Here is a 111,369-nt window from a genome sequence, read left to right on the forward strand (position 1 = left end):
GACCAGGGCTCTCTCCACCTTTCCCAGTGAGTGAGTAATAGTAAAAACCCAAGGCCAAATGGCCACCTCTGTCTCTCAAGACATTGGTGACCTTAAATGATATGACTGTGCCTTCACCTAGGAGACATAAGGGCATATGGACCTGGCCCAGAGGACACTGTAGGGGCTCGTGATGGAGAACTCTGAACTCCTAGTCTTGTTTGGTAACTGCCATGTGGGCAACCCAAGGCTTCCTCCTTGATCAACCTTTTGCTCATTCCTGGCTGGTAAGCACAGCCTCTCAGGCCTCCCACCTCTACCCACTGCCCTGCTGTGTGCTGTGTTTTGGTCTCCTTCTGCCTGCTCTTCCTGGTTCTGCAACCAGAGACGTCAGACAGGAAACATGCCTTCTGAACACAACCTTCACCCCAGTGCCCGGCACAGTCTGTCCTCGGTCTGAGGTTCTTGTTCCAGAATCCACAAGAGAGAGGCTGACTGGCCCAGCCTGGTTGAGGTGCTCGCCCCCACTGTCCATATAACAGGGCAGTGAGGGATGGGCTGTGCTCCGAAGAGCGACTGAGCCAGGCAGGACCCCGAGTAGTGTCTGTCATCAGTGCCCTCCAGGTCTGGCGTCTCTCTTTTGCAATTGGGTTCCAATGTTATTAGTGTTTCTTTCCAGTACAATCTGCCATGTGTCACTAGTCTACTGCGTCAGCATGCACTGACGATCATTGGGTAGTTGATTATTTCATAAGCTGTTGAAACATTTGCACCCTACTTCGATGGCTATTTCTGCATTTATAAACTAGAAATCCTCTATAAAGAAGAATTTTCAATAATTTTCTGTTCATTTACCTCAAAAAACAGTTTGTACAGAAAAAGTAGGCCAGAGCTTGTTCCCCTCACTCTATTTGGCAGTTTTCAGGATAATTAATAGGAGCACTGACCTCATCCTCAGACAATAAGCAAACGTTTATCTCGGGGATACGATGCTCCCGTTGCACACGTGCTCAGACTGTGATCGTGGCAGCCTCTGTCGTAATAGCAAAACATTTGATTAGTGGCTCTTCTTTTCAGATAAGTCCCATATTTTAATATTAATTTTATCTGTTTTAGTCATACAAACTGCTAGGAGAAAATATCATAGGTTCATTGGCTTATAAACAGTAGACATTTACTTCTCACAGTTCTGGATGCTGGAAGTCCAAACTCAAGGTGCCTGCAGTTTCACTGTCTGGTGAGATCCCACTTCCTGGTTCATAGGAAAGGTCCTTCTTGCTATGTCCTCACATGTCAGAAGGGGAAGGAAACAATCTGGGGGCTCTTTTATAAGGGCGCTAATTCCATTTAAGATGATAGAACCCTCATGACCTAACTGCCTACTAAGTGTCTTATCTCTAATGCCATGACATTAGGCATTAGGTTTTGAACAAATGAATTGAGGCGGACAGAAATGTCGAGACCATAGCAGTATGCACTTCAGGAAATTGATTCAGAAATAATATATGGAAAAAGTAGTTGGGCGTGCTGGGCTTGCAACACAAACACTGAGATGTTTTCAATGTAGGGAAGAGTTTTTTTATGTGGGAAACTACACATATCTACTTTCTTCTGGGTCTCCTGACAGCCATCATCCATTTCCCCGTCATGTTCCTGGCTGACCTATATTCTTTCTTGTCCCTTGACTGCACGTATGGAGGCCTACACAATTATCTCTGAAGATTTGATCTATGTAAAGTTGAAGAGTAATACGATAATACTTGTTGGTTGCCAACTGCTGAAAGCATGCACTTGGTGACTGAGTGGCACCACACTGTGCTCATTCTGATTTTTCTTTGGTTCCTGTTTGCTGAATGCAGTCTACAATGTAATGTCTCCCTTAAAGGGAATATATGTTCAAAAAAGAGAAAGGACAGAAAAAAATATACAGATACTTGGATAATAACATAAGCTTAAAATTATAATTTATGTCAAAGCTCTGTCTTTTTTCATAAAATAAATGTATTCTATATATTGAACACAAAGTTCTTAGGGCTTCAGAAATTTATTTAAAAATTTATAGGAAGCAAAATTTTTCTATTATCCGTCTGTTTCAGGCACATTTAACCTCTTCTTCCCCAACATACCAGTAATGGCCATGTGTGAAGTCCTTTCTCACCTGACCCTGAGCAAACATAATGAAACTTACAAAATTATTGTAAAGCTTCAGTCTGCATATCTCTGAAGAGTAACAAGGAATTTATTGTTCACGCCTATGACTTAAGGTATACTATATCTTAAGGGTATCATGATATCATGTAAGGAGGCTTCAACCAAGCAGGACCAGATCCCGGAGGGAGAGAGAGAGTGAGACCCCGAGACAAGTGCCATTATTGGGCGTCAGGGGAGTATGCAGGCAAATGTCATGAGTGGATTTCACTGGTGCATTGAGATGTCACTAGGTCACAGGGGAGGACACGAAGGGGAACTTGTGTCAGGGGCCAGCCTTATAACACTGGTATACTAGCTCACCTGGGCGGGGTGCTCATAACATAATTGTGAGGATAGCAAAATATGAAGCTTCAAAAGTTTACAGTACAATGTGTCCACTTGCTCGGTTAGGAGCATCTTAAATACAAGATACCGAAAACACAACCGGGAAATCTGGGTGCGTCTCCTTTAGAACATCCGATGCCTCGCCTTCATTAGAGCCTTTGCAGTCTCTTTTCCAGTGTCAGAGGCCACGTCTTTGGGCCCAGAGGTCCTAAAGAGGCAGAGACTCCCTCTCCTGGACAGATACAGAGAAAAACTACATTACCCAGAAGGCTGTGCTGCACAGGAAGGCGGTGCCAGCCGGACCGGTGACGTCACAGGAAAGGGGCGTCGCGGACGGTTCTGTCGGGGGTGGGGCTTCCGGCGCCGTTGGGGTGGGCGTTTGTTGGCGTCGGGGCGGTTGTCTCTGGTCGGTGAGTTCTAGCTCGGCGTTGGGACCGCGCGGGGAGGACCGCAAGGAGGAGCCCCGTGCGCCTGTGTGACCGCGGGGAGGGTCAGCTGAGCCCCCGACCCACCCCTCTCCCTCGCACGGCCCCAGCCTCCCCGCGGCCCGATGGCGGCCTTGGTGACCCCGGCGCAGGTGAGTGGACGGCGCGCCAGGCCACGCCCGCCCGGACCCCCAGCGCGAGGCCCAGGCGCTCTGCTGCGCGGCCGGCGCTGTCCTGGACTCTTCGCCGTGTGCTCTCCAGGACGTTGTTCGTCGCGCCTCCGGAGGGGTCCCTTGTGCTCCAGGTCGGAGTCCAGCCCAGGGCCTCCGGGGGAGGGTCGTTTCTGACAGTCAGTGGCATGCCGTGTGGAATCCCTCCTGCTTGCGTGGAGCAACCCGCGGGGAGGAGCGCAGGCCGGACATTTCCGAGACCTTTCTGTGTGTTGCGGCTACGTTCCTTCCCAAGGCTGTGACCTCGAGCACCTTCCCCTGCTGCCTTGGCTTCTCTTTTCTCCGTTATAAAATAGGAAGATTAAAGTTTCTGCACCTGGGTTAAGGGAACTAGAAAAGGGACGTGGGTGGTGTGTTCCCTGGTGTCCAGCACAGTCCAGGGAGCATCGCTCTGGCTCTTTCTCCGCGGAAGTGCCTCCTGGGCCTACACTGATCTTAGCGGCCCATCTCCGGGGGAATCTGACCCTTGGGCTTCTCTGTCCTGTAATCTCAACGAAGAAAAGAGCTGGGGAGGGGAAGAGCCAGGAGTAGCCTGCAGCAGTTTGGTTATAGCGGTTCTGCTAGGACAGAATGGGTGTCAGGACAGGCTGGGGGCCAGGAAGGCCAGGGAATTTTATCTTTCAGGTTAGAGCAGGTGAACTGGCTTCCCACTGACAGTCGTGAATCTGTTTTCCTGTTGAGATTCAGTTATGTTGATAAGTGAGTCCACTCAGATGGTCATTGAGGACAGTGTGTAGGAGTGTGGTGTCCGTCTGGACACGAAAGCACAGCAGGTCCTGGGTAAGTCCATAGCCGTCACCCTGAGTACCCTCATCCTAGTCCTCATTGACTGTCAGGACCTGTCTGATTTGTTAATCTCCCGTCCACGTGGCTCCCCTCCTCACTTTATTTCAGACTCACTCCAGTGTGCTGTCCTGAAACAGGCCTTTTCCAGTGCCCCATCTACAGCAGACTGTAACCTCTTTAGTTTTCTCAGTCTATTTTCTTGACTTTGGCATCTTAGGTCCCTCTGACATTGTCTTGCTCGTTTACTTAGTTGCTTGTTTAGGATCTCTTTCCAGCCCGGGATTGTGAGTGCCTGGGCTTGTAAAAGGTACTCAACAAATGGTTAAATGAATGACTGGGTCTCCCCAACAGGTGGTCTCATCACACTTATAATAAATACAATCTTCCTCCCAAGCGGGACCCACAGAGCTCTGCTGGCTGTGCCCCTTGCCTGCCTCCAGGCCTTTTTCCTTTCCATTCTTAGCCAGCTCACTGCACCTGGCCAGGAGGTCCTGAACTTGCCAAACTCCTCCCCAGTTTACAGCTTTTGCCCTTGCACTTTCCTTTGTGTGGGGCCCTGTTCTCAGGTCTCTGCAGGGCTGTCTCTCCTCACTCTTCCTGTGCATCAGTATCACCTCTTTGGATAGTTTTTTCCTGGCTGTGTCAGTTCTGGCCGAGGTACCCCTGGCCCCCACCTGCCCATGTGACATCTCTGACAACTGTGTTCTGGATTTTGCTGAATGTTCAATTCCATGTCCACTTCTGTTCCTTAAATTTGAGATTGTGGGTGACTTTCTAGAGCTGCCTGACCCTCAGGCCTCCGACTGTGACACGCAGGTGATTTTGGCATTTAGCTCAGGGGCTGGCAGAGGATTAGAAAAAAATTCACAAGATACATTGAGCTGTGCCAGCATCTGCTGTGTGAACACTTTCTCTTTAGTTCTCAGAATTGGCATAGTGGGAATTGTTTCCTGTATTGGTGCAGAAATGGATGTTGAGAGAAATGGTGGGATGCCCGCCCCAGGGTCACACAGTCAGCAGTGACAGATTCAAGAGCCTGGATTCAGACCCTGGAATTCTGGCTCCAGAGCCAGGGAGCTTTAGTCACTTTACCTGAGCATGTGAAGCCCTCAGCCCAGGACAGGTGCACGGTGAGGACCAGGGCGGCTCAGCTGTTGCCTCTGCCGTGATCATTGTCGGAATTGCCCTCATGAAATTTTTCCCAGAGCACTTACCTTCTGCCCCTCCACCGTCCTCACAGAACACCGTTGTCTGTGTCATTGCTGGTAGATTCCCCTAGGGGAGGCTTTTCTCTGAGCCACAGTTGCCTTATATCCAAAGGCTGCTTCCACCTTCACCCTGAGTCCCGCACAGAGCTTGGCCCACAGGAGGCCTCGGTGATTCAGGCCTGAGTCCCTGCACCCTAACCAGCACCTGAGTAATAAGCTTGATCTCATCCGAGGGCACAGGGCCAATCCCATGACCTTTGTTTGACTCTCCAGGTATTGGTGACCTTCAAGGATGTGGCCGTGACTTTTACCCAGGAGGAGTGGGGGCAACTTGACCTGGACCAGAGGACCCTGTATCGGGAGGTGATGCTGGAGACCTGTGGGCTCCTGGTGTCACTGGGTAAGTGCTCATGTCTTACACCTGAGGGGGACCGCAGCCTCCTCTTGTTTCCTGGCCAATAAAGAGGGTCACAGGAGTCACATTCCCTCCTCCCCACAGGCCCTGCAGTTTTCTGGTCTCCCTCTGTCTGTATCAGGGATCAGTGCGATAGAAACTTCCTTCTGAACACCAACTTTCATCCCAGTGCCTAGCACACCCAGGCCTCAGTCTGAGGTCCCCGTTCCAGGTTCCACAGGAGGGAAGCTGACTGGACCAGCCTGGTGGGTCAGGTCTCACAGCCCTGTTACAGGGGCCGTGGATGATGGGCTGTTCTCAGAAGGGAGGGTGAGTCAGGCAGACCCCTGCTTGTCATTTGTCACTGGTGCCACCCAGGGATCTTCTGAACAGCACAGTCTCGATTAGAAGTGCTAATATTGTTACCACACTTTCTGACACTGGGCCATGACCCTCCACTGGGCAGGAGGTGATTTGGAAGGTGCACAGGAGTGTAGGAAAGGCCATGGGATATCCCCTGCAGAAGCCAGTCCTTTCACCTTCTCTGTCTCACATGCTGATCGTTGTCAGGAGAAAGTCTCAAATCAGTGAGAGTGGGTGAGGATTCCGTGTCCCCTAATGGTTAAGTTTTCTTTTCAAGGAAGGAACAGCCTCAGCTCACAGCCCTGAGCAGTCTACATGAACTCCCTGGGGCCTTAAATGGCATTAAAAAAAAAATAATGTTAGTATTTTCTTTACTCAGCCATTTCTGGGAGAGGTGGGGAATTAGGTTTATTTATTTCTTTATTTTTAATGGAGGTGCTGGGGATTGAACCCAGGACCTGGTGCATGCTAAGCATGCCCTCTACCACTGAGCTGTACCTCCCCCACCCCCGCCATTTAATGGCATTGTTTTGATTTCATTGTTGTATTTTGATGGTAAATTTCCATTTATGGAAAGTGAAATTGACTTTGCTCATTTACCAAAGCGAAGAAGTGTTGTCAACTGTTCAGGAAAAATTTTAAAAAGGGGCCAGTTTAAAGAGAAGCCATCCATCACTGTGTGTGCTTTGCAGACCCATGACACTGAGTTTCATTGTGGAGGCAGACATCGGTTTTTTTTTTTTAGAGGTTTTTTGTAGTTTTTTTTTTTTTTTTTTAATTTAAATGTAGTTAGTTTACAATGCTGTGTCAATTTCTGGTGTACAGCATAATGTTTCAGTCATATGTATACATATATTCTTTTTCATATTCTTTTTCATCATAAGTTAATACAAGATATTGAACATAGTTCCCTGTGCTGTACAGTAGAAACTTGCTGTATCTATAGACATCAAACCTGAGATGAAGTGTGATGAGTTGTAGAAGGAAAAATAAGGAATTCAGGAGTGTATATCCAGGAGGCCATAACCTATCATGGATGATTCGAAAAAGGCATCTCAGGCAGTGATGTTGGATCTGAGACTGGAAGGCTGAGCATTGGGAGGGAGGGTGAGGAGAGGTTCCAGGTGGAGGAACCAGCAGGAGAATAGGCCCTGAGGGGAGAGAGTGCACAGCTCCCGGCCGATTCACCTTTCCTCTGCCCGCTCCCTGAGCGTGGTGTCCGGCACATAGCACACATTGGTGACCTGTACTGTGACCTGTTGGAGTGAATCCTGGGCTGAGAATCAGAACCTGCCAGTTGAGACTTGGGTGGCTCCTGGAACCTCAGTCCCTGGGCTTCGGTACAGAACCCCCCCTCCATCTTTGTTGAGATGCGTTTGGCTGCATGTAACAGAAAAGTGACTTAGAGTGGCTTCCCCGTTGGGTGGGAATTTACCACCTCAACTCAGGACAAGCCCCAGGGCCCCCACAGCAGCAGCTACATCATCAGTGGCACGAAGGTTCTGCTGCTCTTCTTCCTGGGCTGGCGTCCCCCTCTTCCTCGGGCCAGCTTCGCGGTGGGGGTGGAGGATGCTGCAGAGACCCCGTCTTCAGCCCTCTTGTCCCACGTTGGGATAAAGACTCTCTTCAGAAGACAGGCCAGCTGAGGTCACCTGCCTCCTTCAGATGACTGATGACCAGGGATGCCATTGGCCGATTTATTTCCACCAATGGACTTCAGTCCTCTCTGGGCGTTAGAATCTCCTGGGGAGATTTCAGAAATAGCGATGCCGAGGTCTGACCCTAAGAAGTTCTGTTTCTTTTGGTTTGAGGTTGGGATTGGGCATCCATGGGGAGTTTTGAAGCACAAGGTGTTTGAGGACCAGTTGACTTAGGTGAGTTAGGAAGCATGTCCTGGGTGGAGGGCTGACCATCCCAGCATCCCGGGGTTGTGTGTGAGAGCCACGTGCACCTGCATGGGGTCGGCTTCCCCTGATGAAGTTCAAGGGCAGCGGTGTTGTGTAGACAGACAGCACCGCCCTCGACAGCAGATGTGGCCCAGGAGTGGTATTATTGCCCTTGGTTTCCAGGTCACCCATCAACATGGTCTTTCCTTAGGGGGCAGCTACATTCACGGTCTCACTTCTGTCCTGAAGTACCAGACAGAGTGGAGGGGTTTTCATTCTTCTCATCCAAACACTTATGTGCTGTTTCTTCCTCCATCAACAGGGCATCCAGTTCCCAAAGCAGAGCTGATGCACCTGCTGGAGCCTGGGCCAAAGGTATGGACAGTCACGAGGGGCCTCTCATGGAGCACATGTCCAGGTAGGAACCGGGAGCTCGCTGGGACAGTGGATTCAGGGCAGCCTTTGGAACGCACGGGGACCCAAGCCTCTCACCTTCTGGAGGGAACTCTTTGCAGAGTCTGGTTGTTCTCTCACATCAAAGGATCGTGTGCATCAGCAGGTCAGCCCTGGCCCATGCCGTTACTTAGAGACCCAGGCACCTTCCACCATCATTGTCTAGCTTCAAGGTCGGTCCAGCTCCATCCAGCAGGCGGAGGGGAAGCGAGGTCGGGGGTCACACCCAGACGCTCCTGTACTTTGCTCGCAGAAATTCCACTGACAAGAACTGGGCCTTTGGCTGCACCTGGGTGCTCAGGACTGGAGAGTGCGGGGTAGCCGTGTGCCCGGGGGGCCGGTGGGCTTGATTTCTGTGACCTCAGGCTACTGTACGCTCCCCGCTCTCAGAAAGTCAGAGTGAGGATCGTTTCTGGGTGAGCGCTGGTCGAAGTTGTGATGAGACAATGCAGCAAGCCGTTCAGGATAGCGTCCGGCCTCTCGGAGAGGCCGGCAGAGGCCAGCTCTCCATGCACCCGTGTGATGTGTGGACCGTCGGCAGTGGCGGCGGTGTCGTGCCTTTTTTCCTGGGCTTCTGGACTCAGAGGGAAAAGGCCTCTCTTCCCCTTGAGGTTAGGATCTATGCTGTGCTCTGTACTGAGCCCTTGCCCACCTTCTCCGTCCATCTCTCCATCCTCCTGTCTGTCCATCAGACACTCAGAAGCAGCCCCTTGGACAGTCTTCCTGCCCCTCTTGCCCGAAAAGACACCAAGGAGATGTTGGCTTTTTTGGCCCCACATCCGTGCTGCTAACTGTGACTGGAATAATCCGGAGCGAGTCTCTCCAGTGGTCCTTCGGCTTCTCGGCCAGCCTGAGTGTCTTCAGCCAGCTCCACCGCAGGCCCTCTGTTTCAGTCGCCACTCCTCCACCCCCATTTCCTTAATCCCGAGTCTCCATGTTAGTGTCTCAGCGGCACCTCAGGTGCATCAGACCTTAGAAGACACCCGTGATCCTGCCCACGCCTCCCCGTGCCCAGTTCTGAGAACCTCCTGCCATCTGCGCAGATGAGAAGATTGGGAGTTTGGGTCTTTTGAACCTGACCCGCCTGTCCTCCTTGCTTGACCCTTGCAGTAAACCTTTCTCTGCTTAAAACAAACAAACGAACAAACAAAAACACATTGGAAACACCTCAGACAGGGTCTCTGCCTCCATCTGTCCATCCCCAGCCCTGCCCATTGGATGTTGTCCATGTGTCCTGAATCCATCACCAACACCCTCCTCCAGGCTTGCATCATCCTTTGCTCAGATGATGCCAGAGTCTCCACCAGGTCTCTGCACATCTGTTCTATGCTTCTGATCAGCAGTCGTCCCTGCACCTGCCCTGTGGCCACCCAGACACATTCCAGATCTTCTCACATCCTCCATCGCTGGTGTCTTAGCTAAAATCAGCATCAGAAAAATTAAGGCATGGGGATAGTATAGCTCGTGCTTAGCGTGCACAAGGTCCTGGGTTCAATCCTCAGTGCCCCCATTAAATAGATAAATTAAGTAAATAAGCCTAACTGCTCCCCCTGCAAAGACATTAAATAAATAAGTAAAAATAAAGGCTGTGTCCTTCTGTGTCTTGCTCCTGAGCCCTTGAAGACTCACCTTTGTCTCTCCCCTATGGTCCCCCCACACCCCACAGAGGATGTCTTCCTCTGATCGCGTCCACTTCCTCTGCTGGAGCCTGCTTGGTACCTTTGCCTTCTTGGGGAACCTGCGTCTTCACTCTCTTTTTCTTTTTTTTTCTTAAGCCATTCTTATTACACTCAAGGTATTAAGTCCAAAATATCCTTGTGTTTAGGATATTGTATCAGTCGTTAAACAGGGGGAAAACACAACAGTATGAAGAGATTTATGAATAACAAAGATAGAAGCTGACAGAATTAATAGACAACTTGAATGGGGTTGGTTTTCTTTAAGAAATGCTAAGTTTTCTTAACCAAAACAACAAAATAGAGTGCTCTAAATATGTGTGAGTATGAAAACAAGAAAAGCAGTGGTTTGGTTTATTTTTTAAATTTTCTTTGTGAAGAGAGGTAATTAGGTTATTTGTTAATTAATTAACTTATTTATTTTGATGGAGGTACGAGGGATTGGACCCAGGACTTTGTACATGCTGAGCACCCACTCACCACTGAGCTACACCCTCCCTGCTGCCATTTCCTTCTTTTTTTTTTTTAAAGTGAAGTATAGTTAGTTTACAATGTTGTGTCAGTTTCTTTTGTACAGCATCATGTTTCAGTCGTACATATACATACATATATTCGTTTTCATATGCTTTTTCATTCTAGGTTACTACGAGGTATTGAATAGAGTTCCCTGTGCTGCACAGTAGGACCTTGTTGTTTATCTATTTTATATATATTAGTATCTGCAAATCCCAAAGTCCCAATTTATATACACACATACACACACACATACCACAGCTTCTTTATCCAGTCAGTAGACATTTGGCTTGCTTCCATGGCTTGGCTATTGTAAATAGTGCTGCCATGAACATAGGGGTGCATGTGTCTTTTTAAAGTAGAGTTTTCTTGGTTATATACACAGGAGTGGGATTGCTGGATCATACGGTAAGAGTTGTTTGTACAGTTTTTGAGGAACCTCCATACTGCTTTCCACAGTGGCTGTACCAATTTACATTCCCACCATCAGTGTAGGAGGGTTCCCTTGTCTCCTCACCCTCTCCAGCGTTTGTCATTTGTGGGCTTTTAACGATGTCCATTCTGACTGGTGTGAGGTGATGCCTCGTGGCAGCCATTTTCGTTGTTAAGTCTCACACGGTCTCCAAGGGTGAATGTACCCAGGCTTCCTCCTCCTGTTCAGCCAGTGCCCCTTCTTTCTGGAGACTCTGACTTCCCATTAGGACCCAGCTCTTGAGATCCTCCCAGGGAAGATGACCTTTTCCTTCCCAGTCTTGTTAGGTGTCAGTTCCCTAAGCTTTCATAGCAGCAGGACCTCAGTCCTTGGAACAGATGCTCCCCGGACTGTATTATCAAGACTGTCCCCCTCTCCTACTCTGGGCTGTGGGAGGAGTCTCCCCTCCGGTTCTCTGTGTCCTGGCCCAGGCTACTGTCCGGATTTTCCCTCTAGTGGTGTCAGGGTACGAGGATCATAAAAAGTCACTGGAAATCTAGATTACATCAATGTAAAAACACAGGAAGTATCCTCATCTGTCCACTGAAGTGCTGCTTTTTTCTCTCGTGTATTGCTTTACTACCAGTCCCTTTGTGTGTTGGATTCTCTTCAGGTGACAGAGCAGAACCTCAGACCAGAGAGCCAAGCACTTCGCAGCTGGTTTTGTCCGAGGGAGCCTTGCTCCGGGGAAGCCTGACTCTGGGATCTTCAAGGTGCTCCAGGTCGGGGCAGGCCAGGGATCCAGGGGGAATTCTGGAAGTGGAGAGGGATCAGCTGAGGCCACAGACAGCCCCCCACAAGGAGACCCACCTCAGGAAGATGAGCCTTGGAAACGAGGGTCTGGGAACGGGTGCTAGTCTGCGCTCTGGGGCGTTAGAGGGGAGAGTCTCTCTGGGGGCTGTTCTCCACCAGCCTGACCCACCAGGACCGCCAAAAGGCCCCATGGTTCCTCACGTCTACAAATGCAAGCAGTGCGGGAAAGGGTTTCGCAGGAAGTGGTACCTGGCTCGCCACCAGCGGGTTCACACGGGAATGAAGCCCTACGAGTGCAGCGCGTGCGGGAAGGCCTTCAGCCAGAGCTCCACCCTGGTCCGGCACCACCTCACGCACAGCGGGGAGAAGCCCTTCCGGTGCGGGGACTGCGGCAAGGCCTTCAAACGCCGGTCCTACCTCACCCAGCACCGGCCCGTGCACACCGGGGAGAAGCCCTACGAGTGCGGTCAGTGTCGCAAGGCCTTCACGCACCGGTCCACGTTCCTCCGCCACCGTCGGACGCACACGGGGGAGAAGCCCTTCGCGTGCCGGGACTGCGGGAAGGCCTTCAGCCACAGGGCGCACCTGCTGCAGCACTGCCTCACGCACAGCGGGGAGAAGCCGTTCGCGTGCGGGGACTGCGGCAAGGCGTTCCGCTGCGGCTCGGAGCTGGCGCAGCACCGGCGCCTGCACACCGGCGAGCGGCCGTTCCGCTGCGGCCAGTGCGGCAAGGCCTTCCACCGCAGCACCTACCTGCTGCAGCACGCGGTGGTCCACGCCGCCGCCACGCCGTTCGCCTGCGGCCAGTGCGGCAAGGCCTTCAAACGCCGCTCCCACCTCCTGCAGCACCGGCGGGTCCACACGTGAGCGCGGGCCCGCGCCCCGCGGGAGGGCGGGGCCCCGTGCGTGCGGGGGCAGCTGCAGAGGGTTCCGCTGTCGGGCTTCGGCCACACGGGCCGCCGTGGGGCGCAGTGAAGGCACGAAGCCTGCCGCCGCCGCCGGCAGCTGGGGGGTGCGCGCCGCGGAGGAGGCGCGTCGCCTGCAGGCCGCCCCCGCCGACCTCGGGAGACACGCGGCGAGAGATGCTGCATCGAACACGAGAACCATTCTCAGCCCCGAGGACACGCACAGGTAACGGAGAGGAACCGCGTCATCGTCGCCGCCGGGACCGCCCGTGCCGGTCACCACTTGTCCCGCGGGCTCACGCTGGAACCCGGCGGAGCTTGGGCTGCACCTGTGAGGAGGCACACGGGGACAGACGTGGCGTCCCGGGCCCTGACCGCAGCCTTCAGCCACGGCCAAGGTGCTTCGCTTGGTCTGCCCGCCCAGCCTGTGCTGAGATGATCGCCCGTCCGCAGGAGCGCCAGTCCACCTGGTTAGGGCGCCCGGGCAGCCCGCACCGGGCATTGCCTCGTGTGCCTGGCGGGGAGAGTGACACCAGGGAGGCTGAGGCGGGGATGGAGGGACCTCTGTGCCCAGATGTGCAGATTCCAGCCGCTTGGATCTTCAGGCCGTGCTCCGGCCAGGGCGAGGGTGATGTGCCAGGACGGGTGAGGGACAGTGCTCAGCCAGTACAAGCTGGATGCCACTGAGACGGAAGCCCAGCCTGTCTCCCTGGGGAGAGCCCGACAGATCCCGCCCAGAAGAGCTAGGGGACGCGACCTACTAGAGAGCTCCATCATCCAAGCAGGCCCCAGGGCCCAAAACAAAACGGAACAGCTTTCGGGAGGGCATAGCTCAATGGTAGAGCGCGTGCATAGATAGCGTGCATGGGGTCCTGGGTTCACAATTAAGAAGCCATCTCAGCATTACCTTAAAAGGAAGAAGGAAAGCAGGCAGCGGTGGCTGTAAACGGAATAAGCAGGTGCCTCGGCAGCCTCTTCCAGACCGCCCTGCCACGCCCGCTGCGGTCTCTCATCAGGTTCGGGGGGGGGGGGGGCGATGTCTGAGAGCAAAAGGATCCTGGCCCTTGATTTTTTTTCCTTTTCCTTTTTTTAGGGGAGAGGGGTTAATTTGTGCTTTTATTTGCTGGTATAACTTAACCGACAGTGGCAAACTTTTTCTGCATTCTTTTTTTTTATTGAAGTATAGTCAGTTTACAATATTGTGAAATTCTTTTTTTTTTAAATAGTGGGGAGGTAATTAGGGTTTTTTTGTTTGTTTTTCTTAATGAAGGTACTGGGATTGAACTCAGGACCTCGTGCATGTTAAGCACACACTCTACCACTGAGCTATACCCACCCTCACGCCTGCAAACTTTTTTTAACCTAAAAAATACATTTTACATCACAATCCCACAAAAACACATGTATAATACGGAGACATATATATAAAACTGAAAAAGTTTTGCCAAAAATGTCTACCCTAACACTTGTTTTTAATTTTAAGACTTTTTTTTTGAAGCAGTTGTAGGTTTACACCAAAACTGACAGGAAAGTACAGAAATTTTGCATATACACCGTTAACACACACGTGCATAGCCATTGTCAAAGTCGTTTACCAGAGTGGTACTTTTTTTTTTTTTTTTAACTAACAATGACCCTACATTGACACGTCATAATCACCAAAGTCCACAGTTCACCTTAGGTTGGAGAAAATTATAGTGACATATATCCATCATTATAATGTCATGCAAAGCATTTTCACTGCTCTAAAAAATGTCTGTACTCCAGAATGCCAGCCCTTGATTTCTTTCTATGTGGGAGTGGGGAGAGGTAATTAGATTTCTTTCTTTCCTGTTTTCTTAACAGAGGTACTGCGGATGACGAGCACACGCTCTGCCCCTTGAGCTATACCCTCCCTCCTAGGGCCAGGGATGTGTAACTGGTGAGTCCAGACAAGTCCATGCAGGTGGCATCTTTATGGGTTTCCCAGTGGGCACTGTGGACTTACTCCTTTGTGCTGCCTTTGGATGTGGTTATTTGATATTTGTCCCGAGATTTTTTTTTTTTTACTTTGAGATTAGTTTTCAAGCGCTACAAGATAATCAGTGTTAACTCTGGTTAAAAAATCTCTTGTACAAGAGGGGAGGGTATAGTGCAGTGGTAGAGTGCAATCCCCAGTACCTCTGTTAAAAATAAGTAATTCATTAAATAAACAGTTACCTCCCCAATTAAAAATTTTTTGAAAAAAAAATTTCTTGTACAGAAAAGGATAAAATAATTTCCTCACTTGGAACTGTCTTCAGCGCCTTTTTAAAGACCATGTACACACTTCATCTTTTCACAGTGGGCGTGCACCCTTTATGTGCTGCACAGGGCATGACAACACTTTTTTTTAACATAGTTACATATATTTATTAATCATCAAGTTTTTTTTTTTTTTAACCAAACATTCGGTTTATTAAAAAGAATCAATTAGCAGGGCTGGAGGGGAAAAGGCCACTACTGATGCAAAATAGCAAAACTTCTTTAATACCGGACACATGAGCAGCATCCCCCAGATGCAATTGTAAGAAAAATCCTCCTGGAACAGGAAAGAATTTATGCCAAGTGCTTATTAAACAGAACTTTGAAAAAACTCTGCAAATGCAGTGAGTTAGGCAATGGCCCCATAAAGGTAGGTAACTCAAGGCGTTGTTTTCCTAAACCCAAACCCATGCATTTAGTTAATCCTGGTAAAGGGCCCCAATATCCAGAGGGAAACAAGCTTTTCCTGTCCTGCTTAGAGAGCAAAAGGCAAGTGTGGAGGCACAGAGCCCTGCCCACTGCCCCACCCACCTCACAAGAACCGCCCACTAGCATAGACTGACCCGCTAGAGTAGGCCAATTACCGGAAATAGGAATCCACATGCATGGGGCATGCTACTGTAATCACACTGAGTTCGGTATACGCTGGTGTTCAGATTTTTGAAATAAAGATAAATGGACAGACTGAAGTATCTGAGTTAAACACTGCACAGTATATTCGACAACTGGAAAAAAATCTAGAGGGTGGTATAACTATTCACGTTTGTAAGCAAGTATAGGGACAAGCCCTGCAATCTGAAGAAAAACCCGTTCAGGGCAGAGTTGACAATCTCCCCCTGACTTTCAGGAGTGTGTCACTATACGAAAACCTCTGGATTCAGGAAAGTAGCAACAGGATATTAAGGAATTGGCTTCTGTCATCATGGATCATGGGGACCAGTCTGAAGCAGGGCTGGCTGGAGGCTGGGAACGTCGCAGCTCAGATCCAGGATCTGCAGGTTAGAACAGCAGTCTAGAGAATGGTTAGTGCTTTCCTCATAAACTCCTGGATTTCCAAACAGGTTCCTTTTCCATACAATGACCAAGTCTTTTTTAAGATGTTTTCCATAAGGCTTTTTTTTTTTTTTCAATCTGGCTGCTGCAGGATATTCAGCCATCCCTGATCTGATCTTTTATTATCATTTCTTTTTTTAATGGAGGGAGGTAATTCGCTTTATTTTAAAATTTTTATTTTTTATTGACGTGTAGTTGATTTACAGTGTTAGTTTCAGGTGTACGGCAAACCGATTCAGTTATACACATACACATTTTTTTTCTTTTCAGATTCTTTTCCATCATGTTATTGAAAGAAACTGAATTTAGTTCCCTGTGTTATACAGTAGGTCCTTGTTTATCTATTTTATATATAGTAGTGTGTGTATCTGTTAAGCCCCAACCCCTAGTTGTTTCTCATGCTCGAGAGCAGTCAGGGTACTGAGTATGCAGGGAGGGCAGTGAATCGGGAAAGTTACAGTGAGTAGCAGCATCGGCACACATGGATGACAAAGTAAGGTGACGTTTATTCCGTGCTCCAAGAAATAATTAGTTGTACATCATGTGTGTGTCCGACACTTCGGGTAGATGAGATGCACATGCACAGGACGTCGATGATTTTGCCCTGGTGGAGCTTATATTCTGGTTGAGCAAAACATTCCACTTGCAATGTCCCTAAGTGATTAAGTTACACAGTAGGTTAGAAAGTAATGAGTTCCGTGGAAAAGAGGAAAGAGGACACAGAGGAAGGAAAACATGGGGGTAGGGGCAAGGTGAAACATTAATAGAGTGTTCACTTAGGACTGATGGGGTGACGACAATATGGTAGCACATATTTTAAAGAGGTGAGAAAAGATAGCTTCTTTCTTCCTTTCTCATGCATACAGGTGTATATTATTTCTTGCCATACAGAATTAAATAACTCCTGTGGAGTAATGTTGAAGGACAGAGGAGATACCAGTTATGTTTATTTTATCCTTGATCTTTGGGAGATTTTTGGGGGGAGGGGAGATAATTAGGTTTATTTATTAATTTTCTTTTTTTTTTTTTAATGGAAGCACTGGGGATTGAACCCAGGACCTTGTGCATGCTAAGCATGCACTCTAGCCCTGAACTACACCCTCACCTCCTTGGGGGAAATATTTAATAATAGATCATATGTATGGCATATGTTGTAGAATTTTTTGTGGATTAGATGTTTAAGGAAAATCCATTCTATACTTTGTTTAAAAAAACAGCAAGAATGAGTGAATTAGCATCAAATTATCTTTATGCCTCTTCTGAGTTGATTATATGACATGTTTTCTGTAGGTGGTGAAACATATATATTGATTTTTGTGTTTTTAAGTTTTCTGTATAGTTTTAAACTTGCAGAAAACTTGTAAGACTAGTACAAGATACTCTTGTGTCACATTTACCCGAGTTAAACACTTGTTTGCTTTGCATCTTTTTATCATTCTCTCTCTCCACGTATATGTATGTGTGTTTCTGAGCAGTTTGAGTTTAACTTGGAAATATCTTGCCTCTGTACAAATGAATACTTCAATGCATGTTTCCTAAGAGTATATTTTATACTGGAGTATTATCATGATCAGGAAATTCAATATTAGTAAAATACTACTATTTAATCCATGGTCGAAGTTCAGATGTCATCATTCATCCTAATATTGTCCCTTTGTATTTTTCCTGGTCCATGACCACACCCAGAATCGCATGGTGTGTTTAGTTACCATTACTCCCCCTACACTCCTTTAAGGAGACACTCCATCAGCCTTTCATTGAGTTTCTTGGACCTGACTGTTTTTGACAAACATTATGACATTTATTCTGTAAAATCTCCTGCTTCTCTGATGTTTGCTAATGACTGTATTTCGCTGTTGCCTCGCTTTACAGTGAAACCCCAGAAGTGACGTGGTGCTGTCCGCTTTTACCAGTGTTGGCGTTAATCTCTGTCACTTCTTTAAGTTTGTGTTCTTGCCTTTAAAATGACTCTTTCCCGGGGGTGGGGCGTGCAGCTCAGTGGTAGAGCGCATGCTCAGCGTTCACGAGGTCCTGGGTTCAATCCCCAGTGTTTCTGTTAAGGGAGAGAAAAGTTTTTTTAAAAATGAAGAATAAGTAAAATTATTATTTCTCTTTTTAGTAAATAATTAAGAAGATGTTTTGAAACTAGGTGAATATACTGATCCACATCAGTATCTCACCCCACCACTGATGATTTTCAAATTCCATCAGTGTTCTACGTGTATTAGTTGGCATTCTTCTTTGGAAGTCAGTTTTCCCAGTGACTTGTCTGTCCATTTGTTTTTCATTAATTCGTATCAGTGGATTCTTAAATACTGAAGTGGGTGATGCTCCTGCAGTGTCTCTGGTTTTGAAGCTCAGGTTTCCCATGAGCCATCCTTCATGCTGGCTGGTCTGTCCCCATTTCATGTCACCATGACATTTGGTGCACCTACGGTACCAAATATATTAAGGTTTCATCTTTCAACTTCCCTTGTCCTGCCAGGCATCAGTCTTTTCTCCAAGGAGTTCTTCCTTCTGGTAGAGAAAGGTATGGAGAAATCAAGAACAGGGTCCTGGAAGTGCTACACCAGGGAGCTGTTGCTTCCAGGCTTCTTTGACGGCGCCAGATTTAGGTTCGCAAACACTAACCCTGTGATGGCACAGTCCATGCCATTAACTGAAGGTCAGGGAGGGTTTTAAACTATTTAAATATAAAATTTATTTCAGGGAAAGACATCAGTTATCAACTGTACAATCTGATGACTGACAAATGCATTTATCCCTAAAAAAACTTCCCAATCTAGGTACAGAACAATTCTCTGATGCCAAAAAATGCCCACTTGCCTGATGGAGTAAGTCTCTGAGAATCGCTGGCTTTTTTGACTTTTTATTTTTAATGTAGTTGTTTTGACTGTTCTTTCACTGGTATCTAAATTTTGCCTGTTCTGTGTTTTATGGAACAGAGGCTTTTTTTTTGGTAATGTTAATATGTTTGTCAATGTTAATTAAGATTTTGACTTTTCCTGGATTCTTAATTATCCAGGTATAACAAAACTATGCTCCTCGTATTTTTAAAAATTAGTTTTAGTTATACACTTATTCTTAGAGCAGCTGGAGTCTGTCAGTGTACACAGTGTTACATCTGAATCCACTGCTACTTACATAAAATGAGCTGTTTTTGCAGAGGACAGAATTAATTCATTAGATACTTATTTGCTACCTACACTTTTTAAGAGTATTTTGTGCAAGGTTGGCAGCAGTGAAAGATATTTATAAAACTTCCCCTTATGAAGAATAAATCCAGGGTACAAACAATATATGTGTTTGTGTGGTATCTATATCTATATGTATGCTTCTGTTTTGTTTTGTTTTTCTGTCAAGTGTCTTGCCCACAGTCACAAAGATTGCATACCAGTTAGGTCAGGGTTTACAATCTAGGTTTCAAAAACCACCTCTTTTTTTTTCCTTTCCTGTCAGATTTATTGCGGTATAACTGACGTGCTGCACTGTGTAAGGTTAAGGTGCACAGCATCACGACCTGACTTACATGTTATGAAATAGCCACAGTGAGGTTCAGTGAATGCCCATCATCTCACATAAACACAACATTAAACAAATAGAAAATTTTTCTCCATGTTATGAGAACTCTTAGAATTTCCTCTCTTGACAACTTTCGTATATAACATCTAGCAGTGTGAATTGTATTTATCATGTACATTACATCCCTAGTACTTAGTTATCTTATAACTGGAAGTTTGTGCCTTTTGACCACCTTCACCCATTCCCCCTCCCCTAACCCCCCCACCCTCGGCCCTCATGACCACATATCTGATATCTTTTTCAGTGAGTTTGTTTATTTTTGAAGTATGATTGGCCTACAACGCTCTGTTAACTTGTGGTCCACAGCATCGTGATTTGTATACATTTCTATATTTTCTATATTTCTGTACATTTCAGTAGTTGGCAACCAACAAATAGTATCTTATTGCTCTTCAACGATAGGTAGATCAAAGTATCACATACAGTTTTGTAGGCTTCAGTATGTGCAGTCAAGGGACCAGAAAAAATAGAATTCAGCCAGAATGATGACAGGGGAAATGGATGTTGGCTGTCAGGAGGCCCAGAAGGCAGTAGATGACGTGGCATTCTGCCTGTTTCTCAGACACAAACAAAAATTATTCCCCGTATGGATACATCTCTGTATGTATGTTGCAACCCCAGCAAGCCCAATTGTTTTTCCCATGTAATATTTCTAACTTAAATTCGAGACATAGACACAGCTACAGTCTCAATGTTTGTGTCCCCCTCACTTCATAAGTTCGATACCTAATGCCTCGTGTCATAATTAGAAGACAGAACGTTTGGGAGGCGACAAGGTCATGACATTTTTACCCTCGTGAATGGAATTAGTGCCTTTATGAAAAAGGCCCCCAAAAGTTCCCATCCTCTTCCGCCTCATGAGGACATACCTAGAAGGAGCTGGTCTCTGAACCAGGAAGTGGGCTTTCACCAGACACTGAATCTGCCGGCACCCTGAGTCTGGACTTCCAGCTTCCGGGACTGTGAGAAACAAATGTCTGTTGTTCATAAACCATCCAGTCTATGGTATTGTCTTAATAGCAGTTCAAATGGACTAAAACAGATAACATTTTAATATGAGATTTACCTGAAAAGAAGAGCCACTTACCAAATGCTTTTTCCTCCTGGGACAGAGGCTACCAGGATCACAGTCTAAGCACGTGTGCAACGGGAGCATCTTATCAAGATAAACGTTTGATTATTGTCTGAGGATGAGATCGGTGCTCCTATTAATTATCCTGAGAATTACCAAATAGAGTGAGGGGAACAAGCTCTGGCCTCCCTTTTCTGTACAAACTGTATTTTAAGGTAAATTAACAGAAAATTATTGAAAATTCTTCTTTATAGAGGATTTCTAGTTTATAAATGCAGAAATAGCCATCGAAGTAGGGTGCAAATGTTTCAACAGCTTATGAAATAATCAACTACCCAATGATCGTCAGTGCATGCTGACGCAGTAGACTAGTGACACATGGCAGATTGTACTGGAGAGAAACACTAATAACATTGGAACCCAATTGCAAAAGAGAGACGCCAGACCTGGAGGGCACTGATGACAGACACTACTCGGGGTCCTGCCTGGCTCAGTCGCTCTTCGGAGCACAGCCCATCCCTCACTGCCCTGTTATATGGACAGTGGGGGCGAGCACCTCAACCAGGCTGGGCCAGTCAGCCTCTCTCTTGTGGATTCTGGAACAAGAACCTCAGACCGAGGACAGACTGTGCCGGGCACTGGGGTGAAGGTTGTGTTCAGAAGGCATGTTTCCTGTCTGACGTCTCTGGTTGCAGAACCAGGAAGAGCAGGCAGAAGGAGACCAAAACACAGCACACAGCAGGGCAGTGGGTAGAGGTGGGAGGCCTGAGAGGCTGTGCTTACCAGCCAGGAATGAGCAAAAGGTTGATCAAGGAGGAAGCCTTGGGTTGCCCACATGGCAGTTACCAAACAAGACTAGGAGTTCAGAGTTCTCCATCACGAGCCCCTACAGTGTCCTCTGGGCCAGGTCCAGATGCCCTTATGTCTCCTAGGTGAAGGCACAGTCATATCGTTTAAGGTCACCAATGTCTTGAGAGACAGAGGTGGCCGCTTGGCCTTGGGTTTTTACATGAGATTAGAACCTACAACTCACTGGGAAAGGTGGAGAGAGTCCCCGTCCTGAATCACTGAGACCTCTTGAGGGATGAGTTCTGTGCCAGCCTCCAGGGGTTGGGTCATGTGGCCTCGCAACTAATGGAACTGTGCCTGATAGAGAAGCCTCCCATTTGGGAAACCACTTCCATGTCAAGTTTAATTGTAACATTACATAAAGCAATGCAACCAAATGCAGCAGTCAAAAATATCTGGTATCCAAAGATAATTATTAACCAGGCAACAATCAGAAATATAATACACAATTAGCAGAAAAAACCCCAAATCAATAGAAGCATTCAACAATTAGTAGACAACGATGTTAAAATAGCTTTTACAAATACGTAACATTTGTTCCTGGAGGTCTAGAGAAGAAAGATCTTGATTAAGGTGAAGTGTGTACCTCAATCTGAGCAGAGAACATTTTAAGTTGTCAGTTTTCCCCTAATTTTTCTACATGAACACATTATGCGTTAACAGTTCCAGCAATCTCTTTTGATAGAAATTCATAAACTGATTCGAAAATTATTAAGTAATAATGCCTAGAAGCTAGAATAGACAAATCATTATTTGAAGACAACAAATTAAAATCTGTTTTTCCTTATAAAAAAATACTGTAGGGGAGGGGACAGCTCAGTGGACGAGCCCGTGCCTAGCATACCTGAGGTCCTGGGTTTGATCCCAGAACATCCGTTAAAAAAACGAATAACCTAATCACCTCTCAAAAAGGAGAAAAATAAATTAATTAAAAACAATAAAATAGAAAAAAATTACCATATATCTAAACCAGTCATTGCACAATGGAAGAGCATAGAGATCTGAGATATCTACAAACCCTAATGATGTCAATTTATTTCCAATAAAAGTTGCCAAAGGCATTTAAGGGAGAAGGGAGAACACTTTCAACAAATTGTCCTGACAGATCATATGGTGGGGCTTATCTAAAAAATAGATGAAAAAGTGTAAACCTCCCCTCACATCACTTAACAATGAATTTGAAATGGATCCAACACAGTTCTTAATGTCAGAGAAAAAACAGACTACAAAAGACGACATAGGAAAAATGCTCTCTGTCCTTGGTGCAGGGAAGGGTTTATTTACAAAGAAAGACCATCAATGAAAGAAAATAAACTGATTATTTGAAACTTAATCAAAATTAAAATTTGCCATTCAAGAGACAGTTAAGAAAGTGAAAACTCAAGTCACAATCTGGGGAAAGATATTTGCAAGAAATATATCTGACAAATGACAACGATTCTTAATATGAATAGTATTTATAAATAAAATTTTCAAATAACACAATTTAAATTAGTCACAGAATTTCTGAAGGCGTATGTCATAAAAGGCGTATGTATAAACGGTAAATAGGAAAATGAAAATGTGCTTCTTGTCATTACTCGCCATCATAAACACAATTTAAAGCCACAGTGAGGGAGTACCACACACCATTGGAACAACTAAAATTCAAATGCTAAATTGATGAAGATGTGAAACAGCTACACCTCTCGTATATTTCTTGAGGGAATACAAATAGATAAATAACTTCAGGAAATACTGTTCTAAAAAAAAAAAAAGAAAATACTGTGCTACTTTCTTTAATGCTATCCATATACATATCACATGACACAGTAATCTCACTTGTAGGGTCTATCCACAAGAAAAATGAAATCATGTGACTCAGAAATACTTGGGGGAAATTATTCACCGTAATAACGGCTTCTTTCACAAAAGCCAGAAAACAATAGACTGTGATTTTACTTTTTATTCCCCTGGTGTGGATTACAGTGTCTAAACGAGCCTCAAGGGAGTGGCTCATGCGAAGATCCAAGTGTGCCTGCTAAAACCTACCTCTAGTTCTCCTTTTCGTAAGTTTCTGGCTCTTTCAGGAGTGGAAACCCAAGGCCAGCCAATCAGAATATGCCTGGTCAGCATTAGTTTTTCACAACCAAGCTCCAAAACTTTCCTTTATGCCCCCTCTAAGGAAAGTAACCCTGCTATGACCAATCAGCTGTTGCCTACTATAACTTGTTCTTAACTATTGGTGTACATTCTGTACAGATCTTCGGAGCACCTTCCTGTTTTACAAACTGGATGCTTTCCAGTTCGTGAAGCACTAGGTAAAAGCAAACTAAATACAAACATTAAACTCTGAAATTTTCCTTTAACTCCTGTGTGCCAAGTTTTTGTTTTTATTTTCCATTTCTTACAGTATTCTCAGGTCCGATTTTAAAAAATTCTGTTTTACATTCTGTTCTTGCAAATTTACTTCTTTGCTTCTTATTTTCATGTTTTTGGCAGATATAGCAATGCTACTTATACATGCCTGACATATTTTTATTCCAAAATCTTCTGGACTTTACTTTTTTCATCAAATCTTCCAATATTTTCAAAAAATCCAAAAACAAGCACTGTAGCGACTCAGGCTTTTCATACCCGGAATGCTTTTTTTCCAATCCTCTATCAACTTTTATGTTGATAAATGCGAGTTAAATCAGAATCTTATGAAGATTGTACATATAGGCTTTGCTGAGTGTATTTTGATAACGCTTTTAACAGTCCTGCCGGCAGGTACCCGGCCCTTTCGTGCGCACGAGGTGGGGGAGGGCCGCACACGCAACTCAATCCGCTGCGCAACGGGAACTACATTACCCAGAAGGACGTGCGCGGGCGCCCTGCGCTCTCTTCCAATGACGACCCCTAGTTGGGGCATTTCCGTGAACATTAAACAGGATGGGGCGGGATTTCCGGCCTCTTTCTGATGGCGGTTGTGTCGCGGCTCTTACAGCCGGTTGTGGGATACGAAATTCTGGATCCCTGGGTCCCGCCGAGTAACAGAAAATAGGAAGAGCCCGAGGGGGCACCGTCCACACTGCACAGGAGTGAGCGGGTTGCGGACCCTAGTTCCGGGATTTTCACCTGAGGTGTCCGCCATTATCCCGCGTGTCTCCTGGCCCCACGGACCCCAGAGGGTCCTATGGCAACCGGCGCGCTGACGGACCCGGCCCAGGTGACTTGCTCCCCAGATCCTGGGCAAATCGTCAGGCCCCCAGTGAGGGGCTCCTGCTCAGGGCCTTGCGGGTCAGGACTCTGTTTCCAGAACAGGAGGTGTGCACGTGTGGTGGCCCCGCTGCTGACTGGCGATGTGATGAGTGCGGACAGTGTTAACAGCGGTGGACCCAGCGCGTGTAAATCCACGGAAGTGCACCTTAGTCCGGGGCATTCGAGAAACCTGGGGTCGAGTCCCTTCTGCAGGGAGCAGAGAAGTTAATGAATCATAGCTGTGAGGGCAGCCTCAGCGTCTGGGCCAATAGTGTGAGGATTCTGAGAACCATGGAGGGTTCTTAATAAATCAGGAAAACGGTCAGAGTTAGAGTTTGGTTTTTTTGTTTGTTTGATTGATTTTTGAGTTAAAGGTTGGAAAGTATTTCAAAGGCTGCTCAGAGGGGAACAGACTAGGGAAGGCGATGAGGGTGGAAGCAGGGAGACTGGGAGAGCCGACTGCGTTAGACTCGGAAGAATACGGTGGTTTCTGGACGAGAGTGGTGGCTGTGGAAGTTGTTGACCTGAAACAAATAGACTGCCCGCGATTTCTCCTGCAAAGATGTTTCTTTTGTGGGATCATCAGGGAATATTGAAACTGGGATGTGCTGCCAGGGTTAGCGAACACTTTTACAGAAATTTTAAAAAGGAAGTTAGAAGGGCTGTAGTCAGTGAAGCGTCCTTGGCTTTCATTGGCTGAGTCCTTTCCAGGAAAGAGAGCCCTTCTTCCTTCGGGATTCCGCTATTGTCTGAGGTCAGTGAGGGCTCACCCTTCTGGCGTGCCAACTCTAACTGAGGTTTCTGTTCATTAATTTTTTACAAAGGAATATAAGTTATTAGGTTCCCAATTGAAGATAATTGGCAGGATTTCCTGGTGCAGTGACTGTGGCTCTGACATCAAGGTCAGTGAAAGGACAATAAAGGTTTTCTTTTGGCTGAGAGTCTGGAAGACTTGAGGCAAGAAACTGATGTGGGAAATCGGTTTGTACAAGGGATTAAAAGTTGGATTTGGGACATGCTGTTTTTGAAATATATAGCTTGCTGGAATCTGTAGTCTGGAATTTGGGTGGGGTGTCGCTGGCTCAGTGATGTCCATGTGCTGACAGCCTAAGTCCTGGATTGGGGGGCCAAGTCTGGATCTCAAGTTGGGGGGAAGTCCTGTCACTTTTCTGTGAGCTGAAACCCTCTCATCTGTGAGATGAGGGAAGGGAGAGCTGGGGCTGGAGGGCAGGGCCAAGTGGGTGGGACTTGCTGAGGCTGCCTGCAGATGGGAGGGTCCTGTGGTTCCGGGGCTTTCTGGGGAAGCAGGGGTGTAAGGAGTCGGGAGCCATGGCTGGGATGGAGATGGACAAGGAGGCGTGAGCTTGTGTAGATTCACTGCTCTGCACACAGCCGACTGTCCACTCCTTGTGGGGCCAGAAATGGGTCAGCCCCGCTGGTGGGGCAGCCCAGGCCTGGTCACGGGCACAGGTGCCTCCTCCCCCAGGAAACTGTGAGGTAAAGGTGTATAAATGTAACAATCTGTATGCAAGTAGTAATTGGTTAAAATGAGTATATATGTCTGTGTTACATAAATAGATTGATAGATAGATATAGATTGATAGATAGATAGATACTGTCTTGAGCTCTTCACATAGAGCTCTGAACCCCTTGGAATTTCCTGGGCATTAGTACTGTTTATTATATACAACAGCCCCTTTTATGAAACAGAAGTTTATTATAATGAAGTGACTTAGGGTCAGTCCCCTAGATAGGGACAGGCCACCAGAAATAACAAACGATTATAAATTTAAACTTCTAGCACCACTGGGGAACTCCCAAGGATCAGAAGGGAACTGGAAATTAGATGTAAAAGCTGCTGAACAATAAAATTCAAGGAGCCTCCAGATTGGTACACAAATTCAAATGATGGAGGTTCTGGGAGGCACATACTGAAAGGGCCTGGAAACTCTGCTGCCCTCCACCCCCTTCCTAGACCTAGACAGCTCTTCCATTTAGCTGTACCTAACTTGTATCCATTATTATAAACGAGAAGAAATCAGAAAAGTGGTTTCTTGACTTTTGTGGGTCCTTTTAGCAAGTTATCAAAACTCAGGAGACGTTCACTTGAAACCCTGAACTTGTAGCCAAGTGGGACAGAAGTACTGGTTGCCAGGGCACTAGAGATTGGAACTGGCTTCTGAAAAGGGGGCAGTTTTGTGGGACTGAGCCCTTAAACCTGTGGATTCTGTCACTCACCTCAGGTACTATCAGAATAGGATTAAATGTAGGACACCCACTTTGTGTCATTGAATCAGATCATTTGTGGTTGAAAAGACTCCGTGTATTTAATGTCAGAAAGAGAATCACAGAAACTCCAGGTATCAAGTAAATGTCACATTTATACAGTGATGTGGAAGACATTTAAGAGATACTGTTTTCAAAAGCATTTGCAGAAATGTTCATCTTGTCTGATAGCTCAGCCTTAGCAACAGACATGCAGTAATGCATCTGGTGTCCACTGCAGCATCATGAGAGGGACATCCTAAGTGTTGCCATTTTACACATGGAGACACTGAGTCTCAGTGAGGTTGGGTCTATGTCCAGGGCCATAGAGTTGTCCAGTTACAGTTCCAAAGAGTAAGGATCTGAGGTCAGAGGCCAGCCTGAGGTCATTCATCTCCAAAGAAGAGGAAGGGGGAAACAGCTCAGGCTTTACATCCTCACCTCACCATGATCACCTTTATCTCACATCCTCCATCTTTTCACAGGTTCTCATAGTAGCAGCAACATCTGTGGTCCCTGGACAGGTAAGTGGAAGAAGACGTCATCCCTACCCTTGGTCCTGACACACGATCTGGAGACACTGTTGTCCTAGGATGTTGTCCTTGGTTCTGGGCCCTGGGGTCCCCTCAGGCCCAGGATCCTGGAGGTCAGAAGTGGTCCTGAGGTGTTCCTGTATGTCCAGTGAAGAAGGTCAAATGGTGAGATGTCCCTGGGCACAGGGGCTGGCCTTGTCCACATGCCTGGAGACGAGAGTGAGTTGGGAGGGCTCAGGGAGCAGCAGGATTCCGCTGAAAAGACTGAGGGCAGGAGTCGCTCCTGGGACGGCAGCCTGGGGAGCTGGGGCTCTCCTGAGGGTGTGGGGGCCGTGCCGGGTTTGCAGCAGAGGAGGGAGTGGTCTGGCTCTGGGTCTGAAGAGGCTGCTCTGCCTGCCCAGGGGAGGAGATTGTGGGGGTGAGGGTGGAGCCAGGGAGACCCAGTGGAGGGACAGTCCTGGTGAAGGTCCACTGAGACTGGATCCCAGCAGCGGCTCTGTAGCAGGAGAGGAGGTTCGTTTCTGTCTCGTGTGTGAGTAAAGGTGACCTTCTGCTGTACAGGGTGAGGGACAGTGGCCTGACACGACCCCGCGATGTGTGCCTTTAGGGGAGAGTGGAGATGCCGTTTCTGAGATGGGAAGTCCAAAGTAGGAGTAATTAACAGAAGTGCTAGCCAGAGTTACGCATCACCAGGCTGAGTGTGAGGTGTCAGGTGGGCAAGAGGAAACACCTCTGGAGATCAGGGAAGGCGGGTCAGGCTTGAAGGTGCTCCTGAGCAGGTGGAGAGCACGTGGCCCAGGCCAGATTTGAGCTCTCACAGGTCATGGGGGCGATGGCATGAAGGTTGTGGGGGAGGAGGGTCTTCTCCGTGGACTGGCTCACTTGTTGGGCACTGGGACAGGGGTGGGTGTCATCACTGTGACGGATGCGTAGGTACAGTGACCATGAGTGTGTGTGCTGGGGCTGTGAGGGGCCTCAGGTGCATCCTGGTCGCGGCACAGGATCCTAGGGGGTGGAGAAGGTACTACTGAGAGGGACCCAGAGGTGAGGCCTGGGGCACTATCTCCCCTCCGCAGGCTCAGGGTTTGTGATAAGTGTTGCTGGAGCCTGCAGACTGTCAGAGTGGCTGGCCTGTGCTGAGGGGGTGTGGGGAACACAGTGAGACGCCCGAGGCCTGGAGCAGAGGTGGCAGTGTTGGGGTGGGGGTGGGGGTGGGGTCATGGTCTGCGGGTGCGGGAGGTGAGATCCTCCCCGCTGGGCCGTGGGGAGGGAGTGTGAGGATGACTCGGGGCCCTTGTGCTCAGGTTTCCCCCAGGAGGCTGAGTGCCAGTGTCATTGTTGGTGGCACGGTCTGTGTGATCCCAGGAGAGCCGAGCGGAAGGAGAGTAACTGGGCGTGTGTGCGGCCGCCCAGAGCACCTGTGAGCCCGCCCCTCCCTCTCTGGCTTAACTGAATGATCTGAATGATGGCGGTCCCTGTGGCATCAGTCTCCACTCTGAGGGGGGCCCTGGGTGGACGACCATGACCTGGGGGTCCTGGTTCCAGAGGCTGCTGTGAACTCACCTGTCCCCCTCCTGACAGGGCCCTGTGACCTTTGAGGATGTGGCTGTGTACTTCTCCCAGGAGGAGTGGGGGCTCCTTAGTGATGCTCAGAGGCTGCTGTACCACGACGTGATGCTGGACACCTTGTCCCTTCTAGCCTCCCTGGGTAAGGCCCCGCGTTCCCACGCCCTCCCCTGTGCTGGGCTCCGCCCTTCTTTCTGCGTGACGCCCCCCCCCCCCCCCCGCCTTCCCAGCCTGGACCGTGGGCGCTGCTGACTCCCTGATGTCCTGGCATTTGGCTGTTTCCCCATCCTGTGTGTGCGCCGTGTCCCCGGAAGCCGTTCACAGGAGGCGCTGGGCTCCGAGGCTGGAAGCCTGCCCGTCCACCTCCAGTTTGTCTCCCCGCTGCTGCCGCGCTGAGTGTGGAGACGTGAGGGGGGGGTGTCTGCGTCACAGGCTCCGCCTCCTGTTCTGTGCCCTGCCTGCCCCCGGGGTCCCAGGTACTTACCGCTGAGCATTTGTGGTCCACACACACTCATGTTTTTCAGTATTCTCCCCACGGTTCCTACAGCAGTAAATATCTGTCCTCAAGTCTGTCATTGGTTGATTCCCTCTGGGCCAGTGTCTTTCTCATAGTGGCCCTGTTTTCCTGTGAGGACTTGGATCTGGTAGGTTCCACGGCCACCCAGCCTGAGCTGAGGGGTGGAGGCAGCCCTGGGTGCCTGACGAGGCAGACACCTCTCTAGACACAGGAAGAGGGTTGACTGGATCCGGGGCCGTGAAGAGGAGCTGTAGGAAGGCGTGGCAGCATCCGTGAGTCTCATCCTACAAGCAAATGTCCTTTGCTCACTCTTGTTTGAGTCTTAAAGCTCGTCATGGCGATACCTGACTTCTATTTTTCTTTTGCATTTTGACACTTTGCCGCCTTTTCGTTTTCACTGGGAGCTCTTACCAATGGCTGTTTTCTGCCTCAGCGTCCTCCACGTCTGTCTTTCCCCTCACCCCAACCCCCGTGTATTGTTCTCCGATAATACTCTCTTAAAGTATTGTGTGAGGTGCTAGGATGTTCACAGTCCCTGAACACCAGCTGGTCGGGTGCATTACATTTTCCTGGAGCTAGAACATTGTACACAGTAAACTTGTCGCCACCAGAAAGTCCTGCTGAACATCATTGGCCAAGGAATGGGTTGTTCCAGGCCTGTCCTCTTGACATAGCACCATATCCCAGTATCTTGTTTTCTTGCTTGTTGTAAGACCTCCCCCATTCTGTCACCCTCACATCTAGTACTCAGAGTATATCCCCTTCTCACCCTGACTCTGGCTCCCAGTGGACCTAGACTCTGATGCGTCATACAAAAATCTTTTGGTCGGTTCCTGTCCCACCAAAATCTCCATACACTTCAGCATTTTTTTGTTTTCCTTTCAGGTTGCTGGCCTGAGGCAGATGCTGAAGAGGACATTTCCGAACAGTGTTTATCTGTAGAAGAAGTAGCACAAGCCAGGAGTCCAAAGCCAGACCCATCCATCCTGAAGACTCTTACTTCCGATACGTGTGTCCTGGTAGAGAAGGATGTTTCATACCTGGCCGAGCACCAAGGAGTCCCTCCTGGTCTGGAACCATCCTCTCCTGGGGCCTATGGGGAGATGTTCAGTTCTTACCTAGAGCAGCACCAGAAGCAGCCCAGGGGAGAGAAACACCTCACAGGGGAGGAGAGCAGGGCCTTGCTCATGACCGGCTGCACAGCGCGTGTATCCGACAGCATGTTCACATGCAGAGAGGTCAAGAAGGATTTCCTAGGCACCCTGGACTTTGTCCAGCACCAGCCCTGCCGCAGTGGAGAGCACCCACATCGAAGCAGGAAGAGCAGGGAGGTCTCCCACCCTGGGGCAGGGCGCTACAAGTGCAGCGACTGTGGCAGAGCCTTCAATAAAAAGTATAAACTCACGGAGCACCTGAGAATTCACACTGGAGAAAAACCTTATGAGTGCAGTGACTGCGGGAAGTTCTTCAGAATCAAGGGGGGTCTTAATCATCATCGGAGAGTTCACACAGGGGACAAGCCTTTTGAGTGCAGTAATTGTGGGAAAGTCTTCCTCTACAAAGGTAAACTTGTTGTGCACCAAAGAGTCCACACTGGAGAAAGACCCTTTGAGTGTAAGGAATGTGGGAGAGCCTATGCCCGCAAGGATTCACTGGTTGACCACCAAAAAATCCACACTGGCGAATATCCTTATAAGTGCAGTGAATGCGGGAAGCTCTTCCCGTACAAAAATAACCTTCTTGTGCACCAGAGGATCCACACTGGAGAAAAGCCTTATGGGTGTAGCAAATGTGGAAAGTCCTACGTCTTAAAAAAAAGGCTTCTTTGTCACCAGAGAATCCACACTGGAGAAAGGCCTTACATTTGCAGTGAGTGTGGGAAAGCCTTTGTGTACAAAGGGAGTCTTGTTGCCCATAAGAGAATTCACACTGGAGAAAGGGCTTACGGATGTAACAAATGTGAGAAGTTCTTTGTAACTAGCTCTGCTCGCAATAGACACCAGAATATTCACGTTGCTAAAAGGCCTTATGAGTGCAACAAATGTGGGGAAGCTTTTAAGAAGAAAATCAGATTTGTTGAGCATCAGAGAATCCACACTGGAGAAGAGCCTTTTAGATGCAGTGAGTGTGGGAAGACCTTCTGCTACAAAGCAAGCCTTGTTGTGCACCAGAGAACCCACACTGGAGAACGGCCTTACGTGTGCAGTAAATGTGGGGCAGCCTTTCTCTACAGAAGGAGTCTTACTGTCCATGAGGGTAACCATACTTTTGAAAATCCTTGAGTGCAGTTCTCTGTAGACAGCTCCAAGCTCGTGAAAAGCAAGAAAGTTCAGCACACTGGGGAGATGCCTTCTGGACTTGAGCCTTCCTGCACTTGAGTTAATATCTAGCAGCACAGTCCCTGGGTCGTAGTGTAGGTGCCTGTTCCTCTTCTGTGGGGCCCGTCACACATTCCTGAAGTGGCAGTGTCCTTGTACAGTCTCACCAGAACAGCCAGAGCCCGCGTTCCCGTGCTTGACGTTCTCACCAGCACTTGGTGTGGTCAGACTTCCTACTTTCAGTGACATCGTAGGTGTACAGCCATACCTAGTGAGTTTAACTTCCATTTCCTTAATGACATGATGTTCGTTTTTCCTGTCATAATTTTCATTCATATTTCTTTTTTGAAATTTTGCTTTATATGATTTGTCATCTTAATTACTGCATTTTAAATGTTCTCTATGGATTCTTTTTTTTTTCAGGGGGAGGTAATTAGATTTTATTTTTCAGTGGAGGCACTGGGGATTAAACCCAGGATCTTGTGCATGCTGAGCATGTGCTCTACCACTGAGCTGTGCTCTCCCCTTGGATTCTTGATTTAGGCTCTTTTATGGAAATATTTGCCAGTATATTCTTCCAGAATTGGTCTTGTCTTTTCAATTGCTTTTCCAGAAAAAACGGTTTAAAATTTACTGTAATCTATTTTTTTCCTTTATTGTTTTACTGATTTAAAAAAGAAATGTTTCCCAAATATAAAGACAGAATTTTCTTGACATTTCCTTCTGTAATTTATAGTTTAGGTTTTGTAGTGATATTAATAATCCATTTTCAGTTGATTTTGGATTTTTTTTTAATATGGATGCCGAATTGCTGCAGTGATACTGATTTCAAAGACTATATTTTCTTCTTTGAATTGCTTTATTATCTTCACTGACGGTGTATCATTTATGTCTGTGTCTATTCCTGGACTATTCTGTTGCATTTATCTACTTTACGCCAGTACTTTCATGTGTTGAATATTTGTTTATAATATGTCTTGAAATCAGGTTTGTAATCTCTGATTCGCTTTTTCAAAGTTCTAAAGGCTATTCTTGGTTCTTTGCCTTTCCATGTGAAGTTTAGGATCCACTTTTCAATGTGTACATCACAGAAAATCCTGCTAGGAGTTCGATACGGATTGCACTTACTCTTCAGTTTAGAGAGAAGTACTAGGTGTTCCAGTCCATAAGCACGATGTATCTCTTTTTATTTAGAGCTTACTTAATTTTTGTTAGAAATATGCTTTAGTTTTCTGTTTGTTGGTCTTGTGTAATTTAAGCGTCTCTAGGTATTCTCTATATGTGATGATACTGTGAAAGGGAATTTTAAAAAATTTTTAATTTGTGAGTTGTTCAGTGCTAGGACCCTGAGCTATCAAAGTAAGGATAGACGTGATCCTTCTTAATCTTATAAGTGACATCTACAGAGAGCTGTTAGAAGTACTGTACCTTTGAACCATTATTAAAATACTTGCATTAGGATAAAATAAAAGGAGGACAGCTGCCCATTGCTCTCTTACTCACTGCTGTCCTGGAGCTCCAGTTTCATTCAGTGACGCAAAATGACGAATATGCCACAGTGGGAAAGGAAGAAATAAATCACCAAACTTACATCCTCATTTGTTATCTTCACTGAGTCCAAATGTGGACAGTTTAGTGCCTGAATCCATCATAAACTCCTAATTTTTTCATCACCCATATGCTGCCCTTCTTGCTTCCTTAGGACCCTTCCCCTTCTGTTACACTATGCACTCAGCATCATAGATGAGCTGCTCATTGTATTGTTCCAGCAAATACAGAGTAAGTTCCAGGAGGGAAATGTGTGTTTATATGTTGTGCACTGATAGATTCCATAGTCCCGGAAAAATGTCTAAAACACACATGATACATATTGATGTCTTAAAATATGGGGTAAGTGGCAACGCAGATTTAACATTCATTTGCATGACTGGATACGCTTCCTAACTTTTCTCACGCTGTCTTTTCCTTTATTTTCACCACCCTCAATGGTCTTGAGCTACAAGAAGAAATCATATTTTGCAAAATGCCTTTATTTCAACTAAAACTCCCCAGTAGTCATTTTATTGGCTTCCTTCTCTCTCTTATTAGATGTCAGGTTTTTTTTTTTTTCTCACATTATATTGGGATTTTGATTGTTTATTTCAAAAACCAGCTTTCCTTCATCAATGTGTGGCGCTCCTGATGGGTATCTGTCTTATTAAGCACTTTTACTCGCTGTTGGGACTCACATAGTGCCATGTGCTTTCACAGTTTATCTGTACTCCCTGAGCAGACACTGTCAGTGCGCTTACACGTGAAGCGGTAATCACTTCCCTACAAGCAGATGACATAGTGGAGTTCTAATTGTTTATCACAGGCTTATATGTCACCCCTGTTGCTCACTTTCAGAGATGCTGCCATGGCAGCCCTTGTTCTGGGAGCAAATACACATTTGTTCAGTATCTCTTCAGCGATCTGATTGTTTGGAACTTTTATCTCAGGAAACCCAAGATTAACTATTCTTAAAAACTAAATTTGGCTTCCTGAGGTTAGGACAATAGAAATAAAACCTTAAGTAGATTAGCCATATAGACACATAGATAGAGATATAGACAGATGAGAAGAAACCCATAAAAACAAAAGGCATTTGCTGAGGAAGCCAGACACACGTTGCCCATCATCAGTCTGTTTCAGAAGTACCTGACATCTCCCCTCCTCAGTTTGTATTGATTTGAAACTTGTCTCACTGGTCTCTCAGTAAAGTCACTGACCAAAACAGGGTTCACTCTATAGGCTTCACGTTAACGTAAGTTGTGAGTAATCAGATGAAGAAGATGAGTTCCCAGTGTGAGTGGGTACATAGTGTCCGTGTGATATCCGTTGATCAGGGACATGTGTCATGCAGCCTTTAACAATGTGTCACACACTGTGTAGGGAGGTGTCTATGTGTCTATCCTTGGTAGAAGGCTGTTAATTGCATTTCAGTTTCCTGGATGTTCTCTTTATCACACTAATTAGGTGAGAAAGGCACAGCTCAGTGGTAGAGTGCCTAGCATGCACAAGGTCCTGGGTTCAATCCCCAGTGCCTCCACTCTAAATAAATTAGCCTAATTATTCCTCCCCTCAAAAAAACATTTGACACTCCCTACCCTCCCAGGAGTGGCTTGGCTTCCATTGCTTCTCTGTAAAAATAGATCCTTTCTTCTAGAATCTATCTGTATTGTCTACCTATCTATTATCTGTCTGTATCATCTTTGCCTTAGTGTGATTACATCTCAACTACATGTCCCATTTATAATTTTTTTAAACAAAATTTGGACCAGACACCCTACCCTCTTAGAACAATGGATCCACCCACACTCAGTGAGAACAGTGCATTTAATTTAGATCCCTCCTGTGTCTCCATGGGAGCTTTGGGAAGTTACCAGTCATTGTTGGTGAGTCACTGCAGGTTGTCAGGAGTCGAGTGATCCACAGATCACGCCAGTACTTTCATGTGTTGAATATTTGTTTATAATATGTCTTGAAATCAGGTTTGTAATCTCTGATTCGCTTTTTGGTTCTGGTTGTCAGGGTTCTTGGGTTTATGCAAACTTCCAAATTCCAGGACCAGTTAGCTTTCACAGGGGATTTCTACCAAACATATAAAGAGGAGCTAATACAAATCATTCTCAAACTATTCCAAGAAGTTGAATAGGAATGAACACTTCCAAATTCATTCTACAAGGCTACCATTGCCCTGATACCAAAACCAGGCAACGACACTACAAAAAAAAAGAAAACTACAGGCAAGTGGGGGAGGGGGGAGAAACTTCGGTTCTGGGGGTTGTATGAGGTCAAAATCTTTCAGCACATGGTTTGGTTGCAGGACTTGTGGTTACATGCTGTTGTCTCTGAAAAACAACTCAGAATCTTGTTAGAAACAGGATAGGGCCAAGTTTTGGTCTGATTCTGCAGTTACACATTCAAGAGAGTTTTCCGGGCCTTTGCTCATCTTATGGAGAAGAAACCAAATATCCCTGATATATTTCACATGATGAATATTTTACGTTTTGACCAAATGTGTTCTGCCTAAGGTTGGGGTTTGCAGAAGCAGAACCAGACACAGAGTTCAACAACATGCGATTTATTTGGGGGAAATTATCAGGGGAAATTGAACAACAGAACAAAGCAAGGAAAAGAGCTAAGCAAGAGTATGGCTTCATCTGGAATCTACCTCATTTTGATCCCATGTGGAGCTCTGGAGTGTAAATGGTACCACACATTGGTCCCAACCTGAGATAAAGGAGCATCCTTTTGTAACTCAGGTCAGGCAGTCCTTAAATATTCTCCAGATAAGCTGCATGCTGTGCTTACTTTCTTTCTAAATCATTGGACTTACTTGTAACTTCAAGGTCCATATATGAGACATTTTACTTTGTGTTATTTGTGAACATTAATTTCTTCTGTTGAGGAGTCTGGATTGCATAGCTATGGGCATTCTAAATAATCCATCAAAGAATAAAAATTCTGACTTGTTTTACCAAAAGAAAAAAAAAAATCAGAGTCCCACATTGAAATGCCTACAATCTGCCTCATTTGGATGTTTGATACATTCTTAAAAAATATGTTCAAAAGTGAGATTATAATATTTCCTCCCAACTTCCTCCACCCATACCACCACCACCCACCTTCCCATCACAATTAATGACAAACCCCTTATTCCAGCTTGGACAAAAACCTTGACTCACCCTTGATTATTGTAGTATGACACAAAGGGGCTGACTGGGGGGTAGAGAAGCCATGTTCTGATCTGAGGACATCGAGCTGTCTAACCACAATCATGTGCAGATCCTCAGTAACAAAGATACTATATAATGAGAACATGGGGCATCTTCCCAGAATGAAATTTTACTGAATAAAGGTTAATGCATTAAATGAAGTAATTGTGAATAATGTTGTTAGAAGAATGAAACTGGTGGAGAGTCATTTACCTTTCACAGACGGTTTCAGAGACAATTTCAAATCTTTTGGCAGACAGTATCATTGCAATTACTGCAAACAAATTGAGATAAAAAAAACCAGAACATTTGTCTCACAGTTCAGGTGGCCACTTTCTACGCACTTCTACCACTTCAGGAACTGACATAACAGGAAATGAAATTTGGTAAATACCTCTACTTTTCAAATAGACCTCAGGTGTCACACTACTAAAAGAAATTAACATGCCTTGTAATATGGAGTAAGAAATACTATATTGATAGGACAGTTGGGTTGGATACAAATACAATCAATGAGTACAGAGGCGGGAAAAATATGTTTTCTGAGGGAAAAAGAGACAGCGTCTTGGCCACGTGATTCAAGGCTGCCTAATACCTGTGCCTTCTTCACCTCTGAAGTCTCTTCTCTGTCGTCCCTGGCCAGTCCTGAAGCCCAGAGAATGACTCAAGCTTCAGTCTCGCTGCAGTGAAAGAAAAGCAAGGTAGTATTTATTAGTTCGAATCTTTGGGTGGACTCCCTTTCTATCTGCATGATACCAGTGGTCTGGTGTGTCCCTTTGGGATTTTAGCCTTTGGGCACATATGAAATAACACATCTAAACATTTCCCTTAGTTGCATAAGACAGACCCCAGAAACGCCGGGGTGGGGGGGTCGGCCATTTAAGAAGCCACGAGGCCTCGCCGCGCCCGCGGACCCGATGAAGTCGTTTCCCAGGGGCCCTCACGCAGGGCCCCCTGATCCGCGGCGGAGATTGCCGAGGGGTTGCCCTCCGAGGTGCCAGGCGGGGCTGCGGGGGCCACGTTACCCAGCAGGCTCTGCGGCAAGAGGCGGTAGCTCTGGGCCAATGACAGCGCAGGGCTGGGATCCCGTGTCGGGGCGACTTCCGGCGGCGTCCTCGTGGCGCTCGTTGTGGCTGCGGCTGGCTCCTCGGGATCGCTGTTCCGCTGCCCTGAGCGGGCTCGAGGCCCGGGAGCACGGACCCTCGGGAAGAGGCCTCCCGCCCACCCTGCGCAGAGGCACGGCTGAGTGTAGGCGGGGCAGCGGAGGGAGTCGGCTGAGCGCTGGGGATCCTCCCTGGTCGTCCACCTCGCACGGCCCGGGTTCCTGCAGAGCGTTCCATGATGGCGGCGGAGGCGCGAGCGGACCCGGCACTGGTGAGTGGAGGCCCCCTCGGGCCCCCTGGACCCCCAGCCCCGTCGTCCTGGCTCCCGCATGTAGAGGATAGTGTTGTCTTGGGCGTCTTCACTTCCCCTAACGCTGCCTTTCAGTCTGGTGGCCGTGGAGGCTGGCCAGTCAGTCCCAGCCAGGCGTCCTGAATTCAGGCCGGGGTTGGTCTGGAAGGTTCTCAACTCAGTAGAGCGATGAGCTGTGGAGCCGTGTCCCAGGCACATGAACCACTAGGTGTGAATGCCGGGAGGTGAGGCTGAGCCGTGTGGAATTGCGGATCTCCATTTTGTCTGTTGGGAATAGAATGCGCCGAGAAGTCAGGTCTGGAACAGCAGGCTGAGGAACGGGGACTTCTTTTACTTTGCTGGGAACCGTGGAGGATTTGGAGGAGAGGAGGGAAGGGATCTGATTCGTCTTTTAAGAGGCTTCCTCTTGCCGTACAGTTGAGAGCAGACTTAAGGTGAGAGAAGTCAGCATCAGGGAGGGGGCTCCCTGCAACCCCCCAACATACGTGAAACCCTCAGTTCCACATGAGTATCTTCAGCCACCCTCCCAGCCAAAGTGCGTATCTCAGGTGTGCAAAACGAGTTTCGGAGCCCACGGTCTGGGTTCAGCTCCAGGCTTTGCCAATGCCCAGTAGCAGGAAAGTCTGCTAAGTCCAGAGCCCCTCAGTTTCCTCAGCTGTGAAATGGGGTTAATAACAGCATCTTCTCTGCGGGGTGACTGGACGTGAAAACCACTGAATGCAGCACCAGAATGCTCCAGAAATGCTGGTTGTGGCTGTTCGTTAATCTGATTTCTAGGGTTCAAGGAGCCCTTTTCCCTGGTCTTGTCCTTTTAGCAGTACAAACAGGAGAGAAATGGGACATCTCCGAATCCCCTCTGTGTCTGTGCTGTCTGAATGGACTGAGCTTTAGGAAAGAGCTCATGTAACACTATGGAAACTTCAGCGTGCATTGTAACCGTGCCCTTCCCAGGGCTGTTACCCTGAGCAAGTCTCATGGGTGCCCTTGTCTTCTATTTCTTTGGGGTTAATGACAATAGTAACATTTCCTCCCCTTGGCTTGAGGTGATCAGAGAAGGCACATGTGTGGTATGTATTCCCCAGTATCCAGCACTGGCCAGGTAGTGTCACTCTAGATGCTTTTCTGGGAACAGAGGTCCTTGTCCTGTGATGATCTTAGGGGCTCACCCGGGGAACTCCAGCCCTGGGGTTTCCTGGGTCTCGGGCCTGTACCTAGTTGAGGCTATGGGGAAGAGGGAGAGCCTGGGGACAGATGCACTGTGGGTGCAGTATTTTTGGAATGACTGCTCCTTTTCTCGAAGGGCCCGTGGGCAGGCTAGGGGCCAGGAAAGTCACTGGATTCATGTTTGCAGTTGCCATGTATTCACAATATGCAAAATACAAAGATGTCCTGCTCCTCACAGCAGTGAAGCCATTTTTCTCTTTAAGACACTGGGGGGGGGGGTATATAGCTCAGTGGTAGAGCCCATGTTTCATGTGCATGAGGTCCTGATTTCAATTCCCAGTACCTCCTCTAAAAATAAATAAACCTAATCACCCACACCAAAATAAAATAAATAATAAATTAATAAATAAATAATTTTTTCAAAAGACACTTTGATGTGAAAACTGAGTGAATGCATTACAGATTTGGCGATGGCCCCTTGCAGGAACATTCTGTGCGTTTCTATGTCAACACACAACAGACCCTGTTTACTCTTGTTACAGCCTCAGTCACCTTCTGCAGTTGTCTCGTGTGTTCACTTTTTGTTCATGTGGCCCCCTTTGTTCATTCCACTCCTCCTCCAGTGGACCCTCCTCAGAGAGGCCTTCCCAGATTTCCCTTTATAAAGTTGCCCCCAACCTGTCTAATCTCCACACTATTTTCTTTTAAAGTTATTTTTTTGGGGAGGGGGAGGGGAGGTAATTAAGTTTATTTATTTCATTTTTATTTATTTATCTATTTATTTTTTAAATGGCTGTACTGGGGATTGAACCTGGGACCTCATGCATGCTAAGCACACGCTCTGCCACTGAGCTGTACCCTCCGCTTCCCCACTCCATTTTATGACATCAGAACCCATGGGGCCATCTGACATTGTCTTGCTCGTTACTCGGTTGCCTGTTGTGGATCTGTTAGTCCCTGTTGGCACTCTAGCCCTAGGCCTACCACCGGACCAGCCCTGTAATGGGCTCAGTAGTAGGTTGGAGAGCTGGTGGGCTCGCCTCACGCGTGGAATCAGTTCAGACCCCTACGGTGGCCTGCTGCAGCTGTCCCCCTGACTGCCTGTGTGCCTGTGTGTCCTCTCCAGCTCCACCCTTCCCTGGCTCACTGCCCTCCAGCTCCGCCATCCTCCGTTTCCTAGCTCTTACCCACTTCCTAGTCTTTCCCTGCGCAGTTAGTTCCCTCTGCCTGGGGCACCGTCTCCAGAAGCCTGCAGGCCACCTGTGTGCGTTCTTCAGCCCAAATGCTCTGCCCAAATGCCACCTCTTTGCAGAGATCGTTCCTGGACTTTCTGGTTCTAGCTGAAAGACTCCCTGCCCCCACATGTTTGGGGTCTGGCATTTTCTTGCTGAGCTGAGTGTTGGGTTGAGACTTTCCAGGGCGTTTGAGGAGCGAAGAGGAATCATCAAGAAAACAATGATGATCGTGGGCTTTCGTTGGGCCCTTGATCTGCCCTGAAGGACAGTTGTTCTGTTTCAGTCCTTCAGGCCTCACCCCTCGGTTAGGCTCTGTTCTTTTACAGAAGGCTTTGCAGAAGGCAGACTTGAGGCTCAGAGATGTTGTTACCTGCCCAAGGTCACACAGCTCTTGAGGAGTCGAAACTCAAAGCTCGTCCATCGGCCACCAGAGCCTGTGTTCCCAGCACAGTGGGCTGGGAAGGCCCGAGGGTGACACGTATGTGAACCTTTGTGAGGTGGGCAGGGCTCCCTCCTACAGGCGAGCTTGGTAGAAGCCGGCCCAGGCGGAGGGGACCTTGTGGACAGAGGCAGTGAGGACGGAGTTGGTCAGGGAGGCCTGAGCAGGCCCTGTGGTTGCCAAGGGCTCCCCTACGTGCTGAGATGTGGCTTGGGGAGAGGGTGTTCATTTCCTGGCGTTCACCCCCCCCCCACCCAGGACACACGACACGACCACTCAGAGTCTGCTGCCCGCATTCTCAGGGTCACAGCTACATCATCTTTACCCAGTTGGTCCTTGAGGTATCCATGCCTCAGGGACATGAGCTGTCAGGACCCAGAAGGGAAAACTGACTGCTGGTTCACTGCGGAATCTCCTCGGGGAGTCTGCTAGGGCCAGGGGGCCTGAGCAGGTATGAGGACTGGTCCAGGGCCTGCCACTCCCGGGACAGGTGACGCCCCCCTCAGTGCCTCTCCCCTGAGGTGGGTGAGGACAGCCTGATCCTCTGCCTGTGTCCTTGGGTGTATGTTGAGGGGTGGCCGAAGTGCGTTTGACAGCAACTGTTATTAGAGGCGCTTTGTGTCCTGGTCACTGTGGGCCGCTGTGGTCATGGAGGGATGTGGGGGCTACATGCTCCCTGGACCAGGGGCACTGGGTTCAGATCTCACCCCTGCTGTGTAGCCTGGGGTCTCCCCGGGCGACTCGCTAGAGCCCCCTGAGCCTTAGCTTTGATGGTGACATGGGGCTGAGGGTGGCGTTCCCCTCCGTGGCTGCAGGAGGGTGAATGAAAGTAACAAGATACACAGCCTGTGATGAGCAGGGCCTCACGTGTTCACTTTATGGCCCTTTTTTTGTCAGTTCTCACAACAACCCGATGACGTGAGACTCATTATTATACAGATGGGGGATATTGAGGCTCAGAGAAGTGAAGTGGCTTCCCCGAGGTCACACAGCAGGCTAGTGTCCATTCAAGAGTCTGAATTCACACCCAGGAGGCTGCTCCAGAGCTGCGGCCATGTATCCCCTTTAACACAGCCTGTGAAGCCCTCAGCCTGGGGCAGGACCACAGTGAGGACCCAGAGGCCCAGCTGCTGTTCTCACTGTCCAAATCAGCATCACTTTATTCCCCTGTTCCTCTGACAGCCCAGAGCCCTCAGGGTCCTCACAGGAACGCCACTATCTGCGTCAGGCCCCACTGCTTCCCCCCGCCGAAGGCTTTTCTCTCAGCCTCGTCTCTCAGCCCAGCACAGAGCTCGGCCCTCAGGAGGCCCCAGTGACTCGGGCCTGGATCCCTCTGCACCTTCACCAGCAACTGAGTGACAGGCTGTGATGCCATCCACAGCCCCAGAGGATGACACAATGCTGCTGTTTAACATTTCAGGCACCGGTGACCTTCAAGGACGTCATTGTGACCTTCACCCAGGAGGAGTGGGAATTCCTGAACCTGGCTCAGAGGGCCCTGTACCGGAAGGTGACTCTGGATACGTGCAGGCTCCTTGTGTCCCTGGGTAAGGCTTCTCCTGTCGTCCGTGTGGGGACCAGCAGCCTCCTTCTGGGTTCCAGACCCTCTCTCCGGGCCCTGGGGGGGTGGACAGGGTCTCTGAGCCCTGCCCTCCCCCCCGCAGTCCTGCCGTGTTCTGGGCCGACCGCCTCCTGCCCGTGCTCCCTCGGTCTCCATTCGGGTCCCTGAGGAAGAAGCATAGTCCTCGCCGTGGAGGGAAATGGGGGTGCCCCCACACTACCCAGGGGCAGGCTGTGCTGAGGAGCTGCCTTCAGAGCTGGGAGGCGGCGCGTTGGTCCCCGGCTCCGGGTCTCCCCTGGGCCCCTCTCCAGGGGGCTCCTCGTCTAGCCGTCTCTCACTGCAGCTTTGGGCAGGGGTGGGCACCTCGGTCCTGGCTCTCGGACACCCTCAGGTTTCTTCTGCCTGCATCCCGCTGCGTGCCTGTGTCCTGCCTTTTCTGCACAGTCATTTCTGTGACCAGAGGGGGTCACTTGCGCCCACACCTCCTTCAACCTCTCACCCCAGCACTCAGCACAGGCTCAGCCCAGGGCGCTTGGGGAAGATTCCCGTGCAGGGGACCTGACCGCCCCAGCCTGGCTGGGTCTGGTGGCCCCACAGCCCCGTTAGGAGGGTGTGGGTGGTGGGCTGCTTCTCCAAGATGGGGGAGAGTCAGGCAGGCCCTCGGAGGGCTTTGCCATCATCTTTGTAAGTAACACAGTCTCAGTTGAAAGTCTTCCTTGTCCCTTGGGGTGTATACGGCCATCCCTTCTTTCGGGAGGTCTCCCCGCACTCTCTGCTGGGGCGACAGAGGAGTTTAGAGGACACCCGGATGTGTCACCCCATGATCTGATGAACACCCCACGGAAGTCATTTCCCTCCTGATTCTTTTTTTTTTAATTGATGTATAGTTGGTTTACCATGTTGTGTTAGTTTTGGGTGTACAGCAAAGTCATTCAGTTATAAATATATGTGTGTGTGTATATATATACATATATATATACACTATATATATTGTTTTTCAGATTCTTTTCCATTTTAGGTTATTACAGGATACTGAATACAGTCAGTCCTCTGTGCTCCATAGTTGGCCCCTGTTGTTTGTGTGCTGTGTGCGTGGTCGTGTGGAAGCGGTCTCAGTTCCTGCTGAGTCCGTCATGCCTCCCAGGACCGTTGTCTATTTTCCTTTTCAGCAGAGGGAGCGACCTCCACCTCTCACATCCCTGAGGAGGCTGAGGAGGTCGCTGGGACCCCATAGCCTTATTTTGACTTCATTGTGGTGTTTCAATGGTAACCCATCATTTGTGACAAGGGAAGTGTTCTCCCATTTTCTGGAGTGATATGAGACTCCCTTAGTGAAGAAATTGGTTAAAGAAAAAGCAAATAAGTGTTTTGGTTTAAAGAGAAGCCTTTAGTACCAGTTCATCACAGCTAGCGTCCTCCGAGCACTGGGGCCGCATCAGGCCTGTTCCCAGCACTTGCCCTGATCTGCTCACCGAATCCTGGGAGGTGCTGTGTTTTCCCAAAGCTGCCTGACCCCGAAGCCAGTTCTCCCTCCTCTGGGGACCTCCTACCCAAAGGAAGCAATCAGATTTTGGAGCAAAAAATTTTTTTGCGAATATTTAAATACTCATCTTATTCAGTGATACTATTATTTTCCTAATGTTATTGCATTAAAGTGCACATAGGCCTGTTTTACTCGTATTCCTACTGTTGTGACTTCCACTGGATCAGTGCCCTCAGGCTCCTCTGCCCCACTGTATAAGGAGAACACAGCCCTGGCAGTGTGTCTCAGGAAGCTAAAATGCTAACATTTGAGCTCAACTGTTGAAGATGCCAGCCTCTGCCTCCCTTGGTGGTAAAAGCTCTTTCCTTTGTGAATGATGCTGAGAGATGATAGTGGATGTCTGTGTGAATGGCCACATTCACCCGAGTCACCGTGTAGACTTCCTCCCTGTGTCTACCTCTTCTGTGGTTCATCCAATGCACACTTTGGGGAATCACCAAGAAGGCCCCTGGCACTGTCCCCTGGTCCCCGACTGTTAAATCCTCACACTCACATCCCCAGTTTCTCCCAGCTGCTGGCCCCACAAAGGGCCCATGAGCCATCTTCTCCCCCATGGAGTGCTGAGCTGTCTGGGCTTCGGAACCAGGCAGCCTGGTGTTGCATCCCAGCTCAGCTGCCTCTGGACTATGTCGACGGGTTGAAGTCAACCCTGTTCTCTGTTTCCTGCTCCCTCTCCCAGTGCAGGGGTCGGCCTGCAGCTCATCTGGGTGCCTCACAGCCACGAGACGCTGCAGCGGTGACTGGGGCAGCAGAGCCCCTGTTCACCTCATCGCCCTCCCTTCTGCGTGAGTGACCGTCTGAAGTCAGCAGTCCGCCTGAGACCGCTGCTGGTGGGGGCGCCATTTGCAAGCGGCGGACACCGGGTCTTTCCTTGCTGCCCGGTGCCAGTTACCAGGGCGCCTTGGCAGCTGCTAACGCCCAGGCCTAACCCTAGAGGTCTGGTTCGAACTGGCCCATGGTGTGAATCAGGCAGCACCTGGTGAGAGACACCCTGACTTAGATCCATGAGGGAACAGCTTGGAAGGAGAGGGTGACTTTGCCGGGGCCCCGAGGCTGCACGTGAGCAGGGTGTACAGCTGCGCAGCATTGGATTCTGTAGGATGAAGGGAATTGTGTAGACACTGCCCAAGGTGGGTGTCTGTGCCTTGGTTTCCAAGACCAAAGTCAGGATTTATTTCTGCTCACACGGGACCACCATTATTCTGAAATGCTTCCTGTCCTGAATGCCATGCTTTATAGAGAGGGTGGTCTTGGTCTTTACAAAACACCTTTGTCCTGTACCTCTGCAAACAGGGTGTCCTGTTCCTAAACCAGAACTGCCCTACCTGCTGGATCCTGGGAAGAAGCTGTGGACAGTGAAGAGACGCCTTTCCCAAAGCACTACCTCAGGTGGGTTGCCAAGGGCCAGGCAGTGGGGTTCCCTGCAGCTTGCAGACCGGAGGGACTTCTGCTTCTGAAACTCCGTGGAAGCTTCGTGTTGGGATATCCCTGGCGACACCAGTTTTTTTCTTACTGGAGGTAGTGGGGATTGAACCCAGGACCCCATGCGTGCTAAGCACACGCTCCACCACTGAACTATTAACCCCCTGCCCCCAAGGGACACCAGTTTCCATGAATGGTCCTGCCATCCAAGAGGTTGAGGTCAGAAACAACCTGGAACCATCCATCAGACCCCCTCCCCCAGCCACCCCAAGTCCTGTCCGTTTCCTACCCCACATCCATCTCCTGAGTCCGTCCCCTTCCTGAACGTCTCCATTCCGCCCTGGTCCAGCTCTCGTCATCTCTCATCTGCATGCTGCCACACAGCCTGTTGTCTCCACACATCTGCTCTGCCCAGCTCTGTGTCCTGCCCCCGCGATCTCAGCCACTGGCCGTATTTCAGACCTCCCACCACTCCCCAGCTGTGGGGGCCTCAGCCTCTGAGCAGATGCAGGTTACGGATTACTGCCCTTTCTGTCAGTCCTTTCAGACCCATCTGCATCTGCTGGCTGCCTGCAGCTTCTGTTCTCCCCTCCCTCTGAAGCTGCAACCAGTCCCTGCACCAGGAACATCTGCTGTCTGGGGAGCGCCTTTCTTCTCTCAGGTCCTTCCTGAGCTCTAGAGTGGCCTCTAGCTGGTGTGGCTATGTGTACAGCCCACTTCTTAGAGGAGATCTTTTATTCTTGGGAGAAAGGTCTGCACTGGACTTCCACTCACTTCCTCGACCCTTTTCTTTTTTCCTAATTTTTTAAACTGAAGTGTAATTTACACATACCGTTGTTCATGGCTCTTAGTGGCTTAGCTTGATGAATTTTCACAGATGAGTAAATCCAAGTAACCACCATATTCAGGTCACGATAGAAACTTTAGGAGACTCCTCATGAGCCCTCCTAGTCAGTATTGCCTCCTACAAACATGACTCTCAATACTTGGACACCATCAGTGAGTTTTCACTGTTCTTTTGTTTGTTTGTTTTGTTTTGGAGGGAGGTAATTAGGTTTATTTATTTATTATTTTCAAAATGGAGGCACTGGGGATTGAACCCAGGACTTTGTACATGCTAAGTACACACTCTACCACTGAGCTGTACCCTCCCCCACCACGATTTCACTGTTCTTGAGTGGATATACATGGAACTGGAAATCAGCACCCTGTCTGTCTCTGTTCACACCTCCACCATCCTCTCATGCCTGCAGTTCCCTGGACACCCAGGATTCTCTCTGCACCTCTGTACTCTCTGTCTCCTTTGGCTGTGAGGCCCTCTTACTTTCTATATCTGGTAACTACTCCTAGTTCTTTAGGACTCAGACCTCCAGACACTCCTCTTGGGAAGCCTGCCCTGACATCTTTCTCTCTCCCATCTAGGCTGGGTTAGATGCTCCCTTCCCGGTGTTCTTGTAGCACCTTGTGACATCCTTTCTTAGAACAAATGCAGCACACATGGTGTCCTCATTGCTTTCTCCTTGGGCAGTGAGGAAGGGACTCCACTCTGCCATCCTCTGGCCCCTGCCCCAAATTCTCCTCAAGGTGGTCCCTTCAAAGGTGTTATGAATCCAAAGACCAGCAAAAAGCAAAACCAAACCAAAACCCCGAGTTTCAGAGATGTGAAAACCCAGCAGGTATCAGTGACAGTGTTTCCGTCCTCTTTTTCCTGTTGGCTTGGTGATTTTGTTTCTTTCAAGTTGGCACTGCTAATAGGCCTCTTCTGTGTATTGAATTCCCTTCAGGTGACAGAGGAAGAACCAAGACCACAGATCCTGCTGCTTCTCAGTCAGGCTCCTCTGAGGGATGCTTACCCCGCAGGTCGCTGTTTCAGGAAGGCTCCGGTGTTTCCATTTTGGGGAAAGCCAGGAAACCAGGAGGACCATCAGAAAAGCTGAGAGGGCACCTGAGGACAGGGGCAGTTCCCCAGAAGAAAACCCTCCTTGGAAAGATGAACCCTGAATGTGGTGATTTGGGAATGGGTGACAGTCTCTGCTCAAAAGATTTACAGGATCGAGTCTCTACAGGAGATGTTCCCCATGAGGGTGAATCATGTGGATCAAGGGAAGACCCATTGTTTCATAGAGGGAAGAATTCCTACACATGCAAGGAATGTGGGAAAGGGTTTGTGAAGAATCGCTTCTTTCTTCGACATCAGCAGACTCACACTGGAGTGAAACACTATACATGCAAAAAGTGTGGGAAGACCTTTCTCAAGAAAGTAGACCTCGTCGAACACCGCAGCATTCACATTCGGGAGAAACTCTATGAGTGCATCAAGTGTGGAAAAGCCTTCAGGCGCAAATCACACCTCACGGAGCACCAGCGGATTCACAGTGGAGAGAAGCCCTTTGGGTGCACTGAGTGTGGGAAAGCCTTCATCCGCAAATCGCATCTCACGGAGCACAAACGGAGTCACAGTGGAGAGAAGCCTTATGTGTGCAGTGAATGTGGAAAGGCCTTCGCCCACCAGTCTGATTTTATTCGGCATCAGAGAACCCACACTGGAGAAAAACCCTTTGAGTGCAAAGAATGTGGGAAAGCCTTTGGTGACAGCTCTTCTGTAACTCGACATATGAGGTGTCACTCCAGGGAGAAGCCCTATGAGTGCAGTGAGTGTGGAAAGACCTACAGCTACAGCTCAACCCTCAGCACCCATCAGAAGGTTCACAGTGGGGTGAAGGCCTACAAGTGTAAGAGATGCGGTAAGGCCTTTTACAAGAAGGAAGGCCTCAGGCAACATCAGAGGACTCATACTGGGGACACACCTTTTTAAAGGAACTACTGTGAGGGGGCGAGGGTGTAGCTCAGTGGTAGAGTGCATGCTTAGCATGCACAAGGTCATGGGTTCAAGCCCTGGTACCTCCAGTAAAATAAATAAACCTAATTACCCTCCCCCATGAAAAAAAGAAAGAAAGAAAGAAAAAGTAAAGTAACTACTATGGCAGATCATTTGGCCAGAGGAAAAATCTTCCTTGGCATCTGAGAGTTCTTGCCCAAGAGAAACTCTGGTGTCCCTCACACGCACAGTTCTTGCTGTTGCTGTAGTGTAAACTTTACCTGTAGCTGAGCCCGGGCACTGCAGAAATTGAGGGCCAGTCTGTCTCAAAACATGTCTCATCAGAATTTTCCATGGCCTTCTTTCTCTGACCCAGGAGCAGCCATGGTCCTGCCCAGATTGGATGAGTTTAGGTGGGAAGGTACGTAGAGCAGTGAGGAGACTTGCACCAATTCGCGCACTTTTCTCAGCGGTGCTCCTTACCATTGGCCATAACTCAGGGCAGCTCGGGCCTTTTGGGTTCTTGGTTTCCTCCCCTGTAAACTGGGAGATCAAATAACCATTGGAACCCTCGTTTCCATTATTTGTAAAGCAATTCTGTTGACCAACCCACCTCACCAGGTGGTTGTACAGGTTATAGGATAGTATTGTAAAGTGCCTGTCATGGTGTTGGGTACGTGGACATGGTTAAGAGTTAGCTCCTGTTACTCATATGTTACCCCCTTGTACCATCCTGTTCTTTCCTCACCAGCAGATGTGCTGATGGGATTTTTCTGGTGTCAATATACTGGAGGTCCTGAAGGCATCTCAGTAGATTTTAGTTCTTAAGAAGCTTGCTCGTGGGCTCTGATGACATTCAGCATAAGGTCTTGGTTCCTCATCAGCCAAAGCCGGACATTCTTCTCTGCTCCTTGGTTTGTTTTTTTTCCCCCCACTAGTGGAGATAGAGTGGCTGAAGATGTCATGGTATATTGTGCTTTGAATGGAAATTCAAAACCTCTTGAAAATCCTTTGTGAAGGGAATTTTGAGCCATTAGAAAGTACTGACTGCTAATTTAATTTATGTCATATTTGTTTAATGTAATAGTTGATGTGCGTATTTGGGTTTAAATATGTCATTTCTGGATTTCTTTGCCTCACCTGTTCTACCCCACCTTTTCAAAAACTTTCTATTAATTACTTACAGATGTTCTAGTTTGGAAAGCATATACTTTAATTCTGTTTGTTATTGTTTAAGATTTACAAGCACTTGTTTAAAGCAGTAGAGCACAGAGTTACACTTTTTCTTTTTCCCAAGCTATAAAAGGGACTTAGAAAATTAACCAGTATATCCTATCTCAGTATATGTGGTGAGACTTCACGTGTCAATGCCATCATTCTAACTCCACAAGGAAATGGTATTCATGTTTAATACAAATCACGAGCAGTTGTATCCATCCAGTGTATTCCCCACTTGTACCCTCATTGTTTCTATCATTGCAGATCTTTCATCAGGGATCAGTTTTCAAATCCTTAAACAGAAACTTTAGGAGTTCATATTATGTGTGTTAATATCCCATTAAATTTCCCATTTTTGGCTCAAAAATAGTCTTATTTCATACTCTTTCTTGAAAGACAGTTTTGCTGTGATAGAAATCTAGATTGTCAGATCCTTTTCTTCAGCAGATCCTTGAGTAGTTCCTTCCACTATATTTCAGAACCATAATTACATTGGGAGTGAGTGGCAACTTAGTTTGTTTATCGCCTTCTGGTCTTAATTTAGATTAGAAACAGAAATAGTAACATTAAGATGTAGGCATTGGGGGGAAAAATGATGGAGACATACGGTTTGAGGCCATCACCCAAAAAGTAATAAACAGTGATGAATGTGTAGAGGGAGTAATAAAATGGAGTTATCTGGTGGCTAAACTGATTGGATTGCACTGGAAACTGGGTAGATGCTCTCCTATCCAATTTTTTCTTTATGGACACCCAGCTTCCCTTACATGTAAATGAGGTTGGGGCAATGGAATATGGGCAGAAGTGGTGGTGAAATTGTCTTCATTATGTCTTCTCATTTTTGCTTCTCCACTGGGATATCCCCATGGGTATTAGTGATTTCAGTTTTCACACTTCCTCAGGATTTAGTCTTTTAGGAGCTGCAGGTTCAGGCTATGGACTGATAATGGGTTAGGGCCCTTGTATACGCAATTTTAGCAAGTTCCTGGTGATGCTGATCCTGCTGGTTTGGGAACCACTGAATCAGCACCATTTAATGTTAGTTCACAAAGACAATGCAAACAGGTTACAATCTTTTTATTATCTATTTTTAGTCGTTTTATTATGTTTTTTAAATTATATATTTTTCCTGAGGGTCTAAGAGGCCTAGGAGGTTTGCCTAAGGCCACACAGGCAGGGGTCTCCAGTAAGAGATCTCTCAGGTTGCGGCTTCGCCCAACGTGGCCGCAGAAATCTGGCGTGGTCCGTCTTTGGAGCCGCAGAGCATTATTTCCCAGTGTCCCTCGCGGTGCCGTCTGGCCTTTGATATGCAGAGTGTAACGGCCCGTCCTTACCTGGCAGCATGCAGGGGAGAAACTACATTACCCAGAAGGCCGTGCTTGTGCGTTGGCGGCGGACGTTCATCCAATGACCACCCAGGAGAGGATTTTCCTGGGGCCCGAGGAGTGGGGGCGGGACTTCCGGGGCGTCACAGAGGCGGCGGCGGGTCCGGTCGCTATGGGGGCGGAGACTTGAGTCCTGCGACGGGGCTGCTTCCCAGGAGGCTTTTAGGGGCCGAGGAAGGAAGGGGAGGAGAACAGGACTTCTCTCTGCGCCTTTGTCCGAGTTGTGACGCCGCCTGGCTGTGCGCCCTGCCGGCTCCGCACCAGCCCTCCCTCATCCAGGTGCCCAGAGGCGGCGCCTTGGGCCTTGTGTGCGGGTCAGCCCAGGACACGGCCGAACGGAGAGGGAGTCCGCGAAGCTTGAAGGCCCCACCCGCGTCCTCACCCAGTTCACGGGGTCCGATGGCGACAGATTCGCTGGGCCGGATGCAGGTGAGTGGGTGGTCGCCGGCCACAGGGACCCTCGTCCTGTTAAAGCCTCAGGGCCAGGGTATAGAGGATGCAGTCGTCCTAGGACGTTTCGCGTTCTCCTCGCTCTGCCCTAGAGTTTGGGGTACCCAGAGGTGAGTCATTCTTGGCCTATGGTCCTTAATCGAGACTAGGAATTGTGTGGAGCGCTTCCAATTTACGGAACCCAGTAGGATGTGGTAAGGAAGGTCTTCTGGGAACAAGAACTAGCATGTGCATATGCTCTGATGTGGCACTGAAAGGGGAATGCTCTGGAGGACGCAGGTCTTAGGCTGTGTCTGTTGCGATTGGAGAGCAGGTGGGCAGGAATCATCCATGAAACGGCATATGAGGAGCTGGGCCTTCTGAGGGTAGTGGTAGCCATAGAAAGTTTAGAGCTGAGGAGGGAGATGCCCTGACTCCGGTCTTAATAGGCTCGCTCTGGCTGCAGAGAGAACAGACCTGGGGGGGGTGGGGGGTGCAGGGTGAGGGCTGATTGTTTCACTAGTGTTCAGTCACCCATATTTCCCTCTGACAAAATCCAATGATGCATATTTTAATATTTTTACTTTTATCTGGGTTTAATTCGCTATATATTTTGTTAAGGATTTTTTTTAACCTATATTAATTAGTACTATAGTTCTGTAATTAGTATTTTTTGTACTCATTAAATTTTATATCAGTTATGATGGCCCTGATCCTCGTCTTATTTTCTGAAAGAACATGTTATTGTAGAATTACTTATTCCTTAAATGTTTTCAGAATTCACCAGTGAAAATATTTCGGTCTTTAGTATCTCTCAGTGGTATGTGATAATTTCTTATAGTTTTTGAGCATTTTTATTCCATTTATGTCTAAATACTTCATATTTTGATGCTATTATAAAGGATTTTTTTTCATTTTCCAAACATTCCTTGCTAGTATGTAGAAACAAATAATTTTTGTATATTAACCTTGTAATCCTGGGCCTTGCTAAACTCAAATCGTTCCCAATTATTAGATCTAGTAGCTTTTTACTGAGTAACTTGGAATTTTCAACATAATCATGTCTTAAATGAATAGACAGTTTTGGTTCTACCTTTACAATCTTTAAACCTTTCTATCCCCCTTATGTTACTAACACAGACCTCTAGTACAATGTTCAGTAGAAGTGATGAACATAGACATATTTGCTTTTTTTCCACAATTATCAGGGCAAAAGCATTAGGTTTCACCGTCAAATATGTTAGTTATTGGTTTTTTCATAGATGCCCTATGTCAGGTTGAAGAAATCCCCATCTAATCCTTCTTTGCTGAGAATTTTTATCGTTCTCTGGTTTTGAATTCTGTGAAATGCTTCCACTGTATCGTTGAGATGATTGCTTATTTTAGTCTATTAATATAAATTACATTATAGATTCAATTGTTAAGTCATCCTTGCATTCCTGATAAACAGCACTAGATTTATGATTCATGTGTTTATACATGTATGGCTGGATTCAGTTTGCTAAAACTTTGTTAAGATTTTGTTGTATCTATGTTCATGTGGGTATTGGTCTGTAATATTTTAATACCATCATCCACTTTGGTATTGTGTTAGTGCTGGGTTCACTTAACTAGCTGGGAAGTGTCTGAATCTTGTTTTAGAAGAATTTGTATATAAGTTGTACTATTTCATCTTTAAGTAGTTTGTAAAATTCTTACATGTTCCAAGTATGACTTGGTAGCTGACAGCCACCAAGAAAATAGGACTACCAGTCCTACAACAAGGAACTAAAATTGCCCAACAACTCAAATGAGCAGGAAACAGGATTTCCTTTAAACACTCCAGAAAAAAAAATCACAATCTTGCGAACACCTCGAGGTTAGCCCGGTGAGCCGAGGTCTCAAGACATGTGACCTACAGAACGATAATGTAATAAATGTGTGTTGTTTAAGCCATAGGTTTGTGGCAATGTTAGGACAGCAACAGAAAGCTAATACATCAACATTATTCTTTGAGTATTTCTTTACTTTCTAATGCAAGAATATTTCTTAGGCTCATGTTATAGTCTGCCAGCCCCAACCTGAAAATAGCCTTCTACCTAAGGAGTTCTGATTCTTGTTTTATGAAATGTATTCATAAGCCAACAAATGGACAGTAAATATTCTTAGGCTGCTTTTTAGGCTATCTCAGAAGAGATAGGGGTTATGTTCATGTCTAAACATGTCTACATAGATTGGGTTTTATCTGTATGTAAATCTGTAAGATTTCACAAGATTGGATGACTCTTAAGACTCCAATAGCATACTGAGATAAGGCTTTTCTTCCAGGCAAAGATAAAGTAGTATAAGAAAAAAAAAAAGACTACAATGCCAAAAGTACAATCAATAAAATAACAAATGGATAAATCGGATTTTATGAAAATTGAGAATTTCTACTCCAGGAAAGATACTGTGAAGGAGTGAAAACCAAAGCCACAGACTGTGGGGAAATATTGGTAAAGCACATCAGATGAGTAACTTGCATCCGGAATATCTTAAGAAATTGCAAGACAGTTCTTTTAATAATAGGCAAAAAACTTTGAGCAGTTAATTCACTAAAGAAGATATATGGATGGCAAATACACAGGGAGAAGTCATTCAGGAAATGCAAATTAAAACCACAATGAAATACTACTTCACAGCTACTAGAATGGCTGAAATGAATGGCCAGTGTCTTACATACAAAGGTCAACAAGGATGTGAGGAACCTGGAAATCTAGTACACTCCAGGAAGAATGTGACTTGGCATAACTATTTAGAACACAAGTTGGCAAGTTCTTTAAAATTTAAATACTTGGATCAACTTCCAGCATGACAGTGTGAGTTTTGCAGGTCCGCTTCCCAGTGAAACTGGTGAAAACTATTTTTTTTAAAAAAACACCATTTAAAGCCCCTGGAAATGACCCTAAGGATATACAGCAAGTGAAGAAACATTAAATAAATGTTAAGAAAATCTAGTAGTATGGAAGTACAGCAAGAGCCAGTCACATCTGAACCAAGACCACTCCTTCTGCCCCCACTCCAAACTCAGAGATGAAAACCCCAGCCCAGACTGGTACAGCCAAGGACACAGGAAGCTCCCAGGCAGAGGGCTAGTCTCTCAGGAAGGGAGTATGTCACCAGTTCTCATCCCGCCCCAGTGTCCATGTTTGGATGAATGATACTCAGTTGTTGGCACAATCATAAAGGCTACTCTGAGAGCGTCTGTGTTTAAATTAGGTTGACAAGGAGATAGCACATACCGTGCACGCTTAAGGCCTTTCTCCAGTCCAAACTTTCTGGTGCCAAATGGGCTTAAGCCATTGGCTGAAACCTTTCTTCACGTCCCCTGTATTTGTAAGGCCTGTTTGGGTTGTGAGGTTTCTGTTGCTGAATCAGAGCAGACCTTTGGTTAAAGGCTTCTCCACCTTGGCTGCATTCAGGACTTCTGCACTGTGAACTTTCTGGTGTTGAATGAGGTTGAAACGCTGGCTAAATGATTTCCCACAGTTACTGCACTCATAAGGCATTTCTCCAGTGTGAATCCTCCGATGTTTCACAAGGCTGGAGCTGTGACGAAAAAACTTGCCACATTCCCTGCACTCGTAAGGTCTTGCTCCAGTGTGAACCCTCTGGTGTTTAACGAGGCTAGAATTCTCACTGAAGAACCTTCCACATTCATTGCACTTAAAAGGCTTTTCTCCAGTGTGAACTTTTCGATGTTGCATGAGGCTAGAGCTCTGGCTAAAAAATTTCCCACATTCACCGCACTCATAAGGCCTTTCTCCGGTGTGAACACGCCAGTGATTAATAAGGCTTGACTTGTGGCTGTAGAATTTCCCACATTCACTGCACTTATAAGGTCTTTCTCCAGTGTGAACTCTCTGATGTTTCATGAGGCTGGAGTTAAAGCTAAAGAATTTCCCACATTCGTTGCACTCGTAAGGCCTTACTCCAGTGTGGATTCTGTGATGCTGAACGAGAGTGGAGTTGTGCCTGAAGGCTTTTCCACACTCACTGCATGTAAAAGGCTTCTCTCCAGTGTGAACTCTCCGGTGTTGAATGAGGTCCGCGTTGCGGCTGAAGGATTTTCCACATTCACTGCACCCGTAAGGCCTCTCGCCGGTGTGAACTATTTGGTGGATAAAAAGGTTGGATTTATGGCTAAATAACTTCCCACATTCGCTGCACTCGTAAGGCTTTTCTCCAGTGTGTAGTCTCTGGTGCTGAACAAGTAAGTATTTCTGACCGAAGGCTTTCCCACATTCGCTGCACCTGTAATGCCTTTTTCCAGGGGGAGGGCCCTCCGCACTTTTGGTGCTTGTGTGCGGCGCCCCTCCACCATGAGCCACCTGATGCTTGTGAAGACCAGCGCCAGCTGGGGAGTCCTTCCCACCCTCCTCATCCTCTTCTCTTCTTAAGGGTTTCTCTCCAGAATTCAGCTTCTGCTGTTGGGGAAGCTTTGCTCTGAGCACTCCTTCTCCATCAGCACTCTGCTCAGAAGGTGGCTCCTCCATGTTAGCTCCACGCCCACAACCTGAAAGCAGAGAAATGCTGGTGAAGTGTGTGCAGAGGATGCAGACTTCGGCGGGCAGGGGCGGTGCTCACAGATGTGTCTGACACACCCAGTAATGGCTATTGGCGGGGAGGGAGAGCTTGCTGTGCAGTATGGAGCTGGTGAGCTCACAGACTTGGGGGACTCACGAGTAGCAGGGACAGCCTGTAGACAGGCTGTGAACTCCGCGACCAGGTGCACTGGGTGCGAGAAGGCGGGCCCCTGCCACACATTCTCCTTCCTGCCCTCCTGACTGGGACCCAGCGCCATTCAAGTGCTCCACTGAAGTCCCTTTGCACCTTTTCTTGTGTGCCCCACCCTGACTCCCATTCAAGGCACTTGCCCAGGGGTTCCTCCGTTTCTCCCCTGTGTGCTTGAGTCCGCTCCCTTGGCACTCCCTCCTGTGACCCCCATGGCCCTCGGCCTGCAGTGACTGACACCTGTGAGTATAATAAACTTCTATTCCCACTCTTCTCCTGTCTCCTCTTGTGGTCGCATCTGACTGGCCATCTCATAGAAGAACACAAAACGTTTGGCCTCACAAACAGGATGGTCTAGTCACAGGTGAGGGGGGACTTAGGAGATGCCCCTTACTGTGTGGCTTACTAACTGGCTGTCCCAGTCGGGCTCCACCATCTGGGAAGGCGTGGTGGCATGTTGGCATCCCCACGTGCTGCTCTGTGGTGCGTCTCTCAGGCACTGCCAAGGCCTTCAGACCCTAAACTGGGGGCCCTGTCCTCCTAGAACACCCTGAGACTCCACTTCTGGCAGCCCTGACTCAACGAGAGGCAGGGATAGGTTCTCCCACCCGGCACTCCCTGATGAGGGACAGATCGTCATAACTGGTTACAAACAGCATGAAGGCTTCACCGGGCATGAGGGTGAGAGGAGAAAGTGGGCAAGGCGCGCTGGGTGTCGCAGGGGGTTGCCTGTGAGCTGGTGTGCTGACCCGTGAGGGCTGGGTGACCTTCAGGGATTACTCGTCACACCGGCACCGGGGGCCTCCTCGTATTCCCCCTCAGTCCTAGCCAGAGATGCTGCAGCCCCGTGAGGAGGTCCGGCAGGCACCCGTGAGGGTCGGTGGCTCTGACAGCCTCCTCTTCGCTGCTGCTGCTCTCTGTCTGCTGATCCCATGGGCACTGGGGGCCCCATCCCTGCAGGTCAGTGGCTCAAGATCTTGCAGGCCAGGATCTTAGCAGGAACATTTAATTCCAGTGCCTCCCAAGAACCAGAGGAGGCTAGCCAATTATTTAAGGAAGGCAAGGGGTCAGGGTACAGCTCCATGCTCAGCATGTGTGAGGTCCTGGGCTCAATCCCCAGTACCTCCGTGAAAAACAAGAGAAAACATGTTTGTGACATTGCTGGGCTCTAGCATCGCTGCCTGTCAGCATGCCAGCTCCCCAGCTCCCAAGGTCTGGGAGACATCCCCAAAGGAGACCAGCCACCACAGCCTCTGAGTGCACCCCGCCCAGCTGAGTGAGCAAGGCTGCTGCCCGCCAGATGGGCCACAGCGAGGAAGGACCCAAGGTCTTTCCAGACCCAGCGGCTCAAGAACACGGGAGATCACAAGGAATTCTAAAGAGAAACTCATAATTTTATGAAACTAGAAATCCGGAAATTCTTAAGAGATTTCATTCGAAGAGATGGGGAAACGTGCTGAGTGGTCACTGAGAGCGTTTATGGTCGTTGGTTCAAGACCTGCGAGAAGAAGGGGAGCTTGTGCCCGCTGTTCCCCTTCCAAGACTGGCACTTAGCTCCTGGCTAGCATAGCTTCAGAGCTCAAGCCCCCCACCAAGGCTCCAGTGCCTGACACAACCAAGATGACTGAAGACACCCAGCGGCGCCAGTGGCTGCCCTGCTGTGGGGGTCTGGCCAGGATAGGCTTTGTTTGGTTTCATTTTGGGGGTTTTTTTGGGGGTGGTAACTAGGTTGGTTGGTTGGTTTTTAATGGACATATTGGGGATTGAACCAGGCCCTCGTGCATGCTAAGCATGTGCTTCACCATCGAGCTATTCCCTCCCTGTCCCAGGCAGTACGTTTTATTCAGTGCCTGTTACCCATTAGTCACAGCCCCTGGTTGCCTTTACCTCTGAAGGAACCCAACGTGCAATTACCAAGGTGTCCATGAGGCATTTAAACAGCCCAGCCACTGCCCACAACTACTGCCAGGACCCATACAGGGTCCCCCCAGTTCTTTACCCACCAGGTACCTCCCTTTGATGCTGGGCAGAACAGGCAATATGTATTCCCATCTTAAGAGGACCCGTCACAGCCACAGGAGACACCAGCTTGGGCACCTGTACAGCAAGTTCTGTCAAACGAGATCAAATCGTGACTGCCAACCAGCGCCTGGCAGCAGCCTCTCAGATCAGGGACACACTGCCTGTTCTCCACAGACCTACAAGTCTCTAAGCCCAGATGGGCTCGGATAGCACACTGGCTCGTGAGCCCACTGGAGCGACTCCGGGTATGACTGGAACCCATCCCAGAGTTTACACTTCCCGCTTCCTCCCTCCAGGTACCTCTTGGCACGGCTGCAGCCCTGACTCCAGGGGGAGGCAGAAAGGGCTCTTCCCACCGCTCCAACTCAGTAATTTCACAGGTCCTAGAAGATGTGAATCCTAAGGGAGGGACAAGACAGGCAGGTCAGAGCCGCCAACTCCACAGCACACCACAGGAATGAAAACTAGATATTACAAAAAAGAACCTTGGAAAGGATCTTGTAAGGAAAAACTCAGCCCAGCAGTGGCCATGTTGGTGCCTCAATTCCTAGCCCAGGTAGATCCCATGCCAGCCATAGCGAGAGGGCAGAACTGGGGACCAGAATCCCCATGGGTTCTCACAGGGTCACCAGGCCAGGGAGGGGCCAATAGGGTGTGATGGCATCAGTCTAACTGCAACACCTCTGATCCCCAAACCCTTTCCTGCACAATTCTGGGGCAGCTTGGGGACAGAAGGGGTAGAGCACCCAGCCCATCCTGCAACTCATAATGCCTCCTACCAGACGTGGGGAAGGTGCAGGACCCGTAGTCCCGCTCTGTGGTGGACAGGCCTGCTCTTGGAGAAGGGAAGGGGGAAACCTGTGGGGTGCGAGGACCTTACCCAGAGAGGCCATCAGTGCGAAGTTCTCCAGCATCACACTGCGGTACAGGAGTCTCTGGGTCTCATCCAGGAGCCCCCACTCGTCCCAGGAGAAGTAGACGGCCACGTCCTCAAACGTCACTCGGCCCTGCCAAGATGGGGATGGTCAAGGTTATATGCAGCCTCCTTTCCTAGGACTCCAAGCGTATCCCCCGACGCCCACCCTCCTCCCAAGCTCCCCACCTCAGAAGGATACCCAGCCCTGGTGTCGTTGATGCCCACCCTCGGCTGTCCCACCCATCGCTGTGTACTGCCCTCAGCAACAACAGGCAGTGGGTGGGCAGGTGCCATCTCAGCTCTGGGCCTGGCCTGCAGAGCCTCACCCTTCTCCTGCCAGACAATTCACCCGGGATCCTCCAGACTATCCTTCCCAAACACAACGAGAATTGATCACCATTCTCCCTACAGCCCCCAGTACAACGGCCTGAGGCCATAGGTTTACACGCTCCCCCAGCATGTACATCATTCTTTACACCACACCTCCGACCCCTCATTGTCACCACCACGCCTCACAGCAGGTATTGGCCTCGCCACCGGCCAGTGTGCACAGGGCATCCTGAGAGTGCTCAGCAAATGAATCAGAACCCCACCCTGTCTGAGTGCCGCAAAGGCCCTGACCGCCAAAGGCAGCTCCCAGGCCTGCTCTGAAGGTCTCCCTACTTGGCCCTTATCCCTGCTTCACCCTCAGCCACCTGGAACCACGCACAGATCTCAGACACCTCAGCTTCGTCCACTTCTGTGTCCTCTCCCCAGTCTCCGCTCCCTCTGATGCTTATTCGAAGTCCAGGTCCACTTGTCTCTCACATCAGGGCTACAGCTGTCCTGGAGTACCCCATCTGATCTCGTGCTAGTCCCTGGCAACCATGTTGGGCCCCAAAGGCTCACCCAAGGCCCCTCACACCGTCATCCGTCCTCAGTGATGCCTCTTACTAGCTGTGTGACCTTGGGTAGATACTCCACTTCCCTGGGCCTCAGTATTGCAATCTGTCAAATGGGGATTATAATGCTGTCCACTCAATGGGGCTACTGTTTGCATCAAACTCACCTCCATGCTTCAGGTACTAGTGTTGACTTTTATTGTCCTCATAAGTGATGCTTTTCTCGACACTGCCATGCAAACGAACGGATAGGTATTAAAAATGTAGTTTTTTTAACATGCTCTTTAACTAAGAAAACACGAGATTGAAACTGTTTGATCTAATCAAATGGATGAGCAGCATATTAAGACTTCAACCATTAAGTGCTTATACCTCTTAATTTGTTAAATCCATGTTATTTGAACTGCTTATGTATGTATATGTATATATGTAAATATATACAAATGTATGTATACACACATTATATGTATTTTTACCAGTTAGGATTAAATGAGTACTTATTTCATAAACTTAAAATTTAATAAATTGGGGGCTTGGATCTGAGAAAACTGAATAGACATTAGTCCTGTTGGCAACCTGGCTGCTACACTCTGGAATGGGGCCTTTCCATTGGAGCAGTTACTCTTCCCTCCTGCCCCAAAAGCTGGGAGAATTTAGGCACTGAAGGGGATGCTCGACTAGCTTGGCTGACTATTCTTTTTCCTCACAAGGAGTGGAAACAAGAGTCTGCTGAACCTGGAGTGCCAAATCTGCATCACTGACCATCTCAGTCTCCATCCCAGTCCCGGGTCCTTATAACCCATAACACTCCACTCCTGTACACACCAGCCAGAACAACTTCAGAGCACAGGAATTCATCCGTCTGGAGGCAGTCCTACCCTCCAGGCTCATGTGAAATAAAAACTTTAAGATTCTCCCTCCTAAATATGAACCCCAGGCCTTGCCCTGGTCCAGGCCACCACCCACCATCCCTTAGATATCTCCAGTCCAGCTCCCTCCCCAGAACCCCATAGATGAGTGAGCAAGCCACCCATGTGACATCTCCACTCTGGGACAGCTCAGGGTTACCATGTCCAAAAACCCAACTCCTAATCTTTTCCCTGAAACCTGCTCCCTGCACTGAATTCCCCATCTCCATTCTTTCAGATATTCAAGAAACAACAGTGCCAACCAAAAAACAGGATTGTCCTTCCACTTTTTCACAGCCTCATCTGGTGCACCAGAAGTCCTGTCTGTTCAGTTTTTAAAACCAATCAGAGATCTGATCATCCCTTCCCTCTTGCTCCCCAGCAATGGTCCAGTACCCACCAGAACTCTCTATTGTATTGACTTCCTCACAGGTCTCCGTGTCTCCACCCCCATCACCGTCTGTTTTTCCCTGAGAAGCCTTTGGAAAACTCGACACATAGACTGAGTCTCTCATATCCACAACCGAGTGGGGCCACCAGCGGACTCAGAATGAAGGGCCAGCTGCTCGGCCTGCATTTTCGCGTGAGTCGTCCTCTCGACTGTTCGTGCAGACTCGAGACAAACCTGAAGGTCAAGGCCCAGAGTTCAGTGACTGTTCCAAGGCTGTGACTGTGCCGGAACCTCTGCCTGTAACCCTCTCTCACACCCCATCATACTGGCTGGCAGAAATGGGGACCCCACCCAGAGCTCCCTACAGAGCTGGACCCAGGGGCCTGAGCAGGGGACGATCAGTGGGGTCTCTAGTGTCCGGCGGGAGAGGGCGGTGCGGGCCCGGAGGACGCGCGTTTACCTGAGGCGGGTCCCTCAGCGCGGCCGCCGCCATCGGAGCCCGTGGGAGGAGCGGCACCGGGAGAGGAGGTCCCGGTCGGGCCCCAGCAATCCCAGTCCCCGACCCAGAATCGCGAGACCCCCCGGCGCCGCTGAGGAACGTCAGACCCGCCTCAGAGCAAGGAAGACAACGTCCGTCTCCTCTAGCGCCTTCCCACTCTGGTCACCTCAGCTCGACAGCAACCTTTCCGGAGCCTCTGATCAGGCTGACCGACAGCAGAATCCCCGAAATGACCGCCGCTAAGCCGACGCCGGAAGTCCCGCCCAGCGGGTTCTGCACGTCCGAAACGTCTGTTTTATTGGCCGAGAGCCTCCGCGGCGTAGGGCAGCGCCTTCTGGGTAATGTAGTTCCCAAACCGCCAAACGTTGAGAAGTGGATACCGCTGCAGAGATGGCGGTGGAAGGGAAATCCGGGTCAAGAACTTTGCCAGTCTGACATCTGGAGACTGTCCTTATTATAGATGGGCCTGTATTTCACTGTTCCTGAGCAGCCGGTGCTGCAGTTTTTCTATCTCTTGAAGGAATCAAAGAGGATCTTGAGGGTCACAATAAAACCTTGGAATGAGCCAGTTACACATTACCAAAGTTCCTTTCCAGTGGAGCGCCCAATATCAAAAACGGTGGTGAAGCAAAGACTCTGAGCTCTGGATACAGGTGATGAGATAGCCAAGGATCCCAAGTGTTCACCTCCCTCCATTACCCCAAACTCATCTGTGCCCTTCTCTACTTAAGGGCCCAGCATTGATGTTCAAACAGGACAAAAAGCCTCAAACCCAACACTTCTCTCCCCCTAGCGTTCTCCTCTTCATCCCTTCTTCGTATTCCACTACTCTTCCATTTCCATGTTACAAACCCAACTCCCTGCAGGTGGGAAGGATGCTGGACTGTTGTTGACACCAGGCAGCTGTTGATAAAAGAGATGACAACACTTTATTATGTGTTCTTCCACTGTCTCCTTTACCACTGACTCCTTTATTCGTGTCCATCTTCATTTCCCAGATTTTTCTCTTCTAAGTCTCATATGTAGGCTAAGCAGTGACGAACTTCATCACCACTTTGGAATGACTCATAAGGACAAAAGATAATGAAGTTTTCGCTCCTTCCTGGAACTTTCTGGAACTAGGTGTTCAGTACTATCTGATTCTGGAAAGGAGGAGGGGAGATGTCAAGCTGGACCAGCCAAGGGTGGTCCATCTCCCTGATACCTAGTGACAGTTTACCCTCTCAAGTAGAGAGGAGATTCTTATCGTGATCAAATGACAGATCAGGCCAAACAAATACAGTTAATGAATGAACTGGTTTATTGAAACTTACATATAAGTGAGAAAAAGTGGGCAGAGACATAGAGAGCCAAATGTAAGTTAATATACAGAATGAAAGTAAGCCACTGGAGTACAAAGGGCTAGTGACGGACTAAGTCCCTGTGAGCACAAATGGAAAAGCCCAGTTGGACCAGGAGACGATTACCAACCCAAAGTTGAGTGTGCTTGCCTGCAATGCAGCAAAGCCAATCTGCTGACACCAAATTGTGGTGAAGGGAGTACAGTGTTTGTTGCAAGATGCCAAGCAAGGAGAAAGGCAGCTAATGTTCAAAAGACCTGAACTCCTGGGTGGCTTTTAGGGATGGGTTTTCAAAGACAAAATGAGGGAGAAAATTGTGGGGAACATGATCAGCTTGTGCTTTTCAAACTGGTAGACGATGAAGTAACCAGGTGAGGTCACAAGGGTCAATATTGTCAAATCTTTACACTTCAGCCCTTCCAGGGGTAACATGCACAGGGTCTTCATTCTCTGTCTGGTTGGGGTCTGGTTTCTGTAAAACAATTGAGGAATGTGCATTAGACTTTACCTTTGAGATACAACTGGGAGTCCTTGGAGCTGATCTGTTGTTTAGGTTATGGTTATTTCTCTGCCTGACTGCCTTTTTTTTTTTTTTTTCTGCATTCCTTAGTTCTTCTAGTCATGAACTGCTGGGGCTTGTTTCTTTCTCGACTCATGGAGGGCCTAAGAGGCCACAGTATATTCCTACAGCCTTTTTCTTTTAACAATAAAACATAATTTTATTTCATGAACATAATGTATTTAGCTATGAAACAGCACCTTTTTAGATTGAAGTATAGTTGCTATACAATATAATATGTTACATGTTTACATTATGATTCACAATGTTTAACGGTTATACTACATTTATACTTATCATAAAACATTGGCTATTATTTCCCAACTTGTACAATATATCCTTGTAGCTTGTTTTATACCCAATAGTTTATACCTCTTAATATCCTACCCCTATATTGCCCCTCCTCCCTTCCCTCTCCCCACTGGTAACCACTAATCTGTTCTCTTTATCTGTGGGTCTGTTTTTCTGTTTGTTTCTTTCTTTGTTACATTCAGTAGTTTATTGTATTTCTTAGACTCCACATATAAGTGATACCATGCAGTATTTGTCTTCTCTGACTTATTTCACCGGAAATATCGGTGCGGCTCTGTTAAGAGGAAGCGGCGCTCTATCTAAGCCGATTCCAGGCGAGGGCAGCTCGGAGGCGCAGGTACCCCTACTCCATCGTTGGTGCTGTGGGAACTACATTACCCAGGAGCCTTGGCGGCGCTGGGCCAATGAAGGCCCAGAAAAGGGGCGTTTCCGTTCCTACGGAAGACGCTAAGGCGGGACTTCCTATTCCCTCCCTGGGCGGACATTTTGTTTGCTTTTGGATTAGTCCACCAAATCCGTTTCCACGGCGCAGCGTTACAGCCGAGGTGACAGAACAGAGAAAACGCGAGAGGCGTTGTCGGCGCCAAACAGGCGGACCTGAGGAGCGGCAGCGGCACCGCCCGGTGACCGGGCCGCCGGGACTCCGCACTTGTCGCTCTGCAGCTTCTCCGGCCCCTCACGCCTGGCCTCAGTCCACAGGTCCGATGGCGGCGGCCGCGCTCGCTGACCCGGCGCAGGTGGGTAATGCGCCCCTGGCCCTCCCCCGGCCTCGGGCGAGGGGCGCCTCGGGTCCCCGCAGCTCAGGCCCATGCGTCCGGGCAATGGGGGGCGCTCTCGGTCGGGTCCCGTGTCTGACGGCCAGCGCGGTGGGATGTAGAAGGATGTGACAGGGGAGGGGCCGCGTGTGCGGAGGCTTAGAGGCGCGACACAGCCCCTGAAGAGATCAGAGAATCTGAGCAGCTGTGCCTTCATTCTCAAGGTGATGGGAGCCACGGAAGGCTCTGAACAGAGGAGACACACGAGCTGATGGTTGAAAAAGTATTCCGTAGACCGCCCAGGTGTGAACAGACTTGGGGTGCAGGGTGGGGCCGGGGGAGACGACGAGGACAGTGGGGCCCAGAAAGTTGAGATGTAGTCTGAGGCAATGCAGCGGTCACCTGGCCCTGAGGCCTGGGCCACAGAGGGTAGTCAGCCAGCCCCAGGTCCTTGTGGCGGGGCAGGAGTAGGGGACAGGCTTCAGCCCGTGGGGCTCTTTTCGCGGTTGCTTGTCTCTCACAGTTTTCTTCTTTCCACAGGTTCCCGTGATCTCAGATGCAATTATGGGCCCTGTTCAGGTGAGGGGAGGTTGTCCTTGTTCTCATCAGTTCGTCCCCACCCCCACCCACGAGGTCTCCAGGACTGGTGTCACAGAACACTTTACTTGTACTCTCTCCTGGCTCTGGAGTCTGAGGCCCCTGGAGAAACCCCAAGCCCAGGGTTCTGAGCTCAGACCAGGGGCTAAATGGAAAGGTTCCCATTTCTGGGAACCCTTGGAATAAGGTTTGTTCCAGGCACAAGAATCAGAATGTGCAAAGATTTGAAGGTGAGATTGAGTTGGGAGTTTTCAGGAAACTCCAGGTCTCCGGGAGGAGAGTATACCTCAAATGGTAGAGCGCATGCTAAGCATGCACGAGGTCCTGGGTTCAAGCCCCAGTACCTTCAATAAAAAAAATTATAATAATATTAATAATAATAAATAGGCCTAATAACTACCTCCAAAAAAATAAAAAAAGAAACTCCAGGCCTCCACCATGTCTGGTAGTAATCAGGAGCAGGTGGTCAGGAGGTCAGGTCTGAGATGGCCGGCTTACAAGGCGGGCCTCTCTTCTGAGGGCAGTGTAGCTGTGATGGGTGTGGGGCAAAGGAGTGAGGTAATCTGATCCAGGTTTTAGCAGCCTCCCTCTGGGTGCCCAGTGGAGAACAGACTGTATGTGATGAGGGCTGACGGAATTGGAGTAGAGACAAGGGGACTGGGGAGAAGGCTGCTTCAGCATTCCAGGTGAATGGTAAGGGATGGGCCAGAGGGGTGGCTCTGTAGATGGGAGAAGTGATGGGGTCAGATTTTCTGATGTGAGAGTGAGAGATGGCCTCAAGGTTTTAGGCCTTATCAGCCGGAAGGATAGAAACTCCATCATCAAGTTTGGAAGTAATTCTGTGTGGATACCTAGAGTTTATTTGTGGCCATGTGAAGAGTCCAATGTTCCAGAAAACACTGAATGGAGGGATCAAGTGAACTGCTGGACACAGGGCTGAAGTTCTGTGGAAGGTTCAGGATGGAGACATCCAAAAACTAGAAGATTGGGTGTACATCGGTTTATGAGGGAGAATCTGCACATCACAGTGGCAGTGCCGTTAATGAACCAGGAAGGTGGTGGTGGACACCAGCGACTGGGTAGGAGGCCAGAACTGGGAGACAGAGAGGGATCCAGAAACATGGTGTACCTGTGGAAAGGAGAATGGATTGATGGTCCTTGGGTCCTGGTGTTGGGGGCTTAAGGAAGAAAGATGAGCCCAGCTTTGGTTGTCTGGTCAGCAAGAGCCTAGCAACTCCAGGAGAACTGGCTGGAAGGAGAGGGTGAGGGTATGGCCCTGCATGCCAGCCCCAGAGCTTAGATGGTGCCTTTCTGCCCTGGCCTGTTGCTGTGGGTGGACACAGTGATGAGAGGGGCCTTGCAGAGAGAGCAGACCCCTGTGGCACCCAGCCCTGATAGTTGCTCTGAGTTGAGTTAGGTAGGAAGGAATGCTGGAGGGATCTCTGGGGGAGCATGATGGGGTCCTTGGGAGAGGGGCTGTTCACAGACTCGGCTCTCCCCACTGTGGCAGGGGAAAGTCAACTTTGAGGACGTGTTCGTGTACTTCTCCCAGGAGGAGTGGGGACTCCTTGATGAGGCTCAGAGGCTCCTGTACCGCGAGGTGATGCTGGAGAACTTTGCACTTATGGTATCACTGGGTAAGGCCCTCACATCCCCAGTGGCGTCCTGGACTGGGCTGTCCCCCTTCCCTGTTTCCCAGAGGCAGCTTGGCCCTTCTTGTGTCAGAGCCACAGGCATCCCCTCCGTCCGCAGCTCCCTGAGGTGGGCACTCTGGATGCCAGGTGTGAGCGGCGTGCACTGCCACCTCCAGCTTCCGAGCAGCCCCAACACCTGCTGCCCTGAAGGCTTGCATGGATGGATGCAGGAGTGAGGCGTCCCGTAGTCGCCCGGTGGATCATATCCAGCTGGTCCTCTCCCTGACTGGGTGCCTCTGTCCTGATCCATGGCACTCCTGTCCCCCAGGTTCTGCCCCTTTCCTCCAGCTGATAGTTTTGGCCACCAGTCTGTGTCAGGAATTGCATGGACTGGGATGGGCACTACCTGCAGGGACCACTAGGCTGTCCCTGCTAGACACTACTGCAGAGCTATTTTGATAATACTTAGTTTTCTTTGCTGAGGGGTGGCTCACCGAGAGCAGTGCTGGCCATTTACCTGTCCTGTCTTTTCTTTAGGATATGTGTCCTCCATGCCCCATGGGGTTGCTCCACGGGAGCTGGGCAGTGAGCCCTGGGGATCTGACTGGGCGGACATGACTCCGGCCGTGACCAGAGAGGCTCAGGGAGGGTGTGGCCCTGGTGAGTGGGAGCTGGGGAAAGATGTGATGTCGGGCTGGGTTCTAGTCATTCCTCCAGCTGCTCTTCGCCCACGGTCATTGATGTGGCAAGGCCACCGGGTACACTTCATTCCTGTCTGCTTTTCCATTTACACACTTGTCAGTTGACTGTTACACTCAGACCTTTGACCTTTGGCCGTTGCCCACCTCTGCCGCCACATCTCAGCTGTTCCTCTCCACTGCTGCTTCTGCACTGCTTTCCAACATTGGCTTATGCTTAACGTGTTGTGAGATACTTTAGGTAATACTTCAACACCAACTGTTCTGTTTGGTTGTAGCTGTTCAGGGGACACAGCCTTCTGCACAGTGCTCACCTGTCCCCAGCAGACTGGGCCTTGCTGAAATCCATTTGCAGATGACTTCATTGGAGACCCCAGCTCTTCCTGGGCTGTTCCCCATGTCTGTGTCCTCTCCCCCTCAAAGCCATTTCCGTTCTGTGACCTTTAGATGCCAACTACTGCATAGCAGCCCTTTACTCAGCTTGAACTTGGGCCTCTTGTCCTGTGGGCAGTCCCGTGACCTTGGTCTTAGTTCTGTTAGACACACATTTCGAATGAGACTGCCTCTTCCCACCAGTGTCAGTGTGCACTTCACCAGCACTTGTCTGCTTTCAGGCTGTCGGTGTGGGGAGGAGGAGGAGGAAATACCTTTTGAGCAGAGCGTTTCTGTAAAAGGAGTGTCACAGATCACGGTTCCTAGGACAGTTCTGTCTTCCGAGAAGGCTCACCCCTGTGAGACATGTGGCCCGATCCTGAGAGCTGTTCTGCACTTGGCTGAGCACCAGGAAACACACTGTGAGCAAAAACTACACGTGTGTGTGGCATGTGGGAAACAGCTGTGGTTCAGCACAAACCTTCACCACCAGAAGCCGCACAGTGGAGAGAAGCCCTGCAGACGGGACGAGGGCAGGGCCTGCCTTGTGAACAGCTGCCCCGTCCAGTCACTGAAGGTACCCTTTCCCACGGGGGAGGGTTGTAAGGACTTCCCAGCCAGCTCAGGCATTTTCCAGCACCGCACCCGTCTGGGTAAGTGGAAGCCACAAAGTAACACCACGTGTGTAGAGGCCTTTCACAGTGGACAGAGGCATTACGAGTGCAGCGAGTGTGGGAAAGCCTTCAGCCGTAAAGACTCACTTGTCCAGCACCGGAGGGTCCACACGGGAGAAAGGCCGTACGAGTGCAGCGAGTGTGGGAAGGCCTTCAGCCGCAGAGCCATACTTGCTCAGCACCAGAGAGTCCACACGGGAGAGATGCCTTATGCGTGTGGGATATGTGGGAAGGTTTTTAATCACAGCTCTAACCTCATCGTGCACCAGAGAGTCCATACTGGAGCCAGGCCGTACAAATGCAGTGAGTGTGGGAAAGCCTACAGCCACAAATCCACGCTTGTCCAGCATGAGAGCATCCACACGGGAGAAAGGCCTTACGAGTGCAGCGAATGTGGGAAGTACTTCGGTCACAAATACAGACTCATTAAACACTGGGGTGTTCATACCGGGGCAAGGCCCTACGAGTGCATTGCGTGTGGGAAGTTCTTCAGCCAAAGCTCCGACCTTATTGCACACCAGAGAGTTCACAATGGTGAAAAGCCGTATGTGTGCAGCGAGTGTGGAAAAGCCTTTAGCCACAAACACGTGCTTGTTCAGCACCATAGAATCCACACTGGAGAAAGGCCGTATCAGTGCAGTGAGTGTGGGAAGGCCTTCAGGCAAAGGGCTTCCCTCATCAGACACTGGAAAGTTCACGCTGGAGAAAGGCCTTAGGATGGCGGAGAATACGCTGTCCTGTTCAGCACAGTGGGGGACACCAGGGAGAAGCTCTGAGAGCGGCCTTTGTGAGTCGCCGTCGGCCGGGAGCTGAGCCTTGTGTGTGTGAACTCCCACCCTGAGGAGGTTCTTCTGTGCGCCAGCTACATGGGGCGCTTTCTGGGGCAGTGCTGAACTTTGTAACATGCCTTTGTCCACTTGAACAGCTTCTGCACACTTGCCAGAAGTATATTGCTGCCAGTGTCTCTGGAAGAAGCCATCCATCTATGCAACAGCAGGGTCCCAGCTTGCACAGAAGTCACCCCCGCGTGCTTCAAGGGGCAGGCTCTCTGCTGCTGCTCCCTTCCCTGGAGGGAATCACCGGTAGCCTGAGCCCATTGAAGTCCTCACTCCTTTCTGCTTCCCCGCGCCCCCAGGTGTTTTAAGCTTGGAGGTGATCCAGTTTCGGCCAGAAGAATACAATCTTTGTTCTGCAGGCTGCTTACAGAGATGTCCATTTTTCAGGCTTTGTCAGTCTCCTGTAGCCCTCCTGATGGATTTGTCCAGCCTCCAAGTCATGTAACTTGGGGATTGCCTGCCTCTTGCTGTTCTGGTTTTGCAACAAATGCCTTAGTTTTTAAGCCACCTTTAATCCTGGGGGTTGTGTTCACTTTGTGGGTTGAGTGGAGAACAGAGTTGGGCTGGCAGAGCCCAGTGAGGGGAGTGAGCAGCTTGTGTGAGAGCTCCAGCTGTCGTGTTGCCGTGGCGGTAGAATGGCAGAGAAAGAACAGCTCTCATTCTGGTTTCAGCCTAGTTTGCTCTGCTGCTCAAGGCCTCCTAGGAGAGAATACCAGTCCTCGGGGGCCTCATCACGTGGCCTGTGTGGTGAGAGGATTTGTAGGACCAAGGGCACCCTGAGCAGTGGGCGTGTGCTGTGACAGCCTCTGGTGTGTCTGGGAGCAGCGTGACTTGGGCCCCTTGTTCCCACGGGTGTGTCATATTCCTCAGCCCTCTTGAGGGGAGCTTGGTTCCCTGGGACCTGCCAGCATCCCTGATCTGTCGTTTGGTGGGCAGATGTCACTGTCCCCTAAGAGGGCCAGGTAGGAGTCATAACTGATACAGAGACTGATTAACAGGAAATTGGAGACTACAGCCAGCCGTAGGGACTGTCAGTCTTCTAAAGGTGTCTCTGCAAATGTTTCCATCACTTTGGCTTTGGTGTGAGGGTTTACGGAAATTCTCAGGACTCCCATAGTTGTGTCTCCTAGTCTTATGGCTGCTGACCGTCTGAGCAGTCTAAACACTTTCTGCAATTAATTGCACATATTTATAGTGTATAATTTGGTAAGTTTCAGTACATGTTTGCACCTTTGAAACCAAGGTTCCTGATTCCTTTTACAATATCTCTCCCTGTCACCCATTCCCAATCAACCACTCATCTTGCTTTCTGTCACCATAGGCTTGTTTGCAGTTCCTAGAGTTTTATGTGTGTGTGTGGCGGGGGGTTAATTTAAAATGTGCTAGTACGTACGTGGCTTTGACAACCCTGCATAATTATTATGTGGTTTATCAACGTTCTGTGTGTCAGTAGTTCATTCTTCTCCGTCTATACATTTGTTTAGAGTACTCCACTTTAGAGAAATAGTTCCAAAGGAAGTGACCCCAGAGAGAACTCCCGAGAATGAAGCCGCAGGGTCTGTTACAGCCTCAACCTGGAAGTGATGCACCGTCGTTCCTGACTCACTCTGTGGGTGACAGACTAATCTTGGTTCCAGGTGGGGATTCGTGGGAGGGTTTCTTGGATACTGGTGACCGTAATCGTAGTTGTTTTTCTTTTTTTTTCTTTTCTTTTTCTTTTTTTTTAACCTTTTTAGTCTTTTAATGAGGAAGTATATCAACTGATTTCAAAAGGTAAACCAGCTTTGCATTTCTGAGGTAAAGCACGTCTAGTCATGATGTATTACTCTTTTCGTGTATCGTTGAATTTAGTATGCTGGGTTTGGGGGTTTGTTTTGTTTTGTTTTGTTTTGTTTTTTAAGATTTTGCATCCATGCTCATGAGGGATGTTAGCCTCATTTTTTTTTTTTTTTTTTTTTTTTTGGATGCTTGGTTTTGGTGGCTAGCAGTGTGATGCTGGCTTTACAGAACATGTTGGTCAAGTATTCCCTGCTCTTCAATTTTCTGGAAGAGTTTGTGAAGAACTGGCATTCTTTCTTAATTGTTTGATAGAATTCACTGTGAAGAATCTGGGCCTGGAGTCTACTTTGTGGAAAGGTTTCTAAGTGTTAATTTAATTTCCTTGGTGGACATAGGTTTGTACAAAGTATCTTTCTGTTTTTTTCCTACAGTGAGCTTTGGTGGTTTGTCTCTTTCTCAAGGAGTTTGTTTTATTTAGTAGTCAAAATTTTCAAGTTATTCTCTTATTATTTATTAGTATGTGTAGAGCCTTCAGTGATGCCACCTGTCTTATTCCTGATACTGGTAATGTCTATATTTCTCTTTTTTTCTTGATCAGAAGTTAATCAGTTTTATTGATCTTCATAAAGCACTTGATTTCACTGATTCTTCCCTTTTTTTTTTTCTTTTTGACTTTTACCATTGCCTTTTGCTTTTATTGTATTTCATTTCTCTTCTGCTACTTGTTAACATAGAAGCTGAGATCCTTCATTTGATACCTTTGGGTCTTTTTCCGCTAATGTAGGTGCTAAATACTAAAAATCACCCTGTAGGAACTGTTAGTTGCCTCCCACAACACTTGGTATGTTGTATTTTCATTTTAATTAGATTTGAAACCTTTTCCAGTTTCCTTTTAAATTTCTCCTTTGACACGTGGTTCTTTTTAGAAGTGTGGTATTTCAAATACTTGGTATTTTCCTTATCTTTTCTGTAATTGATTTCTAATTTAATTCATTGCAGTCAGAGTATATACTTTATGCCTTGAAGTATTTACATTTATTGATGTTCGCATTATGGCCCAGAATATGGTCTGTCCTGTGTTTCATGTTAACTCAAAATAAATGTGTATTGTTTTCTTGTTTGGTGGAGAGTCCTCAGGTGTCAGCTTAGGTGAGATGGCTGATAATGTCTGCGTTTCCTGTGTCCTTACTGATGTGGGGGCAATGTTCTACCAGTTACTTGAAGAGGCTTGTTGACGTCTCTGTATAAGTGGATTTGCCTATTTCTCTGGTTCTGTCAGGTTTTGCTTCATGTATTTTGAAGTCTTTTTATTTGGTGAATAAACATTTCCTTCTGTTATGTCCAGTTAATGAGTCGAGCTCTTTATCATTAAGAAGTGATCCTCTTTATAGTAATACTCTTTACTCTGAAGTTTACATTGTCTGATGCTGTTAACATAGTGTCATTTTGTGTGGACACTCAGTTTTGCCTTTCTGGGTACTGAAAACATTTGCATTTCTATAGATACTGCTGATTTTTTTTCCTGTTACATGTTTAAGTTCCTTGGACACACTATGGTCTTTTGGGATCTTGATTCCAAACATTTCTAGGTGGACTCATTGGAGTATTTATTTGAAGGCTGACTTCCCTCCCCCTCCTGAGACAGTCATTCTGTGTTCTCTAGTTGTGCTTTGTGAGGCTTCCCATGGACACTGGTTGGAACAGATGCTGTTCCACCCTCTGCAGTAGCCTTGGAAATTGCTTCATCTAACCCTCTCGGGTGTTTCTCACCTCTGGTCATTTCCTTCCTGAGGGTGCAGATGGGCGCCCAGCTGGATGCTTGAGGATGACCCTCTTCAAGTCTCCGACATTTTCTCTCAGCTGTGCTGTGCTCTGTTGGACTGCAGCCACCTGAGTAGGCCCAGATTCTAAGTTTCTGTGTCAGCTCAGGGCGACTTTTGGGGTCTGGCTGGACTTGACATTCTTGTGCTGGAGCCTGGAAATTTCTCACAGTAACCTGGGGTGGTCACGTGGCTCACAGCACTTCTTTGCTCTCTCATAGGTCACTATTATTTGCTTGATGTCCCATGTATTAAGAATCAGTTTCATATATTTTCTTAATTATTTTAAAGAAAATCTATGAATCATCCCAAAGCAGATACCTTGAATAAGTTAGTAAAATTGGTAATACCTCCAACAACATCAGGAAAAAAAAAAGAGAGAAATCACATATCACAAATACGAGCAAGGAGAGAATGTATCGCTCGAATACCTTCGAAACATAATGGATAATTATTTTAAACAACTCTTTCACAGTAAGTGGAAATGCAGAGGACAAAAACCCATTGAAAGATACTAACTAGCCAGCCTCCCTCAAGGAGAAATAGATCATCTGAAAAATCCTTTGTCCATTAAAGACATAAAATGAGTATTTCCAGATTACTTGTAGTGGTAAACTATGTATAAACGTAAGAACCCCTCTCACTAAAACTCAAGGCCAAGATGGCTTCACTGATGAATCCTACCAAATATTTAATGAAGAAATAGTTAAGACTATCAAACTTCCCCAAAATAAGTAATAACATAAGGGGTACTTTCCAACCAATTTTTAGAAGCCAATATTAACCCTAAGAGCACAACTAGGTAATGAGATTAAAAAGAAAATTATAGACTAATATGTGAGCATAGGTGCAAAAAACTCCTTCACAAAATTTTAGGGAATTAAGTCTAAGTATGTATATAAAATTAGTGTATTTTCCATTGTTAAGCCAACTCTACATTCCTAAGAGTTGATTGAATCTAGTGAGACTCACTGGGACTGTAAGGTTGGCTTAACAATTGGGAATGTGTTAATTTAATCCGTATTATCCAGAACATGCGGTGCAGTGAATGCGTCTGCTCTTTCTCCTCAGTCCCTGGCACAGAGCTATAAACACGCCAGGACTCCTGAGTGCAAGCAGGCTTTCTTGTGCTAATGAGGTGACTCCCGGGAAGCCCCTAGGATGTTTCAGGATGGGCATAGAGCTATAAACACGCCAGGACTCCTGAGTGCAAGCAGGCTTTCTTGTGCTAATGAGGTGACTCCCGGGAAGCCCCTAGGAAGTTTCAGGATGGGCATAGAGCTATAAACATGCCAGGACTCCTGAGTGCAAGCAGGCTTTCTTGTGCTAATGAGGTGACTCCCGGGAAGCCCCTAGGAAGTTTCAGGATGGGCATAGAGCTATAAACATGCCTAGATTCCTGAGTGGAAGGAGGCTTTCTTGTGCTAATGAGGTGACTCCTGGGAAGCCCCTAGGAAGTTTCAGGATGGGCGTAGAGCTATAAACATACCGAGATTCCTGAGTGGAAGGAGGCTTTCTTGTGCTAATGAGGTGACTCCTGGGAAGCCCCTAGGAAGTTTCAGGATGGGCGTAGAGCTATAAACATACCGAGATTCCTGAGTGGAAGGAGGCTTTCTTATGCTAATGAGGTGACTCCTGGGAAGCCCCTAGGAAGTTTCAGGATGGGCATAGAGCTATAAACATGCCAGGACTCCTGAGTGCAAGCAGGCTTTCTTGTGCTAGTGAGGTGACTCCTGGGAAGCCCCTAGGAAGTTTCAGGATGGGCGTAGAGCTATAAACATACCGAGATTCCTGAGTGGAAGGAGGCTTTCTTGTGCTAATGAGGTGACTCACGGGAAGCCCCTAGGAAGTTTCAGGATGGGAGTTAGTTGCCCGGAAGACCAACCACATGATTAGAAATTTGAAGCTGAGCCCGCCAGACCTGTAGGGGGTGGAGAGGGGCTAGAGATTGAGTTCAGTCCTGTGGCCGTGATCTAATTAGTTGTGTCTGCGCAGTGAGATTCTGATCAAAACTCTGGACACCACGTTTTGGTGGAGCTTCCTGGTTGGCGAACATATGGATGTGCGGGAGAGTGATATGCCTTTGACTCCCCTGGGCGGGGTCATGGGAACTTCACCCCTGGGACCCTCCCACACCTTGCCCTGTGCGCTCTTTCCATTTGGCTGTGCCTGAGTTATATTCTTTGTAACAAAACTGGAATCATAGGTATAGACAGCACTTTTAGTGAATTCTATGAGTCATTCTAGCAAATTATCCAACCTGAGGAGATTGTGGGAACCCCTGCAGTCATAGCCAGCTGGTCAGAAATACAGTTGGCCCCTGTAACTTGAAGCTGATGCCTGAAGTGAGGGCTTTCTTGTGGAGGACTGAACGGCTAAAGATGTGGACACCGATGCGAACTCTGGGAGTTGGTGTTCAGAGAGCTGATGTCAGAACCAGCTTCCCTAACCTGACGTATGGCAGCATTAGAAACCTAAAGCTAACATCGCACTTAGTAGTGAAAGTTTGAGTGCTTTCCCCCTAATATCAGGAATAAGCAGGAACGTCCACTCTCACAGCCTGTGTGTAATACTACACTGAAGGCCTGTGCTAGTGACGTAAGAAAATTAAACAAATGGTGCACAAATTGTAAAGAAAGAACCAGAATGGTCATTATTCACAGGTTATGTGCTTATCTATTTAGAAAATCCTTAATTATCTATTAAAAAACCTAAGAGATCTAATAGATTAGTCAAGGCCCCAGGATAAAAGGTCAGTATAGTTAAAATGCTTGGAAATTGGGAAACTGTACCCCTTACTACAACACCAAAATGTGAAATATTTAGGACTATATTTAACAAAATACATTCAAAAACTATATAGCAAATCTACAAAACATTACTGAGACCACATTTCTGAATCTAAGGACTTAATACTTCAATTTATTCTCCCCTAATTCTGTAGATTCACACAACTAACAAATTCCCACTGATTTTGGTAGAAACTGACAAAATGATTTGAAAATTTATATGAAAATTCAAAAGACCTAAAATACCCAAAATAAATTTTGGGAAGAAAAACAAATTTGAAAGGTTTTACCTGACTTTCAGAATGCTATAGAGCTATACTAACAGAAGTAAACTATTGGTGAAAGGGTTGCCCCAGCAAGAATACAGAGGCCAGAAACAGGCCCACACATATGTTGTCAGTTTATTTTCAGTATAATTGCCAAGGTATTTCAAGACTGAAAGGATAATGCTTCAACAAAATACTCTTAAGATTACAACATCCGTATGAAAAATAAAGTAATAAAAACCTCAATATATCTCAAGTCATTTACTACCTTGAAATGGATTATAATCTTCAATGTCTGAAATGTAAAATATAAAATAACTCATAGGTCATTGGATGAGGGGTACTCATTGAACATGGGTTAGACAGACTTCTTACATATTATTTATTTTGCTTTTCAATTTTAAGGGTAATGAGTTTTATAGGCATCAATATTAAGAGGATTTTTTTTCTTCCAGTTTTATTGAGATACAGTTAGCATACAGCCCTGTATAAGTTTAAGGTGAACAGCATAATGATTTGACTTACATACATCATGAAATGATTATCACAATAAGTTTAATGAACACTCATTACCACATACAGATACATTAAACAAAAAAATTTTTTTCCTTGTGATGAGAACTCAGGATTTGCTCTCTTAACAGCTTTCATATATAACATACAGCAGTGTTAATTACATTTATCATGTTGTATATTACATCCCTAGTACTTATCAAGACAGAAAAATCAAAACCCAAATAAAATAAAATGGTAAAATTGGGCTTTATCAAAATCAAAAACCTTTGCTATTAAAAAAGACACATTTAAGAAAGTTAAAAATGGAAGCCATAGCCCAGTGAAAAATATTTGCAAAATATATCTGATAAATAACTGGTGTCTGGAAATTTTAAATAATCTTTAAAACAATGAGAAAACTCAATTTTTAAAAAAGACAAAAATTCTGCCCTTTTATTTGAAAAATTAAATTTTTTCTTTGAAAATTATACATACTGATAAGATGACTATATCTGGTATTATATATTTGAATATATTATTCAGAAAGAAATTCAGAGATAAAGATACTGAAATTCTAAGACATTGTTCAGAAAAACAGAAATTCAACATTCAGTTCATGGAAGTTCCGTAACTAACAACAGGAAAAGTGGCTGCCTGAAAGATGTCTGAGAATTTTACAGAATAGATGAAGACATGAATCCTCTGATTTAGGATACATTGGAGGGAGAATAAATTTTTTAAAAATTACACCTAGGAAGTCAAGTAGAAATGAAATAGCAGAGTATAAAATAGAGAAAGTCTGAAATGTGGCCAGAAAAGAAATACATTGTTTACAAAAGGACAGCAGTTAGATTGGCAGCATTAAAAAAAGCCAGAATGTGGCAGTATGTTCAAAAGGCTGGGAGAATTAGGGGAAAAAAAAAAAAAAGACAAGTTTTAATACATATTTCACCAAAGAAAATATGTAAATAAGAAGCATGTAAAAATATGCTCAACACCATTCATCACTAGGGAAACAAATTTAAACCACAATGAGACACAAGTCTGTGCTCATTTGAATGGTCAACCCGAAAATGCCAAGTCAGTGATGTGAAACAGAACTCCCATGCCTTACTGGTGGGATGCAAAATGTTAAAACCCACTTTAGAAAACTGGTAATTTCTGTAAGTATGCATGCACTTAGCATGTGATGCAGCCGTCTAATTTGTAGGTTTATCCCCAAGAGGGTTAAAAATGTGTGTCCACAGAAATGCTTGTACTTCTAATGTTCACAGCAACAGCAGCTTTATTGATAACAGCAATAGCTGGGAACAAAGTAACAATTCTGCAAATGCCCGTGCATGAGTGAGTTGGTAGCTTGCTAGGGCTGTCGGGGTGAGATACCACAGACTGGTGCCCGAACAACAGAGCTGTTTTTCTCATCGTTCTGGAGGCCGGCAGTCCAAGGTGAGGACGCTGGAGGGTTGGTTCCCCTGAGGCCTCTCTCCTTGGGTTGCCAGTGGCCGCCCTCTGGCTGTCTCCTCGCGTGGTGTCGCCCGGTGCACACGTGCCCCTAGTGTCTGTGTGTGTCCTAATCCTTTTTTGCAAGGCACCCATCAGATTGGATTAGTGCCTGTCCTAATGGCCTCATTTTAACTTAATTACCTCTTTAAAGACCCCATCTCCGAATACACACGTTCTAAGAAACTGGGGTGGGCTTCAGCATACCCAGATGTGGGGCACGCAGCTCAACCCTGCAATGAGAAAACAGCCTGTTGGAGTTGCTGTCTGGGCATTTTACAGTACGACAGACCGAGAGTCTGGACATTTAGATCAGAACCTGAGTGTAGGATTCCCACCACGAAGTTCCCAGTTTGCTTTTCCTGGAGCACCTTTTAAAATAACCACTCAAGAAAATCAGTGACCGCTGCCCCAACCACCTCAGAAGTAAGAGGTGTGTGCTCCCCGGCTCAGAGGAGTGCACTTCCGTCTACTCACTGTGCCCCTTCCTGGGATGTGTCGTTAATAAACCTTGTGACTGTACTGTCTTTGTGTGTGTATTGAAACCGCACCTTCAATCAAAATGGCCCAGGGACTTCCAAAGTGGGAGCTCGGATGCTGAGGGCGCTACCTGCTGACCCCGCGTGGGTGGCTTGTGCCTCCTGGTTCAGCGGGTTTTAATCTGCGTATTCTTGACACACCAGCTCCGAGATTTCCAACCTAATGTCACCTTTTATTTACTGTCTGCTTCTTTCCTTATGCCTTTCATCCAAAGTCCGTCTTCCCACTCTCACTGAGAACACTAAGTCCTGGGGAGACCTGACACGACCGAGTGACATTTCCATTTGAAGCGCCACTCACAGTTCATGGCATCCCCCACGATTCTCAGCAGAGCTCAGAAGGGTTTGCATTCCTCTCCATCCCCGGAATCAAAGCTCTCACACCATGGCGCGCTACCCCAGCTCACCTGTCCCGTGACTCCAAGATTGCACCCTTCCCTCACTCATGACTCTGGCTGCATTTCTGTCACAGCAGCAGAATCACTTCACTGCTCACATCTGACTTCCCATATGTTTGCCACGCTTGGTGCTGAGCGCCTGCCCTCCCCTAGGGCAGGACCCCTGTCTCTGTCATCCTTGTCCCACCACCCAGAAAACAGTGCTTGCCATGTGGAGCAACCCCCTCTGACTGACCACACAGATGAAGACCAGGCAGAGAAAAGTGGATGAGGACAGAATGGACCCTGTGGGGTCCTTCACTCGGTGGAATGCCCCTCACTCCTTCACACTCCAGGTGTCTTTATGGGCCACTTTGTCCCAAACAGCTCCCAGGTTCGGCACGAATAACCCTCCGCTTTGAGCCGGGAAGTGTTTCCCGGGAGCGGCTTCTCTGGCTTGCGGATCCCAGGGCTCGGATACCTGTACAGCCGCTGCTGCGACCAGATAATCATTCTGACAAGGTAAAAGAGAGTAACATCCTCAAAAGGCAACCGGCTTTCACAAGGAACAGAGGAAGCACACAATCTGTGCTAAAAACATAACTTTGGAGGAAAAAATGATTTTTTCCCCACTGAGAGCTGTGTGCCCAATAACGATATTGGATAAAACACCACGAAAAGAGTTCATGCCAAATGTGGCAACACGAAGTAGGTATCTGATCATGGAAGAGGCTCCAAGGAAGGCTCGGAGTGAGGACGTGATTATTTTTAGATCTTTCCGGACAATACTTTTGTTTTAAACCAAAGTTCATGTGGATTACTTCATGCAGCTTTGAAATTAGCCCCAAAGACAATCCCAGAGGAGGGATCTCAAAACGCCCTGACTGGTAAGAGCGTCGTGGGACCAAGACCAGGGCAGTAACAGCGAGCCCCACACACAGCCACACGCATGCATCGCGGTTTACCTGTTCGTGTTCCAGGCCCTTTAGGACGACACTTCACAGATTTTTTTTTTTTCCCCTGCAAAAAGCTTTATTGTTTCCATTTGGTCGAAGGCTCAGGAGGGGCTCCAGGGTGGTCACAGAGCTGCCCGGGGGCCGCAGAGAGGAGCCCTGACACCGGGGCCCCTCCCAGCCCGCTGGGCTCCGGAGGCTCGCGGAGGTTCTGAGCCTTCGGGGGAGACACTCCGCAGCGCAGCCCGGGGCCGCCCGCCCGCGGAGGCGGGTCGGGCGGGCTCAGCCCTTGATGCGCGGCACCTGCTCACCGAGGACGCGCGTCTCCGGGAAGTCACGGGGGGGCGGGGTCTGCGCGGGCGGAGCGCAGGGCGTGCGGACCGCGAAGGGCCTGGCTCGGGTCTCCCCGCGACCCGGGGCCCCTGTAGCGCCCGGGTGCCCCCACCCCCGCCCCAACCCCCCGCGCGTCCTGGGAGGGGGGCCGCCGCCCGCTGCTCCTCCGTCTTCAGCGCAGCTCGGCGCCCGGGCGCGTCTCCTGCGCCGATTCGAGGGGAAGGCGGCCCCCGCCCCCGCCCCCAGAGCCCCGTCGTCGCGGCGGAAATCGAGGCCCCGAGAGAGAGGCAGGTGCCGGGGCCGGCAGATGCGTGCCGACCTGGCGGTGGACGGCGGCCCCCCCACCCCCACCCCGGGGAGTCGCTCTGACGCTCCTCGGAGCGCACGGTTGGGCCGCGGTAAGGAGCTAGGCCCAGAAGCGGTGTTGCTGGTCCCGGAGGCCGTGATCGCCGAGAGGTTGGGTCCAAAGCTGCGAGCGGAAGAAAGCGGGGAGGGCGTGGGAGGCTGGAGGGGGGCGGCCCTGGCTCTGCTCTGTCCAAACGCCGTGGAAGCGAGAGGCCGCTTTTACAGAGAACTCATAAAATTATGCGGTGAGATTTCTTCTCCGTGTTTGTTTTCCTGAATTTAACAGGAATTTAAGTTAGCCATGTGTTTTACTGTGTTTGTTGTAGTTGCATTAGAATACCAAGAAAAATTCTCGGGTAGACTTCGAAACGCCCGCCTACTCGGGAGTAAAGAACCCAAGAAACACCAGGATAGGACAGAAATAGGACTCCCCCAGGATGGCCACAGAGCTCCGTGATCACCCACCCCGCTGGGTGAAACACGAATCACTCGAACGGTGCCTAACGACCCAGGAACATAGTCCCTTCCCTCTCCAGATCGCTTTGGATCCACTGTCCCTGAAACTGACCCAGTGCAGGCTGACCCCCCAGAAAAGCCCCTAACCTCCAGCGGCTCTGTCCCCTGCCCCCTTCCCTCCTCCGACTGCTTCTCCGGTCTTCTTAGCAGGCATTTCCGGGTAAAATTTTCCGCTACCAAGGCGTGGGCTGATCTGCGTCCATCACGTGTCCCTGTGTGTTTGTGTGAGGCTCCAGGTTGCGGCAACATGTGCACAAGGCTCCTGTTCTGACCACCGTCAGTGCATCGTCAGACCTGCAGGACTGGGGCTAGGATGGCGAAGAGGGGGGGTTTTCTCCAAGCCAGGGTGAGACCACCTGGTCACACCTGCATGTGTGTGGTTGTGTGATCCTGTGTGCATCCACACACCAGGCTTCCGGACCTCCCTGTCCCATACCTGCCTCACAGGGGTCCCTGGAGCATTTGTGCATTTGTGTCCTCATACCTGCTGGGGTGGTTCAGCACCTCCCTCCATTTCACACAAGCCTCTGTTGCACATTGTAAATGCCAGCTGTGTGTCTCAGGACTATCACATCTTGTCTTCGTGGACGCAGTATAATGCACGTGTGTGTGTGTGTGTGTGCAGTCTTGCTGGGCGGGGGTGATGCAGAATGCTGCCCTCATCACAGTGTCCCCAGGATGCCTATGCAGGGGCCTCCGGGTTGTGCTGAGGTGTCATTATTGTTACTGGATTTAATGGGTCCTTCCCTTGGGTGCAGAGCCAGTGAACACAGCAAGTACGTCCAGTTAAAGCAGAAGCATTTATTACTTGTGAGAAGTAAGGAGACAGGAAGATAGCTCTCAAAGCACTGGCCCAGGGAAGTTTTAAGCCTGGGGGGCTTGCATATTCAGGAAAGAGCCGGCAGGGACAGGGTGACTCCAGGTTGCCAAGAGCTGCAAGCAGGCAGAGGCTAGGTTGTTGGTCTTACTGGGTTATCGTGTTCACTAGGATGTGCTGTAACCTTTTCACAATATCTGGTATTTGGAACTTTCTGCAATTTAATAACTAGTTCTGGAAACAAAACAAAAAAACACTTTGATTTAAACCCATCTCTTCCCTACTGTTGTCTAGAGAACATTTTCACACACCTGTCCTACCCAGTGTATCTCCAGGAGTGCCACATGGCACAACTGTCCAGCCAGACTAGACCTGAATTCTTCATCTCTTCAGTATCTAGTTTACAGAAAAAACAGGGGATGGGTGTAAATTTTGCATCCTGATTGTAATGAGTATGCCTTAAAACACACTTTTAAGAGACAAATTCAGTGTGGCAGGCTGATAGATGTCCCCTAAAGATGTCCATGTCCTCATCCCAAGACATTGTACATGTCACTTTATATAGTAAGAGACTGTGCAAGTGTGATAGCGAGTTTGTGGTGAGATTATGCTAAAATTATGTTTGCCTAGTGATGTACTCACAAGTCTCCTTAAAAAGAGAGGCAGAGGGAGATCCTACTATACAGCGGAAAGCAATCTGATGACTAAAGAAAATGCTACACTGCTGGCCTTTGAAGAGGAAGGAAGTGGTCATGAGCCAACAAATGCAAAGAATGTAGCGCCTGACTTTGCAAAAGGCAAGAACAGGGATTCACCCCCAAAGCCTCCAGAGGGCCCACGGGCCCTGCTAACACCTTGACTATTCCTTTGGAAGAGACTTCTGACGTCCAGAACAGTAAAACAGTTACATGGACATTGCCTTAAACCATCAAGATTGTGTTAACTTGTTATAGCAGCTATAGGAAATTAACACAATGTAGGAACAGTCTTGTTAAATTTTTTTATTTGAAATGTAGTCAGTTTACAATGTGGTGTCAATTCCTGGTGTACAGCATAATGTTTCCTTTATACTTATACATGAATATATTCTTTCTCATTATACGTATTAAGTAGTGAATATAGTTCCCTGTGCTATTATATTGCTGGAAATGGCACTATTCCTTTTTATGGCTGAGTAGTGTTCCATTGTATAACTATATCACAGCTTCTTTATCCAGTCATCTGTCCATGGATGATGGATTTAGGTTGTTTCCGTGTCTTGGCTATTGTAAATGGTGCTGCCGTGAACATTGGGGTGCATGCATCTTTTCAAATTAGAGTTCCCTCCAGATATACAATTTAGTAATATAGTCTTTTTTTTTTTTGGATGAGGGGTAATTAGGTTTATTTTTTTTTAATGGAGGTACAGGGGATTGAACCCATGACCTCATGCGTGCTAAGCACTCACTCCAGACACTGAGCTATACCCTCCCCTAGTAACAGAGTCTTAATTACAGGTTTCTCCTAACCCCAGGTAGATCTTTCCTATGAAACTTTTCATAAGCTGAAATGCCATAATGGGGGAGTATCCCCTGCTTTCTGAAAGTTCTAGATAAGCCACTTCAATTATGAAAGAATCTACAGTGTATAGTGTAATGGCTTTTTTCATAAGCGTGACTAAAATTCTTTTCAGATTTCTTTTAATTAGTCTTTCATAAAATCAATGTGGTGTTTAAGGTGAACTTTCAAAAAGCAGGGCATTCCTGTATTTGTGTGATCAAATTATGGAAATTATGAAAAAGTGCTTACATACATCTTTGAAAATGCATTCTGAATGATTCAGGAGTTACATGAGGTGGGGCTAGGCACTCTATGTAAAAATGACCCAGTGATGTGAACCAGGGAATAAAATGAAAGAACATCCAAGAAACAACAATGGTGGAAATTTAGAGATGGGCTTATTGGGCTGCAGACACAGTCCTTTCTGTTTTTGGGTATGTTTGAAAACACCTGTCACAAAAAGGGGGAATAACTTCTAGCATCAATTCTGTAGGTTGAAAGAGGGGATAAAATTACAAATGGCACGAGAAAACTTTTGGCTTCAGACGTGTTAAGCCTGTGCCAGAGCTTTATCAAACCCTGCACTTCAAGTGTATTTTAAGTCAATTATTCTTAGCAAAGCTTTTAAAAACACAATGATGTTCTGGAAAACCCTCAGAATCTATAGGACTCAGGGAAAAGCATCAAAGGAAGACGGCACAATAGGACAGAGCCTGGGGCCAAGTTGCCAGCTTCCAATTAACCTTCTGGTTTGTCTCATGACAGAGATGTGTGACAACTCACACGAACTGCTGCTAACCAGGGAGCCCCACGGACACCCCACACGAGCCTCGGCGTTGTCCAGGTATTTTTTACTATCTGTCACATAGATGAGGAGCACCTCTGCGTTGATCTTAGTTACTCTCTCTAGCTTCTCCGAATGTCAAACTGATATAAAGACCTAGGGTCCCTGCCGTGAGTCATGTCAGTAGCAGAAGCTACCTAGCACGGCCCAAGGCCCCAGATAAGGAAAGACACTCTCATTAGGCTGAATGTTTCCAGGGCTTAGAGGTTCCTGCCTGGGAGCTGGGCAAGTCTGTGCCAAACATTTCTTGGGATTGAACAGAGAATCGGACAACTGAGGGCTGTGGTGTTACAGTCCTTTACAAGTTGCTGACGTAAAAATGCTCAAAACTTGTCCCTTATTTTACTACATTTTACTATCGTCTGTGCTGTTAAGCTTGTTTATGGGTGTCTGTATAATGGAAACAGAACGTAATGGGGTGCTACTGCACACGTCTTCCCAAGTCCACGTTCGGTGACCTTGAAACCATGCCCCTTCAGTCAGCAGAAGCTGGTGACTAGCAGGAACCCCTGAGCTTGCCTTACAGAGCCCCGGGAAAGGGAACAGCTTGCTGAAACCCCTCTGCTTGTGAACTGCCTTCACTGCTTAAGCTCGCTTCTTCCCCCTCTGTAACTGCGTACCCTCCAAGCTTCACATGGCCTAGGGAATAAATCGCAAGACTCCTTGGTGACCCCTGTAGATGACACCCTCATGTGGGGGGTCACTACAGTAATGGGGGCTCAAGTTTGGGGTTTTTTTTTTAGCAACTTGGGAGTCAGCTCTTGTCCAGTTCGAACCGACAAAGACTGGTTGGAACCACCAACCCCTAAAACTAAGCCTGCACGGGTGTCTGAGGAACAACCTTTTAACATCAGCCCACCAAAGACTCCACCCTCAGATCATGCCAAGGGCCACCATTTTTGAATGTTAGTAACGAGGACCACACATTATGGATGACAGCACAAACATTTTATTCCACCCAGCAAAGTCCCTGAAGGCAGTGACGTTCCAACACATTTATTGTCTTCTCAGTTATTAGAAGGGAAATACCAGCCAACATTCATTACCAAGTGGTAAATAAATAAGATGAACAGACATTTCATTAATACATTATAAATCAGCTATACTTCAATAAAACACTCTATCAAAGATACACAGCTGGCAACACATTAAAAATGTCCAAGATCATCAATCATTAGGAAAATGCAATCAGACCACAGTGAGATACCACTACACACTTTAAAAAACCATGCTGGTGAGGAGCAAAGGGGAACTGGAATGCTCTTGTACTCCAGGTGGGGAGGCAAAAGGGTACAGCCATTCACTTCAGAATATGAAACTATATATTCAAATAAAGAATTTTATGTACATGGTTCACAGTAAGCATATCTGTGATAGCCATACTGGAAACAAACCACAAAACCCCATTTATCCGTTAACAGATGAATGGATAAACCCAGTCAAATGACAGTATATACAAACAGTGTATCTTTCAGGAATTTAAAAAAACGCACTATTCACATCTGCCACTGGATGATTCTCAAAATGATTCTGCACCGCGAGAGAACAAGGCAAACATGAATGTGAAAGGCAGTAAATCAATGGTCGCCTGACCATCTGGGGAGAGATGTCAGAAGGTAGCTGTGGAAGCGACGGACGGTCGTCACGACCGCAGTTCTGTGGGCTTACATAGTAACACCAACCACACTGTACATTTTCAGCACGTTCGGTGCTTTGTATACCAGCAGTCTAGCTCAATGAAGTTTTAGCAGAAATTGGCTTTACATAAAGTCTGAACCTCCTTTTTGGAAAAGTGGAAGGAACTCTGGCAACCACAAGTTAACTCCATCACCTCTCCTACCTCATGGGAGGGACTCTGCCGCAGTAGCAAAGAACGCTGGCGAGCCAAGAAAGACGTGTTCACTTGAGCTGTCCACGAACTCTACCTGAGTCATAAAAGTCACATCCCTGGACTAGATGATTTCCACTCTCATTCATGTGCATCAATGGCCTTGAGATAAACAAGCTAGAGCCACTATGGGAATCCTAAAGCCCTTTACATTATGTCACAAGGTTAGTCACACAAAGCCCTGTAGTCTGCACCAGGAGGCCTTGGACAAGAAAGCAAATTAGACCAAGCTGAAGTGGAAACCATTCTCTGCCGTTATACTGTTCCCACCAAGGTATACAAAGTTCCGAAACTGGGTCACGTGGAGCAAGAAAGATCCATCCTGGGCGCTACGAGGGACAGTGCCACTGAAGAAGGCGACCTCTGGAAGCCACTGGCGGACCCAGACCGGGTCCTGTTCAAGGCGTCTCAGTTAGGGCCGTGTCCTGGGCAGTCAGGCGGAAGACAGAACACCAGAGTGCTCAGACTGCTCACGCTTCCCTCCAGGTGATGGGCACGCACGGAGGTCACACAGCTCACAGACGACGGATGCCCAGTGAGGCGATCTGCCACTTGGTAGAGGTAAGATGACTTCTACCACAGAACTCAGCGACGGAAGTCTGGCAAGGGCGCTGGGCAGGTTAGAAAGTACAGTGTGCTCCTTCCAAGCTGCCTACGAGCCTGGTACTCCCAGGCAGTCTCCACACAATGGATGCTCAGGTGTATGGTGTTCGACTTCAGGTCGATGGCTCCCGGACAAAGCCTGTTCAGTGTGACACGGTCAACAAGGACGTAGCTGATCCCCTGCCGTCCCCGTCTCATTCGACGGCTTTTCTCCAGCGTGAACTTTCTGGTGGCGAATGAGGTTAGACCGTCTGCTGAACGCTTTCCCACACTCACGGCACTCAGAAGGCCTGTCTGGGCTGTGAAGTTTCTGGTGCGCAATCAGAGCAGACTGCTGACTGAAGACTTTTCCACATTTGCTGCAATCCAGAGGCCTTTCTCCCCTGTGAGCTTTTCGGTGCTGAGTAAGTTGGGTGCTCTGGCTAAAGCATTCACCACATTCTGTGCACTCATATGGTCTTTCTCCAGTGTGAACTTTCTGATGCTGAGTGAGGCCAAAGCTTTGGCTAAAAAGTTTCCCACAGTCTGTGCACTTATAAGGCCTTGCTCCAGTGTGAACCCTCTGGTGCTTAATTAGAGTAGAGCTCTGGCTAAAAAGTTTCCCACATTCGGTACATTCATATGGCCTTTCCCCAGTGTGGATTCTCTGATGTTTAATGAGGCTGGGACTTTGGTTAAAGAATTTCCCACACTCACTGCACTCATAAGGCCTTGTTCCCGTGTGGACTCTCTGGTGTTTAATTAGGTTGGAGTTGGAAGTAAAGAATTTTCCACATTCACTGCATTTATAGGGCCGTGACCCAGTGTGAATTCTCTGATGTTCACTAAGGCTAGAGCTCTGGCTGAAGAGTTTCCCACACTCGCTGCACTCGTAAGGCCTCTCTCCGGTGTGAATGCGCTGGTGCCGAACAAGTGTGGGTTTGTTGCTGAAGGCCTTCCCACACTCGCTGCACTCATACGGCCTTTCTCCAGTGTGGACCCTCCGGTGCTGAACAAGAATGTGTTTATAGCTGAAGGTTTTCCCACATTCGCTGCACTTATAAGGCCTTTCTCCAGTGTGGACTCTCTGGTGCTGAGCAAGTCTGTATTTGCGGCAGAAGGCTTTCCCACATTCACCGCACTTGTAGTGCCTCTGTCCACTGTGAGAGGCCTCCACACACTCGGTGTCCTTCTGTGGTGTGACCTGGTGCTGGAGGCGGCCAGAGCTACCAGTGGAATCCGTCCCAGCCTCCTGACATGTGGAAGACTTCTTGGACGCATGGACTATGCGGCTCTTCATAAAGGCCTTACGCACGTCTCTTTTAAAGACTTTCTCTCCACTGTGCTGGGGAAATTTCACACCTGCCCCACGTGGTTTCTGGCCAGAGATTGTTCCCAGGTCCTCAGCTAGATAGAAACCACCTTCTAAGTCCAGGCTACGTAACTCCCAGGGGTAGGCCTTCTGGGTGGACAGGTCTGCCTTTGAAGTATTTACTTGTGGCCCTTTTCCAGAAACTTCTTGCACACAAGTCGTCTCCTTGTCCTCTGCTCGGTGCCAACAACCTGAAAGCAGAACGATGCTAGTGAACTTCATGTAGGTTTGGGGAGGAGGCAGCCCCATCACATATGTGTGTCTGGCATACCAAGGAACAAATCTGTGGGACTGTTCAGGACAGGGGAGCTGGGGGCACTTAGGAGAGGGCTGCTGTACAGCACTGGGCCTCTAGATGCCATGGAACAAGGGGAGACTCACCAGACAAAAGACACAAGGATGGGGTGGAGTGCAGGGAGGAGCCAGGGGTCCACAACTCACTCCTCCAGGAACGGTTTGCACCAGGGCCTTGGCAGCCGGTGACACAAGTGTGCTGTGTGGAAGGGTGTGTCCAGGCCCAGGAAACTCCAACTGTCACTGAGGAGCTGGTATTCAAGGACTATTTTAAGGACACGTGCAGACCTTATGACACATTAAGTGTAGGCCAATACCAGAGAGTGACGGAGAGAACCAATGAGCAGTGGGAGTCAGGGAGGTGAGGGATAAGCCTGGGTTGGAAGTCAGAGTAGAAATGACAGAAGGAGCAGAGTGTCCAGAATGTGGAAGAAAGACAGAAAGGAGGGGCACAGGCCACGATCTCACATCCTCCCCCTGATGCCAACCACCAGGGCCAGGCCCACTCTGCGCCCCTCTTGCTGTGCCTGGAGTCATGTCCACTCTGCCATGTACCCAGGGTTCTCCTCCCAGCTCCAGCTGGACAACAACATGGGACCTAGAAGATGCAAGTCCTAAGGGAAAGACAGGACAGTTGCGCAGTCAGTACTGGCCCGGGGGGGAACAAATCATGAAACCGTATATCACATAAGGAATGTTTGAGTAAGTCTCACAGAAACAGCCACGTGGACCCCACAAGTAGTGACCATGTTGGGTCCCAACAAGTTCCTTGTACAGCCACGCCCCAGGAAACATCAGCTGGAAGGGGACAGAACCTTGGAGCAGAGGTGGCCTAGGGGCTACAGAGTCAACTTAGCAGGGAGTGGCTGAGTCTGATGGAACCCACTGGACTAATTCCAAGTCTTTTGACCCAGAAAACCTTTGAGCAGCTGTTATGGGGGCTACTTATGAAAGGAGGCAGTATACACACCCAGCCTTGGTGCCCACAGCACATGAGGCAGGGAAGCAGTAACAGAGATGTGCCCATTGTCTAGCTTGGGAAGAAGGTGGAGACCAGCCCAGGATGCTGGGAGAGGTGTGAAGGTCTTACCCAGTGATGCAACCAGTACAAAGTTCTCCAGCATCACATCCCGGTACAGGAGTCTCTGAGCCTCATCAAGGAGCCTCCATTCATCCTGGGAAAAGTACACAGCCACCTCCTCAAAGGTCACAGTGCCCTGTGATGATGGGGACAGATGTGTCCATGAGCAGCCCGTCTCTCTCCAGGACCTCGTAAGTACCCCCAATTCCAACTCATATTCACTCTGCCCTCATCCTCCTCCCCAGCTCCCCAGCTTCAAGGGTAGTGGTACCCAGCCTCTCCATACCTCCTTAATCACTAGGTCCAACTCTCAGCAACCACAGGCAGGGGGACAGAGAGAGGCCATCTAAGCTCTGGGCCTGCTGTGCAGGCCCCCCTTTCCTGCAAGATAAGCACCTGAGAGTCCCCACGACCACATCTCCCAGACACAAACACACCTGGGTCCATCCTTTTCTCTTAAGCTCCTGGTGCCAGGGCCCCAACACCTCCTCCGTGTGCATATTACTCACCAGACCTCCTCATACTCCTGACCCCATCACCACCACCAGGCCCACAAAATTGGCATTTCTCTGGCCTCCTCACATACCCACCCACACAGAGCATTCAAAAAGCGCTTGGCAAGTGCAACAGGATCCCACTGTGCCCCCCCGCCCCAGTCCTGTTCTGAAGAGGCCTTGTTCCCGACTTCAACCTCAGTCACAGCATGCAGATCTAAACACCCCTAGTCAGGTTCCACTTGCATACTGCACATCCTGTCTCTTCACCAGTTACAATCTCTGTCCACGTAACACCCATTCAAAGTCCACGCCCACCTGACGCACCTTGGGTAAACTAACCTGATGTTCTGACAAGAACCCGGTGGGTGCCGGGCAGGGTGAATAAGCACCGCCTGACTCTGCTCTCACCCCACCTCCTCTACCGCTTTCCCTCTGCGTCAGCTTCACGGCCACGCCCCCATGAAACCCTTGACCAGGTGCTGGCCTTTCCCCTCCCCTCCTGCTGCTTACCATTACTCTTGTCTGTCCTTGTGACATCCACAGCCCCCCTCCTCCCTTGTCCCCTAATAGCAACCTGAAGCCCTCCCCAGCACTCTAGCCCTGCATGTTCACCCGTCCACTTGTCTCCTACACTTGGGAGTCTCTGGACCATCTGAAACTCAGCATGGCCAAACCCAATTCCTAATATTCTCATTGAAAAGTACTCCTGCCACTGACTTCCTCATCCAAGTTGATGGCCCTCCCAGCCATCCAGACGCAAAGGGCAAAAACTTTGGAGTCATCCGTGACCCCTCCACATTAGAAACTCGGGTTAGCCCCTACTTTAAAAACAAGTTCAGGAGCCAACAACTATTTCTCTTACCTCTACATCCACCAATATAATGCACTAATATCATATCATATATTATTATATAATAATATAATACACCACTCTGGTCCTGCCACAACCAGTGCTCCTCTGGATAGATGCAACAGCCTCCTCCACGGTCTCCTTGTCTTCCTCTCCCCCAGTCTGTTCTCTCGGCAGCCAGGGGTAGCCTGTTAGGACCAAAGTCAGGTCACTTTTCTCCTCTGTTCAAAAACTCCAGGGCTGCCATCACTCTCAGAACAGGAACCGCACTTCTCAGGCTACCATTCTAGGCCTGACACTTGCTCCCTTGCTCTCTATTCTCACCAGACACTAGCTGACACCTCCAAGGCCTAGAACAAGCCCATCTCCACCTCATCTCCAAGCCCTGGTGCATACTAACCCCCGTACCTAGGACACCTTTCACATCTCAGCCTGCAGGTTGCCAAACGTGGGGACTCTCTCCATATAACATCTGGCCTGGACTTAGGAACCGGGCTTAGGGTTTCTCTAGGGTGTCCAGACACCTAGGCCAGGAAGAGTGGGAGCAAAAAGAGTTCCAGGACACATGACACTCACCAGCGCAGGGGCCGTAAGTGGTCCTGCTGAATGTGGAACCTGCAGGAAAAGCAGGGTCATGTCACTGTAATTCCCAACCATGACACAGACAAAAAAAGATACACGCGTGAACCACCTAATATTTCACGTGAAGATAAAGGCACAAAGGAAAGTAAAGCACACAGAAGAGGGCAGAAAATGTTATGGAGTTGTGCTGTCAAGTGCTGACAGGGTGTCTCGAGGAAAGGCTTTCCCGCAGTGGGAGGAACAGGTGCCAAGCCTCTCTGTCGGGGTCATGCTGGATGTGTTTGAGTAGCAGTCATGAGGTTAGTGTGGCTGGAGCCTAGTGAGCCAGAAGAATAAGGGATGGTGTTGGGGAGAAAATGGTTGTGGCAGGTCATACAGTACTATTATCATCTTGAGCCACAAATATCAAAATTAAGTCTCATTTTATTGTACATGTCTGTTTCGAACACTTCCTTTTTGTTTCACTATGGTTTATTACAGAATACTGAACATAGTTCCCTGTGCTATATAGTAGGACCTTATTATTTATTTTGTGTGTGTGTATATATATATATAGTTATCTTATCTCTGACACTTCCTTGATTCCCCCCGTAATGTTTCTCCCTCACCAATAATAAATTCTTCTTTTCCCATAGCTCATAGTTCGTCCTAACAGCTGGCCAAGAATTCTTATACTTCCTTTTCAAATTTTACTCTGGTTATAGTAAAAATTACTTTTATATTAAATTGCAGCTTACATAATCTACAGATTAAATTGTTTTGAAATTATTATAACATTATACAAACAATTCAGGATTATGTACTTTTTATGTTTATCTATATTTTTTGATGCTAAAAATTTTCCATAAATGTTTAGACAGGTTATCTGTAATTTCTTACATGCTGTTCTCTCCGAGTGTGGTAGACTTCACATTCTAAATGAACCTCTGATAAAGGGATTATTGCTAGAATCACAGTAAAAGTGCCTCCAGCAGTTCGGGATAACTCGGGATTTCTGACTGCTTAAACTTAAGAGAAACAAGCTATAGCACCTCTATCCCATTCTAATTATATAAGCATAAAAACATCTTCTTGGGTTCTAAATATCCTGTTATGGTTTTGAAGCATTATAATTTTTTTTATCATTTCTGCCCCCTTAAAACAAGTATTTTAACAAAATATCCTAACCATTTCCTCTTGCAATATCACCAGAGGTTATTTAACAGTAATATAAACATTACTGGAAAAGTACAATCTCTTAAAAAACAAAAACCCTCTGTACACTATAAAACAGTCAATTTATGTAATGTGTAAATGTCTATCAAAATATAACTATGGAATAGATTACGAGTAGGTATAATACTTTCAAAGAGCTGAGTTAAAATCAGTAACATGGAGCAAAACAAGATCAAAAAATGGAAATGCTCATTTAAGTACAATATTAATTTTAACATGCTAGACAAATGTATGCTGAATATATGCTAGAACACATGGCAGATACGACTACAGTAGCAATGTTTATAAATACAGAAAACATAGACCAAAAAAACCAAAAACAAACCCATAAACAAAGAAAATTCTTCAACAGGAGAATTTATTAAGACGTTTTACTCATATGCTCATACTACAGAATACCGCACAAAAAGGAGAATGAATGGATAGCCATGTAATACATGGATAAGATCACATAATACTGTGCCAAGAAAAACACATCATGATACTTATATGATTCCATTCATAAAGTTTTAAAACAAGCGAGCAAAACTAAACTACAGTCGTTGAATATTTTCCGCATGGTTCACAAAACTATATATATATAAAGGCAAGAAAATGCTAACTTGTAACACCAGACAATACCCTAACTTCGGGGATGCAGATAACTCTTTTGGGAAGACCGCACAGATGGCTTCTGGGATCCTATTTATATCACGTTTCTTGACTTCAGCGGCGAAATACTAATTTCAGAGCTGGTTATTCAACTGCAATATGGACGTTCTGTGCACTTTTTAAAAGCACGTCATATTTCGAAATTCGAAAAACCAAGCCTTGAAAGGATAAATATAAATAAAGGACATTCATAAGCAAACACTGATAAGAACAAAAAAACTGCAGAATGGGACGTGCTGGGTGACGGAGCGCAGGGCGCAGCACTTACCTGAATCGGACCCATCAGCTCAGCCCCCGCCACCGGCGTCCGCGGGCTAAGGTGGGCCCCGGCCACGGCGGTCCCTTGTCTGGCCCCGCGACAGAGTCAGGACGGCTGACGGCCACGCCCGAGCCTCAGACCCGCCTCAGAGCAGCGGGCGGGGCGCCTCCGCGGCTCCCTTACCTCAGGCGGCCCGGCCTCCTCCCGAAGCTCCCGACCAGCGGACAGCTCCGCTTTTACAAAATGTCGCAGGAGGTGGACGCCGGAAGGCCCGCCCAGACGCCCTCCCTTCGCGCGGAAGTGCCTCTCTTCTGAGTCCTCACTGGACCAGGCCCGACGCCGCGCGGCGCAGAGCCTTCCGGGTAATGTGGTTCACAGCGCTCCTGGCCCCACCCCCTGGAATGGGCCGGCCGCACGGGGAGGGGTTGCTGGGAAGGTTTTCTGGGGTCCTGCTGACGAGCTCGGATTCCCGCTTCTTGAAGGGAACTCACTGAGATTTCCGTGGAATGTAGACCTCACTGATCTCAGAGATGTATGGAGACATACTACTTCAGATGTTCCCCTAACCTGCAAAACCAAATGAGCACATGCTACCACACTGCGGCTCAAAGTGCATCTGTTACCTGCCAGGGTTCTCGGACTTTTTAATCAAGTGAAATTGATAGGTCAGATGAGAAATTCAAGCAAGGTTTTATTGGGGCTCCTGCTGCAGCAGGAGGGAGCAGAAACAAATAACAGCTGCCCTTGTTCACCTCCTTGCTGATCCCTTACATGGGGTGATGGTGGGGACAGATCCTGAGGGGTGGCTCACTTGGTCTGTCCACCCTCTTGGTGGTGCTATGTGCAGAGATCATGGGCAGTCCCCTGCTTTTGTTCATGCCTTTTTATATCTTGTTCATAATTTGACCCAACTGAGCATGTATGCAGTTTGTTTTTGGTCCCTTATAGTTTCTTTGTATTTTGTTGCTCAGGAAGACATTTGTCCATGTATAAGCCCTGCAGCGAAGAGCCCAGGTGCCAGGTCCCAGCTTGTCTCATTCCCCTCTGAGGGCTTCTACACCCCTTATTCTTAAGTGTTAAAGAGCCAAAGATCTCTTTTTCTGAAACTTTTCCCCGCTGGACCAGAAAGGACCCCCAATATATGGTGTATCCAAGGCCACTTCTGTCTATGATTGGGTTACTAGTGTTCAGGATCCTGAATTTAGTTTATTTTTATCAGAGGGGATCCCTTTATGTTTTTCGTGGTCTTGTGTCCTGTCCAGAGTCCTAGAAAGGAATTATCAAAATTAGAAATTCCTCCTGAAATGCCCATCTGAAATTGGTTAAGGGAGTGGCCTCTGCGATAACTGCCCATAGTTTATATTCCACTTCTGATTTGATGAATGGCTCTCTTTTGCTGGGAAGCAGGGCAAGTGTAATTAAACCTTGAATACAACCTGGATTGGGGTGCATAGCCCAGTGTCCACATACAGATTTCTCAGAGGCAGTTTATGCACTGACTCTTGGTGGCCCTTGCTGTGGTGGTGTGGGGGTTGTTGGGGGTGGGGGCAAGGGAAAAGTATCCCTTAGGGGCACGCACTGTCTCTGGGTTTTCTTAAGCCTGATACAGTGCAGAAAATTTAAGTCCTTAGTAATACAGGAGCTTATCTGAAGCCTTACGATGGTCATCCAGCTCTAGTCTGGATGTCTGAACCACAGCTAATTTATTTTGATTTCTAAATGTATTTTCCCTTTATAATTAAGGCACATGTACAATGGATATTAAATAGGCCACAAAATGGCTGTTCTAGTTAAATCAAACTTAAGCCAGAGTGACTTCCCCATACCTTAATATGTGAAAGAAAAAAAATTTTTTTTTTTTTACCATTTTTCCTGTTTGTAAATCCTTTAAAAGGTCAAAATATTTGTCCCTCAATGCCAGGATAATTGCTGCCTGTCCTGGATGTATCATGTCCCTTAGTGATAGGCTAGTTTTGATTTATATATTTTCCTAATTATCCACATTGAAGGAAAACTAATGAGATATTCTGAGCAAGCTCAGAGATATGTTGATGGGGGAAACATCTTAAAGGCTATACATTTTTTCAATGATACTAAACTGTCATACAAACATCCTGCGCTATACTTTAGCAGCAAGCAGTGTCTCTTGCCATGAATAGATACATTTTATGACAATTTTACTAAACAATTTTCTTTTTTCCTAAGTGTTGGAGCAACTGCACAGTTAACACAATAAATCCTAATTTTTAATAGAGACTGGGCACAGGTCATGAGGCATTTGATCTTCATCTACAGAGAGATTGCAACAATAGCCTTCAGAAACAAACTTAGAGTGTCTTCTTAATAATTCAATTAAACTTACATTTATGTAGCATGACAATAAGTGACTATCTCTGAGTCTTAGGCAGTAAATAGAGACCTCAGTTAACAGAATCAGAATTTGACATCCACTGAAACATAATCTTTTTCTCTCTAAAATTACTTGCATTTTAAGCAAATATAGTCAATTTCTTATTTATTTGGTTGCAAATTAGATCTGATTTCAATAAACTTGACTTGAGTACTTACATAAATGTAATTGACCATATAGATACTTTTAAATTGGCTGTGCTGGAACTTTGCATAAGAAGTCTCAGATTGAACTTTTAAAAGGTCTCTCAGGGCCTGGAAAGCCATGCCAAGGGCTTATCACAGAATTTGCCTTACAGATTTGGATGGATTCCTCCCTTTTTGAAATCACCCCAAATTACCTTCAGATTTTTGCACTTCCTCAGTGCCGGGTGGGGATGGTCCCTTAAATTGGATGAGGGCAGGGGCAGCTTCATGGGTGGGGCCAGAGGGGTGGCTTAGGGGGTCTGCCCGCCTCCCTGGTAGTGATCTGTGTAGTGATCCTGCTCAGTACCTTGCTTTTGCTCCCTGACCTCATAAGAGGTAATTGGGTTTTTGGTCTTTTTGTATCTTATTCATAAATTTCCCCAGCCGTGCATGCACATAGTTACTTTTAATCTCATGGTTTCTTTGTATTCTGGTGCTCCAGGAGTACTTTGTCCAGCTGCAAGCACTGCAGCACAGGGTCCCAGGTCCCAGGTCTCAGCCCGTCTCACAAGGAGAGGAGAGACTAGAATCCCACACATTTCTCTTGGGGGCAAGATGCTCCCATTGTACACTTGCTCTGACTATGAAAAGAGGACATGCTGTCCCAGCAGAACAGGGAAAATGATAAATCACTATTTTTTTTTCAGATACGTTTCAGATTCTGAAAAGAAATGAAAAATATCTCAAATATGGAGTAATATACATTGTTTGAAGAAAAATTTTGCTGACTGTGTTCAAATAGAACAACTGACCATACAGCCAGAAAAACTGTTTATCTGGAAACCAGAGACATGCTTCAACTTTTGAACCGGTTCTGTGACTTCTGTCACTTTCTCCAACATCCCCACCATGGATCTGTCTGAAGTGTTTTCTTTCTTCTTTTTGGTCAAATATGTTGAGCTTCATTCTACCTGTAATCGAAAAGCGACACCATAGCTGACAGCTATCAGTGGACATAGAATGTCATGGGGGAGGGGTAATTAGGTTAATCAATCAATCAAATCAATTAATTAATGGAGGTACTGAGGATTGAACCCAGGACCTCGTACAGGCTATACCCTACCCACTAGAGTGTTTTTTTTTTTTTTTTTTTTTTTTTTTTGATGTGATGTGTTCCGTTGGGTGTAGACACCAGGGAACTTGCCTGGATCCACAGTCTGAAATAAGACCCTAAACTTTCTGTGACTATTACTAGACTGCTATCCAGAAACCTGGGTGAGTCCTGTTTAAGAACAAGGGACGTGCCCCCGGCCCCATCTTGGAACTCCATTTTCCGGCGTCCCTGACAGAACCTATTAAGTTTTTACGAGTCAAATAGGGAGCGAGTTCAGCTCTGACATTTGGGAAGTTTGGTGGCAGCGGAAACTACGTTACCCAGAAGTCTCTACGGTGCGCGGCGGCGAATGAGCCAATGAAAGCTTAGGGGAGGAGCGCTCATGTACGTGCGCATGGCGTGGGAGCGGGACTTCCGGCGCTCCTTGTCTGAGTGTCTCTCTTCGTTCACCCGTTCTCGGCCTCAGCGTCGCTTGGGGGGTGCTGAGGTGACGGAGCGGAAAAGCGGGTGGAGAAGCGTTATCGCCGCTGCCCAGAGGCGGCCGTGAGGTCCCCTGAGCCTGGAGTGACGGCCGTGCCCTCGTTCCCGCCCCGCTCGCCGCCTCTCCGGGCCCCTCTCTTCCCACAGGCCGGTGGCCGAGGCCGCGCCGATGAGCCCCGCTCAGGTGGGTGCTGCGTCCCCGGGCCCCCACCCGGCCGACCCCCACCCCGGAGTCCAGGTCAGGACGGAGGGGCGACCGCTCAATTCCTGCCGGTCACCCCCGTGTCCAGAGCAGAGGGCGGCCTTGGAGGGGTCGCCCTTCCAGCGGGTGGGAAGGGGTGTGGGAGGGAGCTCCCCCAGGGCCGCCTGTGGGAGGCTCGCGGGTGCTACGGGGTGGGCAGCGCCGGCGACCCGGGGAGGGGAGGAGGTGTCTGCCCTGAAACGGCCGCCCCAGCAGCGGGACGCCGTGGGAGGCTGTGAAGGGCGTGGGGACGGGAGAACCGTGTGCGGAGTTAGCAGCTTAACGTGGGGAACCCAGGATGCGAATGGAGGCACGGAGACCGCTGAGGAGACCCCCCGCCATAGACCCCAGGAGACTGTGGTAGGGGCCGGCCGGAGTGGTGGCGGGACGGGGGAAGGGTGAAGAGATTCTGGAAGAACCTCAAGATGCAGCAGACCGATTTCTTGCTTCATAAAATGTAATGTAAGCAAAACTCGGGGATGAACCACCATCTCAAGTTTTATTTTTTCTTTAAAATTTTTTTTTTTTAGAATGTAGGTACCGGAGATTGAGCCCAGAACCTCCTGCATGCTAAGCACGCACTCCACCACTTAGCTGTACACCACCCCGCCCCGCCCCCCACAATCCCAAGTTTTCTTTGCCTGAACATCTGAAAAAATACGGAGACGGGGAAGTCAGTGCAAAGAGCAGGTTCCCAGGGGAAGATCATGAGTGTATTTGGACGTGACGTTCTTGAGATGGATGCAGATGGACGTGTCACCAAATGGAGATGGCATGTGTGTGGGTGAACATAGTCTGGTAGTCTGGAAGGAGAGGAAAGGGGCAAGGTTGGAGATATCAAAGGAGTGGAGGGTGTGGACTCCACCAGGGAGCCTGTGGGGAGCAGATTGGGGAGGGAGCCTTTAGATTGTTCCCAGAGATGGCCCTGTGGTGAGGGAGGGGAGGGCTGAGGGTAGGAGGGCAGGACCTGAGGGGCGGGTGTTGGCATCCCTGATGCTCCCTCCAGCAGAGAGCAGGGCTGACCTAGGAGGGATTCTGGCCTGTCTGTAGAAAGGGAGGCCCGGGTGGGCTAAGGAGCTTCCCTTCAGTGGGGCCTGCAGCGTGTGCTGCTGTGGGGTCCACGGTCAGGGCCACTCCTGAGGGAACCAGGGAAAGGGCAGCCGGGCTGGTGCAGCCACTGCGTCCTAGACCAGGACACTGCCGCCTCCCCTCCACCCCTCAGGGTGAGAGGGATGATCCACCCTCAGTCAAGGGCTCCCAGCAAGCTCCCTTCTGAGGACTGTTTAGTGGGTGGGCCTGGTTGCTGAGTGGACTAACAGCTGACCTGCCTGTTCGGCCCCTCTCTCTGACTCGTTAACTTAAGAATGTATAAAAGTTTCATTAACTTAAACACGAATTAACCAATATTCCTCTAAACTTGTACACGCAGGTAGGCAATTAGAAATTAGCCTATTCACTCAGTTAAATTTCTGCAAACACTTCATAATTGGCTTGGCATTGATCAGCCTCTAGGTATTTGCTTACAGTGCCAAATTTCTTCTATGACATCGTCTGATATCTTAAAAAGTAGTAAAGATGAAGACCCCAGATTTCAAAACTACCACTTCATTTGCACTGAAAAGACGTACAGAACTGTTGATCCTGTGGACGGTCCTAGTGGATACATGGTGTGGACCCTTTACATCAGGTACCAGTACAAGCCCTGTGAGGGTGGAAGCATTCTCATCCCCATAAGCATTTTCTTTCCCTGAGGCTCAGGGAGGCTCAGTCCTTCTCCAGGGTCACCCAACTGGTAGGAGGCAGTACTCATTTCTTTCTTTCTTTTTTTTGGAGTGGCATGGAGTTTTTTAATTTGAAAAGTGAAAAGGTTACACTTAATGCAGTTAGTGGAAGGCAGAGGCTGTGCTAATAAATGCTCGTTACAGAGTTGTTCCAACGGAGAAGCTAGGGAACTGCATTCCAAATCAGACTTGGTAGCAAGTATAAATCTGAAGAAAATCCCTGTGGCCATCACACTGCCATCTCAAGAGCTCTTGTCCAGGGAAAATCAAAAAGGGAACATTGCTCTAGTCTCCCACTCAATTAAGTAATGGGAATGATTCAGCCAACGAAGTTCATGACAGCAAGGTGCAGGATGGTGCTGGCAAAGAGAAAATCAGCAAAGGCTCGCTGCAGGGAGATGCCTTGGAAGTCTGCTTTGTGCAGTGGGTTGATCTGTCTTCTCAGACAAACCGCTAGGATGAAGCTCCCCACACAAGAGGTGAAGCCCGAGAGGAAACAGTTGAAGGGGAAGGTCCCCACAATAACTGAATTGCAGTGCATGGGTCAGCAATATATGCAGGCGGTAGGCATCCAACAGCTTCAGACACTGAGGAGTGGAGCTCAAGTACTCTTCTAAGAGCCGCGAGAGGATGGACAATACCGATGCCGACATGGCTATACGCTCCAAGCTCTCATTTCTGAGGAACTGCGCCTAGACTGTCGGGCTGAGAACCAGGCATGGCAGGTGTTGTGGTCCAGCTCAGGGGAGGGATCCTACCATGTTTCCCATTTCTCATGGCTTCCTTCTTCCCCAGGGACCCACAGCAGTTGCAGAAATGCTTATGGACCCTGTGCAGGTGAGTGGAGGGGTCCCACCCATCCCAGCTGTCACCCTGATGGTTTTGTCATCCTGACATATGTGCCACCAGGTAGTGTCCCAGGACATCTATCCCTTCTTCCTGTTCTCCATCCAAAGACCATGTACCTTCATCAGGCCCAGGATCCTGTATTTAATCTCAGGTGACGGAGCAGTTCCATTTCTGACAACTGGTGGTATAGGATGTGACAGGAGTCCTGACTACAGGATGCAGAGTGTTCAGACAGGGACGGGTGAGACTGAGCCAGGACATTCAGGGAACTGCAGGCCTCTGTTATATGTGGTGGGAATGGGGAGCTGGGATAGGTGTTCACAGGCATCAGGCCTGAATGATTTCCTGAGGTCCTGAGCCTCTAATGAGGTGGGTGTGTGGAAGGGAAAGTCTGAAGCAGAGGCAGAAGGTGCTGGGACCCAGATTTTGACAGACTCCCTCAGGCTGCAGAGTGGAAGACAGACGAGGGTTGTGAGTGAAGGCAGGAGGCCCTGAGGGGCACTTCTGCAGTCATCTCGGTGGATGTTGGTGGTGGCTACACCTAGGTGGTGGCTGTGGAATTACAGAGGGGTTGTTTTCTGTTTGAACTAGAGCTGCTGTTTTATGATGTGGTCTGTGAGGGACTGGAGGGGGTGGGCTGATAGAAGAATCAGGGACGACCCCAGGTTTCAGGCCTTGTTACGAAGGATGGATTCATCAACTAAAATGAGAAGTTGGTGATAGAAGGAGTTTTCAGATGCAAGAGGAAGAGTCCGTTTCTGTCCATGTCACAAAGGTCCCAGAGGCTCCCAAGGAGAGATGCTGGGTGGGGAGGTTGGTGTACCTTGGCTTCAGGGGAGGACAGAGGAAGGTTCTGCCAGCTCATGGGACAGCTGGTGTGATGCCGACGAGGGGGAGGGCAGAGGGGATGTGAGGTCTCACACAGGAAGGGTGACTGAGGATGAAGGAGACACAGGGCCAGGTGGGGAGACCCTCAAAGCAGGGTCTGGGTCCCACCCTGGTCTCAGGGACTTGGGGGTTCAGGGCAGGACTGGGCTGGATTGATTGCTGGATGCATTTGCCATTCCCTGCCTGGGTTCCCTGTGCACAGGGCCCTGTGAGGAGTGAAGGAAGTACCTGTGGTGTGGGCTGGGGTGTCTGCGGAGTTGTCACTGTGGAGGGGTCAGAGTCGTGAGGAGGGTGCAGGCCTAGAAGTGACATGTGGGTGAGGAGGAGTGTGAATGGTTGTCCTGGGCCTGGGCACTGGGCACCTAAGGACCAGGACAAGTCTGAGTTTGGTTGTCTGAGGGTCCACATATGGGGGACCCCGGGGAAACGGCTAAGAGAGGAGCCGGGCACTGCAGGCAGGTCCACAGCCTGGACAGTGGTTTTCCGCTCCCTCCCCCACGTGTTCTATTCCACATGCTGGACACGGTGACCAGTGGTGATGAGGAGAGCTGGCACTGGTGCCCGGGACCTGGTGTAGCTGACGGTGGGACGTCTGGGCGGAGCAGGAGCCGGGTAGGTGTGTAGGGCGAGGATAGAAGGTCCCAGAAACGGAGGTGCATGAGTGATTGTACCAGAGGATTGTAACTTGTGGAGGTGAGTGAGTGGAGACACGGAGAGGCCCGTGCCATTGAAGGGCAGTTTTATTACTTCGGTTTCCTGAGAGGAGAGGCACAGGGCCACGTGGGGAAGCACTCGATTCATTGGGAGCTTAAACACGAGCAAAGGGAAACCAGTGGTCAGAGCCTTTACTGGGCTTTCCAGGGAGAAGCAGGGAGGGTTGGACGAAAAGTTTAGGGATGGCTCGTTTGCACAGTTGTCCTGTCCTGGGGTGTGGGGCCGTCCCTCGCTGTCTGGTACCTGGCCTGGCTGATTTAGGGCCGGGAAATACTGACGTGCTGTGTGAGAGTTCCTTAAGGAGCTGGTTCAGGGTATGGGCTCTGGGTTACAAGGGAGATATAAACAAATTGTGGCCCGTACTAAAGCCCTGTAATTAACGGATGGCAAACAGATAAACACAGAATCCACAAAAACAGAGTTAAAGCAAGAAGCTGCTCACGAGCCAAACTCTTGCAATTTTGGCAGGGCCGTGTGGTCTTTGAGGACGTGGCCATATTTTTCTCCCAGGAGGAGTGGGGCCTCCTTGATGAAGCTCAGAGACACCTGTACCATGCTGTGATGACGGAGAACTTGGCGCTTCTGTCCTCCCTGGGTAAGGTCCCCACACTCACCCCGCGTGCTGGGCTGGCTCTGTTCTTCCCCTTTTCCCGGGGGCGCTTCCGACCTCCCGTGATGAGACCACAGGTCCTGCTTCCTGTCCTGGTTTCCTGGCATGTGTGTTGTTGGTGCCAGGGCCCGGGCCAGGCTGTGTGTACAGGTCATTGGTCTCTCCAGGCAGCCATGTCCCCAGTGCTCTGAGACCTTGTCAGACAGGGCTCAGGGTCAGAAATCTAGATTGGGCCTGAGAACCCCCTTACCTGGCATCTTCCTGGTTGAGTCATTCAGTGTAGATGCTTGGAATGTTGGTGCCCTCGGCCTTCCCCCTTCCTCTTGCTGACATTTCTGAGGGCTGTCTGTGCCAGGAATTTCAGGCTACATCCTAGTTACTCATTTGGGGGACCTCTGAGTTGTTTCTACAGTCTCCCTTGTGAAGTATTTTCATTTTATTTTATTTTGTTTTCTTTTCTTTTTACTTTACTTTACTTTATTTTATTTTATTTTATAAATTTTTTAAGGGAAATACTGCAGATTGAACCTGGGGCCTTGTACATGCTAATAACCATGTGCTCTACCACTGAGCTATACCCACTACCCCTTATAATTTTAGAATGTCAGACATCCTGTCTTGGATCTCTCTGCACATGTGCTGGCTTACACGTAGGACTGGCCTCTTTCCGGTGCCACAGCAGTGCTCACCTTGAGCAGTGGGGAGGACCTCAGGTGCCTGAGTGGGTGGACATTACAAGATCAGTGGCAGCAGATGCTCAGAAGTACCCAGCCTTGTTATCAAGTTGTTGGAAATTGCTGTGATGTCAGAGCTGAGAACTTGTGCTGTGTTCACCTGTTGTCCACACTTCATTTCTTCCTTTTCTCCCCCATTTTTGTTTCTTCTGCCACACTCCCACCACCCCGTGTGGCCTACTCTTGTCACACGTCCCCTTTCATCGCTCCCTTTGCAGGGTTCTCCAGTATTTGACCTGTACATAAGGTGTCACGAGGTCTGTACATATTCTTACATCGTCCTTGAACTGCAGCGTCTCTTTTGTAGTCAGGTATTTGTATGTCTACACAGTGCTCACCGGTCACCGGCAGCTGTGGCCGTGTCAAAAGCCATCTGCAGAGGACTGACTTGGAGGCCTCCTCTCCTCCCTGCTGTGGTCTGAATGTGCATCCCCCTAAAATTCATAGGTTGAAAACCTTGTGCCCACTCAAGGTGACAGTATTAGGAGATGGGGCCTTTAAGAGTGATCAGGTCATGGATGCAGAATCCTCAGGAATGAGGTTGGTGCCCTTATAAAAGGGACCCCACAGAGCTTCCTAGCTGCTTACACCGTGTGAGGGCCCAGTGAGAAGTCTGCGACTGGAAGAGTGTGGACTGATGTCTGGGTGCCAGCCCGCAGGACTGTGAGAAGTACGCTCCTGCTGTTTATAAGCACTTGTGGTGTTTTGTTACTGCATCTCAAATGGACTAAGGCAGTGCCTCTCCCTGCTGTCCTGACCTGTCCGTCAGGACTCTCATCGTGGGAGCTACCCAGGCCATCTCTGCACAGCAGGCCTCCCTCACTGGCTCTGGTCCTGGGTGTGTCCTTCTGATGGGGCTGCCCTAACATCATGATCATCACATCTTTCACCAGAACTTCTTTGCTTACAGGTTTTTGGCCTGGAGCCCAGGATGAGGAGGCACTTTCTGAACAAGGTGTTTCTGTCAGAGTGTCAGAGGTCAGGACACTAAAGCCGGGTCTGTCCACCAGGAAGGCCCTGCCCTGTGAGATGTGTGACCCAGTCTCCAAAGACCTTTTGCACCTGCCTGAGCACAGCACTGATCAAGGGCTGTATGTTTGTGGAGTGAACCTTTCCCAGCACCAAAAGGGGCAGATGAGAGACAAACTTTCCAGAAGAGATGAGAGGAGGGCTTCACTCCTGAGCAACAGCAGCGAGCACACGGCAGAGAGGACCTGGGCATGCAGCGGAGACAGGAAGGAGTTCCATGGCAGCACAGGCCCCCTCCAGCAGCTGGCCCTGCACAGTGTGGGGAAGCCACACAGAAACCCTGAGGGCAGGGAGGTCATCAGCAGTGGACAAAGCAATTACAAGTGCGCTCAATGTGGGAAGGCCTTCAGTCGAAAACAGACACTTGCTGAGCACCAGAAAATCCACATGGGTGTGAGGCCTTATGAGTGCAGCAAATGTGGGATGGCTTTCATTAGAAAGTTTCACCTTGTCCAGCACCAGAGAATCCACACTGGGGAACGGCCTTTTCAGTGCAGTGACTGTGGGAAACGCTTTAGGTACAACTCCACACTCATTAGTCATCAGAGAGTTCATACTGGATTAAGCCCTTATGAGTGCAGCAAATGCGGGGAATTCTTCAAGTACAATGCCAACTTCATAAAACATCAGAGACTTCACGATGGAGAAAGCCCTTATGAGTGCAGAGAATGTGGAAAATTCTTTAGGTACAACTATCGACTGATAAGACATGGGAGAGTTCATACTGGAGAGAGACCTTACGAGTGCAGCGAATGTGGGAAATTTTTCAGGTACAGCTCCACATTCATTAGACATCAGAGAGTTCATACTGCAGAAAGGCCTTACAAGTGTAATGAATGTGGGAAATTCTTTAGGTATAACTCCACACTTATTAAGCACCAGAGAGTTCACACCGGAGAAAGGCCTTATGAGTGCAGTGAATGTGGGAAATTCTTCAGGTACACCTCGACCCTCCTTAGGCATCAAAGAATTCATACTGCAGAAAGGCCTTATGAGTGCAGCTTGTGTGGGGAATTCTTCAGGTACAGGTCCAAGCTTATTAAACACTGGCAAAATCACACTGGAGAAAGGCCTTACGAGTGCAGTGAATGTGGGAAATCTTTTAGGTACCACTGCAGACTCATTAGACATAAGAGAGTCCACAGCGGAGAAAGGCCTTACGAGTGCAGCGAGTGTGGGAAATTCTTTCGGTACAACTCCAACCTCATGAAACACTGGAGGAATCACACTGGAGAAAGGCCTTATGACTGCAGTGAGTGTGGGAAAGCCTTTAGCCACAAGCATATTCTTGTTGAGCATCAGAAAATCCATACTGGAGAAAGACCGTATGAGTGCAGCAAATGTCAGAAGGCCTTCATTAGGAAGTCCCACCTCGTTCATCACCAGAAAGTCCATACTGAAGCCAGTATGAGTGCCCTTAATGTGGCGAATTCTTTAGATACAACTCCAACCTCTTTGAGCAGAGAATTCACGGCGGTAAAGACCTTATGAAACGATCTACCATATATCTCATAATAACCTATAATGGAAAATAATCTTTAAAAGAATATATATATTCTTATATATTCTCCGTGTATATAAAACTGAACCACTTTGCTGTACACAGGGTTTCAGGTGAAACATTGTAAGTCAACTATACTTCAATTTAAAACAAAATAAAAGACCTCATGAGTTCAGCGGTTATGGTAAGTTAGGTACTGCTCCTTATGCTGGAGAAGCACCGTATGAGTTGATGTTGGAGTGGGCCTTACAAAGATAGAAAATGTGGTGTTTGGTACAGCTCCCCACGTCAAGAGTTTACAGTGGAGGAAGGCCTTCTGAGTGCAGTGAATGCAAGTCTAGGTGAAACAGCAACCCCACGACACAGCAGAGGTTTCACAGTGGGGAGGGACCTAAGTCCTGCCATTTTGGGCATGTGTTCAGCCAAAACTTCCACTTCATTCAGCACCAAAAATTTCATGCCAGAGGGAGTGTTGCAGATGGGGAAAGACTTCAGCAAAGTGCTCTAGTCAACCTCTAAGAGCCACTCTAATACAGAGGTTTTTTTTTTTTTTTAACATTTTTGATTGTGCAAAAATATTACAAAGTTTACCATCTCCCCTTCTAATTGTATGGTTTAGTGTGGTTAACTATTTAAAGGTTTGTGCAGCTTACCTCCAGAATTCTTTTCATCTTCCAAAACTGAAACGCCATACCTGTTAAATAATACTTCCTCCTACCCACTTCCTACCTCCCCTAGCAGCCTCTTCTTTACAGTCCACGTGTGAACATCATTGCTTCAGATACTTCTTGTAAGTGGAATCGTACGTTTTCCATCTCTGTGACTGAGTTAGCTAGCATAGTTTCCCCGTGTGAAGCGTTTGTCAGCATTTTCTTCTCTTTTGAGAAGGAATCAGAACCGACCTACCTAAGCCATGGGGAAGGGTGCTGGTAGTCGGTACAATTTTGCCTAACGTTACAATATTTAGAGAAAGATCCAGATTTTATAGAGACTATTTACTAACAGCTTTATAAAGGTATTGACATATGTTAAGCTGCATTTATTAAATGTGTGAAATGTATTCACTATATATGTGCACAGTGGGACCATCACCCACGTCATGATAATGATCACGTCCATTGCACACGTTTTCATTGGCCCCTTTGTCGTCTCTCTTCCAACCCGACCAACTTGTCATCTCCAGGTAGACATTGTAGATCGCATTTTCTATAATTCTATATAAAGGGAATCCTACAGGTACTCTTGTATGACTGTTTTCACTTAGTGCATAAATATATTTTTAGTGTTATTCATGTGTGCAAAACCGTGGCATCAAATAAGAATAAGCAAGGCTCAATTATGTATTAGAGCTGCATTTTTATAAGCAAATGGGCTTTTTATGTTCTGACAATCACTGAGAGAACGTTTTTTTAAAATGGGAAGTGAAGTTGAAACTAAGTAATTTGAAATTGTTTCACATGAATTCATTATCAATAAAAGAATTTTGAACCATCTACCTAATACAGAAGCTTCCACTGACACATCTTTCTAGATTTTTCATTTGTTATTTGACTTCTTTTTTCTAGTAGCATCTTTAACTGTGTCATTGTGTTATAAAAGTTCTTAGGGAATTTTTTAAATCATTTTTTGTGGTAAAATACATTTAACATAAAGTTTATGATCTTACCATTTTAAGTGTGCAGTTCTGTGACGTATTGGGATGTCCAGAGGAACAGAACCGTGTGTGTGTGTGTGTGTGTGTGTGTGTGCGCTTGTGTATGTAGAGAGAGAGAGAGAGAGAGAGAAAGGAAAGAGGTAATTTTTTAATTTTTTTATTTTTTTAAGGAATTAGCTGATGTGATTATGATGGTCTGGTAATTCCAAAATCTGCAAGGTAGGCCAGCATGCTGGAAACCCAGAGATGAGTTGCAGTTCAAGACCTTAGGCAGTCTGCTGGTAGAATTCCTTGTTTGAGTTCATCTTTATCCTGCAATTCTCAAACCAGGTGACTTTTTTGAGAAAATTAAAATTTAGGAAGGTTAACAGGCATCATAGAACAGGAAATCAAAAGAGATTTAGTTTTACAGTGAGAACTAAGAAAATCAGATGCGACTGGTTGTATTTTTAAAATCCCAATCTGCACAAAATATTTAATGACAATTGATTATGTCTGAAGCTTTGGTTCAGAAAGCTCATGACAGTCAAAATTTAGAGATTTGAGAGGTTGAGAGAAGATTCTTAAACTATCTAAATATGCCTATTTTTAGATAATTTCGGACATACAGGTTTTAGATTCTTGTCAAGAAATAGGATGTCAAGACCCTAGAAATGAACAAAATAGGAGCAGACGGAGGGACTTTGGTTTTCTCTGCTGGCATGTAAGAAGCTGGAAGTTGCCACTGCATCCTAACAGCAAGTAAACATCCGAAAACACTGGAAAATCAACCAGTCTTCTTAGGGTCATGGGGCAGAGTACAGCCCCCCTGGATCAGAGTGAGCACCAGGAGAATACAGAGAATGACAGAAACCCGGGAGCCGAGTTGAGCCCTCCCCAGGAACCCCAGTGCTGGGGTAGGAAAACCTAAGCTGTGTGTGCCTTGATTGGAGGCTGTTGTCATGTGGCAGATTTAGGGGGGGCTATGTAGAAGTTGTAATCCTATGTGATTAGTTATTGATGCCTATTTTTCTTTCTCCAGTTGGCCCTAGATTGGAAGTGTGGACAAATTTAGGGAAGCTGTCACTAATGATGTTTGTGCCAATCATGACATAGGTTTTTGTTTGGCTTCCTGGCTGAAGGTAGTAATCTGACTCCCTGGATTAGTTACTGTAGGTACTACGTTGTCAGTTTGGATAGGATGGCACAGATTGTGGGCTTGAGTTTTGGTTTACATTTGGTGTGACCATTGTCTATCTGTATAGTCACTCCCACCTGAACAAGGAAGAAGATACCCACAGTAGTGAGTGTTCTTGTTTACTTAACTGGTCATGTGTTGAACGTTAGTTTATCTTTCACTCATTTTCCATCTCCCATCCTACCACTTTGGCTTTGACAGAGCTTCAGTTTGGCAGGTTTTTTTTTTTTTTTTTTTTTTTTTTTAGTGGAGGTACCAGGGATTGAACCCAGGACCTCATGCGTGCTAAGTATGTGCTCTACCACTGAGCTATTACCCTTCCCTCAGTTTGTTTGTTTGTTTCATTGTTTTTAAATAGTGGATGTACCAAAAATTCAAACTGGAACAGTCTGACTTTCCCAAGGGTCCTGCTCTCATTGTGTCACTGCAGGTTTATTATTAAAAAAAATTTTTTTTATTGAAGTATAGTCAGTTACAATGTGTCAATTTCTGGTGTACAGCATAATGTCCTAGTCATGCATATATATACATATATTTGTTTTCATATTCTTTTTCATTAAATGTTACTACAAGTTACTGAATATGGTTCCCTGGGCTACACCTGAAGAAACTTGGTTTTTATCTATTTTTATATAGATAGGTTATCATTTACAAACCTCAGACTCCCAAATTTATCTCTTCCCATCTCCTTTCACCCAGTAACCATAAGATTGTATACTATGTCTGCGAGTCTGCTTCTGTTTTGTAGATGAGTTCATTAGTGTCCTCTTTTTTTTCTTTTTCTTTTTAGATTCCATATGTGAGTGATAGTATATGATATTTTTCTTTCTCTTTCTGGCTAACTGTGGTCTCCAGGTCCATCCCTGTTGCTGCAAATGGCATTATTTTATTCTTTTTTGTGGCTGAGTAGTATTTTATTGTATAAATATACCACAACCTCTTTGTCCAGTCATCTTTCAATGGATAGTTAGGTTGCTTCCATGTCTTGGCTATTGTATATAGTGCACTGCAGGTTTATTTTGGGACATAGACTTACCATTATATTCCTTGGAGAATCCCCCAGATTTCAGACATAGTGCTCCAGGCTTCCCAGTGAGAGTAGCTACTCAACGTTCTCTTGGTAATAAAGTGTGATCATCATCACCCGGGCAGTGGAGCATTTCCCTTTTTGCTTACGTGGCAGAGGGAGCCCAAAATGACCAAGTAGCTGTCTCAAGTTCCAGCTCAGGTTTAATAATATTACTCTTCTCCTGGAGGTTTTCTCCCTTAAGAACAAAGGCCTCCCAACAAGCAGAACTTACTATTGAGATGAGCAGCAGAAATTATTTGAGTGGGTTTTTAGGTGTAATGTGGAAATGTAGGCTTGCCAGATTTAGTAAGTAATATCTGGCCCAGTAAAATATGATTATTTTTCTAACTCCTTGTGCATATATACACTGAAATAAAAGAAAAATATTGCATGGGACATGCTTATTATAAAAATCATTTGTGTATCTGAAGACAATATACCTGAGTTTCATACTTTTTTCTTTAATTACATTTCCCTGGTAATTTGCCTCTCCTTTACAGTTTCTTGTTTTGCAGGATTTGTTTATAAAATTCCTTATAGTTATGCTCTATATTCCATTTAGTTTGTTTCATAGCTTCCAGGGTAGTATCATCCACCTTAGTTCATTCCTTTAACCATTGAACATTCTTTACTGAGACATAGGCTTAAAAGTGGCACTGTGAGCTGAGGGCAGATGGCGATTTCCAGTGTGGAAGACCATTACAATTTCCCCTTTGATTTTTTAAAAATCTTTTTCATTCACAGTCCTCTGAATAACAATCTTATTTTTATCGTCTTCTTTGCTAGTAGTGGGAAACTTACATCTCTTAATGCTTGTTATTACATGCTGGCTTATAGTTGAGTGCCCATCATTTCCAATACTGATTGTACAATTGCATTGTGTTAAGTTTTTGTAAAGCATTGCAAAAAGCTGACTATGGGAGATTAAAGGCGTCCTGACAAATCAGCACAGGAACTGGGACAAAAATCATTAAATAGAGGAAGTATCCTGTATACATGGAACAGCTGGCCACCTAATTCCAGATGTGTTTCATAAACCTGCCACTGTGTCTGAGACCCAGGCTTATTGAAGATTCGTTAGAGCGGTAAATACACATGACAGCCTGGCTCCCCTATTCATTTTTACATTTCCAGTAAGTTTCTCAAAATGGCATCTCGACCTATCCCTCCAAGTTGTTAGAGCCCAATGTTTTCCAGTTTGAAAAGGAATCACAGTTTGTAGGTGAAACTGTGAGTGTGGCCAAAGTTTCAGGACAGTCAGGTTCAGCTTCATTTCTCTGGCTTTTCAGACTTCACCATCTCTCGCTCAAATTTCACTGAGCTCTTAACTTTATTACACCTGTAATATGTTTCTCTAGAACTATTTTTGCCCATTTTGTTGAGTAAATACATAATCATTATTAAAAAGTTTTTGTAGAAGCCATTTCATAAGTATTTTTCAGAGATAATTTCAACTCCTT

General features: G+C 47.7%; 7 protein-coding genes and 1 pseudogene across 26 annotated transcripts; 5 read left to right on the forward strand and 3 right to left on the reverse strand.

The window, feature by feature from the left end:
* Window positions 1-2,849: 2,849 nt before the first annotated feature.
* Window positions 2,850-16,861, forward strand: ZNF550 (zinc finger protein 550). Of its 2 annotated transcripts, none has more exons than XM_074368941.1 (4): window positions 2,850-3,091; window positions 5,437-5,563; window positions 8,129-8,365; window positions 11,534-16,861. In XM_074368941.1, exons 1-4 carry the CDS (start codon window positions 3,065-3,067, stop codon window positions 12,538-12,540), a joined length of 1,398 nt encoding a protein of 465 aa, XP_074225042.1. In that variant the 5' UTR covers window positions 2,850-3,064; the 3' UTR covers window positions 12,541-16,861. The 2 variants fall into 2 exon arrangements, with proteins under 2 accessions (XP_074225042.1, XP_074225043.1); XM_074368942.1 differs by having other exon boundaries at window positions 2,851-3,091; window positions 8,129-8,224.
* Window positions 16,862-24,320: 7,459 nt separating this feature from the next.
* Window positions 24,321-32,824, forward strand: LOC105074424 (uncharacterized). The gene is made up of 4 exons (XM_074370944.1): window positions 24,321-24,607; window positions 27,390-27,428; window positions 29,019-29,145; window positions 30,406-32,824. The coding sequence occupies exons 1-4, from the start codon at window positions 24,575-24,577 to the stop codon at window positions 31,800-31,802; spliced, it is 1,596 nt and encodes a 531-aa protein (XP_074227045.1). The 5' UTR covers window positions 24,321-24,574; the 3' UTR covers window positions 31,803-32,824.
* Window positions 31,971-61,077, forward strand: LOC105074517 (zinc finger protein 599-like). Of its 4 annotated transcripts, none has more exons than XM_074370940.1 (6): window positions 31,971-32,109; window positions 37,196-37,278; window positions 42,249-44,717; window positions 45,226-45,321; window positions 47,139-51,204; window positions 60,922-61,077. In XM_074370940.1, exons 3-5 carry the CDS (start codon window positions 44,246-44,248, stop codon window positions 48,167-48,169), a joined length of 1,599 nt encoding a protein of 532 aa, XP_074227041.1. In that variant the 5' UTR covers window positions 31,971-32,109; window positions 37,196-37,278; window positions 42,249-44,245; the 3' UTR covers window positions 48,170-51,204; window positions 60,922-61,077. The 4 variants fall into 4 exon arrangements, with proteins under 4 accessions (XP_074227041.1, XP_045377895.2, XP_074227043.1 ...); XM_045521939.2 differs by lacking the exon at window positions 60,922-61,077 and adding an exon at window positions 53,512-56,229; XM_074370942.1 differs by lacking the exon at window positions 60,922-61,077 and having other exon boundaries at window positions 37,196-37,951; window positions 42,249-42,375; window positions 44,612-44,717; window positions 47,139-47,165.
* LOC105074415 (uncharacterized) lies at window positions 53,718-61,941 on the reverse strand. 6 transcript variants are annotated; one of them, XM_074370952.1, is made up of 6 exons: window positions 61,740-61,941; window positions 61,084-61,308; window positions 59,943-60,004; window positions 58,859-58,985; window positions 58,279-58,377; window positions 53,718-55,738 (listed from the first exon to the last, which is right to left on the reverse strand). In XM_074370952.1, the coding sequence occupies exons 3-6, from the start codon at window positions 59,946-59,948 to the stop codon at window positions 54,597-54,599; spliced, it is 1,374 nt and encodes a 457-aa protein (XP_074227053.1). In that variant the 5' UTR covers window positions 59,949-60,004; window positions 61,084-61,308; window positions 61,740-61,941; the 3' UTR covers window positions 53,718-54,596. The 6 variants fall into 6 exon arrangements, with proteins under 6 accessions (XP_074227053.1, XP_074227052.1, XP_074227051.1 ...); XM_074370951.1 differs by having other exon boundaries at window positions 61,535-61,941; XM_074370950.1 differs by lacking the exon at window positions 61,084-61,308 and having other exon boundaries at window positions 61,535-61,941.
* Window positions 61,942-64,179: 2,238 nt separating this feature from the next.
* Window positions 64,180-76,250, forward strand: ZNF772 (zinc finger protein 772). 3 transcript variants are annotated; one of them, XM_074370931.1, is made up of 6 exons: window positions 64,180-64,521; window positions 64,764-64,842; window positions 65,080-65,118; window positions 66,647-66,773; window positions 67,308-67,430; window positions 67,747-76,250. In XM_074370931.1, the coding sequence occupies exons 3-6, from the start codon at window positions 65,104-65,106 to the stop codon at window positions 69,228-69,230; spliced, it is 1,749 nt and encodes a 582-aa protein (XP_074227032.1). In that variant the 5' UTR covers window positions 64,180-64,521; window positions 64,764-64,842; window positions 65,080-65,103; the 3' UTR covers window positions 69,231-76,250. The 3 variants fall into 3 exon arrangements, with proteins under 3 accessions (XP_074227032.1, XP_074227031.1, XP_010960286.2); XM_074370930.1 differs by lacking the exon at window positions 64,764-64,842; XM_010961984.3 differs by lacking the exon at window positions 64,764-64,842 and having other exon boundaries at window positions 64,219-64,521; window positions 68,083-76,250.
* An 8,945-nt stretch (window positions 76,251-85,195) lies between these two features.
* Window positions 85,196-93,819, reverse strand: LOC105074411 (uncharacterized). 5 transcript variants are annotated; one of them, XM_074370946.1, is made up of 6 exons: window positions 93,543-93,818; window positions 91,403-91,441; window positions 90,839-91,014; window positions 89,766-89,860; window positions 89,489-89,615; window positions 85,196-88,295 (listed from the first exon to the last, which is right to left on the reverse strand). In XM_074370946.1, exons 5-6 carry the CDS (start codon window positions 89,520-89,522, stop codon window positions 86,911-86,913), a joined length of 1,419 nt encoding a protein of 472 aa, XP_074227047.1. In that variant the 5' UTR covers window positions 89,523-89,615; window positions 89,766-89,860; window positions 90,839-91,014; window positions 91,403-91,441; window positions 93,543-93,818; the 3' UTR covers window positions 85,196-86,910. The 5 variants fall into 5 exon arrangements, with proteins under 5 accessions (XP_074227047.1, XP_074227046.1, XP_010960279.3 ...); XM_074370945.1 differs by lacking the exon at window positions 89,766-89,860; XM_010961977.3 differs by lacking the exons at window positions 89,766-89,860; window positions 90,839-91,014 and having other exon boundaries at window positions 93,543-93,819.
* A 3,753-nt stretch (window positions 93,820-97,572) lies between these two features.
* LOC105074413 (uncharacterized) lies at window positions 97,573-107,674 on the forward strand. 5 transcript variants are annotated; one of them, XM_045521914.2, is made up of 4 exons: window positions 97,573-99,590; window positions 100,480-100,521; window positions 102,604-102,730; window positions 104,390-107,674. In XM_045521914.2, exons 2-4 carry the CDS (start codon window positions 100,501-100,503, stop codon window positions 105,997-105,999), a joined length of 1,758 nt encoding a protein of 585 aa, XP_045377870.2. In that variant the 5' UTR covers window positions 97,573-99,590; window positions 100,480-100,500; the 3' UTR covers window positions 106,000-107,674. The 5 variants fall into 5 exon arrangements, with proteins under 5 accessions (XP_045377870.2, XP_010960282.2, XP_074227036.1 ...); XM_010961980.3 differs by having other exon boundaries at window positions 97,573-97,846; XM_074370935.1 differs by having other exon boundaries at window positions 97,574-99,590; window positions 100,130-100,521.
* LOC105074412 (dolichyl-diphosphooligosaccharide--protein glycosyltransferase subunit DAD1 pseudogene) lies at window positions 100,004-100,337 on the reverse strand (annotated as a pseudogene).
* Window positions 107,675-111,369: the final 3,695 nt, after the last annotated feature.

Source organism: Camelus bactrianus, chromosome 9, assembly GCF_048773025.1.
Source record: "Camelus bactrianus isolate YW-2024 breed Bactrian camel chromosome 9, ASM4877302v1, whole genome shotgun sequence".
Taxonomy (NCBI): Eukaryota; Metazoa; Chordata; class Mammalia; order Artiodactyla; family Camelidae; genus Camelus; species Camelus bactrianus.

Excerpts from the sequence above, each read along its gene's own strand:
- LOC105074415 (XM_074370949.1), bottom strand. The coding sequence starts at position 61,567 with ATGGCGGCGGCCGCGCTGAGGGACCCGCCTCAG. Across the intron at positions 58,378-58,858 it reads CGCACTGATGGCCTCTCTGG|GATTCACATCTTCTAGGACC; the intron begins GTAAGGTCCTCG and ends TCCCTCCCTTAG. Across the intron at positions 55,739-58,278 it reads GGCTGCAGCCGTGCCAAGAG|GTTGTGGGCGTGGAGCTAAC; the intron begins GTACCTGGAGGG and ends CTCTGCTTTCAG.
- LOC105074413 (XM_074370935.1), top strand. The coding sequence starts at position 100,444 with ATGTTTCCCATTTCTCATGGCTTCCTTCTTCCCCAGGGACCCACAGCA. Across the intron at positions 100,522-102,603 it reads TGCTTATGGACCCTGTGCAG|GGCCGTGTGGTCTTTGAGGA; the intron begins GTGAGTGGAGGG and ends CAATTTTGGCAG. Across the intron at positions 102,731-104,389 it reads GGCGCTTCTGTCCTCCCTGG|GTTTTTGGCCTGGAGCCCAG; the intron begins GTAAGGTCCCCA and ends CTTTGCTTACAG.
- ZNF772 (XM_074370930.1), top strand. The coding sequence starts at position 64,189 with ATGAAGGCCCAGAAAAGGGGCGTTTCCGTTCCTACGGAAGACGCTAAG. Across the intron at positions 64,522-65,079 it reads CGCTCGCTGACCCGGCGCAG|GTTCCCGTGATCTCAGATGC; the intron begins GTGGGTAATGCG and ends TTCTTTCCACAG. Across the intron at positions 67,431-67,746 it reads TCAGGGAGGGTGTGGCCCTG|CTGTTCAGGGGACACAGCCT; the intron begins GTGAGTGGGAGC and ends GTTTGGTTGTAG.
- LOC105074411 (XM_010961977.3), bottom strand. Across the intron at positions 89,616-91,402 it reads CACTTACGGCCCCTGCGCTG|GGCACTGTGACCTTTGAGGA; the intron begins GTGAGTGTCATG and ends CCATCATCACAG. Across the intron at positions 88,296-89,488 it reads TGTACTGGTTGCATCACTGG|GTTGTTGGCACCGAGCAGAG; the intron begins GTAAGACCTTCA and ends TTCTGCTTTCAG.
- LOC105074517 (XM_074370940.1), top strand. The coding sequence starts at position 44,246 with ATGATGCTGAGAGATGATAGTGGATGTCTGTGTGAATGGCCACATTCA. Across the intron at positions 44,718-45,225 it reads CTCATCGCCCTCCCTTCTGC|GGTGTCCTGTTCCTAAACCA; the intron begins GTGAGTGACCGT and ends CTCTGCAAACAG. Across the intron at positions 45,322-47,138 it reads TTCCCAAAGCACTACCTCAG|GTGACAGAGGAAGAACCAAG; the intron begins GTGGGTTGCCAA and ends AATTCCCTTCAG.
- ZNF550 (XM_074368941.1), top strand. The coding sequence starts at position 3,065 with ATGGCGGCCTTGGTGACCCCGGCGCAG. Across the intron at positions 3,092-5,436 it reads CCTTGGTGACCCCGGCGCAG|GTATTGGTGACCTTCAAGGA; the intron begins GTGAGTGGACGG and ends TTGACTCTCCAG. Across the intron at positions 5,564-8,128 it reads TGGGCTCCTGGTGTCACTGG|GGCATCCAGTTCCCAAAGCA; the intron begins GTAAGTGCTCAT and ends CTCCATCAACAG.
- LOC105074424 (XM_074370944.1), top strand. The coding sequence starts at position 24,575 with ATGGCAACCGGCGCGCTGACGGACCCGGCCCAG. Across the intron at positions 27,429-29,018 it reads CATCTGTGGTCCCTGGACAG|GGCCCTGTGACCTTTGAGGA; the intron begins GTAAGTGGAAGA and ends CCCTCCTGACAG. Across the intron at positions 29,146-30,405 it reads GTCCCTTCTAGCCTCCCTGG|GTTGCTGGCCTGAGGCAGAT; the intron begins GTAAGGCCCCGC and ends TTTTCCTTTCAG.